Consider the following 144,179-nt stretch of genomic DNA (forward strand, 5'->3'; position numbering starts at 1 on the left):
ACCCTGACTTAAAAAAATGTGTGGGTAAATTGAGTCCTGCAAAATTTTCCTCTGACCTCCACACGAATGCTGTGACACACATGCACACACACGTACACACACTAATAAATCCTAAAGACTCTAGACTGCAGGGCTGGGTAGGCAGCTGTCAGTAAAGCGCCTGTCAGACAAGTGTTAGGACCGGAGTTGGTCACTACCAGCACTGATGTCAAGGATTGAGTGTGGTGACACATGCTTTTGTCCCAGCTCGTGGGTGGCAGGAGCTGGACTAGCCTCAGTGGTGACCTGGTCCAGGTCCTAGTGAGATGCTCTGTCTCAAAAAACAAGGGGCGCAGCTGCTAAGGAATAATGCTGAGGTTAGCCTCTGGCATATACACCTGCACACTCAGGAATGATGCCCGAGGCTAGCCTGCGTCACACACATCTGCAGACAGGAAGGACGCCCAAGGCTAACCTCTGGCATATGAACCTGCACCAACATGGACACAAGGGAACTCAGAGCAGAATAAGACTGAATTAGAGATCAGCTTTAAGTCATTTTTATTTTATTTATTTTTATCTTTATTTTTGGTTTTTCAAGACTGGGTTTCTCTGTGTAGTTTTGGTGCCTGTCCTGGATCTCACTCTGTAGCCCAGGCTGGCCTTGAACTCACAGAGATCCTCCTGGCTCTGCCAACTGAGTGCTGGGATTAAAGGCGTGTGCCACCACTGCCTGGCTTAAGTCATTTTAAAAATATTCACAGAAGCCTATGTACGTATTGATGTTCGCCTGTGTTTGCATATACACATTCTTTAACTCAGTGTACTGATGTCTGGAACATGCTTATCCAGATTCTGGGTTCTGAGTACTAGAGTTTCCACTAAATAGAATTCAGGACCCTGGGAAAGGAAATGAGTTAGAGCAGGAAAGGGCAAGATGAGCTGAGAATACCTTCCGAGCCAGAAAGTAAGAAACAGGGGTGGAAATGAATTATAGGATCCACATCGGGCAACTCAAAACAAGTGTTAATGAATGTTAATTTCAGAAGCTCCTCATTCAATACAGTAAGACAGAGGTGTGCCAATGTAAATACTTGAGTGGGGAGGCAGGGACAGGCTTTTCCTATGGCACATTGCCAAGTGATGGCTGAAGATGGACGGCAGTCACCATGGCAGGAACTGGTCCAGCAAGAATTGTTTGTGTATACTCTAGGTGATTATGGCTCTCTCCTTACAGAATTTCAGTGTATTCTTTTAAAAATTTTACTTATGTGTATGTATATCTCTGTGAGTACCACAGAAGAGGGTGATGGTCCTGGAACTAGAGTTACAGGTGGTTGTGGACCACCTGACGTGGTTGCTGGGAACTGACCTCAGGTCCTCTGGAGGAACAGTAAGCATTCTTAACCACTAAGCCGTTTCTCCAGCCCCATTACAGCATATTTTTTCTTTCCTTTCCTTTTTTTTTGGGGGGGGTAGTTGGGGGTTGGGTTTTCAAAACAGGGGTTCTCTGTGTAGCCCTGGATGTCTTAGTGCTTGTTCTATAGCCCAGGCTGGCCTAAGAGGTCTGCCTGCCTCTGCCTCCTGAGTGCTGGAGTTAAAGGGGTGCTCCACCATGCCTGGCTAAAGCATATTCTGAACAGCTGTTCACTCGGGGCTGAGGAGTGGCTCAGCTCATGTGGTACAGGAATGGGGACAGCAGTCTGAATCCCAGAACCCACGTAAAAGGCCAGGTAGGTGTGGCAGCTGCTTGTGATCCCAGCACTCCAGAGGTAGAGATGATGGGGCTAGAGATTTTGAGACCAGCAAAAGCAGTGAGTTCTGGGCCTCTGTACAGACACACACTCATTGCACATACATGCACCCACACACATGTGAACACACATACATATGCTAAAAAATATTACTAAGTACAAAGGGCAAAGTAGTGTTCTTAAGGTGGGAAGGTCTGGGAAACATCTCTTCAGTCAAACAGCTTCATCAGTATGGGGTGAATTGTATCTTGTCCCTCAGGGACGGTACTCTGAGGAGGACCAGTGCATTTTTGTGGTTATTCTGTTTTGTTCTCATCAGGCTTTGGTGTCATAGAGAAATGAACATCCCTTATTGATGAAATTATTAAGGCCACTCCACGTAGTTAAAAGGGAGGTTTATTTTGTGGGATAACTTACAAATGAAGGGGTAGGTTGTAGGGTCTGGAAAAGGTATGGCACAGTCCAGCAGTGTTCTCTGGAGAACTCTGCTCGGTCTACCTCCAGAATCCAGGGTCCGGGCACCAAGAGATCCCTCTCATTTGGATCCTGGGTCTTCAGCATCCTCTCTCAGCCCCGTCTTGTAGGTGTGACCATTAACGAAGCCTCAGTGGGGGTTGGAACTTCCAGGCCAAGGCTGGAATGGCTACCCACTACAATCACTCACTGTCACATCACCAAATTTGTAGGTAAAATATTGATTCAGGAAATAATTTTGAAGTGTTCACTGTGTGGCTGTGATGGTTGCTTTACCTGCCAACTTCCATAACCTAGATTCACTGGGGAAGACAGCCTCAATCGAGGGATTTTCCACATCTGCTTGGCTGATAGGCATGTCTGTGTCTGTGGGGGATTGTTTTGTAGGAAGACCCGGCCCATCGTTGGTAGCACCATTCCCTAGGCGGGAGGTTCCAAACAGGACAAGCTCAGAGAGGGCTAGCAGAGGGCAAGCAAACCAGATGTTTTTACTCTGACTCTGCTCTTGACTGTGGAAGTGATGTGATAAGCTGCTTGAGTTCCTATCTTGACTCTTATATGGACTGAAACTTGGGATTCTGAGCCAAACAAACCCTTTCCTGTCCTATGTTTCTTTTGGTCAGGGTATTTTATCACAGCAACAGAAATGTCACAAGGACAATGACATACAGTGGACATATACCTCTCACGACTAATCCCTTTCCTCTGACTTCTGACCTCAGGATCCCCACCAGCACCCAATCTGTCCATGGTGCCACCTGTCCAGGCTGCTGTAGGGACTGGAGATGAGTTGTCCCTTCACTAAGAACAACAGATAGACTTTGCCTCACATGGATGGATAGAACTAGATGGAAACATGAAATGTTGTGTCATGTCCAGGAGATAAAAATTCCTGAGCCTACTGCATAAATGATTTCTTCCCACAGCACAATCGTGTTAGTGCTTATTACTTTTGCTCTTAAGGACAAAATGAGTATAAATATCATGTGAGCAGCAGTGTCGGGTTCGTCTTGTAGGACTTAGCACCTTATGAGTGAACTTTTATACTTAACCCTCTCTAGTTAGTAATCTGGCATATGCAGCTTTGAAAATAATGTGCATACCACCTGTTTCCTTCACTCAGTCGGCTTGGAATGCTCTGGGCCTGCCTTTGTGGGTTAAGCCTTGTGGCATTACCTCATGGAGGTTTCAAGGCCAAACACAGGAATGCTCTGAAGACAGATGAAAAGGAAGTGTGCAGGGACCTGCCTCAGCAGAGAGAAACATCTGTATTTAAAAGCAACCTTCCTGGGGCAAGCCTCGGGTGAGAATGTGCTGCTCCTACAGGGGCAATCTCAGCTTGTCCCTTCTAGTAACCACCTTTGTCCCTCACAGTCACAAGTAAAGAAACAGACAACACAGTCTCTCTTTATTTTGGAGATGGTTTTACTCTGTAGTCCAGGCTGACTTGGAACTCACTATGTAGCCTTGGCTGTTCTTGAGTTCAGGGCAAACCTCCTGCCTCAACCTCCTGAATGGTGGGACATGTGTAGCTCAGCATTTTGGGCTGATGCTGTTCACTGCTTGCTACCTGTCTCCTACATCACCTTCATTACAGTAGACATTGTATTCCAGCCATCAATCAAACTGTCCAGGGGCTATGCTTGGAAATAGTGGGCATGTATCAAAGGTAAAGCTTTAAATCTGGAAAATTGGCTGGAAAGATAATGGAAATGGGACTGAAGATGTGGCTCAGCTGGTAGAGTACTGATTTATCATGCACAAAGACCTGGTTTGATCCTCAGCCCTTCATTGACGAGGTGTGGTGGAGCACACCTGTAATCCTAGCAGTCAGGAGATGGAGGTAAGAGCACCAGAATCTCAAAGTCGTCTTCAGCTACATGAGTGAGTTTGAGGCCAGCCAGAGTAACATGAGACACTATAAAGAAAAGAGAGAGGCTCTGCCAACCAAAGCCCAAGGTTCAAGCCAAGGCAGAGCTCCAGCTCAGGCTCCCAAAGCAGCCCAGGGTCCTGTGAAGGCCCTGTAGAAAAGGTTTCTGTCTGCCAATGTGAAGACAGATGGACTGGTGTGACACACCTATACACTATTTGCAGATTATCACTGCCCTATGCTGTTTTTACAAATAAATTTGAGGCAATATTTGTTAGAAAAGTATTAAAAAAAAAGAAAAGAGAAAAAAGAAATAAAAAGAAAGAATAAGGATGAAGCTGCCTCTCTTCTTTGGGAACTTTGTGAAAACCAAGGTTCTTTATCATGTGACAATTCAGCTGAGGAGGATGAAGCCTCCTGGGCCTCTGGATGTTGCACATCCTTTTGCACAAAGTCTGGCCTTGCCCCATTCCTCAGAGATAACCCCTGGGAAGCCCTGCCCTCCCACATGATCTTCTTGGCTAGTAAACAAGGAGCTTCCCATGCACCATCTCTGGCCCTTGGTCTTCTGTGGTCCATGGGAGATGCTCACACAGCTTCCCTCTAATGTATCCTGTGCCCACTTCTTCTGGACCACCATAGCTGCTTCTGTCTTCTTGCCACAGTCTGCTGGATAGTCCAGACATGAATAGGGAACACGTGTCCAGTGGCTTGTAGGACATCTCCTACATCCAAGTGATGCATTAGAAGCCCCCTGCTACCCACACCCTAACTTCAGGGCTTGAGACAGAAGAAGTAGTGACATGGTTGTACATGCAGATCCTTACAAGCTTTGCATTTCCTACCCAATCCTTTCCCCAAAGGGTGGATTTTGACCCCATTCATTTCTCTGTCATGCAATCTGAGAAGTTGTTCACAGGCAGGGCTCCTGTCATTCATAATCACTTTCTCAGCACCTGACAGACAAGGCTTGCTGAATGTTGAGTACTCTTTTTTTTTCTCATTTCTTCTCTTGAGGGAGACAGGGAAGGAAGCTTTGTTCCCTTAGCATGGACAAGCTTCAGGTCTATGGCAAGACTCCACAGCAGAATCACAGAGCGCCTTGTTGTGTGGTGAGGCTGTATCTCACCTCCTGTAGGTATTTCTCTGCTTCCATATCATGTAAGAGGAGGCCCAAGACCTTCCCACAGAATCATCAGCACCTAATTCCAGTTTTCCGAGTTGCAGTTCATCTGAGAGGTAAACAAAGTTACCAGCACCTCATGCACTTCTATGGCTGAAGTGAATCTCTTCCTTCTGTGTGTGGCCAGAGAAAAAGAGGTTCTGTTAAAGCTTAAACCCAGGCAGAAGACTACTGTGTAACTCAGTATCACTTAACACTGGATAAAGGAAAACGCAACAAGACCCATGAGGAGTTTTACACGCAGGTAATTATGTGTGCGTGTATGCATCAAATTTCACGTACAGTGGCTTTAAACATTCTTTCCATATGTAGTACTTTTTAAATTTTTATTTATTTATTTATTTATTTTATAACCAGCAAGTAGATAGGACTTTGGGGTTTAATGAAAGGACTTATATGGATGGCATGTGTTTCTCTGCACAGAAAATCAATTTCTCTGCCTGGTGAAAACACGCGGATTTTAACATGACTGTGGAATAATTTTATTTGACTCTTAAATCATATAGTTTTCTTGTCTTCTTTTATGACGTGTCATGGTTATTCGAGGGGCTTATTTTTTGATTCCAGAGGCCTGTCCAGAATGAGGAGGGGAGCCTCTGCATTTTTAGTTGGTTTTCTTCTACTAATCCTAAAATAGTCCAGGGTGTTGTTAGGTACACAAGAGGTATATCTAGAAGGATAACTTCACATCCCTTGCTCCATCTTTGGGGGGGGGCACATTTAATTAACAGCTTAAAGAGATTCTTTACACTTTCAAATGTTTGCTTCAGGAAAATTATCTTGGAATAAGTTATTGGCAAATCAATAATTTTTTTTTATTTCAAATGTCATTTGGGAAAAGTGAGTTAATATAAAGTCACTTGATTTGAGGATTCACTGTCTTTTAAGCACACATTTTATTTTTTTTTAAGATTTATTTATTTTTATTTTATGAATATGGGTATTTTGCCTATATATATGTCTGTAACATGGGGGCCAAAGAGGGAGTTAGATCCCTTAGAACTGGAGTTACAGAGGGTTATTAGCTGCCATTGGGCACTGGGAACTGAACCCAAGTCCTCTGCAAGAGCAGTATGTGCTCTCTAACTGCTGAGCCATCTATCCAGACCACAAGCATACATTTTAAATATAAACTTGGGGTTGATGGCTCGTCCAGAGGACCTAGATTTGATTCCCTGCACCCACATGGTGGCTCAGAACCATGTGTAACTCCAGTTTTAGGGGAATCCAGTGCCCTCTTCTGGCCTCCACAGGTACTGTATGCATGCAGTGTATAGATACACATGCAGGCAAAACACTCATACTCATGAAATGAATATAAATAAAACCCCCATGTAATTACATATATTTATAATATGACATATTACAGGGTCTGACTTCATATTTTTTATCTCAAATGTGGCCAAACCTCTGGCTTTTCAAAGGGTCATTTGCTTGAGACCTCCCCCTCCCCTCCCAGCCCAGGACCCAGCCCAGGGCCTTGCATTTGCTAGGCAATCTCTCTACCACTGAGCAAAATCCCCAACCCGAGATTTTTTTTTTTTTTTTTAAATAGAATTCAAACTAATCTTAGCAGGAAAAAACCTACCCATGGAGAAGCTGGTGGCCGGCTGAGGTGGGGGTCAGCTTGCCTGTTGTGGTTACCTTTCTTATTACTGTGATAAAAATACCCATCAAAACAGCTTAGGGAAAGAAGGGTCCACTGTGGCTCTCAGCAGGGATGAAGTCCATCATGGTGGTGTGTGGTTTGCTGTGCCCGCTGGAGGGAGGCGGCTGGTCACATTGTATTGGCAGGCTCAGGTCTCTTATTTCTCTTTCAGTCTGGGAGCCTGTTCATGGCAGTGGTTTGCTTCTGAGATGTTTCCAGACTGCATAGAATTGACAAGATAAATCGCCACGGTATCTTATGTTGAAGTATGTCACTGTGGCAGAGTTAGTATTTTGAGCTACAAGAATTGGAGAAAATGCAACGCTAGGAAGGTCACCCTTTCCCATGAGCTTGTCATAAGACCTAGGAAGTAATCTGCCTCTGTACCTCCCACCCAAGCCTCTCTCCATCTTGGTGTGTGTGTGTGTGTGTGTGTGTGTGTGTGTGTGGAGAGAGAGAGAGAGAGAGAGAGAGAGAGAGAGAGAGAGAGAGAGAGAGCACGCACACAGGCACACATTTATGCATGTGTAAGTCAGAGCCAACTTCAGCTGTTGGTCTTTAGTCGATATTTATCTTGTTGTGTGACACTGGCCTGAAGCTCACCAAGTCTGGCTGGCCACTGAGCCCCAGGCACGACCCCGCCTCTACCTTTCCCAGTGCCTTCCATTTTTTATGTAGGTTCTGGGGACCAAACTCAGGACCTCATGTTTGTGTGGTGAGTACTTTCCTGACTGAGCTATCTCTCCAGCAGGATGAGACACAGGAAGGAATTTGTGTCCTGCTCCAGAAGCAGGTGGTATGATCCGCGTGGGAGAGGTTTTCTTGCAGCTGATGGGGGAGTAGCCTTGCTGCTGTCCACTGGGACACACAGTCTGTCTGTGCTGCCTGGTCTTGAGACGTTCCATTCTCTTTCCCCTTCCCTTTACACGGGTCTCCATTCTTTTCCAAAGCTTATGGGAAAATGCTCAGATTTCACTGACTCTTTGGGCCTTCAGTTTCTAACAACTTGTCCAAGTTTTATCAAGTCCACCTGCATGCAGTATTCTTTGTGTTTCTTCAAGGCAGGGTTTCTCTGGGTAACCGCCCTGGCTGCCCTGCAACTAACTCTGTAGACCAGGCTGGCCTCGAACTCTGAAATGCGCCTGTCTCTGCCTCTGGAATTAAAGCTATGACCCCTGGCACATGCGGTATTCTTGTTACTCTGTCTTTTGATGCAGGACTGCAAGTATGTAGAGGACGGGCAGGCACGTCTTCCCCACCCATGCAGGATTTGTGGCGAACGTTCCTGGCTGCTTGCTGCTGTGATCAGACATCTGACAAAGCAATTTAAGGATGGTAGGGCTTATTCTGCCTCACTGTTTGAGGGTTCTGTCGATCCTGGGGACAGGGCAGCAGGAGGGTGAGGCAGTTGGCCTAATTGTACCAGCAGTCAGAAAATAGAGATGAATGCTGGCCTCCCTTCCTTTAACTTTTTGTTCACCCATGACACCCGTCTATGGAGGGTGCAGCTCACATGCAGGTGGGTGTTGACTCGCTCCTCTGTTAAATCTCCCTGGAAACCCTCCTGAACACACCAGAGGCATGAGTCCTATGAGGTTTCAAATCCAGTCAAATTGTCAAGAAAAACCATCACATCCCCTAAAAGGAAAGAGAGATTAGCAAGATAAAAGACTAAGGGCAGATAATGTATCTACTGATTGCTTTTGTGATGTAGGAGACTTCAGATCCCCAGCCCCAGGGAAAAGTGCATGTTTTTGTGCACAGCTTTGAGGTAGTATGGACAATTGTTTGGGAAATATCGGGGTGATGACCTCAGAGTAAACAGCTGGCAGGCCTGTTTGCTGAGATTCTTCTTCATTTCAGTTTAAAAAGTCTTTCCACGGGAGGTGGGGAGTGGGCTGGCCTCCAGATGAGGGCGGTAGGAGAAGAAACTTGTGCTTTGCTCTAGCGTGCCAGGGTGTCGTACTTTGCCGTTAGTCTTTCATATACCACATCAGGTAGAAAGAAAAGGAATTTTGTTTTCTTCCTATGATAGCATTTCTTTGAAATGCACATGATTTTGGCGTTGAAAAGTGCACGTCAGAAACACAGACCTTAACCTCAAAAACATGCACAGGAAGCTTCTCTGAAGTTGCAACTTGAAACATAATTACCATGTAAATGCCGTTTGGGGTGACTGCTTTTAACTTTGCAAGCTTTCTTTGTAACACAATGATTAATTTCTTTTGTTACCTTATTATGGCCAACAGCTCTGACCTAGATTGTTTTGAATTTTGTGGTTAATGAGAAGTATTTTTCTTTCACTTTGTATATAGTTGAAGTTTACAGGATGACTTGAAAAACGGCAGATATTACCCAGTTTTAGTAAATGTAATTCTGGGGAAAGCTGTATCTGCAGTTCCATAGTTCCACCAGGGGTTTTCAGGGCCCCCTGTATTGTATTACATGTTAGTCTAGTTTAAGTTATCACCTCCTCTATCTCCTCTCCTTCCCTCCTGCTCTTCTTCATCACCCCCTTTTCTTTTCTTCCTCCTCCCTCCCCTCCCTCCTTCCCTCCCTCCCTCCCTTCCTCCCTTTCCTTCCTCCTCCTCTTAATCATCCTCTTCCTTTCTCCTTCTCTTCTCTTTGACAGAGGCCATGCTCTCTCACCCGTGCTGGTCTCAAATTTTTGGGTTCAAGCAATCCTCCTGCTGTAGGCTCTGGAGCAGTGGTGACTATGGGTGCATATCTGTACCAGGTAAGCCACTGACTTGGCTTAAATCGCTTCTTTGAGTCAACAACAACAACAACAACAACAACAACTGCTTAAAAATAACAATCCAAGCTAGGCATGGTGACACATGGCTATAGTCCTAATGTTGGAGAGGTAGAGGCTGGCAGATCATGAGAGTTTGAGGCCAGCCTGGACTACATAAAAAGTTATAGGACAGCCTGAGCTACAGAGTGAGAATCTGTCTCAAAACAAAAACCAAAAAGGAACAAAGGCAAACCCAAAGCACGAAAACACCCCAAATGCATGTTGGTAGCATCACATGTGATGATAGTGTATTTTCCTCCCTGCAAGGATGTGCAGTACAGATATCCCATTCAGATTCCTTGGTCAGTAGAAAAGTACTCTTCCTGAGAAAGGGTATTAAGCCATCTCCTCAATGAGAGGCAGGAAGGCTCCTTTGGGTATGTGATTACTCCAGCCCATCAGGAGTACTTTTGAATACTTTCAGGACATGGAGGGGCCTGCTGTAACCAGAGCAGGGAATCTTTCTAGAGAAGAGCTGCGGGTGTTTCTGTCGATCAAAGCCTGATGGTACCTGGACAGGACTAAGTGGTCTCAAGGACTGAGCCTTATTACCTTAGGAGCTCAGCTGTCAGGGCTCTGTACAGAGAAAGAGGGGTGTTCCCAGCCTGCCCCTGCCCTGGCCAATCACTGACACCATACAGTGGGTCCCTAAAAGAACTCCCAGGAGGGGCTCTGTGGACCTAGCCACGTGAGACTGGTGGGGGACAGGTATTCTCTCTGCGGTGGTGAAGGAATCTTCACCTCTGGACTCTTGTCATCCTGTGGGCATTGGAACATTTACTGTGCTGACATTGAGAAGGTTATAGGTTGAGAAAGCATAGGTTAAGGCCTGGAGAAATGGCTCTTTAGTTAAGGACACCCACTGCTCTTGCAGAGGAGCCGTTTGGTTCCCAGAACCCAAATTGTCCAGCTCACAACCACCTGTAATGCCAGCTCTAGGGGGTCCACTGCCCTCTTCTGGACCTTCCTGGCACTTACCCTGTCCTTCAACATATACAATTAAAAAGAAAAGGCTCTGGAGCAGAGATCCTTTTTTTTTTTTTTTTTTTGAACTGAGGATGGAACCCAGGGCCTTGTGCTTGCTAGGCAAGCGCTGTACCACTGAGCTAAGTCCCCAACCCCAAAATATGTCTTTTAAGAAGGGGGCAATGTGTAAGTTTGGGTAACTTTTGGCCTCTATCAATGGTTGTTTTTCTCTTTTAATGAAATGCTTTTTTTGACATATAATGTCTACTGTGATGCAAATATAGGGAAATGCTACCATACTGTTATGACTGTCCAATAGTAAGCTTGACACATGACTTTCAGGAGTTCCCTTAAAACAAAAGGGATCCTGAAATCACCTTGCTGTCTCTAGGGCTCTGTCATGGAGGACCACAGAGATCTGAGCATTCTGGGAGCACTGACATTTTCCTGCTGATTAAAGCTCATGGTTTTCTTCAGACTTTTTTGTTTTAAAAGATTTACTTACTTATTATGTACACAGAAGAGGGCGCCAGGTCTCATTACAGATGGTTGTGAGCCACCATGTAGGTGCTGGGAATTGAACTCAGGACCTCTGGAAGAGCAGTCGGTACTCTTAACCTCTGAGCCATCTCTCCAGCCCTTCTTCAGACTGTTAAAGTGTGAGTACCACCTGCACCCCAAGGACCCATCTGAAGAATGTTCCATGACTTAATTTAATTTATTTGCTTTCTGGGAGATAAACAGGAAAGAAATTTCCCACCAAAATGAGAACAACTTCAAACTAAACAGATGCAGGGGATTCGAAGGAAGAGTAAGAAATCTGAAATAAGTGTATTGAGATATTGATTGGATGTTGTGGAGGGGATTGAATCCTCTGATGAACTCGCTTGTAATTATAAATAATAAAAAAAATGTTTAAGAAAAAGTGATTTCAGCCAGGCGGTGGTGGCACACGCCTTTAATCCCAGCACTCGGGAGGCGCGTTGCTATGAGTTCGAGGCCAAGCCTGGTGTCCAAAGCGAGTTCCAGGAAAGGCGCAAAGCTACACAGAGAAACCCTGTCTCGAAAAACCAAAAAAAAAAAAAAAAAAAAAAAAAAAGGGAGTTCAAGACCATCTTCAGCTACATAACGTTTGAGGCCAGCCTGGGCCACATGAGACCTTGTCTAAAAGAAGAAAAAGAAAAAGAAAGGCCCTCGCAAAGGCTCCGTGGGTAAAGGTGCTTGCTGCCTGACATGAGTTTGATGTCCAGAACACACACGATACCACATGGCACACTCACAGAGAGGCAGTAACAATGTATTAACAATGTAGCTTTGTGCCTTTCCTGAAACTCGCTTTGTAGCCCAGGCTGGCCTAGAACTCACAGAGATCCACCTGGCTCTGCCTCCCAAGTGCTGGGATTAAAGGCGTGTGCCACCAATGCCTGGCTCAATGTGTTAAATTTTAAATGATAAGAAAACAAACAGTCCCAGACTCCTTTCTTGACAAGCCCGTCTGAATCCGTCACTCCCATCAGCATCTCAGTTCACATCAGCCACTAAGTGGTTTTCTTTTTAACTATGTAGCTCTTGCAAAAGAACACAAGATCCAGGAGGGAGGGATGAGTGGCGGATGACCTGCTTATTGCTCTGCTGGAGGTGCGCCATGCTGCTTTTATACACAGCAGGGCGTCTGTTAGCGTGCATTAAGTGAATTAATAAACAAGTGCTATTACTCAGGGTTTTGCAGCTTAGCAGTGAATTGATGGTGCTAGTAGTCCGGGTGTGTGGAATCTTTGACATAGACACTAGGAGTGTGTAGACCCCACAGGCTCTGCCAGTGTCTCCATTTCCCACGCCTTCCCTTGTCATAACACTTTCCTCCATTCCTAATCTCTCCAACTCCTTAGAGATCGCTGAAAGAATTCAACCTTAATTTTATTTTATTTTTAGTTGTTTAAATTTAAATTTAATTTATTATTATTATTATTATTATTATTATTATTATTATTATTATTATTATTATTATTTAGAAATGGCTAATTCCTGGAGGAAAAGGCAGTAGTAGAGGTCGTGCTGCCATCTACAGGACAGAAGGCGTAGCACACCCGCCTCCTCTGCTAAAGGCCCGTGAGATTGGAAAGTGCAGCGGAGGGGCTGTGGGAGCGCCTGAGGGCTGGAACGCTCTCCATGGGGGTCTCGGGAAATGCAGGATGGCGGATGGTTAGCGCAGTCTGCAAAAGAGGCGGAGACAGAAACTGCGTCTCATCTGTGTCTCACTCCGTTGTCTTTAGTGATGCAGGTGCAACTATGTGTATGTGTGTATACGTACACGCGTTCGTAAGTGTATATGTGTGTATGTTTGTGTGAATGTGTTATGTATATATGTGCATGTGTATGTATAGGTAAGTGTATATTTGTGAATATGTGTGTATATTTATGTATATGTTTATATTTGTGTGTATATGTGTGCATGTATATGTGTATGTGTGAATATGTGTATATTTGTGTTTGTGCATATGCACATGTGTGTATAAGCAAGAGATTTGGATATCTTTTTTTCTGCTCAGAGAAATTATAAAAATACGTTAACAATGGTTGTATTTAGGTGATGAAATGCGCTTTTCTCCTCTTTGTTCAATTTCTCTGAAGTATCTTCCAAGTATCTTATTATTTAAATGATTTAAGAAAATAATTTAATTTTAAGTAAGATAAAGGGACAGGTTCCTCCAGAAGAACTATGCCTGTTGAAGATCAAATTAAAAGAGATTGTTGATCAGATTATATTGAAGGGCTAACAGAATATTTTGAGGGTCTTTTTTGTTTTGTTTTGTTTTTTCCTCTTTGGAAAGGACTGTTTCTTGGGCTCAACTTGACAGATGTTGATGCAAGGCTTAAATCTGGAGAAATAATTAAAGGTTAGAATTGTCTTCTAGGCTGAATAGGAAACATTTCAGAAAATAGTCCAATAGTTTGGGAGTTTCTGATTTCTGAAACAGCGGTTGGTTTGCTCGGCATGTGGGAAGGACCCCAGGGCTTTATAGTTTCCTGAGCACGCTGTCCACCAAGCATGGCTGTCCATCAGGGACAGGAGAACAGGGGCATCTGCAGCAGGAACTGCTCCTTCACACAAATCACAGGATCTGAAAAACAAACAATTCTGATTTCTAAAGTTTGAGACAGGATCTTGTGGTGTAGCCCAGGCTGGCCCCAAACTCCCTACCTTCCTGCGTCATCCTCTTGAGCGCTGAGAACTCAGGGCTCTTTCATGAAGTGTGACCCTTTGTGCTGTCACTGTGCCCATTGTCACAGCCTTCCTGCATCCGCTTTACCTATCCCTGTCTGTTTCCCATGGAGCTTAGGTAAGAGTTTGCCAATTTAATCTTTTTCAAACAACAACTGCTCATTTCACCAATCTGCTGCATTTTAGCAATTTTTTCTACTTTGATCTTTGTTATTTCTTTCCTTCTAATTTGAATTGTTGTTGTTGTTTTTTAATACATGCACCTCACACATATTTGGTGTGGTGTGGTGTGTGTGTGTGTGTGTGTGTGTGTGTGTGTGTGTGTGTGTGTGTGTGTGCTGCAGGCCGCAGGAATATATCATAGAGAACTCAGCTGGTTATAGCAAAGTCACTACCTGGAGAGATCAGGGAATTCCTCCAGAGGAAGCCAAATTCCAAGGAGTTTTTGGTGTTATTTGGCTTGTTATATATCAGCTGTCTTCAATTATGAAAATCATGTGTGTCTTCATAGTTTTCCCAATTGACTTTTCCCTAGAAGTGCTAACAGTGTGGACTGATCACTCTCTGGACATACACATTCCAGGAATTTGGAGAACAACAGCCTCAGGAAAGGCTTTCTCTGGAATCAGATATCTCCCTTAGCCACTTTCAAGGACTAACAGGAGACACCGCCCAGGTGGGCGCCCAACTTTCAAGGACGAACAGTGATAACAACAGCCCACAGCCCACATTTGAGTCTCCTGACTTAAGGTAAATTCCACCAGGAGACACTGCCTGCCTAGGTGAGGTGGACGTTAAGTAATAGCTTTACACAATTGAGCTTGGACCCTCGCCCCCCATCCTTTTTTTTTGGTTTTTCGAGACAAGGTTTCTCTGTGTATGTAGCCTTGCACTTTTCCTAGATCTTGCTCTGTAGACCAGGCTGGCCTTGAACTCACAGAGATCCACCTGGCTCTGCCTCCTGAGTGCTGGGATTACAGGCATGCACCACCACCACCTGGCTCCCTCCTTTTTTTATACTGGGACTTCCAGGGCAGAGAACAGAGAAGAGAAAAGAGAATGGGAGAACTAGATGGGGAAGAACTTGAGAGGAACAAACTGAGATGGGGAAGAACTAGATTGAAGGGCTAGAAGAGAGTACTAGAGGAATGAGATGGAAGATGAGGAAGAGCCAGATGGGGAAGCATTAGCTGGGTAAGAACAAGCTGAAAAGGACCTAGTTGAGGCAGAATTAAGAAGAGAGAATTAAGATAGAACTTAGAGGGAGTAATAGATAGAGAAATCAGGCAAGAAAGGAGCTAGGCACGAGAACAGAACTGAAACTGTGTATATAGGATGTTATGCCAGAGGAATTAAAGCAAGTGGACTGTGGAGCTCGGTGTGCTGAGATTCTATTTCCTGAAAATAGTCCTTGCCATTATTGTTAGTAATCCTCTCTCCTGAGCCCCTGGGATACATAATATTAAGGCTGGTCCCCTTAATATTATACAAGATGTGTGTGCACATCTGTGTGTGCAGGCAGATGTGTTTGTCCATGCAGGCGCATATGGAGACCAGAGATTGATGTTGAAATGTCTGTCCCAGCTGTTTTTCTCTCTCATTGTTATTAATTTTAGTATTTAAAAATTTCTTATGTGTGTGAGTGTTTTGAATTTCTCATGTGTGTGAGTAAGTGCACTCTAGTGTGACTAGTGCATGTGGAGAATAGAAGAGGATGCCAGATGCCCTCATGTGGCTGGTTGTGAGCTGCCATGTGTGCAGGGTCCTCTGCAGAGCAGCAAACACTCTTAACCTTACCTGTCTTTCTAGCCACATGCCAGTTTGATGAGACTCAGTCTGAACCTGGAGCTCAGTGTTGGACTAGACTGGCCAGTGAGCCGCTTGATCTGCCTCTCGGCCCCACAGAGCTGTGCTTTTGGATGTGCAGGGCAATGCTTGGCTTACATGGATGCTTGGGCTCCCAACTCTGGCCCTCAGCCTCGTGAAGCAAGTTCTCTACCTACTGAACCGTGTCTCTACCCCCGTTTTTCTGGTTTCTTGGGATTCAGTGATAACTTCTGTAATTGGGTGTTTTCTGTCCCGACCACCCGGTCCCAAATAAACACACAGAGGCTTATATAAATTATATGAATTACTAACTAGCTCTTACATTTAAATTAACCCATATTCCTTATTTACACTCTGCCATGTGGTGGTACCTTTATTAGCATGGCACATTCGTCTCTTGCTCCCTCTGCCTCTGGCTGGGCAACTCTTGACTCTGCCCTTCTCCTTCCCATCATTCTGAGGTTGGCTTTCCCACTTAACTTCCTGCCGAGCTACAGCCTGTCAGCTTTTTATTAACCAATGTGAGTGACAAATCTTTACAGTGTACAAGAGGATTACTCCACAGCAAATTTCTCTGAGACGTTTCTGCAAGTTTCTCTTTATTTTCCCCACTCTCCACACCCTACATTTGTTCAAAAGCTTTTTGTTGAGCTCAGGGAATCCTTCTGGTCTGGTTTCTTCTGATATCAAAGCCTTCTGTTGCATCGAAAAATTTGCTTCATGATTTTTTTGAGCTCAGGAATTTCTGCTTGATTTGGAGACTTCATTCCTAGCTTCCAGTTAAGCTCCTCTGTTAGAACATCGGGTCCTTCCTCCTCTGAAAACTCAAGGAGTGTCCTCAGAACAGCTGTTTCGAATTCTTCTCTGGAGTGTTACTCTCCAGCCATTCTTGGTGCCCTACCTTAGCTAGGTCTTGTTTCCCTGAAGGTCTTGATGCTCCGTGTGACGTCACCTGCATATGGAACCATTAGATATTTTTTCCCCTTTTCTTTCTTTCTTTCTTTCTTTCTTTCTTTCTTTCTTTCTTTCTTTCCTTCCTTCCTTCCTTCTTTCCTTCCTTCCTTCCTTTCTTTCTCCTCCTCTTCTTCTTCTCCTTCTTCTTCTTCTTCTTTTGGTTTTTCGAGACAGGGTTTCTCTGTGTGGCTTTATGCCTTTTCTGGAACTCACTTGGTAGACCAGGCTGGCCTCGAACTCACAGAGATCCACTGAGCTCTGCCTCCCGAGTGCTGGGATTAAAGGAGTGCACCACCACCACCGCCCGGCTAGATTTTTTTTTTTCCCCAGGATTCATATTCTAACTTTGTTTTCCCAGAAATGATTTTCTCTGAGCCTGTAGTCATGTGTATCACATTTTAAGTTTAATTTATTGTGTGTTTGCACATGTGCACGTATGTGGGCATGCATGTGCATTGGCACACGTGGAGGTCAGAGAACACCTTACAGGTCAACTCTCTCCATACACCATGTGGAACTCAGGTTGTCAGGCTTAGCGGCAAGCACCTTTCTCCGCTAAGCCATCCCACCAGCTCGCCTGTACTGCGTTTTGGAAGCCCCAAGTCCAGGTTTGCGGCACGCTCTTGGTTTGTTGTCACTGTCCGAGCACTAGAGGGCGCTCCAAGCACAGATTTGTCCTAAATCTGCAGTTGCTCAGCCAGAGTTGGGGAAGTTTTTCCCTAAGTACAAGGCAGGCCCAACTGCCCTGGCCCACAGTCTGTCGGGTCAGGAACTGTGGGATTCTGCTGGGCTTTAATCACCATGGAGGGACGAGGTGCAGGCTCCTCTCCCACGCGTTGTCATATATCCGCATTGGGACCCTGCTCGCCTCATCATGATGGGGTTTGTAACTCAATCCCTGCACCTGGTGGGAGACATCTTACACCAGGGCGCTTGGTGTGGTAGATGGGGCATCTCAGCCAGTGCTTTCCTGCCTGCCTTTGTCAATTTTTTCATCTTTCAGACGCTAGCTTCCTTAGCTCTATTTTTTATTTTTATTTTTATTTATTTTTTGCTTTTTCAAGACAGGGTTTCTCTGTGTGGCTTTGCACCTTTCTTGGAACTCACTTGGTAGACCAGACTGGCCTCGAACTCACAGAGATCCGCCTGCCTCTGCCTCCCGAGTGCTGGGATTAAAGGCGTGCGTGCCACCACTGCCTGCTTCCTTAGCTCTTTAGAAGGTAGTTTGAAGCCCAAATAAATGCCTGATCAAGTTGATGTGTCCGTGGATTGACAATGGCTGGAGGAGCCTCTTTAGAGATCATTGTTTTCCCCCTAGAAATCATATTTTTTAGCCCTGGAATTTTAGTCTAAAATTTTAACCCTTTTGTGCCTCTGTCATTCACTGTGGTTGTGTTTGTGTGAACTAGAGTCAATACGAACTGAATTGTTGCTGTGTTTCTATGAAGGTGGGTCAAACAGCACCCTCAATTAGTTAACTTGAAGGAAAAGAGATAATCCTTAATAAGTGCATGGTGCCTCATCTAATCAGGGGACACTGTAAGGACAAAAACGGAAGGAGGTTTCTTGAACAAATTCTTCCTCAAGACCAGCATTAATGCCTGTTGGGGTTTGTTAGTTAACCTGAGACACATTGACATTTGTAATTTGAGTGTATGGCCCCAACGAATTGACCACCTCTAGCTTACAGGAGGCTTGGGGCTGCTCTGATGGAGCCCCAGGATAGAGCTTTTATGGGGCGAACATGAAAGAATGGTAAGGAAATCCAATGGGAAATCCTTAGAGGCTAGCTGGTGCTTTCTGAGTGGCCTGGAACACGGTGCTCGCTCTGAGCTGTAGTCTGTGCTCTGCCTAGGAAACCCTGGAGCTGCTCTAATTTAAGGACTCACCAGCTAATTATCTGAACTGCGCTGGCTTGCCAGGCCACAGTCACCTGACTTAATTCTGTAAAATCTGTCTCTGACCTCGACAGATGTGTTACTCTAAGGAAACTTGACTGCAGCCCACCTGGTGGCCACCTTGCTTTCATTGACTCCTCATGAGGTACCCATTAAACTTAAGAAACCCAGCTGAAGCGCGTCGCTCGGTCTGCCCCAGCCTGTTTCCACTTCCGGCGCTCCTTCCTGTCTACCATACGCTGTTCTTTCTGCCTTCAGCCCAGCCATTTTTGATGTTTCCTCTCTTCACACTGTAGATCGCCACTTTGTGACTCTCTAAATGGTACCAAAGATGGAACCATGAAAATGTTAAAATTCACCAAAATGTTTAGGTGCTAAAATAACAATAAAGTATCATTTCTCTTTATGCGAGATAGATTTCTGGGTTGTGCAGAAGTTATTTAAGTTATTGTTGGTGGTGGAGGCATTATGAAGCCATAAAAGAAAAACTGACAACCAGCATTCTTCTAGGACTTTCTATCCTACCTGCTCTATGGTTACACATTACATTGGTGCTTCCTTTTTATTTTATTTTTAAAATATCATCATCATCATCATCATTACTATTATTATTTGTGGTGCTGGAACTTTTAAACTCAGGGCCTCACATAGGCAATGTGTGCTGCATAGTTTTATGTCAACTTTATGTCAACTTGACACAAGCTAAAGCCATATGAGAGGCATGAACCTCAAAAAAGGAAACGCCTCCATAAGACTGGGCTGTAGGCAAGCCTCTAGGGCATTTTCTTAATTGGTGCTCCATGGGTGAGGGGCCAGCCCATTGTGGGTGGGGCCATCTCTGGGCTGGTGGTCCTGAGTTCCATCTATAAAAAAGCAGGCTGAGCAAGCTATGGAGAGCAAGCCAGTAAGCAGCACCCCTCCATGGCCTCTGCATCAGCTCCTGCCTCCAGGTCCCTGCCCTGTTTGAGTTTCTGTCCTGACTTATGAACAGTTCTGTGGAGGCTGAATAAACCCTTTCCCACTTGCTTGTGGTCATGGTGTTTCACTACAGCAAGAGTAAACTTAACTAAACACAATGCAATGTTCTAACAATGAACTAAGTCCCAGTTGCTGGGAGCATCTGTCATTCCTTTCCTTTCGTGAATCCTTGCCGCTAGTCCTGGCAGTTGAAACAGGATATGTGGGGAGAGGAGGCTAGTAGGAATACCACAGTCTCTACTGGAACTCTGCTCTTGTAGAGGGAACTTGTCAGCATCTGACCCGAACTCTCTCCATGCAAACCCTCCCCCTTTTTCTTCCTGAGACAGGTCTTATTATGTAGCCCTGGCTGGCTTGGAACTCTTCTGTGCAGGCCAGGCTGGCCTCCAACTCACAGAGATCTGCCTCTCTCTGCCTCCTGAGTGCTGGGATTAGGGTGTGTGCCGCCACACCCATCCTTGGATGCTTTCTGGGGTCTGAGAACAGCAGTGTCTTCTCAAGGCTGGATGTGTCTTCTTAGTCATTCCCATCTTGAGCTGTAGGTTCTGTGTATAGACTCTTGTGGTCTAGTGGGCCTCACCAGCTTCTGTCTGCTGAAGTCTCATTACCTTTCCAGACAACCCAAGCTCTCAAGGAAATCCTGTGCAGCTTGCTGTCTCTACCGTGCGTGCCCAGGACCCACATGGCACCATTTCTTGTATGTATGGCTTGTTGTGTTTATTAGAAGGAAGTGCCCTGCTGTGGGATAGTTCATTTCTACTTGCATTTTTATAGGTTTGGTGTAAGAACAAACAATTTATTAGAGAAAGTTTCACAACAGCCTCATTTCGCCTTTCTGAAACATACAAAGGATATGCAGGAGACACCTGGAGAGGTTGAGAAGAAATGGATTGAAGCTACAAAAAGCAAGTTTTAAGGTTAAACACAAAGAATTTCCCCAAATAGATGAGTTTTAAGCTATGAAATAATCAGTCCAGAAAGACAGCTCAGCACTTAAAAACACTTGCTATGCAAACCTGAAGGCTTGAGCTCAACTCCCGGATCCCACAGTGAAGAGGAGAGAACCCACTCCTAAAAGTCATCCTCAGACCCACTCTTGTGTGCTGTCATGTGTGTGTCTCTGCCCACACCATACATACTACAGTAAAAAAAAAAAAAAAAAAAAAAAGACTAATGAAAGATCAGAAGACTCTTTCCTGAGTGTTGGCCTCTGCCTGAACTTGGCTGGGTCATTGAACTTGCTTTGTTTCCTGTAGTGTCCCCTGACCCATGCAAGCAGATGGCAGCTGGTCACATACTTGGGCTCTTATTCAACTGGGAGATCTCTGTAAGGTTTCACTGTAAGTTGAGTGTGGTAGTGCACACCTGTAGTCCAGTTACTAAGGAAGCTGAGGCAGGAGGACTAGTATGTTAGGACATAGCAAGAGCCCATCTCAAAAAGCCAAACAACACTCCTCCTAACCAACTCAAAACCTAAACAAAAAACAACCCCCAATCAGAAACCATTTGGTACAGCTTCTCTTTAGGAGGAAACATGGGATTTTTTATCCATTTTGACCCATGTAGACTAAGGCAGTCTTTTGATCTAGGTTCAGTCTGGTTGTCTGTGTGTAAATACATGTATATATGTGTTTACATGCAGACACACAGACACATACACACACATACATTTTTCCTTGAAAAGGAAAAAAGATCTCCTCTGGATCCCCTGCTCACATTCTGGTGTCTAGCCGTTAGAAGCAGAAGATAAGCATACTTTGTTCAGCAGCAATGAGAAGCAAATGCGCCTGGCAGATGGAGATGGGAGTCGCTCTGAAGCAGTAAATGGAGAGCCTGCCTCCCACATAGTGTAACAACTGCTTTTCTGGTGTGGCAGTCATGTACTATCTCTAGTGCTTAGTTAATTTTTAGTTCTCCAAGCTCAGGGTTTTCTGCTGGAACACAGTTCCTTTGGATGCACACCATCTAGCTCTCTGCATCTCCTTATAGAATTGGCGTCTTAGAGAAACTGGGTCAAATATGGATATTCTAACTACTGCTGTTGTGAGGAAAAATAACACGTTCGTTGTGATTTGGGAATCTCATGTCTTTGTTAATGGAGTTTCTGTCCCACAGCTACTTTCAAATAATCACTCAGAGGCTTATATTAATTATCAATGCTTGGGCAATGGCTCAGGATTATTACTATCTAGCTCTTACATTTAAATTAACCCATTTCTATTAATCTATGCATCACCACATGGTGTGATGATATTGTGTCCCCCAATATATTGTGCACCCTAATAAACTTATTTGGGGTCAGAGAACAGAACAGCCACTAGATAGACATAGAGGCCAGACAATGGTGGCACACATACCTTTAATCCTATCATTTGGGGAGCAGAGATTCATCCACATCTCTGTGAGTTCAAGGCCACACTGGAAACAGCCAGATATGGTGACACACACCTTTAATCCCAGGAAGTGATGGCAGGAAGCAGAAAGGTATATAAGGCATGAGGACTAGGAACTAGAGGCTTTTAAGCTTTTAGGCTTTTAACAGCAGTCCAGCTGAGATCCATTTGGATGAGGACTCAGAGGCTTCCAGTCTGAGGAAACAAGATCAGCTGAGGAATTGGCAAGGTGAGGTGGCTGTGACTTGTTCTGTTTCTCTGATCTTCCAGCATTCACTCCAATACCTGGCCCTGAGTTTCTTTTTATTAATAAGACCTTTTAAGATTCATGTTACAACATGGCCCACAGCTTACCAGTTCCCTGGCATCTTGCTCTTTGGGTGGCTGGCTGGTGTCTGTCCTTCATCTCAGCTTCCTGTTTGATTGTACTGCCTAACCTTATCTCATCTAGCCATAGGCCAAACAGCTTTATTACCAGCCAATGAGAGCAACACATATTCACAGCAGACAGAAGGACCATCCCACAGCATGTATTCTCTCAGTGTCTATAGAACTCAACAGGCTAGCCATGGCAAACTAACAAAGTTTGACATTAAGCCCACCATACTGTCTTTATTGTCAATGCTCTCCTGAAAAATTTCTTCAAGAATCTGTTATACCCAGGCTAAGTTACTAAGCCATTGGTGACGTCTGAGGTACTGTTGTTCTCTTTCATTATTAGGGATCAAGGGTCATAATGTCTGTCTCTACCTTTAGAAGCAGAGATAGGTTTGTAGCAGGTCTGGCTATAATAAACAAAGTTATTATTGGTTTACCCTGGACACTTGAACTTTTTTCCTTGAGATTTTATTTATTTTTATTTACTTTATGTGTATGCGTGTTTTGCCTGAATGTGTGTTTACACATCACATGTATGCAGTGCCCACAAAGGCCAGGAGAGGGCATCAGATCCCCTGGGACTGGAATTACAGATGGCTGTGAGCTGACTTGTGGGTGCTGGGAATTGAACCTGGGTCCTCTGGAAGAGCAGCCAGTGCTCTTAATCTCTGAGCCATCTCTCTAGCCCCTACCCTACACAACTTTAAAAGCATCTCCTTTACTAGATTTCCTCTTGGGATATCATGAACCCTGTTGGTGCCCATAAATGCTTTGCTGTTTGCAGCCTAAATTCTCTGGCCACAGTCCCATCAGCGCTTCAGAAACCATCTTTGCAGGGTTTAAACTTTTCCCACTCATGACCCCTTTTCACCAGAGGAAGTTTTACACAACTCTGGGTGTATAGGTGTGTTAGTTACTTTTTCACTGTTGGGAGAAAATACCCAACAAAAGAGAAACTTAGGGAGGGAGGAAGGAAGGAGGAGACAGACAGGTAGGCAGAAGGATTATTTTGGCTCATGGTTTGAAGGAACAGTCATCATGGGTCGGGAGGCAGGGAAGGCATGGTGATGGGCGCTTAATGCACCTGCAATCAACCACCAGAGAGACGATGCCCATAATCATCTAGTTTTCTCCTTTGTGTCTAGCTGGGGACACTAACTCCTGGGAAAAAGCTTCACATCTTCAGGTGGGCCTTTCCCTTTCAGTTCTCTCTCTTCGGAAACACTCTTGTGAACAAGCTGAGCGGCTATTTCCATGATGTTCTAAACCTACTGAGGCTGATAAGGAAGGCTGAGCATCACAATAGATATACGAAATAGGAATACAAACCAATGTTTACTGATAATAAATCACGAAGACATTTATTTTGTTATTTATTTATATTTTGAGATAAGTTTATACCCATGGAGAGCTTCAAATTTTTGGAGATTTGCCTGTCTGCCTCCCGAGTGCTGGGATTGAAGGTTTGTGGCTTAGACATTTAATTTTATTTAAAAGAAATATTTGTTATGCACATAATCTTACCATTTACTAAAGATTAAATCAAATTTGCATACTAATGAGATGGGTGCATTGTTTAATTTTATATAAAGAATTAAATTTCAACATTTTTTAGAATAGATCAATATTTTGATTTTATAATCATCAGTTCTGAGAATACTGTTGCACATAAATATGCAGTATGAAATGGCAGAAATGTGTTTGGGGCCATTTCAGAAACTGTTGGAAGTTCTATCTTATTCCCATGCCAAAATTCATTTCACAGTTTTAAAAAATTTATTATTTATGAAGCTCAGCAACTCAAATAGCAATTTTAAAAATCAAACACTAACTCAATCCAATCAAAGACATAGTAACTTGTTTTTTTGTAATTAAGCCACTGTGTTTTTAATAAGACAGCTTGGAAGTGTGGTAAAAATGCTGGAGTTCATAACATACTTGACTCAGAGTTGAGAAATTTCAGGAAGTGTTGCTGTGGTGTGGGTTGACAGCATGCACCACGCAGGGTGCACAGGTTGTGTGTTCAGAACCAAGTGAAGTCATACAATGCAACATGGGCAGTTGTTACCCCCAAATTAGATTCATTATATGTTTTGTTTTGATTTTATTTTCAGTTGCCAGATTTTCTTGCCTCTCACATTCAGCTGCCTGACCCCAGGGGCCATAGCCCACAGCTGAAGCTTCTGTCAAGATGATTTCAGTGTGAGAGTCAAGGTGTCCATAACCAGGAAAGTCATCACTTCGTTGAAGAGTCCCCTGACCTAACTACCTAGTGTCTTGGGGACATATGTTGGCCATTGTCATGATCCCCAACTCCTCAACCCAAGGATCAGCCTCAGTTAGTGTTAAGTACTGTTTCTTGTAGTGGGTAGCCATCCCAGCATTGGCCTGGAAGTTCCAACTCCCATTGAGGCTTCGGTAATGGTCATGCCCACAAGGGGGGGGGGCAGAGGAGGAAGCAGAAGACCCAGGATCGGGAGGAGGGCTCTCTCTTGGTTCTGGGACGCTGGAGGCATACTGAGAGAGTTCTCCAGAGAACACCGCTGGACTGCGCCATACCTTTGCCAGACCCTACAACCTATCCCTTCATTTGTAAGTTACCCCACAAAATAAACCTCCCTTTTAACTACGTGGAGTGGCCTTAATAATTTCACCAATTATTATCCTTCTGAGGTCTTTGATGTGGTTGAAGACCAGATAGTTATAATTTCCTCAGTTATGATATAAGATAAGTTAGGTATAAAACTTTAGACTCACAAATATAAGACAGATAGGATATCTTCTTTAATATTGTAACTATAATTCTTGCTTGATAATTGTTGTGTTATCTGTAATTTTACTATGTAAACGTTAACCCTCCTTCTTTAACAAAAAAGAAAAGGGGAAGTGCTGTGGATATCACTCTGTATAAATAAAGTGCTGATTGGCTAGTAGCCAGGCAGGAAGGATAGAGTAGGCGGGACAAGGAAGAGGAGAAGGCTGGGAACAGGAAGGCTGGGAGGAGACACTGCCAGCCGCCGCCATGAAAAGCAACATGTAAAGACACTGGTAAGCCACAAGCCATGTGGCAAAGTACAGACTAACAGAAATGGGCTAAATAGAAGAGTAAGAGCTAGACAATGGTAGGCCTGAGCTAATGGCCAAGCAGTTTAAATAATGTAAGTGTCTGTGTGACTATTTTACACGTGGGTTGTGGGACCGCGGGGGCTTGGTGGATCCTGGAGAGAAGCTCTCCAGCTACAGTTTCTTTCCAGTTTCTGAATATACATTCACGTCATGGGAACTTCTGTATTCATAGGTCAAGTGTGGCCAGAGACACTGACCCGTGAACTTCAATTGTGTTCACATCTGAGTGAAAAAAACTCATTTCCTTAAGAGGCACTTGGTGAGCACCTACTATGTGCTGGACCTTCTGTTCCGGAGCAAACCTGGCTGAAGCCATGGGAGGACACCTTGAGAGAGCTCCCATCTTTGGCCTGAAATAGCCAGACTCCAGGCCCTGGATTGTGAGGGAGTGTGGAGATCACAGGAAAGATCTTGTGTGGTTTGTGTGAGGGTTTTCTTTTATTGGTGATAGTGGGTTTTCTTTTTCCAGTTAGATACTTTACTGAATGAGCCATAATTTCCAACTGTACGCTTTTTCTCTTTGAAATAAGTAATAGAATACAACACTTATTGATGTGCTTCTAGAAGTCACCAATGAACTATACAGACATTGATTTGTTTGCTCAGCAAACAAATTGAATTAATTGAATTTTCCATGGTCCTTCTGGGTTCTGTATTTGAGAAGCCTGAGAGAAGAACAAATCCATCAACTCTTGTAGGAACTTGGAAGGACCTGGAGATTAATAGCCTGATGGACAGATACTTTTTAGAGATGAACTTTTATTATTTAAAGAATTCTCTTTTCTTTCTCTCTCACTCTCTCTGTCTGTCTCTATGTCTGTCTGTCTCTATATGTCTGTGTGTGAATGCACATGTCTGCAGAGGCCAGAGGTATTGGACTCTCCCGAAGCTGGAACTATAAGCAGTTGTGAGCTGCCCTATGCAGGTGCTGGGAGTCAAGCTCTGGTCCTCTACAAGAGCAGCATATGCTCTGGCAGCTGAGCCATTTCTCCAGCCTGAACTAGCCTTGGGCAGAGGTTACAATGTTTATAAAGATGAACTTAGGGAAAGAAGATTGGGCGAGGTAGGAATTTTGTTGATTATAGCTTCTTGGTTGGCGAAACTCCAGCAAATGGTTTTTTCCACATGGGTCATTTGGAGTGTCTGCTTTGTTCTGACGCAGAAAGGGAGAGGAAGCTTCATAGAAATCAGAGTTAGGCTTCGAAGACAGAACACTAGTGACTGTTTATTCTGTACCTCACCAACCTTCAAGAGGGCTTCACAGCAAGAAAGTGAATCAGCATGTGCTATGAGTTCACAAGAGGAAATGGATGTCTCACTAGTCACAAAAGAATGGTTATCAACAAAAACCTCCTTGAGGGTTACACTGGAATAGGATTCAGAAGCGTAGAAGATGACTCTAGGTGACATTTATGTATGACATACTCCCAAATGGTAGACAAGAGGACACTGGAATTTTTTTCTTCACATAAGTAAGTGACAAACATTTAAAGGGACAAATGTTTAGTCTGATTGAAACTTGGATATATGCATCAAAATGTTGCTTGGCACCCCATATAGTTTTTAAAAATGTCATTATATATCAGTTAAAGATAAAATGAAATGAAATGAAAAGTGTTCAAGGAACTGGGTGCAGTGATACATGCTTGTCATCCCTGGTCTCGGGAGGCTGAGGCAGGCAGATCATGACTTTGAATTCAGCTTGAGCCATAGAAGATAACCTGGCCTCACAAATCATTTCAAGAAGATGAATATGCTAATTAGGCTAATTTCATATCATACATTCCATAGGAGAATAAAATTATCCTGTGCCCATAGTATGTACTGTTATAGTAATAACTGCATCTATGTGATTCATATTTTCACACTTGGTATTGACTTGGATATTTGACTCAAGCTGACACTAGAAGGCACCACTGACCTGGTAACTTCCTAGAATTGGAGGGAGGATGCTTGGAAAGAGTTAAACTTCAATATTTTGCCCATTGAGCTTAGAAAGCACCAGCAGGATTCAGCACTGCAGTAAAGCGAAGCTTGGAAAAATGTTTTTGATGAGAAGAAGAGAACAAAGAGCTGGGTATAGAGAATTAAGGATGCTGGGCAGCGGTGGTGCACGCCTTTAATCTTAGCACTCGGGAGGCAGAAGCAGGTGGGCCTCTGTGAGTTCGAAGCCAGACTGGTCTACAGAGCCAGGTCCGAGACGGCTAGAGTTACACAGAGAAACCCTGTCTCAAGAAAAACAAAACAAAAACAAAACACCCCAAACTCAAAAGAAAAAGAAATAAGAGTAAGGAGGGTCTGTGGAGATGGCTCAGAGGTGCTGTGCCTGCCATACAAACATGAGGCCTGAGTTTGGATCCCCGGGTCTGAGTAAAAAGCTAGGATGGTGGCACATGCCTGTAATCTTGGGGCTGGAGGTGGAGACAGGGATCTTTGGAGCTTCACAGCCAGTCCAGCTCATGGGTAGATTCAGGGTTAATGAGGACCCTGTCTCAGAAATAAAGTCTATGCATTCCTAAATATATAAGGAAAGCTGCCCAGCCTGTATGACATTACTTGTGTGTTCCAGTGCTGACCGTTTGGTATTAGATAAGCAATCGTGTGCTCTTCCCTGGGGAAGAGTATTTTCCCCATTCTCAATGTTCCTTAGTTGCTTTTAGTTCTTTGTGTAGGGTCGAGGCCTCATGAGCTCCACCCCTGCTTCCATGTTAGCATGTCTGTTGTTGGTCTTTTGGGGGATGGAAGGGAAGGTTTGCAGGGCGGAAAGGGAAGGGAGAGAGGTGTAATGATATTATAGTCTCAAAAAAGAAAATAAGTAAAAAAGGAAGTAATGCAAAAAATAAGGTAGGACTGATAGAGGAAGACACCTGACATTGTCTTCCTGCTTCACAGGTGTACACACACACACACACACACACACACACACACACCACACTACACTATACACACATACACACACACACACACACACACACACACACACACACACACACACACAGACTTTCTTTTTCCAGGATAAACTTCCCATCAACTCCAGAGGCAGAAAGCCAATGACAACCTCTCAGGTTCCCTCCGAGTTCTGTTCTGAGACATGATTAAGTTAGTTTAATGTTCTTGTCTTTTATAACATCAATTCACTTGTACTTAACCTTATGAGTTTTTATAGAATTTATTGTTTATCTATTTGCACAAGTGCTGTGGATTGTGAAATTCTTAAAAATCACTTGTGTGTGTGTGTGTGTGTGTGTGTGTGCGTGTGTGTGTGTGTGTATGTGTGTATAGTGTAGTGTGTGTGTATATGTGTGTATAGTGTAGTGTGTGTGTGTGTATGTGTGTATAGTGTAGTGTGTGTGTGTATATGTGTGTATAGTGTAGTGTGTGTGTATATGTGTATATAGTGTAGTGTGTGTGTATAGTGTAGTGTGTGTGTGTGCATGTGTGTATGTGTGTCTGTGTGTGTATATGTGTGTATAGTGTAGTGTGTGTGTATGTGTGTATAGTGTAGTGTGTGTGTATGTGTGTATAGTGTAGTGTGTGTGTGTGTATGTGTGTGTGTGTGTGTGTGTGTGTGTGATGGGGGTGAGGGTTGAAGCAGAGATGCTAAAGTGAATAAGCGGTCAGATGTCACTTTCTTCTCATCGATTTGGTTTTAGGAACTATGTCTCAGGTTTTCTATTTTTTTTCCCTTCTTTTCCTGAAGGACTATAAATAGTCTCTATGTCAGAGCTACACAGGAAATTTAATTTTAGATTAATAGATAAGAGATGGGACTCACCATCTTGGAATGATTGTGTTTTGTGACTGTTTTAAGATGATCTGACTCAGTGTCCCTACATGACTAAATTTGGAAGTGTATTGTGTTTTTCTTACTGTGGTTGGCACAGAACTCTGAAGCTAGATGTGCCCAGTGGGTTGGCACAGCACTCTGAAGTTAGACGTGCCCAGTGGGATGCAATCTCTGACTGCCCTCTGGGCAGATCTGTTTTATACCTATTTGTAAATATATTGTAACATCTGTAGGTATGTCTATATATTTATGTATATATAGTTTGAAATCCCCTTTGATCAGTTGGAACATCTTTTCAATTTCCTTATTAATCAATAAACTAAGTGCAGTCTTTGATGAGTTAATTTCTATTCACATAGAAGTCATTAGTTTTAGAAAAAATTCTTTCTTTGTGGTTTATTTTATTTGTATGGGTGTTTTGGCTGCATTTATGTATGCATGGGCACCACATCCATGCCTGGTCCCCACAGAGGCCAGAAGAAGGTGTCAGATATCCTGTAACTAGAGTTATGGGTACTTGTAAATCACCATGTAGGTGCTGGGAGCCAAACTTGGGGGGTTTTCTACAAGAGCAATAAGTGCTCTTAACGGTGAGCCACCACTCCAGCCTCCAAATTATTATTTAATTTTAACGTGTGTGTGTGTGTGTGTGTGTGATGTGTCTGTACATGTGTGTGTGTGTGTGTGTGATGTGTCTGTACGTGTGTGTGTGTGTGTGTGTGTGTGTGTGTGATGTGTCTGTACGTGTGTGTGTGTGTGTGTGTCTGTACGTGTGTGTGTGTGTGCTATGGGGGTCTGTGTGGAGGTCGGAGGACAGTTTGTGGCAGTTGTTGCTCCTTCCATCATGTAGGTTCTGGGGATCAAAGTCAGATCATCACTCTTCGCCTGCTCTTGGTCACTCATCCGAGCCATCTCACAGCCGCCAAATTATCCCAAATTATTCTTTAATACATACTTTTTTTTTTTTTGAGACAGGCTCTCACTATGCAGCCTTGGCTACTCTAGAACTCTCTATGTTGACCAGGCTGGCCTTGAACTCATAGAGACTTCCCCCGCCCTCCGCCTCCCAGTGCTGGGATTAAAGGTATGACAAAGTACCCTTTTCTTATAATTCCATTTACTGCAGGTCCAAAGCATGTTCAGTGTCTTTTGTGCTGTGCTGAAAGCTTAGAAGGAGAAGAGCTACCTCGTGCTCAGTTTATTAGCCAGGCATGCGGACTTGGGGATGTTGGAGGAGGTGGCAACTTCCCTGGTTGTAGTCCAGTAGGTGCTAGGTGGGCCCTTCTTCTGTTCTTGGTACCACTGTCTGCTACATGAGCACTTACTTCCTTTCCGTGCATGTGAATTATGCTGCTGTTTAAACTTACATCTTTTCCACCTGATGTCTTGCAGGACAAGTCTACATTATAGACTTATGACTTTTTGTTAAGAAAGAAAAAGAAAATTTCATACTGAAAAATTCATTTCCTTGAAAGTAACATTAGTCTTCAGTTCTGGTCAAATGTAACCTAAAATCTAAAGTTGACTCCTCTTTTTAAATTACAAAAATTATTCATTTTATTTTGTGTGTCTGAGTATTTTGCTCACATATATGTGTGTGCACTTTGTATGTACCTATGGATGGTTTTGAGCCAGCATGTGGGTGCTGAGAACCGAACCCCGATCCTTTGTAAGAACATCAGGTGCTCTTAACTGCTGAGCCATCTCTTCTGAGCCATCTCTTCAATTAAAAGTTAGTGCCTTTTGAGCAGTTGGGAGTGTTGTTGTGGAGACTATGATTCTCTTGTCTGTAGGAGTGTTTGCTACAGTATCCAATGCAATCCACCACCTCCCCCTTTCTTTTTTCTTTTTCTGGAGCTGAGGACCGAACCCAGGGCCTTGTGCTTGCTAGGCAAGCGCTCTACCACTGAGCTAAATCCCTAACCCCAGCAAGCCACCCTTTTAAAAAAATTTGTTCTTTAAGATTTATTTTTATTTATGTGCATGTGTGCGTGTGTCTGTGTATATGTTTATATGCATGTGTACATCCAGTATCTATGGAGGCCAGAAAAGGGTGTTGGATCCCTGAAGCTGCAGATATAGGTGGTTGGGGCTTCCTGATGTGAGTGCTAAGAACCCAGTTCCAGGCCTTTGCAGGACAGCACGTGCTCCTAACCCCATGCCACCTTACCCGTCCCACGCAGTGTGTTCCTTGTGCTGGACAAAGTGCTTCTACGGCAGTATACTAAATTCACATTTCGCTCATGCTTACTTCATGTTCTAGATGTCCTTTAAAGCCTCAGCCACTGTTTCCCAGGAACTGTTTTATTTTGATTTTGACCAGCTCCTGGCTTTCGCTTTAGTGACATCTGTGTCATGTCACCTACTTCTTATGTGTCTCTTCCTTCTAGATGTTTACCCCTCCTTTTTTATAGTACAGTTTGATTCTCCCCACATAATAACCTTTTCACTTGGTTGGTGTGATCCTTGAAACACTCTGAAGTTCCAATGGCTCTTTCTTATTTTTATTTGGAGCACATGATGAGACTAACACCCACCTTTCCCATCTTTTCTGAATTCAGTGTTTTCCCCTTTAATTTATTCAGAACTTACATTTCCTGGCTCCCAAACTTCTTGACCCTGCCCCCAATTTTCTTACTAAATCTTTCCTTACATCATCACCCCTTTGTTGAGGGAGGTAAGGGTAGGGCACATTCCACCGGGAGTCTGAGAGCATTTTGTTGCATAATAAGAGTGATTAATTGGTTTGACTGTAGAAAGCTGTAAGTTCAGCTTTTGGGCCATTGTCCAGTACAACTCACCAAACCATATTCTGTACTCATTGTGATTTCTTTCTATCTGAAATTAGATATTATTATTAATATATTATGAGGGGCTGGAGAGAGGAGGGCTCAGCGGTTAAGAGCATTTGCTGCTCATGCAGAGGACACAATTTGGTTCCCAGCACCTAAGTTCAGCAGCTCACAACCACCTATAACTTCATCTCCAGAATATCCCACATACTCTTCTGGCCTCTGTGGGTACCCCCCCCCCCCACGACATACATACAAACACACACAGATCAATAAAAATAAAAACCCATGCTATGAAACAGGTGAAGGTAGGAGAGCTCAAGTCACAGACTCTGGAACCAAAAGCAGTTCCTCATTTACAAAGTATCTTGGCTGTTGAATGTGAACTGTCCCCCAGAAGGCTGCATGTGTTAATACTTACTACTCAGCAAGGGGGGCTGTTCTCTCTCTCTCTCTCTCTCTCTCTCTCTCTCTCTCTCTCTGTGTGTGCGTGTGTGTTGTGGAACTTTTAGGAGTTGGAACCTGCTGGAAGAGGTAAGCTACTGGGATAGTGGGCCCTGAGGTTTGGTAGTCAGGCTCTACTTCCTGTGTGTTCTCTGCTTCTTGTTCCACCAATGTATGAGGTGAAGGAAGGGGTCTCAGAAGCGCACTCCAGCTCCTGTGGAGGCTTTTGCCTACATGCCTTTCCTACCCTGATGAACCACAAACCGAGCTAAATAAGCCTCCCAGCTCTGGCTGCCTCTTGCTAGGTGCTGGGCATGGCAAGGAGAACTTATAAACTGGTTATAATGCTAACTTCAGAATAAATTGTTTCATGACAGAGTACTAGTCATCATGACAGCTAACAGCTACTGAAGGTACCCTATGTATTCTTTAACCCGTATGTATTTATTCCTGGTTTCATAACTTTATTAAGGTATACAATACTACTTTCATGGTGTAAACATGTGGAGTCCAAGTCTCACATTTAAATCAGGTATGGAAAGAGGACCTGCCTGGGCTCACTCTCTCCTGTTTTGTTTGTGGTACTGGGGTCAAGCCCAGGAATTCATGCATGCTGGGCAAGTGCTTTCCCAGTGAGGTACACCTTCGTGCTCCAGGGATTCATTGGGATTCTCAACCTAGTGCATCAGGAGGTCTTGAAGTCCATGAAGTTAAGGCAAATATTTTAACCACAATGTTCTTCCTTATTCTTTGAGATAGGGTCTTGCTATGAGCCCAGGCTGCCCTCTGACTCCCTCGTGACTCCCTCGTGACTCCGAGGGCTGGCTGAGCTGCAAACAAGCCAACAGGTAGCATGGGAGCAGTGATCTCTCTCTGCTCCTGACTGTGCATGTGATTTCACTGGCTGCTTAGTTCTTGCTTCCCCTTTTACCCAGCACTGAACTGTAACCTGGAATTGTAAGTCAAATAATCCCTTCCTCCTGCTCTTTGTTAGGGTATTTCATTACAGAAACAGAAACAAGACCAGAATGTGCATGTACTATGGTACTTTCAGCCAGAATAGAGGAGAGCAGGTTATATGCCACTGCATGCAGTGTAGCCCCACGTTCGGGAATATTGGAGGAAGGTTCTGTAATGTTTTGCTGTATACTCAAAGAGGTCAGAGATGAACAGCATTAAGAATTAGTGCATTAGGGCAGACGTTACCTTGAACAAACTAAAATGTAAACTGATTTCTGGTCTTCCACGTTTGTGCCTGCTTCAGGTAATGTCCTCCTGCTGTCAATCACCCTGCCCAACTTGTAAAGCATTTCCGCCAACACTGCTCACCATATCTGCTTTTTGAAAGATGAAACCCCAATGAAAACATACTTATCCTACTTTCTCAGAGTTCTGCTCTTTGCTAGGGAGATGAATGTGGACAGAGCCCAGATGTACTGGCTTGCCTTTCTCGAATGTGAATGTGTCTACTGGGAATTTCAATGACCTAAGTTGATGGAAACAAACACAGGAGATGTGGGGCACAGGGTCAAGTTAGAGTGGTGGAGGGGATTACAAGAGAGCAGCTCTTTGGGTCATGGGATATACATATTCCTTTTCTAGATGCAAGGCAGACCAGTCTACTTGAAAAAAAGGAAACAAACCCATTTAGTAATGTCATCTAAAATTAGTGCCTGCAGCTTCAAGAAAGTCTCCTTAAATGAATGGTTTTAAAACAGGAAATGTAGTCATTGATATATTTGCCCTTCTCAGGATCAAAGTTTCAGTGGTTAAGGGTTAAGAGCTGGGTTGATTTTTCCTCTCTGAGGCCCCATGGGTGCAGGTCAGATGTAGCCGAAGAAGTCATGATTGAAGGCTTAACCTTAAGAACCAATTCAGGGCACTTCTCATGGACCCAGTATCTCCAAAGACCAAGGAGGCTTTGGTGTCAGGAGAGTTTACGAATTTGCCTGATTTATAATCCTTCCTTGCTGTTAGTGAGCTTTGCATTTTCAAGGGATGTAATTCTCTGCAGTAATCTATCAAGGATGCTAATGCACAGCTCTGCTGGGAACCTCAGGCCACCTCTGCAGGTTGTGTATTGGCTAAACACAAGGATATTCGGTTTAGAATATTCATAGAATTTAAATCACTTTATGTTTTAGAACTCAAAGAGAAGCCTTTGATTACTGGCTTAAAGACTGATTATGAGTTGAATATGGTAGCTCACATCTGTAATCCCAGCACTTGGCAGGTAGAGGCAGGAGGATCAGGAGTTCAAGGACCGTCTTAGCTACACAGCAAGTATGAGGTTAGCCTGTGCTGCATGAGACTTTGTCTCACAAAACAAAACAAAACAAGAAAATATATCAATTATGAATGAATTTATAGCAAGAGTGCCTCCCATGCCAGCCCTCATTCTCATTTTACATGATTTTTTCTTATGTAACAGACATGGCATTTAAATATCCCCTAATGTTATTGGCATAATCAACTCTGTCAATGAGCCATATGGTTTATGCAAACACAGAGATAATCCTAGAACACTGACATATGTAAGCTTAATTTGAAAAGCCTGTGAAAATAGTGGGCAGCAGATGGAGAGTTGCCATAGAAATCATTGTCACTCAGAGGAAGAAACATGCCCCAGTGGGTCTCAGTCATTTCCAAAGGAGCAGCTAGGCTCACAGGGTTTTACTCCCACACAATTGTCAGTATTAAAAGCAGCTTTTGGAATCTAAATACTAAAAAATTTACCAGTGACTGTATCATACTTTTATTAGACTGGATGAGTTGCAAGTATGCACATTTTCATTGGCCAAGGATTTTTAACGATTACAAGAAAATTGGACTGTTCTGTATAATTTTAAATTAGAGTTTTTTCCTTTATGAAAGGATAAGGTATGGCTTACTTGTTTTTGATTAATTCTTTAAAATTTTTTTATAGCATTCTTTAAAATTTATGTATAGCACCAGCTGACCTAGAACTCACTCTGTAGCCCATGCTGGCCTTCAATTCACTGAGATCCTCCTGCCTCTGCCTCCCTAGTGTTGGGATTAAGGATGTGTGCCACCACATCTGATAGTTCTTGTTTTCCTGATGTAGATATTTACCTTGATGCAATAGAACATCTCTTCCCAGAATTACAGTCACTGAAGAGGACTGAAACTGGCTTTTTTTTTTTTAATTAAAGATTTATTTATTTATTGTGTACACAGTGCTCTGCCTGCATGTGTCCCTGCAGGCCAGAAGAGGGCGCCAGATCTCATTGCAGATGGTTGAGAGCCACCATGTGGGTGCTGGGAATTGAACTCAGGACCTCTGGAAGAACAACCAGTGCTCTTAACCTCTGAGCCATCTCTCCAGTCCCTGAAACTTGCTTTTATGTATTGATTGTAATAACAATTAAGCACAGAGTCTTAAGTCTGACTAGCCCAGTAAAAGCAACTTAGGAATTATTATTATTATTATTATTATTATTATTATTATTATTATTATTATTTGAGGTGGGGTTTCATGGAGCATAGGCTAGGCCCAAACTCATTTCGGAGTTAAAGTTGACTTCAAGCTTCTAATCCCCCTGCCTCTACCTCCAAGTGCTAGGATTATAGGTGTGTACTATCATTTGTCTAGGACAAATCTGTGTGTGTGTGTGTGGTGCATGCTTGTGAGCTCCCATGCACTGTCATTTGAAGGCCAGAGGAAGACCCTGGGTATCTCCCACTATTGCTCTCTACTTTATTGTACTGAGGGAGCGTCTCTCGTGGAACTGGAAGCTCACCATTTTGGCTAAGCAAACGGTCCATTGAGCTCCTGAGACTTGTCTGCAACAGTGGGCTCGGGAGATGACTCAGCACAGAAAGTGCTTGCTGGAAAAATATGAGGACCTGAGTTCAGATTCCTGGGATGCATGTAAAAACACAGGGTGGTGATGGGTGCCTGTAAAGCCAGCACTGGGGAGGAAGGCAGAGGCAGAAGATTCCCTGGGGCTTGTGGGCCAGTTGACCTAGCCACATTAATGACCTCTAGGTTCAGTGACAACTCCTGTCTTAAAAATTAAGGTGGAGCATGATTGAGGAAGTCAACATTGACCTCTGGTTTCTATATACATCTTCACACATGTGCACATACAGGAACACACACACACACACACACACACACACACACACACACTCCCTGAAGCAAAAAAAAACAGCAAAAGAAGAGAACACATTCCCAATTGTTTGTGTTTGTATTGCTCATTTTGCTCCAGGGATTATTTCTAGCCTGTGGAAAAGTCATCAGTTAACTTATTTCTCCCCCAGTGGAGGCAGTCCTAGTTGCTATGGTTCTGATGGGCTAGGCTAATCAAAGCTGGGGAGAAGAGTTACAGTTGAGATGAGAGAGGATTTGGAACATCACTGTATCATTTAATAAAATGTGAAGTCAAATTCATGTTGTTTTTGACCTTGAAAGTGAACTATCGGGAATAGGAGGGTGAATATCAGTTCCAGTTTGTTACCCCAGAATTCACTCTTAGCAAAGCTCTACAATTATAAAGTTCAAAGTGAATTTTTTTCAAAGTGAATTTAAAATGGAGAATGTTAGGATCAAAGGGACACTGTGGTGAATGTTTGAAAGACGGATTTGTGTGCTGTCTGTCCTTGTTTAGGCTTGGATGGCAAACTGCCTTTTTGCAATTGTGTTATAGCTCCCATTGCAATTAAGAAATGGAAAATGAATTTCTGAGATCCAATCAAATCTTGTCTCATCAGTGTCAGAAGTCAAAACCATGTATGGGAAGAGAGCAGAACACAGATTTGGGAGGATGGCACACCAGGGAACCCAGGAACTGCTGGGGGACGGCAGTTACCAGAGTGCCCAGCTTAGACTAAGGCAGCTTGCACAGAAGCGCACAGCTGAGGATATGTACTGGTGAGGGGCTAATGGCTTAGTTGTGCAAGTTAGCAGGTCCCAGCTGTAGTGGGGGAAGAAAAATCATATTTTGTTTTGTGAAACAGTTGGGAAATTAGAAAAAAAAGTTCTGAGGTGCTAATATGTGTAGACCACTGTGCCTAGCTTAACCAGTTTCTGCAAACTGCAGCCACTTGTATCAGAACATGAGACAGACTCTCATTAGACGCCCAGGCCATCCTTCTGTCATCGCAGCCTGTAACTAGTATCTTAACTTGAAAACAAAGAATGGTTTTGCCTGTTTCTGCAGTTTCTGTGAATGCCACCATAGAAGTGGTCCTCTCCGAGCGTTATTGTTCTGTTGTTGCACAGACCTGGGGACTGAATGCAGGGTTTCGTGCAAGCTAGACAAGCACTCTACAACCAAATAGCCCAGTTCTGTTAACTGACCACCAGATTCGTGAGATATTCCTGTTGGGTGGAACAATTCTTTTCTTCCTCCTTGTTGTCTGTGGTGGAGTATTGCATGAAAAGTCCCCGCTCTTCTCTCGGTTAATACCTGCCTCAAACATTCTTGTAATACCCTCACAGGAACACAGCAGCAGACTGCAAGTGCTTGGGCAGAGAATTGCTGGTGTGTGTGATAATAATCACCGTTAGTGGAAACCACTGAATACCTTTTCTGAAGTACCATACGCATTCAAATCCACACACATGTATGAAATCTATCAGTGGAAGACCGAGCACAGTAAAAATAACCACTAGAAGTTAGACATGATGATGACCACCTGTGATCCCAGAACTTGGGAGGTAGGACCAGTGGGATCAGGAGTTCATGGTCAGCTTGGCTACATAGTGAACTCATGGCTAGCCTGGGATACATGAGACTCGTCTCAAGGGAAAAAACCCACAGTCATACATAAGCAATTAAAAGGCCATGAAAGTATAAGGCAAATGTTCTTTCTCTTTTATATCTGACTTTTGAGCTGTTTCAAAAAAGAGAAGGGGATGGGAGAGAGAGAGAGAGAGAGAGAGAGAGAGAGAGAGAGAGAGAGAGAGAGAGAGAGAGAGAGGCATAAATGCTCCGCTTGAGTCTGTCTGTGTGCTGGTTGGGATGATTCCTCAGCCCCACTTCTCTCCTTTGTAAAACAGGAATAAAACCCTAACCTACACAATAGAGCTGCTGGGAGAATCACAGCGTTTGCCACAGTGTTTGTCACCTGAGAAGGTGTTTTCATCATCACAAACATGTTTTGTGATGTGTCTGAATGAGATTTAATGAAATGCTATGGGCTGGAAAGATGTCTCAGCATTTAAGAGTACTTCTTGCTCTTCCAGAGGACCTGGGTTCAGTTCCCAGCACCCACATCAGGTGGCTCACAACTGCCTGTGACTCCAGTTGTAGGGAATCTAATGCTCTCTTCTGGCCTCCATGGGCACCCGAACATACACAGTGAGCATAAACTCACACAAGCATACACATTCACATAAAATAAGAGAGAATGTTTGCCTTGAGTTGTATATGTGTTGCTTATGAAGGACCCCCCCCCCCCAGTATGTGGCTCACATCTATCTATCTGTGTCATTTTATGATTCGTTGGGATGGAGATGACGTCACATCTATTTTAATAGTCAAGGTGGTAGGACTGTGAGACACAGTGAAAGGTCCTGTGTTAGAAGTGGAAAGCAGCTGAGGCAGAAATCAGGCAAGGATCTGACTCCAAAGGCATGTCAATTTTATACTATCCACTCTGGTCACTGGATGCAATCTTAGGCAGATGATGTCCCCAGCTGATTTGGGGTCCGGGTAAGATGGGATCTCATCTGTTCTGTGTGACTGATCTGTTAATTCAGGCAAGTGAGAGAAAAGAGTAACATTTACTGGCTCCTTGGGGACTGGCTCAAGGGTTGCTTATTATAACTCTGTAAGGAGGGGCCCTGGGTGTGAGTGTTATGGAATCACAAAGTGTTTTTGGTCTTTCCAAAGAAGACATTGCTAAGGGAGAAATACACACACTGATTACAATCATCTAAACACACAAATGGCTAGTTGTTTTTGGACAATTTATTTTGATTAATCAAAACTGTAGACAGAGGCACCAAGAAATGCCATTTAAGGGACTAGAAATAATTCCACATGGAAATGCACACTTCATTTTGATGGTGAATCATTTTACAAACATCTAATGTTTGGGATGGGAGGAATCAGGTGGGAGTAATGTGCTCTGTTTGGCAAGTCAAAAACGGAGGGCTTTCTGTGAGAAATTCTGAAGTTGAGTTCATCCCATCTTTTCCTCTTCTGAAGGTGGGTGAGATGTGCTTGGCAGTGTGAGCCCACAGCTCTGTATAGGATTCAGGCACTTACTCTTCTGTTGCCTTTTCATGAAGAAAAGTACTTTGATGGGTGTCTGTCCTTTATCCAACTGCAAGCTGAGGCATGGAATGAAGACATGAGTCCCTTTTCCTACCTTCAAGCAACTCTTTTGTTACAGCATGCATGTAGAGGTCAGAGAACAACTTGTAGGAGTTGGTACTCTCCCAAAAGGCTTGGCAACAAGTGCCTTTACCCAGAGTCACCTTAGAGGTGCCATGCAATTCTCTTGAGTGAGTCTGGCCACAGAGAGACCTGATTCACCTGAGGTTGTTCTCGAGATGGCGTCTCAGCTGTTTCTCACGGTGTGCTCTTCTCTGCTCCCTGGCTTTGTGCCACAGTTTGAACACTCTCCAGGACACACTAGTCCTGTGACTCCAGCAGGAGTCTGGGAGGGACATTTGCAGGGGTTTAGAGTGGACCGCACAATGGTCTGAGCCACGGAATGAATACTCACAGAGATTCCACAGACCTGGGAGCCATTTTAAATGCCATTAAAAGCTGGTATTCAATATAAAGCAGATCTTCTGTATCCCTACCTTCTTGCTATTTACTATATATTAAAAATAATAATACCAAGGGATGGCACAGGCCTGTAATCTCAACTGAGGCAGGAGGATCACAAGTTCAAGGCCAGCCTGTACAATTTAATGTGACCCTATCTCAAAATATAAAGTAAAAAGAGGGCTAGGATGCAGTCTTCCTCCTCCACAACATCCCTTCCTGTTCCTTAATAGTCAGTCTTCCTACTATTAAGCTATTGTTTTTAATTCAAATTTTTGAAATATTTTTTTATTTTACATGTATATAATGCCTGAATATTTGTCTGTGCACTGTGTGCATGCTTGGTGTCCATGAAGGTCAGAAGAGGGTGTTGGATCCCCTGGAACTGGAGTTACAGATAGTTTTGAGTTTCCATATGGTTGCTGGGTACTGAACCCTGGTCCTCTGGGAGAGCAGTCAGTGTTCTTAACCACTGAACCATCTCTCCAGCCCCCTGAGTCATTGTTTTCAAAGCTTCTATGCATGAGAGAAAATACGTGGTACTCACCTTTCTGTTAGTTCTTAAATTCAGGATGCAGTCAGGATCTCCTGGAGAGTGTCTCATTTAGCTAATTTGCTTTCTCTACATTTTTCACTAGACTTTCTGAACTCACCCTATGGCTCATGATGGTCTTGAACTCACAGTAATCCTCCTGCCTCAGGCTCCCAAGGAGTAGATTCCAGGCATAAGCCACTGTGCCTGATGTCTCTAGACTTTCTTGAATCATGATCTCTAAGGGTATGAGACCCAACAGTAAAACAGAATTGGCAGTTCTGATGAAGCCTGTCTATAACTCAGTATAACAAGTAATTACAAAGAAAAAACGGATTTATAGATAAACCCAAATGACCATGCTAATTTCTACTGTGTGTATTTTTGACGTGTTCCTACAGGATGCAAGGGCATATAGAAAGTGCTGTGGAAGGCCAATGCATAAAGGAACTCATCCCCTTCATAGGGTTAATGGTTGCTGCTTGCAGGGGCAGACATTTCTAGCAACTCATGGGACATAGAGGCAAACATTATGAGATTCCATGACCAATACGAAATTTTCTTCAAGAGCTGCCCCACAAACCACAGACTGCTCCAGGAAGTTCTTATGAAACCTCCACCATTTGAGGTTGTTCAACAGAGTGTGATTGCCTCTTGTTCTTGAGTGGGCGTTTCTGCACAGAGAAGAGATTTAGAGGAGTCCACGGTGCAAAAAACAGCTGGAGAGTTTCTATCTTCAGAGGGGTGGGAAGGCCATGTCAGGGAGATTGCTTAGGTGTTGCCTGTGACTGTAGCTATGGTCTGTGGTGGATCAGCCTTGGATTAGGGCAGAACCTTCTTAGACACATAGTCAAATAAAAGCTGGGTGGTGGTGGCGCACACTTTTAATGCTAGCACTCAGGAGGCAGAGGCAGGTGGATTTCTGTGAGTTGGAGGCCAGCCTGGGCTACAGAGTGAGTTTCAGGATAGCCAGAGCTGTTACACAGAGAAATACTGTCTTGAAAAAAAATTATTGCTGGGATATTCTGTAAGTTGGGAGGGTGACATGGTGGGGCACTATAGGGGTTGGAGTGAGATAGTGGTGGATAGATGTGACCAGACTGCATTATAGAAATGTATGAAAATTTCAAAAGATAAATGAAAACTATTACTAAACCACTTTGGTTAATCTCAAATAAAAGGAGGGAATATGTATGTGTGTGTGAGAGAGACAGAGACAGAGACAAAGAGAAAGAGAGGCAGAGACGGAACAAGTACCTGTGAGCAGTCTCTGTTAGCCTGTGTCCTGGGTAGTTCTCAAAGGACCCCAAGAGATTGTAATTGTGAGAGCACAACTATTATTCTTAATGAAATTCAATCTTTTCAATTTTTTGCTCCAGAGATGAGCTTAGAACAAAAATAGGCTTAAATTGTCTTAGAGAATAACAGTACAGGCCCCACTGGGCAAAGTTTCATATACTTAATTGAATCTTTTTATGAATGGCATCCCTTAATGAAATTTTCAAAAAAGATATACAGTTTTCATTTCATAGAAACAAGAAGGTGAATTGCTTCATAGGCATCTTAAGTGAGAATTTATATATTGATAACTGTGTCATTTACTGAATTGAGTGTTAGGGGATTCTTTCCCCAAAGCAGATAACATTATGCCTCCCTGAGTTACCTTTAAAAATTCCAATTTTTATGTGATGTGAATGCACACAAGAATTAAAAAAAAATCTGTTTGGGGAAGAATCATTTTGGGAAAGATATATTATCTTTTAATGATATATTATCAATTAAAACTAAAAAGATTTATTTTTAATTATATGCACATGTATGCATCTGTGTTTGTATATGTGTGAGTGCAGGAACCCTCAAGGTCCAGAAGAGAGTGCCAGAGCCCCCCAGAACTGGAGCTACAGGTGGCTGTGACCGCTGTGCCTACTGGGAATCAAACTTTGCTCCTCTTGAAGGCCAGCCATTCTCTTTAATCACCGAATCACCCCTCAGTGATTTCTCAACATTTATTGCATGCCACCTAAGCCAGGTGCTGTCCTGTGGACTTGTGATGTATCCATGGCTGACGAAGAGACAAAATTCTTTTTCTTATGAATTTCTTAGGGTTGACACGAAAGGAAGACAATGCATTCAGTCACTCTGTGTGTAAGAAGGTGGAAGTACTGCCTTCTGATTCTCTCCAAAACTCCCTTCAGGTTGTCTTCTTTTCTCTGTCAGTTTCTTGCCTTTTGTGGTCTTGATGTGTTGCTGTGACTGTCAACTCTGTATCCATGTTGATGGTTCATATGTTCCAACTGCTTACTTGACCGTATCACCCGGATGTCTGTGAACATCTCCACACATTCTACAATGAACTGACAATTCCTCAGATCAAGTCTTACCCAACCCATTTTCTTCTTTTGATTGATGTCATCTTCACTGATGATGGTAGATACTGATTGTCAATTTTATAATCTCTAGAATTACGTAGGAGCCAAACCTCTTGGCATGTCTGTGAGGGGAGCTTCTAGAATGCATTAAATGAGGTGGGAAGATCTTACCTAACTGTTAGCATCACCAGTCCATGAGCTGAGGTCCCAGACTGAGTAAAAAGGAGAAGGGAGCTGAGCACCAGCATTTCTCTCTCTGCTTCCTCACCGTGAGTGCAGTGTGTCCAGCTGCCTCTCCTGATGCTGCTATGCCTTCTGGTTAGTTGAGATGATTATGCTCTCCAACTGTGAGCAAGAGCAAGCCTTTCTTCCCTAAGTGCCTTTTGTTGGGTTTTGTTGCAGCAGGGAGAAAAGTGACTAGTGCACTGTGCTGTAATTACTCATAGATTTCTGATGAACACTCTGAGCACTGCTTTATTTTTATTTTTTTCTGGAAGTCCCTTTATGTACTAGTGAGTCTTTTACTGTTTGAAGCCATTTCATATTTTTTTTCTTCCAATAAGTTTCTTCTGTCTATACAATGAAACTTCATAGCTGCACATGTATGACATGGTTTATTTATCTATTTAAAATATTTTTTTTTGGGGGGGGGAATAGGTCTCTAATCAGTCTAGGCTAGCTTCAAACTAGCTATGTGGCTCAGGATGGCTTTGAACTCCTGATTTTCCTGCCTTTTCTTGAGTGCTGGCATTACAGGTATGTACCACCATGCCTGGTTTTATAAAGTTGTGGGGGTCAAACCCAGGGTATCATGCATGCTAGTCTAGCACTCTACCAATTAAGCTACATCTCTAGCCCTGTGACATGGTTTAAAAGAACTCTGTAAAAAGCAAAGAAGAGTCAGAATTAAAGATTAATGATTAATAAAGCAGAGCAAATGATGAAATGTGTCATGGAGTACTGAAGAGGGAAAAGGATGAGGAGAGCCACTGGGCCTGACCAGTAGGAAGTCATCAGTAACTTCTTCAGAGAGGGGTGTTAGTAGAACTGTGGATAGAAGCCAGATTGTAGTTAATTAAGGCAAACAAAATCAGTCAAGGCAGTTACGTCTGTACTACTGGCTAGTGACATGTTCTGGGAGAGGGAACCATTGTCTTTAGCTGTTATACCCTCTGCTGAGCCCACCAGGCTCCCAGGAGAGCACTAATCTCAGGGTCACACAGACAGCTGTTAGTTAATCTCAGTGTCACAGAACAACATAAATGGACAGAAATATGCGAGAGAGATTTGTGGAAAGGGGGGGCAGGTATGGTAGGGAGTTGGGGGCCAAGAGTGGTCAATAATGCAAAATTATAAAACTTAAAAAAAAAAAAGCCTGGCCCCCAAATAAAGTAAATACAGTGGTTGTTCTGGGCCACTGTTGAGTAGTGAGGAGCAGGGGACAAACATACTTGTCAAGAACATAGCAATCAGATCTCAGGGGTCAAGGTTCTGTTTTTCGTTCCTTTCCTTTTTAAAAACTGGGATGATATTTATAGACTAAAAGGAAAGACTCTGAATATAGAGAGGTTAAGGTTTTGATGGAGTAATGTTTTAGATTCTAATAAAGTAAAAGAAAGGAAACCTTCAGACAGAGATTAAGGTTGATAAAACACTGTTCAGGAGAAGTTGGGAAGCCACAGGGTGAGAGCCAAGGGCGGAGGATTAACCCTGCTCTGGCAAGGGACTTTTGTTTTCTGAGAAAGGAGGAAAGGAGGAGCCTAAAGGAAATAATGTTCAGCCTTGATTTCTTCTAAGTGAGGTCATCTATTGAGACTAAAGATAGCAGCAGTGTGCTCTGGGAGACATAACACACAGGAAACATCTCCAGGATTCTTTGAGGCTGTTTGATAATAAGCTAATTAGGAATAATTAGAAGATGATTTAGCAAAAATCAAGAGATGAACTGAAATCATATCAATTTATGGAAAAGACAAAGTACAACGTCACCTTGAATCAGTCTGTATTTTGGTCCAATTAATAGCATTGCTTGTCTGGTCTTTCAGATACCAAACTCTGAGGTAGAACTAGGAAAGCCTGAAGGTTCTCATGGGAATGAGCTCAGGATGTACACTGGAGGAAAGACAATGACACATGCAAGAGCAGGAAAACCATGCTAGCTGTTAAACAGTCTTGTCAAATGCCAGGGGGAAGCGTGGCTGAGTTGTTCTGCATTGGGGTGAGGAGTCAGGCTGTTAAAATGCTGTCTTAATCTGTCATTAATGCAGGTGGCCTCTAGTGAGATGAAGAGAGAAGGTGACATTGAGTGAGGAGGCTTTCTTCAGCCAAAGTCAATTTCTAGGAAGTTCTACTGGTGGATTGTTAGCTGGTGACACATGGGCAGTGGGAAGACAAGTCTACAGTCTTGAAGGGATGGGTTCCATGCTTAGTACCACTCCACTCCCTGTGCTACTCAAATATGCTTTAAGCTGTGGCTGAGAGAAGAGCTTCCAGGGCTATGCTGAACTGCCTGCTAGTGAGGAAGTGTATGAGCAGTAAGCTAGTTGGGTGAAATGGGTCCATGCTGTAATCTTTGCTTGAGTGGCGGCTAATCACTAACTTTTTTTCTCTGTTATCTGTGATGTTCTCTCATCCTCAGCTTCTACTTTGGCCTAAGTGGCTTAACTTTGGTGTGGGTACCCAGCCCTTCCCATGTCTCTGTAGCCATCAATTTACTTTCTAATTTGGTTAAAGAAGGTTTAGAAGCACCTGGATGGGTCACTTGGATATGTAATATAGTGCTTTTTGCCTGTTCTTCATCCTGATGGTCAGTGCTAACTGTTTTACTCAGGATCATGCATATTCTGTCTGTCTCTGTCTGTCTGTCTGACTCTCCCTGCCTGACTCTCCCTGCCTGTATCCTCCTCTTCCCCCTCTTTCCCCAGTTTTAAAGATTTGTTTATTTATTTTATTGAGAGCATGCCACAGCGTGAATGTGGAGGTCAGAGGAGAACTTGCAGGTATTGGTTCTCTGCTCCTGCCATGTGGGCTCCAGGGATTAAATCGGTTTGTTGGCTTGGCAGCATGCACCTTTACTCACCGAGCCACCTTTTGTGCACAATATTCCTTTGGTACAAGGATCACAAGTGTCTATGTATCAACTGATAAATTGAAGTGCTGTGAGCTGCAATTATATGAAACAGAGATTCAGCTGTATATGATAACACTATACCCAGAAGGGTCAAGGAATTCTTCTAGAGGAAAGTCAAATATCAAGGAATATTTGGTGATATTTGGCTTTTAATATATCACCTGTCTTCTGCTATGAATTTCTTGTGTGCTCATATACTACTAGGCCTTAACAGCTAATAGCATAAGCTTCTCAGACCTGCTGCTGATCCGAACTAGGTAACATCCCTACAGAGCCTAGCAGACAGGCAGACTGTAGATGCATAGTTTGGTTTCTTGTGCAAATGAATCTCAGACCTTCCTTTCTCAGACAGGCCAAATGGAATTCCAGAGCAATTGACTCAGAACAAAGGGTGTTTGGCATAACCAGGTGCAGTGAAGACTGGAGCAGAATTCCTGGTCCTGGCAGAGTCCCATGGCTGGAGAAGAAAGAACAGAGCAGAGTTTCTTGTAGAGAGTAGGGATTGGCCGGGTGGTGGCGGCAGTGGCAGCGGCGGTGGCGCACGCCTTTAATCCCAGCACTTGGGAGGCAGAGCCAGGCTGATCTTTGTGAGTTCGAGGCCAGCCTGGTCTACACAGCGAGATCAGGAAAGGCACAAAGCTACACCAAGAAACCCTGTCTCTGAAAAAAATAGGGGGGGGGGTTGGGGATTTAGCTCAGTGGTAGAGCGCTTGCCTAGCAAGCGCAAGGCCCTGGGTTTGGTCCTCAGCTCCGAAAAGGAGAGAGAGAAAGAAAAAAGAGAGTAGGGATTGGATTAGGCTAGAAGAGGAGGAAAGGAAGGAATGGATGGAGAAATGGAGGATGAAGATGAGATTGATAGCAGAAGAGCTTAGTTAGGGCTGTGAGGGGACAGGAAGAGAGGAGACAGAGAGAAGCTAAGCATGAGGGCAGAATAGAAGCTGGGTAGAGAGAGAACTGACTTAGAAAAATAAAGTACATGGACTAAGAGTTTTGTGTACTTAGATTCATTTAATGCTGTCAAAGAGTAGGTTATCAGCTGGTAGTAGATTCTTCCAGGACCCTAGCAGTTGGCTTTTGAGGGGCTGGAATCCCCAAAGTCTGTGATATTGAAAGTTCCTGGGTCTTTTGGGATCCAGGAACCTGAAACTTATAGACACCAGTTTGCAAATCTGGGAGCTGCCACTTCTATGAGTGGGTCACTAGACGAGTGTAAATGGGGTGACTTCTACATTAATCTCTTCATTCTAAGACCCATACTTTTCTTTTCTGCCTCTTTGGATGAGAACATGATATATGAGCTGCTGACTTGGAGCACTGTTCTTCCACATGGTGGTTCATGCTCTCTACTCTCATCTCTGGAAAGCTCAGCATGTCTTTGGTTGCAATGGTGGATTCCACTGCTGAATGTGCTCTGTTGTAAAGGGAGTCTCTTGGCCAGGCATGAGGTATGTGGAATTCTCTCCTGAGGGTCAGATAGAGTGAAACCTTCCTACTGTATTACTACTGGTGGATGCCCTATGGACAGAGAAGTCAAAACTGTATGTGCTTCTTTCATTTGCCTGGTTGGTTCTCTTGTGGGAAGGGTTTGCATTGGTTGGAGGACCTGGGAATCAAACTCAAGTCATCAGGCTTGACAGCAAATGCCTTTACCAGCCGAGGTATCTTGCTGGGTCATAGCAGCAGATCTTTAAGATGCATCGATTTTTACTGGTCTCCCAGGAATTTAATACTGCTTTTTACAGGGATTGCCCAATGACAAAGAAATGGATGAGATCTACCTGAGCAAACTGGACATGAGGGGGTAATGAAGGGCAAGGGTCGGGGGGAAAGAGAGCTTAGGGGAGCGGGAGATTCCAGCTGGATCAGGAACAGAGAGGTAGAACAAGGAAAGAGATACCATGGTAAATGAAGACCCCATGGAAAGAAGCAAAGTGCTAGAGAGGTCCCCAGAAACCCACAAAGATACCTCTACAATAGACTACAGCAATGGTCAAGAGAAATTCCGAACTGACTTACTCTAGTGATTGGATGGCCGAACACCCTAATTGTTTTGATGGAACTCTCATCCAGTGACTGATGGAAGCAGATGCAGAGATCCATGGCCAAACCCCAGGTGGAGCTCCAGGAGTCCAATCGGCGAGAGAGAGAGAGAGAGAGAGAGAGAGAGAGAGAGAGAGAGAGAGAGGAGGGATTATATGAGCAAGAGATATTGAGACCATGATTGGAAAAGCACAGGGACAAATAGCCAAACTAGTGGAAACACATGAACTGTGAACCAGTAGCTGAGGAGCCCCCATGAAACTGGACCAGGCCCTCTGGATAAGTGGGACAGTCGATTAGCTTGAACTGTTTGGGAGGACCCCAGGCAGTGGGACCAGGACCTGTCCTTAGTACATGATCTGACTTTTTAGAACCTAGGGCCTATGCTGAGACACTTTGCTCAGCTTAGGTGAAGGGAGGAGGGGACTGGACCTGCCTCAACTGAATCTACCAGTCTGAGCTGAATCCCTAGGTGAGTCCTTGCCTTGGAGGAGATGGGAATGGAGTGTGGAAGGGGGGTGAGGGGTGGGAGGAGGGAGGACAGGGAAATCCATGGCTGATATGTAAAATTAAATTAATTATAAAATTAAAAAAATACTGCTTTTTCTTGGACAAAGGGTGAGCAAAGCAGTTTCAGAGACTTCCCCTTTTCCTTTCTCATGTAGTTGTGCTCATTCTTTAGGCTAAGGAACTGGTTGGGCTTTTCCCAACTACCAAGTGTGCTTAGGTACACATTTGAGGACCAGGAAATGATCAGTGTACACAGCTGGCCCTTAAGAGTGGCAATGAATGAAGACAGCATTTATTTCCTAGCTCCAGGTGTCATCATCATCATCTTCTTCTTTTTTTAAGATTTATTTATTTATTACATATACAGAAGAGGGCGCCAGATCTCATTACAGATGGTTGTGAGCCACCATGTGGTTGCTGGGAATTGAACTCAGGACCTCTGGAAGAGCAATCAGTGCTCTTAACCTCTGAGCCATCTCTCCAGCCCCAAGGTGTCATCTTCTAACAGAGGCAATGGCAGTGCTGATTCCACTGGTCCCAGTGTCACCTCCCACCCCATCCTAACCTTCCTCAGAATGTTTTAACACACGGTTTCCCAAGCAAATGGCTAAATCTCATGTGGGGATGGATTAAGGAAATCATTACCTTCTGTGTTTTTCTTCCCAGAAACTTCTACTTCAGTGAGTGAGTTTTGAGTCTCAAAATGGGACGAGGGGTTGTGCCTCTTGGCAGTGCACCCTTAGTCTCTTGATCCTTTGTCTTTTATTGGTTGTACAGGATCTTGCTGGACTTCAGTGCATTTTACTGCAAAGGATGCATGCTTTATTAATCATGCCCTCAGCTCTCTGTTTCTCTAACTTGCCACTGATTGTGAGGACCACCTCACTGACTTGTGATGGAGAAGCAGGAGAAGCTGGTTTATGTAATTTGGGGATTGTATCATTTCATTGCTATCGGTGACCCTAGTTTTGTAACATTGTCCTTGGCTGTCAGTTGGAACTCTGGATGAATGTCAGCAGTGAGCTCCTTGTTGTTGCTGACCCACTTTTATGAGCACGGTTATCCTTTGGGTAAATGGAGAGATGCATGAGTCTTTTCGTAGTTATGTGACTTGACATTTACCTAATCTATCATCTTCTTAAAGCCTTATTATTCCTTCTACTGTTGGCTATGAGAGTTCTGACAAATCTACTCTCTCTCTCTCTCCCCCCTCTCTGTATCTCTCTCAAAACATAATTCTTTATTGATTCTTTGGGAATTTCACATCATACACTACAATCCTGCTCACCTCCCAGTTCCTACATCATCCATTACCCCTGCAGCATCTCCCCCCAATTAATTAAAAACAAAACAGAACACAAAAAGACAAGAACCTCCTTCTCTCCTCCATCTTTCCAATACCTCTTCATTCATCCTAGTGTCATTGGGAGCTGTGGTGTGTCACGCAGTATACGCTTTTGTCCAATCAAGTCCCACCTGCAAAATGTTTATTGCAATGAGTCATTGGTCTGGTTCTAGGTCTCTGGCACACCTTCATCACTGGACCCTCACCCAAACTCTTTTCAGATATCCTGCTGTTGCTCTGAGTCATGGAGATCCTACAGTTATTTTTCTACAGGACCAGTCCCTTTAAGCACTCCAGCAGGTTATAGATGGGGTAGATGTTAGGACTGGCCATCCTAAGGCCTAGGATGTGGGTCTGGGTGGTATTAGAGCTGGTCAGTCTGGGCCACTCTCCTATGCCCATGGTGAGGGGTGGGGCCATCTCTCTCAAGTGTGGGGCCCACTCTCCCTTAGCAGGGGCAGGGCCAGCTCTCTTGCTGTAGTGTCCAGCAAGGAGCAGGACAGCTATTCCAGGGCCAGTGAGGGGTGGGGATGGCTAAGCACGGCCCTCGAATTTCAACACATAGTTCCTCTTATCCTTCGTGGTAACATGAGCCATCATCACAGACCCCAATTGCAGCAGGAAGATAGACCCAGAGATGCCCTCGGGTCTGGATGTCACCATGGCCCTGGTGACAGCACAGGCTACCCAGATCAGTATGGCCCTGTAGCAGCAAGGGCCTTGAATACCAAAGTGGTCTCAGGTGACTGTCCAGACCCCGGGCATCTGCTCAGCCCCCAGTGGCAACAGGAGCCATGGACAGCAACCCAGACCCTGGCTGCTGCTGGGCCACAGACACGGATATTTATTTAAAGGAAGAAAGCATAGGCTTAATGGTTCTCTGTGTCTCAAAAAGTGACTGCCTAGGAAAATGTTTCCTCAGTGTCAGCACACAGAAACTGATGCAGCTCTGGGCCCTGGGGCCATGCTTCATCCCAAACTGGTGGCACCCTGAACTCAGAAGTAATCAATGTGATTAATATCCAGGTCTGGTATAATTAGCTATCTTGATTTAATGTCACTGTGGCTTGGACCTTTGCCTCTGTGTGTGTGTGTGTGTGTGTGTGTGTGTGTGTGTGTGTGTGTGTGTGTATGTGTGAATGTCAGAGGACAACTTGGAGAAATTGATCTCTCCTTCCATTGTGTGGGGCCTGGAAATTGAACATAGGTCATTAAACTTGACAACAAGTGCCTTTAGCTGCTGAACCATTTTGTTGGCCCCATGTAGTGCTGGGTTTGAAAGCCTGAATGATGCGAAAGTGGGATGTAAAGTGCAGCTGAGACCAGGCAGTATGTATTAGGGTCAGAGATCCTGCTAAGAGCCGTTGGTGGACATTGTGTAAAGCTGTGAAGGTGAAGCCCATGTTTCAGTGGAGACTCGGGATACTGGGGATGTCAGCACCATGGGATGTTGGCTAGGTAAAGTTTGAGGCGTGGAGTGGAGCCAGCCTAAGAGAACATGAGTGCTGTAGGCAGGAGAGCTGAAGATGTGATGCTACCTGAGCCATTTAGAGCCTAGAACATTATGCTATGAGCTCCAGATGCTGGACATGGAGCTTTGGGATTTAGTGTTTGCCCTGCTGTGTTTGGCTTTGCTTTCATCTAATTGTTCTTTGCTGATTAGTCTAATTGTCCTGGCTTTTCCATTTTGGAATGGGAATGTTCACACTGTGCTATTGTATGTTGCAAATAAGTAACTTGTTTTTGGGTTTTATAAGAGCTCAGTATTAAACTTTGAACTTCTAAAGTATTGGAACTGTTCATGATTCTGGGGACTTTGTACTGAATGCAAATCAAATATAAATTACATTATTAGATGGTTATGAGCCTAGAGGACAAGGAGTGGAGATTATGACCCCAAAGTGACTTATTATGGGGCCAAACTGACAAGGAGTGGGTCTCTACAGCTCATTATCAACTTGACTGTAGACTAATTTCTAAATGGCCTTAATTGTAGCATGAATCTTAAAGGTACTTGTTAATAAAAACAAACCTGAGGCCAGTTATTGGGGTGAATGCTGGAAGACCAGAGAAGCAGAACAAGCCACAGCTATCTCACCTTGCTAGTTCCTCATGCGATCCTGTTTCCTCAGGCTGGAAGCTTCTGAGTCCTCCTCCACATGAATCTCAGCTGAACTGTGTTGCTCCAAAGCCTGAACACTTAACCAACCAAATGCTTAACTAACTACATGCTTTACTCACTTAGTTCCTGGTCCTCACGTCATATATACCTTTTTCTTTCTGCCCCCACTCCCTGGGATTAAAGGTTGGGTTTCTGGGATTAAAGGTGTGGGTCACCTTGTTTAGCTGTTTCTAAAGTGGCCTTGAACTCAGAGATCTGGCTAGCTCTGCCTCCCAAGTGCTGGGATTAAAGGTGTGCACCACCACCACCCAACTTCTGTTACGGCTTACTCTTCCCATTTTCTAGCCACCATTTTTGGCTTTGTTCTAGTGGCTGTCTGTTCTCTGACCCCAGATATGTTTATTTTGGGGAACACACAATATTTCAGGGAACACAATACCCACCACATTTCCCCTGTTTTTGTCTAAAATTAAAAAAAGGTTATAAATGTAGGTCCAATAATTGACCTTTTCATCTGATCATATCCATATTCTCTCTTTTTTCTCTTCATGAAAGTTCCAATAATCTACCTTTTGTCATTTTTATATTTTTCCTTTTAGTGTAGATTCAATGATCTACCCATTTATCCTATTATTTCTTTATCTTTTTTTTTCTCAGGGTAGATTCAGTGATCTACCTCATATCTATAGTCTCCTTTTTTCTTTTCTTTCTTTTTTTTTTTAAACAAAAACTCTGAATCTAATCTTCTTGTTCAGCTTTTTCCTGATCATTAACAATTAACAACTTATAACCAATCATTGTAAACAATGACAATATCCAAAACTCATTAAATGACCAAAAACCTCCTATCCCACCTCTTGGGAATGTGGGCGTCATTTTCTTAAAATTGCTTCCATCTTTAGGAGATCCTGAAAGGAAAATTTTTGGGTTAATTGTCAAGTCTTGTATCATTTGTCCAGCCCCTGCGTAATGAAAGTGCAGGCCTTATTTCAAATCCTTGTTCAGGTAGTCTGTCAGGCTGGATCATCTCAGGTAGTCATCTCAAAATTGTCCTGAGTAGTTTGTAGTCCAAAGTCGATCTTTCCATGGTGTTAATGGCTTTACCATAGTCCATGTGGCATCATCATTGTGGAGTCCCGTCATCCTTTTGAAGATTTCAAAGTCACTGTTAGGCATTATCATGGTTCCCTTTAGATTTTTTTTTTTTTTGTGTGTGTGTGTGTGTGTGTGTGTGTGTGTGTGTGTGCCTCCTCTGTGGTTTGGAGCAATCACAGTCTGATAAATGTCTGTCTCTCAGGACCGTGAACGTTCTTCTCTAGAAGAGAAAATCTTCACAGCAATTTCTCCCCAGCATTTCTCTTGCCAACCTTTTCCAAACTGACCTTTGCCGATGCTTTCTTGTAATACGCTGGTCCTGGCAATTCTTCTCTGAACAAGCAGCAGTAAACTCTTTGTTCCAGGTAGCAGCATCACCGCAGTCACCAACACGATGAGAAGCAGCCGGCAACTCGAAGCAGTAGCCACAATACCCACCACACTTAATAAATAAAAAACACGGAGCCGAATATAGGGGTGAAAGATCAGGAAAGGAGGGAAAGCCACAGCTAACCTTACCTCACCAGCTCGGCAGCTTTCCAATGTGAGTTACTTCCTGTCTACCCAGCCTTTATTGCCTTGCTGTTCTGCCTTCTCATTGGCTATCTTAGCCCAGCTACCTCACTTCTTCCTACACAGCTCTGTCACTGTCTGTCTGTCTGTACAGACCTCCAGGCCTCTATGGTTGGTACTGGGATTAAAGGCATGTGTCACCACGCTTGACTCTGTTCCTTAGTGTGTCCTTAAACACACAGAGACTCTGCCTGCCAAGTGATAGGATTAAGGGCATGTGCTACCACTGTCTGACTTCCTTGTTTACTTAAAATGGCTTGCTATTCCCTCTGATCTCCAGGCAAACTTTATTTATTAACATACAAATAAAATATCACCACATTTCAGCACAAATAAAATATCATCACATTTCCCATTTTTTGTCTAATAAAAAATAAAAAAGTTATAACTAATATAAGAAAAACTAAATACAATAAGTACAATAACTATATATAATATATACAAGCAATAAATATATCAACAATGTCTAGTCCATTTGCATCTGACAAATTCAGAGAAAATATTCCATTATCTATCCTATTTTGGTAAGTCCAAAATGTACCTGATTCACTTTCTATCCTATCTTGTATTACAAACAGAAAATGATCTTATAATGCCTTTCACTTGACAAAAATCTAGAATCACCTGGGAGTCAGGCCTCAGGGCATGCCTTGGGAGAATGATCTTGATTGTGTTAACTGATGCAGGAAGACACATTTTAATCATGGCAGGGAACCCTGTACTGTATAAACTGGAGAAAATGAACTGATCATGCATCCATCACTCTCTGCTTTCTGATTGTGAATAAGTTGTGACCAGCTGCCTCAAACTTCTTCAGGCTCGACTTCCTCACTGTACCCTTGAACTGTGACCCGGAATAAATTCGTTCTTACGTTGTCTTGTCAGAGTCTTTTATCTCAGCAGCAGGAAAAGAAGTCAGGGAGGGCATGTGGCAAGTGCTGTAGAGACTGAGCTCCCTCCTCAGACCCCTGTTCCCTCTAAAGCATCCACTCAAGCAGTTGCATGGTTTCATATCCCAAGCTCTCACATCACAGCCAACACTTGCTTATCATTTTGACTATGGCTATCCTAGCGGGTGCTGAGATCACATCATGGTCTGGATTTGCATTTTCTTAACAACTAGTGGTGAATACCATGTTCTTGTTGCCCGTTTGCATATTGTCTTTGATGAAGGTCTCTTTATCCCATGATTTGGCTTGTTTGTTTTCTATTGTTGAGTTGCAAGACTTCTTTGGCTATTGAGCCTTTATCAGCTGTGTGGTTGAAAGTATTTTCTTCAATTCTATGACCTTTTAAAAAATAATCCTCTTTGGTATTGTAACATGAAGCTTTTCATTGTTATGACATTTATTTTCTCCTGTGTTTGGGTTCACAGTTGAAAAATCCAAGATCATCAGAATTTGTTTCTGTTTCCCACCTGCACCCCTGATAATAGAGTTTGAACCCAGATCCTCACAATGCCAGGTAAGCTCCTTGCCACCTCATTTGAGCAAAGACACTAACATTCTTTTCCTCTTCCCCTCCCCTCAAGAGTTTTAATAGTTTGGACCCATAAACTGAAATGTTTGAATACTTTTTGTTTTTGCGTTAATTTTCTTGTGTGGCATGAGGGAAGGGTCCGACTTTATTTTTCTGCGTGTGAATCTCCAGTTTGTCCCAGCATTATCTGTTCAAGAGATCGTTCTTCCTCCATTGTATGACTTTGGCACCACTGGAAAACACAACAATTGAGTCTGAGGTGTGATTTGTTTCTAGACTTTGATGACCTCTGTCTCTATACTAATCACAGCACTAAACCATCTTGATTACTTCATGTCTTTGTAATAACTTGAAATCGAGAAGTGTAATCCCCTAACTTTGTTTGATGTCTATTCTGCTTGACTTGTCCTCAAAAGGTTATGATAAGAACCCTTAATATTAGGCAGACTCTTCCCGCCTCCCCCCCGCCCCCCAAGGGTTTCTCTGTGTGGCTTTTAAGCCTTTCCTGGAATTCACTTTGGAGACCAGGCTGGCCTCAAACTCAGAGATCCTCTGCCTCCCCAGTGCTGGGATTAAAGGCGTGCGTGGTCGCCCCCGTCGCCGCCGCCGCCCCCGCCACTACCACCCGGTATAGGTCGACTCTTATCAGCAAAAATGTAAAGAGTACAATATGGTAGGATTCCAGAACATAGCAATTGGGATTAACTGAAATGTCTCATTCACTTTTTTTAAAAAATTTAAATCTTGTTTTAAAAGATTTATTTATTTTGGGTAGATGAGTGCTTTATCTGAATGTACATCTTTATGACGGAAGAGGGCATCAGATCCCACTAAAGTTAGTAGTGAGCCACCATGTGGGTGCTGGGAGTTGAACTCAGGACCCCTGGAAGGGCGGCCAGTGCTCAGTGCTCTGAACCGCTGAGCATCTCTCCAGCCCCTCACTCACTTCTAGTAGGTGATTTACGAATCGGCAGTGAGGAGTCTGCTCTAGCTCCTCCTGCGTGCTCGGTGAGCTTCTCCATGGAGCTGTGTCCCAGACTTTTGGTGTCTTTCACTCTAGAACATTTGCCGTCAGGTGCCACGAAGTTCTACTTTCCTTAGAATTTGTGTCCCCTTTAAATTCTGAAGGACCTGAGGATTCTCTCTCCACTGGTTTATCACCTGGTGTAACACCGAGAAAGCGACAGTTTACTTCCCGCTGTGGCTCAGCTTGCTCACTGTCCAGTCTCACATGTATTTTTGTTCTGACTTCTACTGGCCCCTTTGGGATTAGGATTTATTGTTAGGGAGAGCTTCCTGGTGTAAAATCTTGGAAGACAAGTGGAGGATGCAGGATCAGGCAGGGGCAGGTCCAGCTGTGACGGAGACCAGCCCAGCACCCTCAGGTGACTTTATCCACAGCCCTGAGGCTTCAAAGGTCACGTTGGTGTTGCTTTGGGCTAGCATTTCCAGTCTTCTCTGTAAGATCAGTTATTGGATGCTGTTTGCCCTAGAAGGGCATGACATCAAGTCAATAGTTCTCGGTGGTTGAGGTTGAAGAATTTTGAAGGTGGTACAGCAAGTGCTGTGCCAGGCAGAGTGGTGGCCGGAATGTGTTCCTGGTTACTCCTTGAGTGCTACACAGCTCATAGACGCCAGAGCTGTCTAGGAGTTCTGACTCCCAGGAGGGATGTGCCCTCTCACATGCTGTCTCATGTGACTGAAACAGCATTAAGTCACCAGTGGATTCCGTAGACCTCAGTCTTGGTTGCTGTGGCTGAAATGAATATTTTTGACAAACCTGAGATGGCTTAAGTTTCTCACAGTAAGTTCCAGGATTGGCTGAGGCAAAGCATTCCTGGTCAAGAGTCATTGCTAATTCACCAAGTTCTCTCAGTTTCGTTCTCTCAGTTTCTTATAAATCTGAAGGGACACTGACCTAGCCAGCCTGCCTCCCACATTTTTTTTTTTTTTCTTCCTTTTTTTCATTTCCAGGGTGGAGACTGAGTTTGGCGTCTTGCTGGCTCTCTTTGCTGCCTGAATATGTCAGTTTTGATCTAAAAATAATCTGAACCTCACTAGGGTCAGTGTAGGTTGATTAGGCTTCAACTTTGCAGAAATTCCAAGGAGGTTGTTGAGGAGGAAGAAGCATTAAAGGGGAGGTTTTCATTTCATATGGATGGCTCTGTCTGAGCTCTGAAATCAAGACAGCTGTTTCAGGAAGGCGAGGCAGGCCTAGAAGAGGTCATTAATTAATCATTAAGAGAGCAGAGAACTGTCACGAAGCTCTTCTCATAGATTCATTTCTCATGGCTGTGATAGAATACCTTGACAAATGCAACTTAAGGAGAAAGGACTTACTTGGCTCACAATTCTAGGTGGTAGTCTATTGCTTTGGGGAAGCCAAGGCAGCAGGAGCTGGAAGGATCTGGTCATGTTCATAGCTAAGAGAGAAGATGAATTTAAACTGTGTTCAGCTCCCTCCAGCCCAGGGAATGGTGCCACCCACAGTGGAAGTTCTTTCCATCTCAATGAACTGAATCAAGATAATCCTCCACAGACATGCCAACAGGCCAACCTGGTCTAGACAACCCCTCATTAAAGCCTCTCTTCCCAGGGGATTCTAGAGTGTGTCAAGTTGACTGTGAAAACAACCACCATGGCTGTATAGGGAAAGGAGAACCAGAGAGGGATGGAAATAAAGCTTAGGTCATGGCCAGCACTCAGGCTTTGACCAGGCGATTTACAGGCATAAATATCTTGGTCTCTTTTGGTTTTACTGTTTCTGTCTTTAAAATGGCTCTGGGTTAGAGAAATGGATCAGTGGTTAGTTAAGAGCACTGGCTGCTCTTGTAAAGGGCCTAGGTTCAGCTCCCAACATCCACATAGAGGCTTTCAGAACTCCAATTCCAAGGGATTCAGTGCCCTCTTCTGGACTCCTTAGGCAGCAGGCATACACATGGTATACACACATACATGCAAGCAAAGCACTCACAAACATAAGATAAAAATAAATTTAAAAGTTTTAAAATGGTTCTGGCTGCATCAATAATTGACTTATTTTTTTGGTTGTTGCAGGGAACAAATGAAATAACACAACAATGTAAAGTTCTATAAAAGTCACTTTTTTTTTTTCAGTTCTCTCCACATGATTCCAGGGCTTTGAGAAATTCTTGGAACTCTGGGAAACACATTAAACTGTGTTCAGCTCACCGTGCCCTCCAGAAATGGACACTAGAGTTTGGAAGAAAGGAAGTTCTAGTTATCTTGCTAAGAATGAGTGTTGAACTAAAATCAGTTCAGATCTTGCCTTTGAGATTCTCAAGCATCTTGGCTTATTCCTTCTTTGAAGGACCTCTTGAAATTGAGAATTCAGTGTTTGTTCATAAGTAGCTTTAGTCTGTGTGGTCCTGTCTCAAGTAGTAGGTAAAACAAGCCAATAATTTTGGGAAATGAATCAGGATGACTATGAGTTGCTGGATGGCACAATATGACATGGGTCCAACAAAAATGTGTTCTTGGTGTAGATGTTTGTGAAGGTTTGAGATGAAAATTCATCATAAATTCCCCACAAAGACACATGTATGAGAAGATAACAGTATTCTCCAAGAGGCAATGGAGAGGAAACCCACTCCACTATGACACTCTGTTCAGTTCATTTTTTACTGTCACAAAGTCACCATTCTAAATTGGCTTTTCTAACTTGCCTGATGAGCTGTTACCTATAGACTAAGCTCCAAACCCTTTAGCCTGGAAAATGTTAGAATCTAGGGCAGGGATCTTGTCTGCCATTTTACTCCTGTGCCCATAACACCGAAGGTAATATTTAGCACATTGGAAGTACTACTAATGAGCATGTGCCCATGAATTAATCAAATGCATGAATGATTTGTTAGGTTCATTAGGACTCAGGAGATAAACAGCTCACAAGTCTCAAGAAGTTCCTGAAACCTACCAGATATATAAGTCTGCCTCTCCTCAAGGTTGTAGAAATAAGAACCACTGCTGAGTAGAGGAGACTTTCTGACCTGGTAAGCTGCTTACAGGTTGTGCAGAGAGCTCCAGGGTTCCAACTTTTGAGCTGTCACCCATTCTGGGTTAGGCCATAGGTAATGAAGTTGCTTTGGAGGCCATCCTCCTGTAAGTAACCCCAAGCAACCTCACTGATTCATGAAATTGGACTTTGATGTTTTTTTCTGGTGTCAGTTCCCTGTCTGGGTTGAGTAGACATTTATTTTTGTCTTTTCAGGAATGGTGTCATCCAATACTCATTGTTCTAGAGGTTAGTTTGATTGTTTTAACCTATCTTTCATATATTTTCTTGCTTCTTAGCTGCCTTATTTTATCACAATGAAAACATTGATTCTTTACTATTCAGCTCAGTTGTCCCCACGTCTATAATGTCTTTACTGGTTCTTACCATCTGTCTTTCTCTCTATCCAATTTTGTCCTGCCATCCATGACACTTGGCTGTAAAATAATTGTTTCCATGTCTGTCTTCCTTGCAGATTTTCCTTGACTTTGCATCACACTAGCTCTTGGACATCAGAAATATTTAGTCAAGGTAATGTTGATGTATCAGTCAGAGTTCTCCAATGGAACAGAACTGACAGAATAAATATCTATATACTGAAAGGGGATTTATTAGAGTGCTTTACAGGTTGTGGTCCAGGTAGTTCAACAAGGGCAATCTCCTGACCCAAAGGCCAAGAATCTGGTAGTTGTTCAGTGTATGAGGCTGGGTGTCTCAGTAGTCCCAACCTGGTGCTGCAGTCCTAGACAATTCCTAGAGATCCTTGACCTTCAGTCTGTGTTGTAATCCTGAAGAAGTGGGTTCTACTGCCAGTGAAGGAATACCTCAGCTGCAGGACAGATGCACTTGCCAGCCAGAATAAAGGCAAGCAAAAGCAAAAGCTTCCTTCTTCCTTGTCCTTTTATGTGGGCTGCCCCCAGAAGGGGTGGCCCAGATTTAGAAGTGGGTCTTCCCACCTCAAATGATCTAGTCAAGAAAAACCCTCACAGGTAGTGAGTAGCCATTCCAGCTTTGACCTGGAAGTACCACCCCCATTGAGGCTTTGGTAACTGTCACGCCTACAAAGCAGAGTCAGGACAGGACCCTGAAGACCTGAGATCTGGATGGGCTGGCTATCTTGTTCCTGGACCCTGGACGCTGGAGGTAGACTGAGCAGAGTTCTCCAGAGAACACTGCTGGACTGTACTACACCTTTCTTAGACCCTGTAACCTAATACTTCACTTGTAAGTTACCCCACAAAATAAACCTCCCTTTTAACTACGTGGAATTGCCTTAATATTTAAACCAATAACAGGTGTGCCCAGGCTGCTTAGGTTTACAGCTGATCCCAGGTGTAGGCAAGTTGACAGCTGAGATTAGCCATCATAGTTGGGAAATCAAATGGATAGACTCTGTGATGAAATAGATAACTAACAGGTTTGTTTACGAGGTTCTTTCTTTATGAGATAATTGAAAGAACTGGAGAGGAAGAATGAAAAGCAGAGACTGTTAAAAAATATTCACCTGGTTTTCAGTTTTCAAAATGAGAGCCTGCATCATGCTAATTGTCAGTCTGTCAGTCTCAACCATGTCCCACGAGCTTCGCTTTGCCCTGTTGCTAACGTGTCTCCTGAGGGTATTGACTGGACCAGGTTCTGCCTTAGTGCCTCACCTTCCCAAAGTGGACTGATTAAAAGAAGGTGCATGTTTATAAGCTATTACTAGATAAATAATTTAAAGTGTTTGTATTTTGAATGGTGTGCTTTACGTAAAGGGATGGGCTCCACAAAATGACCATTTATTAAGTATATCTGGCACTGTCATGTGTCCTTTAGTGATATTAGGTACTATGTCATAATCATGATTTCAACATGGCTTAGTTATTGTTTGAGTGACTAATACAATAAAATATTTAACAAGTCATCATTAAATTGTTTTGAAGATGAATCTTATTTTGATCTTTATCAGAGACACATGGGAGACAGGGATATGTACTGCAAAACTAGGCAAAGCCCTGAAAACTATTTTTAAAAATTTCCTTTTTGTTTCCATGTTTCACATTTACCAGTCTTAAATAACTCTTTAATTGGCCAGAACCATTTTAAAGATAGTTGGGCCACAGACTTGATTAATGAGTTTTTATCATTGTAAAAGCTGGAGACAAAACAGAAAGTTCTAGATCCTCAGAATATTGTCTTATGCCTTAGTGATCAAATAAATACTATAAGTGATGCCAAATCACCATGGTGAGATTACTGTCAGATTCTGAATTGAAAACTAGTTAAGTCCTTGCTGTTCCTTATTCCCTCAAAGCACCCCCTAGTTAGCTATCCAGTGAGAACTCAGTTGGTTTCTAGTCCTCTTAAGGTAGAATGTTCCACACTCAATTATTCCTTCTGCTGTGCTTATATGAAAGTCCTAAATTGTGTATTAAAAGCTTCTTATGATTTTTCTTCTTGCTATATAGTCCAGGCTGGCCTTAACCTTGTCTTTCTCCATCTCCTGAGTGCTGGGATATTGGAATATGAGCCACCATGCCTAGTTAAATGTTGTAAGCTCTTGGTGCCAAGATGATCCAAGTCTATGAAGATTTCCTGGAGGTCAACCCTGTTCTGTCTCGGTTCCTTTGTTTGTTTTTATCGTAACAAGTATTACAGTCTATGTGATAGAAAGGAAGGCACTTCACTGTTTTCCAAACATTTGTTAGTAGCACCTGCATATATTGTCTAATTTAAAGAATTATTTATTGTATACATATGTATGTGCACCATGTGTTTGCACCAAGTGCCGAAGGCCAGAAGAGGGAGTCAGATCCACTGGAGCTGGAGTTAAAGGTGGTCGTGAGCCACCAAGTGGATGCTGAGAACCAAACCAGCGAGTGTTCCTAACTACTTCCCAGTCCCTAGAATCTTATAAGGTTTTAAGCAAGCTCACAATTTTGTATAGGGCTGCATTCATGTCTATTCTCTGTTGCACTTTGCTCGCTGACCTTGGTCTGGATATGCCTGTACCGAAGGGATGTTATTATGCACTCTGGGCTTGGAATTCCCTCCAACCTTTCTGAACCATCCCACATCTGCACAATTGGGTGCTCTTTACCTTGGAGATCTTCCTATCCAACTCTTCAGGAAGATTCACACACCCTTCAGTTCTCATCTGGATGCTGCCTCTGGACCGTTGTTTTGTCCTTTGTTTTCTTAACTATAGTATTTGTCACGCTATCACAAATATTTGACTTTATTTCCTGTTTTACTCTGACCTCTTTGGAGATAGAGTTTATTTATTTAAAAAATTATTATTACTATTAATGTGTGTGTACGTGCACATGCTTTAGTGCACATGTGGTGGTCAGAGGACTACTTGGTGGAGCCAGTTCTTGACTTCCACTTTGATGTGGTTCTGGGGCTCGAACTCAGATCATCAGGCTTGCATGGTATGTTCTTTTTCTGCTGAACCATCTCATTGGTCCTCAGAGTCTATATCTTTGTGCTGTTTTGCCACTGCCTGTAAAGTAGGAGCACAGTCCCTGTGCACTGAGTTAACACATGGAAACCCACCCCTAAAAATGGCTTGTTTTCTTTACTGTAGCAAGTCCGTTTACCAGGGCGCTCTGACCAACTGTAACAGCTCTGAGCACTCTAGGGGTCAGGAACCCATCTACAGAGAATATGTATTCTCAGAGTGTGAGGTCACTGAGGGTCAAGTTCACATATGACATGAAGGCAGCATGGAACAGCTTGATGAGCTTTGTAAGTACAACTAAGCAAGTCTTAGTTGTGCGTACAGTAGGGGAAATGTGTTTCATGTTGAAGCAGGTGATTAATTATCCAGAGCTGGGTGGTTATGAAAGCATGGCCTCCCGTCTTATCTATGTGGATGATGCAAATGAAAATCATAGCTAAAAATATCAATGGCGCTCTGAAAAAGCTAGATCTGAAAAGATTAGCTTCAACAGCTGGAAGTGCACTTCGCCAGGATATGTGTTGTCCAGTATTTGAGCACGATTGGCTCAGCATTTTTACATAGGATCAAAGCACCATTTAAGCCACAGAGAAGAAAATTTCTTTAGAAAAAGCCTTTAGTTTTAATCATGTGTGTGTGCCTGTGTGTGGGTATGTGTATGTGTATGTGAGTTCAGAGGGTGTCAGTTCCCCTAGAACTGAGGTTATGGTGGTTGTGAGCTGCCCAACATGGGTGCAGAGGAAGGGCAGTATGTGCTCTTAACCATGCAGCCCCCTCTCCAACTTCACCATTCATTTGTGAGACATTTCCATCATTTCTTCCCCCCTTCAGTCTTCCCATCATATACTTAGATGTCTACAGTACAGACTAGCACATAATGTAAGGATCAGGGAGAAATATAAGCAGACACTAGCATACATAAATAAATATAGTCTCTGAGCTTTGGATTCCTAAGTTTGAGACACAATTTCAATCCTCTGCACTGTGTGACTTTGAGGAAGCTACTTACCTCTCTGTCTCATTGGTAAAATGACATTATGAAGCTATAGCTCAGTGTTGCTAGAGGAGTAAGTCACATATTCATTGCCTTGCTTGTTGCTGTAACTAAATGTCTGACAAGAAGCCCCTTAAGGGAAAAGGGGCTCATCCAGGCTCGACGTTTGAGAGGCCCCGGTCCATCCGGGTGGTGGCTGCTCCATGGCCACTGGAATACACAGAAGATGCCTGCTCATATCCCAGCAGACCAGACCCCCTCCCCACCCACCCACACTGAGGGAAGGGAGGGTAAGGGAATGAGAGACAGAGATATGGAAGTGCTGGCTGCTGGTTCTTTCTAGAGTCCCCCCTTCCTTTTGTATGTATCTAGGACCTTAGTTCTCAGGGTGGAACTACCTACACTTTGGATAGATCTTACTATCAATTGGTTCTTTCTGGGAACACCCCTAGGGTTGTCTCACTAATACCCTAGACATTTCTTCATCCAGCCAAATTGACAAAGCAAACCAATCACAAATGGCCTGGCATGGTGGAGCATGCCTTTAACACCAGTGTGGTGGTATTGTGTTCCCCCAAATATTGTGTGTTCCCTGAAATAAACATATCTGGGGTCAGAGAACAGACAGCCACTAGAACAAAGCCAAAAATGGTGGCTAGAAAATGGGAAGAGTAAGCTATAACAGAAGTTGGGCGGTGGTGGTACATGCCTTTAATCCCAGCACTTGGGAGGCAGAGCTAGCCAGGCTCTCTTAGTTCAAGGCCACGTTAGAAACAGCTAAGCATGGTGACCCACGCCTTTAATCCCAGAAAACCAACCTTTAAAACCCAGGGAGTGGGGGCAGAAAGAGAGAGGTATATAAGGTGTGAGGACCAGGAACTAAGGGAGTTAAGCATTTGGTTAAGCATTTGGCATTCAGGCTTTGGAGCAGCACAGTTTAGCTGAGATTCAATCTGGATGAGGACTCAGAAGCTTCCAACCTGAGGAAACAGAATCACCTGAGGAACTAGCAAGGTGAGATAGCCGTGGCTTGTTCTGTTTCTCTGATCTTCCAGCATTCACCCCAATAGCTGGCCACGGGTTTGATTTCATTAACAAGTACTTTTAAGATTCCTGCAACACACCAGTACTCAGGAAGCAAAGGTAGGCCAATCTCTGTGAGTTTGAGGCCAGCTGGGTCTACACAGGGAGTTCCAGGACAGCCAGAGCTGCACAGGGAGACCCTGAATCCAAACTTAGGCTTTGCTTCTATTTTATTTATAGTTTAATCAGCTATATCTCCTTTCACATAGTACATAAAAAGTAAATTCCAGTCTTGTGCTATGAACCATGGTAGATTCTATGAGTTCAGTATAGAAACAAGACGTGACACTGTCTCATAGGAGTATCCGTTTTCATTGCAGCTGACAATTGCAGTGACCTTTCTGTTTACAGGTAAAAATGTTGGAGCATTAGATTTTAGATTGTATAACATAGATGTAAGCCATCAAAGCCAGTTTTATAGTTGGAGATCAGATAGGTTGGTAGTGTCTGTGACAATGGGTAGTCTGTCTGGAAAACATTCAACCAGGAGAAATGCAAGGAAAAATATATGATATATGTAGGGATTTTTCTCCTAATAAAATGAATTAATTTTGACTACTAATTTATTAGCCTTAAAGAAATTTGTTTTAGCATTTTTTAAAAGATTTGTTTATTTAGTATACAGAAGAGGGCACCAGATCTCATTACAGATGGTTGTGAGCCACCATGTGGTTGCTGGGAACTGAACTCAGGACCTCTGGAAGAAGAGTCAGTGCTCTTAACCTCTGAGCCATCTCTCCAGCCCTGTTTTAGCATTTTTGTTAAATTACTCAATATTCTTTCATATGGTCTGCAACCATAATTTCTGTGACTTGATGTTAGAAGAACTATTTTCTTTTTCAGACAAGGTGTCTTAAGAAGACACTGTGATTAAACACCATAACTAAGGCTTATGAAAGAAAGCATTTCATGGGGGGGCTTATTGTTTCAAAGGATTAGAATTCATGACCATCATGGAACATGGAGACAGGCAGGCATGTTGTTAGAGCAGTACCCAAGAGCTCACATTATGACACATAACCATGAGGTAGAAAGAATGAGGGAATGAGGGAAGGAGGAAGGGAGAGAGGGAGGGAGGGAGGGAGGAAGGGAGAGAGAGAGAGAGAAAGAGAGAGAGAGAGAGAGAGAGAGAGAGAGAGAGAGAGAGAGAGAGAACGAGGAATGGCAGGAGTCTTTTGAAACCTCCAACTAGACCATACCTCCTAGTCCTTCCTGAACAGTTCCATTAAGTGGGGACTAAATAGTCTGTGGGAATAGTTTCCATTCATATCACCACTCAGAGTCTCATGCACCCTAGGTTGGCCCTGATCTTTCTGTAAATCTGTGGATGCATTTGAACTTCTGGCCATCCAACCTCTATGTGCTAAGTACTGGGATTACAGATATACATACTGTCCTGGTTTATGTGGTGTAGGGAATTGAACCCAGGGCTTTGTGCATGTCTGGATGAACTCTACCAATTGAACTGCCTTCCCAGCCCCCAGTTCTAGTCCTGATTATGCTGCTAACTATCAAATCATGATAAGAGGCAATTTAGGGTCTTGGGCTTTTCATCTTGATCATCTCAGGTATATTTTGGTACTGATACCATTTTGGTATATTCAAAAAGCAAGTCCAAGGCTTGCTGTGGATGATTGATTGATAAATAAAACATTGATTGGCCAGTAGCCAGGCAGGAAGTATAGGCAGGATTAGCAGAGAGGAGAATTGAGAGATCAGGAAGGCGGGGATGAGGAGACACCAGCCTGCCATCCAGGGAGCGTCATGTAGAGGCAGCAGGTAAAGCCATGGAACATGTGGCGACATATAGATTAACAGGAATGGGCTGAGTAAGAGCTAGACAATGGTAGGCCGGAGGTAATGGCTGAGCAGTTTAAATAATATAAGCATCTGTATGTTTATTTTATAAGTGGGCTACAGGTCTGCCAGGGCTTGGCAGGACCCAGGAGAAAACCTCTAGCTACTGAGGCTGGGGAGCTAGCTCATTCATAAAGTGCTTGCCAGTTTGATACTAGAAGGCATGCTAAAAATAAGGGGCCAAGATATGGCTTGTAATCCCCAGCACCAAGGAAGTAGAAACAGGTGGATTTATTATTAATTATAATGCTCAGCCAATAGCTTAGGCTTGTTACTAACTAGTTCTTACAACTTAAATTAACCCATATTATTTACCTGTATTCTGCCACGTAGCTTGGTACATTTCCTCAGCATGGCATGCTCATCTTCCTTCTTCTCAAGTTTCCTGGTGACTCCGTCCTTCTTCATCCTCACGTTCTCTTTCTGTCTGCAAGTCCCACCTAACCTCTTTCTGTCTAGCTATTGGACATTTAGCTCTTTATTACTCCAATAAGAGCAACACATCTTCACAGCGTACAAAACAATTATTCTACAGCAAGTATCTGAGATTGTGCTCTGACCTTTACATGCATACACACTGTGATGGCTATTCTTGGTTGTCAACTTGACTGCATCTGGAGCTAAAACCCCCAAATAGAGGGCACACCTGTGAGGGATTTTTGCCTAATTTGAAATAGAAAGACCCACTTCTAAATTGGATCTTTGAGGTAGGAAGATATACCTTTAATTCAGATCATTTGAGCTGGAAAAAGACACACTTTTAATCCAGATCTTTAACCCAGATTTAATCTGGGCCACACCTTCTGCTGGAAGCCTATATAAAGACATGGAAGAAGGAAGCTCTTGCTCTTTGTCTGCTGGCCCTCATCCTGCTAGCAAGTCCTTTCTTTCACTAGCATTAAAGCCTACTACTTTGGGATTCCAATGTATATTGAAGACCAGCTGAGACATCCAGCCTCATGGACTGAGAAACTACTGGATTAGCTGGACCACAGCCTATAAGTTATTCTAATAAATCTCATATATATATACACACATATACATATATAGGATTTATTAGAATGACTTATATACACATACATACACACATATATTTATATATATGGAGAGAGAGAGCAATTCAGTAAGTTTTGTTACTCTAGAGAACCCTGACTAATACACCCACACACAAATGTGCACACATGAACACATGTATCTACAAAGCAAATAAAAAAAAACCCTAAAAAGCAAGTTTTATTCTGTCACACCATTTTTTACACTCCTTTCTGGCACTCTCCCCTCCCCACTATAGGGAGAAAAGCCAGTATTCAGCACCCACCTACTGTCACTTGCTCTGCTAGGCTACAGTAGCTAAGTGGATAGACGATCATTTCATTGTGGTCATGTGGTAGTTTTAGCAGACACAAGCATCATGCAACCTGTTTTTTTCTTTTATAGCACAGCATTTGCTAGTATCCCTTCAACAGGTTATCCTACATTTTTAGACTCACTGTAAAAACTTCTTTAATGGAGAACCCAGGAGCTATTTCCCATCTGTAAAATACCAAGTGAGTGACCCTGAGTAGTGTTTAAAATGGTCTGTGTATCCCAGAGTGTTCTGAAAAACAAAGGAAATAATATATGGGTAGCATTTAAATCTGAGTTACAATGCATGTCTGAGCTAGCCCTTGGTCTGAATGCTTTTACTTTAGATGACCTGTGGTGTCTCCAGTATGAGGAGTGGCATGCTTTACAGAACCCAGTGCTCTCTAAATTGACTATTACCACCAACTTGGTGCAAACTCACAATTGGTGGTACCCTGCATTCTTGTGGTTGTGTGGTTTCACAGCCCTATCATTAATACTTTGACAAATCTGGAGTCACACAAACTCTGAGAAACAGAGACTGTGAACTTCAGGCAATTGCATTCTAAACATATGGGCACCAGTGGTAGAGAAAGTGTGTAAATATGCCACTAATATCAGTCAAAGCAACCCCTTGATTAGTAGAGTTTTAATTTAACACAAAGACTGTGGGTAACTTTCAGCATAACTTAGCTTGTATTCATAGTTGTCCATAAGAAACAACATGATCAACATCATCTTTGAGCAAAAGATCAGCTAGGGCTTTGGTTTCTTCTACACACACACACACACACACACACACACACACACACACACACACACACACTGCCTCTGATGCTGCTTAAATTCACTTAGGACACACCACTTGTCCAATTTACTATTTCAATTAGTTGGCTCTTCCATCTAATATTACAGAATGATCACCTGAGAAAATAATACCTTTCAGGCCAAGAATCAGCAAACTGTCACAATATTTTCATTGTCTTACAAAGGTTAGGCAGAGAGTCGGCAAGCATCCTGAGGATGGTGTGAGTCTGTCTCCTGGCTTCTTGGCAGTTTTGAAACTCATCTGTTTGGAGCGTTTATATTTTTCCAGGTGACCACTCTCTATAAACCTAGTTTTATGTGACTTTTTGCCCAAATAGCAATGGTATCAGCACATCAGGGTGTGGCATGCATATCCGTAATCCCAATGCTTGAGAGGCTGAGGCAGGAGGACTGCCATGAGCTCCAGGTCAGTGTGGGCTATATAATGAGTCTTCTGCAAGCTAGGGCTTTAGAGGGAGACCCTATTTCAAGAAACAACAGCAGCAACAACAAAGAACCATTGAGATGGCTTGGGGTGGGGTGGGGGGGGGGGTAAAAGCATGTGCTGTGTAGGTTTGACAACCTTAATTCAGTGCCCAGAACCTGTGCTGGAGGGAGAGACTGACTCTGGAAGCTTGCCCTCTGACTCCCACATGTACACTGTGACACGTATGCACACTCATGCATGCAAATTCACACTGCAAATAAATAAAATATTAAAAAGAAAAAGGATGGCCTATCTATATGAAAACATTCCATTTGTCTTCCATACTTCCTCAGCACCATGCTAAACAGTTATAACCTTCTGCCAGTGAAGTGAGTTGTATTGAAATCACCTCGGATTTAGTTGACTAAGGAACTGGAGATTTTGCTTTTATGTCAAACATTTTCTGAGCAAATCCAGACACAGAGATTGCCCTTAAAAGAGAGTTTTGTAAGAAGGAGGTTTTGAGGAAGTAAGGAGAACCAAAGTGCTCCTGGTGGCCAAGATGGCAATGTCACTGCACTCCTGGTGGAGAACCACAGTAAATGCTTTAGGCTGGCCTTTCCCTGCTGGTTGGAGTCTGCATGGAACACAGAATTATGCTTTAATCTGGGGTTGGACTTTGCATCTAAACTCCTTCTTTTCTTCCCCAGCTGACCACTGTTGGTAGAGTGGCCACTCAGGTTGCTACTGTTAAACTAAGGAGACTTGATCATTGATATTGTTTACCATATAAACACCCCCAATATGCCAGCATCTTTGTGTGTGTAATTTCCAAAAAAACTTCACGAGGTTATGAGGATGCTATTAGAGCGTAAGGCCAGCAGATGGTGCTCTTACCTTCGTAGGAAAGAATGGACCCATGATGAGTGCTGGCCTGGCTTGGTTCAGATACTGCATTTCCCTATTTCTATTCAGATATAGTTTTATAACAAAGAAACAAGGTTATTTTTACTGTGAGAAAGTGGATGAATGGACAAAACTATTCTATAGATAGTTTCTTCAATGATATGTTGCTCTTTCAGCAAATGTGAATTCTAAATTGTATCAGTCTTTTCTTCTTCATTTATGAACTCCGCATCTTAATCTGATAAGCACAGCTGGCTGTACAATAGATCTGTAACAATGTCTGTTTCTTCCTTTGTCCCCGCACCTTCATGGTATCTCAGAATCAAAATCTGATGCTCCACGGAACAGTAGTGATCATTTGGTTGAAGCCGTGAAGTTTCAGAAGAGGAAATCAAGAAAGGCCAGAAGGCATTAAACCACTGGTCTGATCTGATGTGTAACCTGCTGCCACTGGGAAGGTCACTGCGCTTGTACAAGGAGCACTGTGCACACTGAGCCATCTTCACTGTCCTTGGTTTCTTAAGGTGCATTTAGAGAAAGTCAGTTTGAAAAGTAGATACCACACCCCACCTTCTTCAGCATGAAGCTGATGCAGGTTTCTTAGCCTCAGGACCTCCTTGCAGGTGGGCTGGAGGGGAGGGAATTTTGATCATTTATTGTTAGAGACAATTCCATCATCAGGTTTTGTTTGCTTATGGTTTATTTCATAAGCTTTATATACAAAGGAGCTAACAGTTCTAGCAATGACTCACAGTGCCCAAACCAGGCAAAAAGGTGTAATATGAAAGATATTTCTCCTAGAAATTGGTCATTTAAAGGGGGTATGTACATCTTTAATTTGATTTAATTTAATCAAAACAGGTGTACTAAGGCATTGCAGGGGTAAAATGTCGAAGTGCTGAGCTAGCTAGCTAAAACTGGCTTTCTGTGTAGTCAGCCCTATTGCTCTGGAGATATTTGTAGTCAGGGAACATGGAGGAGAATGGGGTGTATCTGTGTGACTAGAACATATATGTTTCTACTTAGCCTAAAGCCAGATTATAAGACACCACCATTCCTGTTGTGGTCAAAGAATTATACATTTTCAGTATGACAAATAAAAATAAAAGCATCTAATTTCTTCATTGTTAAGATCAAATGAAATGGATGCATGCATTTGCCTGGTTATCAGAATATCCAAATTCAGGCAGTTTCTATCAGAGTAACTTTTCTACCACTCTCAGAGTGGCAAAAACAGAGGAATGGAAATAGACCAGAACTGGATGGGGGCCTCTGCTTTCCCTCTTAGCTGATATGACCGAGATACTAGGTGCGTAAGAAGATGTCCAGCCATTTATGTTCACCTCCTCCATAGAGAACTTACCCAATTCCTTGGGCTGTGCAGGACCTATCTGTTGCCACAGAAGCTCTGCTGCTTCTTAGGTGCTGTGGGAACAGCAAGCAGCTGTCTTCTCTACCTCCCTAACATTCTCCTGTGCCCAGTGTTCCTGACTCCCAACCTCGGAAGCCTGCCTCTCGTTACGGTCCTGTGTGGTGGAACCACCCTGCCTCTGCTTTTGTAGCCCATAGCTCAGAGAGAGCCCTGCAGAGGCTGACCATTGGGGGTAGGAGTGGGGCAGAGATAATGTGTGTTCCTTTGCAAGGACTTTAGGCGAATTTTATGTGACATTGACACATCCTTGAGCTGCATTTTTTGTGGGTTTTTTAGAGCTAGCTGCAGAGGGTGAAGTTCCACAGAGGCACAGGAGCTTTCTGTCCATCCGTCTCCACTCTGCTGGCTCCTTCCTGTTGGGGGTGCTATAGAGCAGACTCATTGTGGAGATGTCAAGTTTGAAGGCCTCTGTGGACCTGTGCCAGGGTGACAGAGACCTTGTAAGGGGACTTCTAAATAAGACATTGAATTCCATTGATGCACACCTCAGGCTAAGGCTAGCCACATTTATAAAATCTTACCTGTCAGGTTGGCCTCAACTTGTCAGATCTATGGATCTGAAACCAGAAAAATTGCTACTTTTCTCTCAGGGAATTCAGAACACAGAAGGATTTCTTAGAAAAGAGGGGGAAAGTCTTTTATTCTTTTGGACAAGAGGATTAAGACTCATGCTAACTTTCCCCCAACAGGGTCTGTCCTATGAGGCTGGCTCCTTTAGTAATGCATATTTAAGATGGGTGATGGTACTGAGAGCGGCCGCAGAAGACTAAGTCCAGAGGCTGCCATTTCTAGCTGTTTATGGTAACTGGGTCCCTGAGCTCCTGCTGGGTGGAAAATAGGCAGGGTTTAAGTGGGAACTGAGATTGGAGCATGTGTGGGAATCAAGTGCTTTTCCCCGCAGGAGTGGGCCTCTCCCACATCGTCAAATGCTTATTGCTGCTCAATGTTCTATTGCAAACTTGATTTCTCATGTTCTCAGAACCCCTCCGCTTCCTATAAAAGAGAATTTCCACTCTTTGTCTACTTACTCCTGTGGGATGCTGGAGAGAGTCCCTGGATTAATTTATGCCAAGTGATTTGTTCGAGTCAATAATACTAATGGGGGCTATTAAGATGTCGCCAAGACAATGGACTGTCCCCCATGTCCTTCTAGAAGAGCTTTTCTCAATGTCTCTCTTGGAGTAGGATTTGTGATAAATGATAAATGTAAATTAGCAAACATCCTTTTGAAGCAACTGGGAGGCAGAGGCAAACAGCATCTCTGATTGATTCACTTGGACTATCTCTTCCCAGTGTGGTACTCAGACTGCTGAGTTTTATAGTTGTGCTTGTCTTTTGCTTCAGCCCTGCTGGGTTCACACCAAGCCATGGGAGTCCATTGGATATCTCTCTTCCCAGCACTGTACTGGGGGCATTGTGCTACTGGCCTGAGATGGGTCACAGCGGGAGCGTGGATCAGGAAGGAAGCATAAATGTTAGTGGTTCATTCATATTTACCAGCATGCAAATGCCTAAGAGCCACATGTAAACTAGATCACTGCATAATTTATTTTTAAAAATCACTTCAAAGATTTGGAGTATCTTTTACTTTAACTTTGTGTCCAGACAGACAGACAGACAGACAGACAGACACATGCACGTGTGTGTGTGTGTGTGTGTGTGTGTGTGTGTGTGTGTGTGTGTGAGAGAGAGAGAGAGAGAGAGAGAGAGAGAGAGAGAGAGAGAGAGAGAGAGAGGATGTTTTGGGGGTTCATAATTGAGATTTATTCCCTCACTTCCAATATACATTAATAACCAGCATTATCATCACTTTTGCAAATGAAAATTAATTGCCTATGTGCCAATGACAACACAGTGTTACAGCACGCAGCCATTTGCTCTCAAAAGAAAACTGGGGACTGAACAAATGGCTCAATGGTTAAGAGCACTGGCCGCTCTTGCAGATGATCTGGGTTTGTTACAGGATATTTGATCTCACTGTGAATCTGGAGATTGTGTGTTATTTACTGGAAAATCCTGTTTCTAGTTGTGGTGTGGCTCAGTCCTAGCAGATACATTTATCTCAAGAGCTTTCTGCTTGAGTAATTGCAAACAGGACTAAATAAAATCAACCATAGGACAAGAGGCAGAGCAAACAACCAGTTGACAGAAAGTGAAGATAGGATTGTTAAAATAATGATAGAGAGTCAGAGGGAGTCAGGAGGACCAATAGAGAGATATGTGGGAAGTAGAAAGGAGGGACATTCAGTTTGAGTTTTTTTTTGTTTGAAGTGGCAGGAGAAAAGAGGTTTTTCAGGAATGTTGACTGAGGAGGAAGGTCATCAGGGTGCTTTCTCTGCTTCTCTGAGCTAGCAGGTTTTCACTCCAGCATTGGGCTTCCAAGTCTTAATTGGTAAAATTGAATGATTGAGATTTTGTTAAAAACAGAATGGGTTCTGTTCTCAGCACCCACATGGTAGCTTATAGCTGTCTGCAAATCTGGTTCCAGGGGATCCAGTGAACTTTCTGGTCTCCAAGGGCACTGCATGTGTATAATAAAGAGACATACATGTAGGCGAACACTCATACACATAAAATAAAAAAAGAAAAGAAAATAAGGAAAAGAATCTTCCAAGTTAATGTTGAGAGGTGCTGGATGGAGAAAGAATGAGGATGGCTATTCAAGCCCTACGCTCAGGTTTCCAGAAAATCTACTTTCGAGTTCATTGTCCTCCCTAGCTCCGCTGTCACGGTCCCTGAAATCTAAATTACTCTGGCATTTTGTTCTTTACAGCCAAGGGTCTCACATAACCCATGTTGGCCTAGGCCTCCCTATGTAGCCAAGGTTGGCCTTGAACTCTTGCTTCCACTTCCCAAATTATGGGGTTAAGGGGTGTGTTACCACACCTCCCCCATGATCACAGATTTAAAAGGCTGTGCCAAATCTCGAGGCAGCAAGGGGATTAAGTGAAGTAGTGAATTGATGACTACAGAGTGCTGCTGAAAGCAAGGTCCCCACCTGCCCCCAGATATCTGTCCCATTTGCACAGGCATCCTTGAATCAGGAACATCATGTCATCATCCAGGGAATCCTATGGTCCCTGGAACCACAGTAGAAGGCAAAGAAGTAGTGTTCCGTATAATGCTATTATATTTGAAACTGGGTTTCTAAAAGCATTTGTATTTTAAATTGGGGTTCTGTTAGCACATCAGATTCACTGCTTCAAACAAACAAAACACAAAAACCTGAAAAAGATCTTTACATAGGCAGTTAAGCAAAATGGCAGGGGTGCCAGAGATCTTAGTTAGTTCAGGGGCACTGCAGAGTTGCTGTATTGGTTATGTTTCTCATTTGGGTGACAAAAAAAAAAATCTGACAAGGGGGAAAAAGAGTTTGTCTCACAGTTTGAGGGTACAGTCCATCACGGCAGGGGTCTCAGCAGCAGTAGCATGCAACACATGGTCGTGTTAAATCTGTGGTCAGAAAGTAGAGAGATGAGTACTGGGACTCAGCTCCCTTTCTCCTTTTCTGCCTTGTGCTGGGCAGTTTTATGTCAACTTGGAATAAGCTAAAGTCATCTGAGAGGATGCAACATCATTTAAGAAAATGTCTCCATAAGATTGGGCTATAGGCGGGTCTGGGTCTTTAAGACATTTTCTTAATCAGTGATTGATGAGGGAGGGCCCAGCCCATGGCAGGTGGTGCTACCTCTGGGCTGGTGGTCCTGGGTTCTATAAGAAAGCAGGCTGAGGAAGCCATGATGAGCAAGTCAGTAAGCAGCACCTCTCCATGGCCTCTGCATCAGCTCCAGACACCAAGTTCCTGCCCTGTGTGAGTTCCTGTCCCAACTTCCTTCAGTGATGGACTAGGCTGTGGAAGTGTAAGCCAACTACAATTCTTTTCTAATTCAGCTGTGAGTTTCTTTATAAAACAGTTTTGTTTTTATTTTTAATTATTTGTAGATGTGTGGTCTGTGTGGGTTTGTGCCTAACTGCAATATCTAAGAAAGCTAGAAGAGGGAGTTTTGGTCCCTGGAGCTGGAGTTACAGATTGATGGCTGGGACCTGCCTGATGTGGATGTTGGGAACTGAACACAGGTCGCTGGCAAGAGCAGTATGTGATTTCTAAACCACTGAGCCATCTCTCCAGTCCTGTGTAGTTCTAGAGCATGAATTTTGTAAATGACAGTATTGTATCATGTCAGAAACTGTGACACAGGACTTTGAAGGGATTGGTGATGGAGGGAATATAAGCTCACATGGCTTGTGAGTTTCAGAGGTAGGGAATGAGCACAGTGGGTCTGAGTCTGTGGCTTCACCCTCATGGGACAGGCATGGCATCACATAAAATGTTATAAATGAGCTGTGAGTGGATAGTGGCAGAGATCTGAGGAAGGAAAACTTGGAAGACAAACATTTGGTGCTGAATTTTGACATATGGTTCTGCGGCTTAACATCATGACGTATGTTGACAGCATGGAAGTACATAGATTTATGAACTTGGAAGTCATTTAAAATTCTGGAAGGAACAGATGCCATATGTCATAGCTGGGATTTACAACACAAGCCTTGGACCACGTTTCTATCCCTTCATCTCCCCATCTCTCCCTTCTTTTTTCCACTCATTTCTCCCATCCAGCGAGCTTCCATGGACAGAGTTTATGGAAACTGTAATTTCAGCTCAGATAGCCTCATTCCATCAGCTCTCGTGTTGCTTCACATGTCCTATGTAGATACACCTTCATGATCTGGTGTTTGGCTCTAGGTTCCCTCTGGCTGGTGGCTGACTCCTGATGAAGACTGTTGTTTTATGCTCAGTTCTCACTTTTTCTTTCCTTAATGTTGGCACATTTAGAAGTACGTGACACACACACACACACACATACACACACACTCGTGTATTTGGATGTGTGTGGGCACACATGTCTGTGTATGTACACGTGTGGATGTGAGCATGGAGGCTTGAGGTTGATGTGGGTGTCTTCCTTGGTTCCTGTCTACTTTTTGATTTATTGAGACAGGTGTCTTACTAAACCTAGTGCTCTCCAATTCCAGATTCCAGTTAGAACTAACCACCCTGTCCTGAAGATCCTGTCTGCTTCCTGAATGCCCCGATACTGGTGGCTGCCATTCCTGCTCAGCTTCTCAGTGGGTTCTGGGATGCAAACTCTGGTAGCAATGACTGTGGGGAAGTGCTTTATCTACTGAGCTGTCTTCCCAGACCCAGTTTTCTTTCTTTTCAAAGATATATTTTTATTCACCATACTTTCTCATTCCATAGTCTCCCTGCTCTCCCTTTGCAAATGCAGAAGATATATACTGTTATTTGTTGCTGAGACAGGAGACCTTACCCAAAGCAACTTAATGGAAGGGCTTATTCCGTGGTGAAGGGCATATTTATATGAGCTTGAGGCAGCTGGTCAAATTGCATACACAGTCAGGAAACAGAGAAAGTTGAATCCTGGAGCTCAATTCTCTTTTTCCTTATAATTCAGTCTTGGACCTCACCCTAGGCAACGATACTGCTCACATTTGGAAAGAGGGTGTCTTCCCATCTCAATTAATCCTCTCCAAAGACTCACTTGCAGACAAGCCCAAGAACTTGTTTCCTGGATAACTCTTGATCCTTTGAAGTTGACAGTCTATATTGACCATCATATATGCTATTGAGCTTTTAGTGAGAATGGAAGGAGGCATTAACGACAGCTTCCTAAGACTTGTAGCAGATGCAATTCTGAGATAGGAGACCAGATACTCTTAAAAGATAAGCTCATGTAGGCAGAGGAGCTTCCTGATTGTCTTCATGGTTGCCAGTTAGAATCTGCTGATGAGTTAATTTTGAGACAACTAGAGGAAGTGTATATAGATGTGGTCAGGAATGAGATCACAACCGCTTTAGATGGGACCAGTGTGCTTCTTGTTGATTGCACTCATGCTTTTCCCAAAGGGACATTGTCACATAACATTTGCTCAAGTGCTTCCTGGTTGTGGCTTCACCAGAACTGTGTTCTATGTGACACTGTTATACCCTTGAGACTTCCTAAGTCACCACATTCAGACATCACGGAGGCCATTTGATGATTGTGATGACGTTACTGCTTCTCTGGTATCTTGCTCTTGATGTACGTAGAAATCTCTGCCCTACATCATTTCTCCACACCTTCATTTCCCATAAACTTGCTGGATGGGATAGTTTCTCAATCATTAATGCTCAGCATTTTTTTAAACATGTAGTATTTAAAGTTTTGAGAATTTCATACAATGTATTTTGGTCACATTCAACCCCTCCTTCCCCTAACTCCTCCCAGATCCACTCTCACCCTTTCCTAACTGTATGTCCTCTTTTTTTTTTTTTTTACAGGATAACCCACTGAGTCTTGTTAATGGGTGTGGAGCCATCCATTGGAGTGTGATTGACCCACCAGAGGCTATACCCTTAAAGTAAAGTGACTCTGCCTCCCCTAAAAGTCATCGGTTGTATGTTGACTAGCTTGGTCTTGTGTAGGTCTTGTGTAGGCAACCACAAACACATGCAACAAGAACTCTCAGCCACGGCACCATCTCCACTCCTATCACAGGAACTCCTATGAGAGTCTTCATCTGAGACTGGCAAAAAATACTTCATTATTTCTAAGTATTTGCCTGAATATATGTCTGTGTATTACATGTGTGCCTGGTGCCTGTGGAGGCCAGAAAAGGGTATCAGATCCCCTGGAATCACCATGTAGGTGCTAGGAATCAAATCCAATTCTTCTGTAGACCAGCAAGTGATTTAACTGCTGAGCCATCTCTCCTGTGCTGCCAAAGGGACTTGTGTTGTTAGTGTTTCACTGTGTTGTTGCCTTGCTTTTATTCTGTTGGTAGAAACCCTCCTTCACATGGCAAGTAAACACAGCTCTCTTCACTGTTGAATGTTTGGTGTGCAGATACATGAGTAGAACATTCAACTTATGTACTGTGGCTTTGTATTCATTGCTGCATCAGCCAGGTAGCTATTTTCTAAGCATCCCCACCACTAGCTGTAGGGATAAATCCTAATTTATATGAGGTGGCATTTTTCCATTTGGAGAGCCTTGAAAAAATAAATATGCCTCAACTTCACACAGACTCATTGAATTCTGAGACTCTTCAGGATTGTGATAAATGGATATTAAAAATAAGATACTCTGGGCTATGGAGAAAGCTCAGTTGGTCAAGCATAAAGGACCTGTCTTAGATTCCAAGAACTTCTGTTACAGAAAAAAAAAATCTAGGGATGGTGGGATCTCAGAATCCCAGTGAGGAGGAGGAGGAGACAGGTATATCGCTGGTGGCCAATAGGCTTGCCAACCTACCCTACTTGGGAGAGCTCCTGGCTAATCCATCTCCCAAATAAACAACAAATAAAGCTCAAGGTGGAGCACACACTCCTGTGCATCCACATGGATTCCTGTGCATATACAGAGAGTACTGCTAAGGCAATTATACAGTAGTACTTCAGCTAGTCATTGTGCTGAGGCACACCCCTCGGTGGCTGTGACCAGTCTACTCTCTGTAAGTGTGCCCTTTCACACTGTAGAGCAAAGGGAGCAGGGCTATGTGGCACTAGTTGTTGGTTGTCAGGTCATGGGTAGTATCAGGATGAAGTTGATCAGTGATCCCCAATGGCATATTTGAGCCATACAGGCAGTGAGCCCTGAGATTTTTCCCACCCTGAACTTCCTGTTCTGTGTGAAATTAAATCCCTGCACGTAGGAAAGAAGCTATTGACCTGTGGGAGAAGGTAAAAGTTAAGCTTTATAGTTCAGTGTCTTCACTGCACTCCAAAAACATTTTTTTTGACATTTACAAATTAAAATTTAGCTTCTTCTAAGGGAGTCCCCACCACCACCTTCTGCCAACAGGGTAAGTTCTCCCATGAGACAGCTAAGCCTGGTACATTGAGATGAGGCAGGACCAAGCCCCTCCCTGCTGCATCAAGGGTGAGCAAGGTGTCTGCCCATAGGTAATGGGATCTAGAAAGCCAGCTCATTCACCAGTGATAGATCCTGATCACACTGTCAGGGGCCCCTCAACCAGACCAAGCTATACAACTGTCTCCCATATGCAGAGGGCCTAGTCTGATCCCATGCAGGTTCCACAGCTGTCAATCTAGAATTTGTGAGTCCCCATGAACTTTGTTCAGTTGTCTCTGAAGATTCCCCATCATGATCTTGACACCCCCCCCACTCTGTGCGCTCATATAATCCCTCTTCCATCTCTTCCACTGGATTCCTCCACTCCTCCACTGTTGGTGGGAGTACAAACTTGTACAGCTACTTTGGAAATCAGTATAATGGTTTCTCAGAAAATTGGGAATCAATCTACCTCAAGACCCAGCTATATCATTCTTGGGCATATACCCAAGGGATGCTCAATCATACCACAAGAACACTTGTCTACTATGTTCATAGCAGCATTATTTGTAACAGCCAGAACCTGGAAACAACCTAGATGCCCCTCAACTGAAGAATGGATACAGAAAATGTGGTACATATACACAATGGAGTACTACTCAGCTTTAAAAAATAATGACAGCATGAAATTTGCAGATAAATGGATAGAACTAGAAAATATCATCCTGAGTGAGGTAACTCCGACTCAGAAAGACAAACACAGTATGTACTCACTCATAAATGGACACTAGAGGTAGAGCAAAGGATACTCAGACTACAACCCACAGCTTCAGAGAAGCTAGGAAACAAGAAGGGCCCTAAGAGGGAAGTACAGATCACCTTGGGAAGGGGAAACAGAGTAGATCCTGATGAGTAAACTGAGGTTGGAGGGGCAATAGAGGGGAGGGGATGGGGGATGAGAACGTGGGGGAATGGGATTGTCAAGCTAGGGGAGGGACGGAGTGGGGGAGCAGTGAAAGAGATATCTTGATAGAGGGAGACATCATGAAGATAGGGAGAAACCTGGTGCTAGGGAAGTTCCCAGGAATCCACAAGGATGACCCCAGACTAGACTACTAGCAGTAGTGGAGAGGGTGCCTGAACTGGCCTACCCTGGTAATCAGGTTGGTGAATACCCTAACTGTTGTCATAGAACCTTCATCCAGTAACTGATGGGAGCAGATACAGAGATCCACGGCCAAGCACGAAAAACATTTCTTAAAAAATTGGTAGGGTAAGGTCTGGAGAGATGGCTCAAGGATTAAGGGCACTGACTGCTCTTGTGGAGAACCAGATTCAGTTCCCTGCACCTACATGGTAGCTCACAATTGTTTGTAACTCCAGTTTCAGGGCATCCAATGCCATCTTCTGGCCACTGCAGGCAGCAGGGATGCAAGCAGTGCATTCACACACATTGGGCAAGACACCCATGCACATAAAATAGAAATAAAATTGTGGGAGGTTGGAGAGATGGCTCAGTGGTTAAAGGTGCTAGCTGCTCTTCCAGCATCTATGTGGGATGGCTCACAACCTCCTGTAACACCAACCCAGGTAATATTTAGGCAGCTGCATACATGTACACACAGACAGACAGACACATACACACTGGCAATAATAATTACAGTAATAATAATAATAATAATAATAATAATAATAATAATAATGAAACTGTGTGGTAAGAAAGAAATGAGAAATTAGTTTCTGCTACCAAGAAAGTTCCAGTCTTCGAGGTAGATAAAATGCAGTGGCTTGCTGAGCAGTGGTGGTGAATACCTTTAATCCTAGCACTTAGGGACGTAGAGGCAGGTGGATCTCTGTGAGTTCAAGACCACTCTGGTCTACAGAGCCAGTTCCAGGACAGCCAGAGCTGCACAGAGAAACCCTGTCTTGAAAAACCACTAAGAAAGTGTAGTGATATATTGTGTCCCCCAAAATATTGTGCACCCTAATAAATGTTGTGATATTTTGTTTGTGTTCTGACAAATAAAGCTTGCCTGAAGATCAGAAGGTGGAGCCAGCCACTAGTTAACCATAGAGGTCTGGAGGTCTGTACAGACAGGAGACAGGAAGTGATATGGCTGGACAGAGACAGGAGCTCGGCCCTTTTTGGTCTGAGGAGTTGGAGAGGTAAGAGGTGACTATGGCTGCTCCTTCGCTTCTCTGATCTTTCAGCTTTTACTTTGGAAAAAAAAAAAAAGTGTGGCTTACCAAGCAATCTTAATGAACTCGGAGTTTACAAAGTTTTGGCTGTCATGATCTCTTGCCCCATGTGCCAAATCCTTACGCAGGCCCTACTGTCAGCCCTGCTCTGTGCTGCTCAGGGACTATGGTCAGAGAGGATTTATGATTTGTTTGAGGTGACCCAGTTGGTCTCAGAGCTGGGACTGAAGCCAGTTGGTTGGACTCAATCCCTTGTGCTGCTTCTTCAGCGCTGAGTGCTCTCTTCTAGAACGTTCCCGCTTTTCCTCCGCACTGAATGGCAAATGTCACATCATCCCAGGAGCAACAGTGACTAGGCATATGTGTCAATCGAACCTGCACAGGGCTTTATGGATTTCTGTTCTATTAATGGAGAGCAAGTCTTCATCTCCCTGGCAATAAAAGATTATTTTTCCTCTCTCTCTTTCTGGGAATCCAAACATGAGGGATTATGTTTTAGTCAAATATGGGTGATCATGGTCTAGGATTATGGATTCCGATTGCCCCAGATAAAATGTCTAATGTATAAAGGGTTTGCTGAGGCTTTTTTTTTTTTTTTTTTTTTTTTTTTTTTTTTAGTTACAGGACAAATGAAAGTCCTAATTCAAGGCATGTTTCCAATGCTTTAGTGCACTCTGCAGCTTGGTGGGAGACCCTCCTACTGGTCTCCTTTGCTATCTGATGACATCATTGAGTTTCTGGGTTGGTGGAATCTAGTGGTCTGTAAGTTAATACATTCCAAAAGACTTTACTTGACAGTCACAAAGATGTTAGGTCAAACACAGAGGCAGGCAATGGATGGCTGTAAGGGGGTGGAAGCTAGCCCAAGATACTCTGCTTCTGGCTCTACAACATTCCTACAGTCAGCTTTGTAGGGTCTTTGTTGTGTCTGACTTGCCAGCCCTTTCTGCTGTCAGCCCTGGGGAACTTCAGTTCCCAGTTCTCTTTTCTAGAAGACAAATTAAATCCCTGGAAATTGTTGATTTCAAGGAAGGGATATTTTGCTGTGAGAGGTTACAATGTACCTGTTCTCAGGAGCTTTTTATCTAAGGGTTAAATGGTACAGCAATGATAGCTTGGGTCAATTACAGGAGTGGGAGACACACTTGTGTTTAATTTTTGTGTTTCTTTATTGTCTGATCTTATGAGTGTGGGTTACATCTTTTTCTGGATGTAATAACTATCTTTTCTGTCTTGGCATTTGGAATCAAATCCATAGCCCAGGCATTCGAGGAGCATTACTATACAGCTCCAACCCACCACATTCTTGATGCTCCCAGAATGTGCAGAAGTTCCTGTTCTCTGAGATCTGGAACTTTCTAGCTCCCATCCCCTAGCCCCTCCCCTGGTCTTGAACTTGGCATAAGACAATTTTGTAATTTATCAACTTAACTGCTTCTGTACCAGGTTTTTCCTGAATATTTCAAGTCAAAAAGAATAGTCTTGCCGTCTTCTCCTGGTGTTGTTTGTAATTCTGGGCACAGAGTAAAGCAATTACCCAGCACAGCTGTGTAGACATTCCCAGGACTGTTTATGAAGTGTGCACCATGAACATAGTTTCATTGTCTTCTTTTTCCATGTGGAATCTCATTGTTTTAATTTTTTTTTAAAATTGTGTTTATGTACGATGGAATGTTTTTTAGCTGACATGAATTCCAGCTGCATTTATTATGTGGCGATGAATATTTAGAGGGAAAGCCCTTTTTGTAGAAAATTTACTTAGAATAAGTCATATCCTTGGTATTAGAAGGACTGAAGTTCCGAGTCTAACTTAGATGATGCCAGCACAAGGTTTCCCTTTGCTGTTCTGAGCTGTTACTGGTGAGACTGCGCTTTAGGACACCTATTATTTTGGGGTGCAAGATACTGAAGTCATTGCATGGGCATTTAGAGGTTCTGGTTTCTAACAGAACCAAGTGCACACTCGTTACATCAGTCATGCTATCTCATATGACATGATGTGCAGCTGGGGCACATCATGACAGATGATTCAAGGAACCTGAGATCCCTCTCCAGAACCCAGATAAAAATGCCAGAAGTGGTGGTGTGCATTTGTAATCCCAGAAGTAGTGGTATGTATTTGTAATCCTAGACTGGGAAGGTGGTAGTAAGAGGATCCCTGCAGCTCACTGGCCAGCTAGCCTTGTCTAAAAAATAATGTGGGCACCAGAGAGATGGCTCACTGGTTAAGAGCAATGGCAGAAGACCCAGGATTGGTTTCCAGCACCTACATGGTAGCTCACAACCATCTGTAACTCCAGTTCTAGGGGATGTGACGTGCTCTTAGGGCCTCTGTAGACACCAAGCAGGCATGTGATGTACATATATTCATGTATCCAAACACTTATATTCATAAAATAAAAATTCTTAAAAATAAACAGAGGAAGATGGCTTCTGAGGTTGTCCTCTGGCTTCCATGCACACACATGTGCCTGTATACACACATGCATGCACCCACACACATATATGCATCTACACACATGCTCCTATATACACACAAAAAATAAATAAATGACCCAATGGTGGGCTTGCAGTTGCTATCCCTATCTTGTAGGCTAGGACACAAAGGCACAGAGAAACAAATAACTTGTCCTTTGTCATTTTGTAAAACAGTGTTCTACTTCTTGGCTGTTATAGTGCATTGTCAGTAATCACAACGAGCAGGAATCTCATGGTGTATTAACTTAGCTTCCTTCAGGTGTAGACCCAGGAGATGCCACGTTCATACTTTAGCCACAGTGCTTTATTTCTGTCCTTTGAAGGGAAGCATCGAATTCCATTGCTTTTCCTTTAAGCAATCCCTCTCTTTGTAGCGCTACTTACTAGTTGACAGCTGGTCTACCACAGACTGGTTAACCAGTCTGCAAATGACAGTGACATAGCACCACCCCTCCCTTGGGTGTGTGTGATCACCAGGTAGAACAGGAGAAACCGCTTTCTGGAAACAGTCAAAGAAAGAGTAAGGGTGTGTGTGTGTGTGTGTGTGTGTGTGTGTGTGTGTGTGCGCGTGCACACGCATATGAGTGTGAGTTTGTTATATGTATACATATATGGAAAGGTATGCACACGTGCATGGGTTGGTGCATGTACTTGTGTGCACATGCATGGAGGACAGAGGAAGGCATCAGGTGCTCTCTTGTTTTAGTCTCCTTTATTCTTTGAGGCAGGGTTTCCCCTTGCACCTGGAGCATGTGTTTTCGCTTGATTGGCAGCTACCAAGTCCCAGAGATCCTCTTTCTCTGGCTCTCCGGTGCTCACTCCCCACATGTCACATTTGGCTGGGATCTGAACTCAGGTCCTTATGGCTGTGAAACAAGCTCCCTTGACCACTGAGCCATTTCTCAGCCACACTCCACTTTTTGCGCTTGAGACACTTTGATCTGTGTATTAATTAAAATCAAAAGCACTATTGGCTGTTTCATGTTCTGTTTTCAAATTTCCTTATTGTTCTAGTAAATACTTTTTTTTTTGAATCTCAGAAATAAATGCATTCTTTTTTTCCTGGTTCATTCTTGCAGCATCTAGGCAGGGAGTCAAACAAATGACTTGCACTGATGGCCTCGTGTCAGGGATGTAGCTTTGAAGTCTCCCAGTGTCAGATAGAGGGCGAGCAGTAGCTAACGACAGTGGTGCATTCTGTGCTATTGCACATTCACTGCAGATTTTACACACTTGTCTTAGTCAGTGTCCTACTGCTGTGAAGAGACACCATGACCATGGCAACTCCTATAAAAGAAAGCATTTACTTGAGGCTGGCTTACAGTTTCAGAGGTTTTTGTCATGGCAGGGAGCATGGTGGCATGCAGGCAAACATGGTGCTGGAGAAGTTGAGAATATCCAGATCTGCAGGCAGCAGGGAGAGATGGGGAGAGAGAGAGAGAGAGAGAGAGAGAGAGAGAGAGAGAGAGAAAGAAAGAGAGCTCAAGCCACTGGGCCTGGCTTGGGCTTCTGAAACCTCAAAGCCCTGCCCCATTGACACTTCCTCCAACAAGGCCATACCTCCTCATCCTTTCAAATAGTGCCACTCCCTAAGGGGGGCATTTTCATTGAAACCACTGCAGTACTTCAGGTTCTCAGAAGGTAGATGACTTTTCAAAGCAGAGACATATAGAGAATCTTTAATCGAGTGACATACTTCCTTCAACAAGGCACACCCCCTAAACTTCCACAAACAGCACCACAAACTGTGAACAAGTGTTCAAACACAGGAGCCTATGGGGAATATTTTCATTTAAACCACTATAGGGGGCATATTGTTGGGGGCTGTATCTTGCCCTGATCTATTTCCTGCATCCTTTCTCTGCTTCCTGGACACCATGACATTAACCTCTCTGCCTCTCCTACTCTAGTTGATGTGTGTGTGTGTGTGTGTGTGTGTGTGTGTGTGTGTGTGTGTGTGTGTCTTACCTCCTTAGGCTGGTATTTTAGGTGTTTTGGTCATCACTAAGCAAAAGTAACTGTAATAACACACTCAGTGTATACTGTTTTTGAAAATATACCTAAAATACAATTTGACACATTACAAGGGGCTGAGGACCCCTGCTCTAGATTCTGTAGACCTGAGAGGTTGGTCTGTCTAAGTAGGACAATAGAGCTTCCAGAATGTTGAACAAACAAGGGTGCAGATTATCTAAGCTCCCCGACTTTGTCGTGCACATTGAGCTGTTGTTCTATATATCTTGGAGGATTGCTACAGAAAATTTGGTAATTCCCTGATATTATTAGGACTGTGCCGAAGATGTGGCCAGCTGCATGGATCAGTGCCCTCTGTGGAAATCCCAGATGAGAAAGTCCTGTCCTGCTTCAAGGCAGTGGTTCCCAATCTTCCTAACACTGTGACCCTTTAATACAGTTCCTCATGTGGTGACTCCAACCATAAATTATTTCATTGCTACTTCATAACTAATTGTGCTACTTCTGTGAATTGTAATGTAAATACTGACATGTGACCCCAAGGTGGTCTCGACCTACAGGTTGAGAACTGCTGCTCTAAGTGATTAAAAAGGTGTGCTTTCCCTGAGTAGCTGGTGACATCTTTGAGTTTCTTTTTTCAGCAACAAAAATTGAATTTGATTTTTTCTTTTTTATTTTCTCTTTAAAAAAATCACATTTTATTGATTGGTTGATCGATTGATTGACTGTGGGTCACAGCCTGAGTGTGGAGGTCAGAGGATAATTCAGGGAGTCAATTCTTCACGCTCACCATGTGTGCCCTGGGGGTTGAGTTTGGGTCATCTGGTAGCAGCAGGCACTTTTACTTGGTAAGCTATTTTGCTGGCCAGAGTCTAATTGCCTTTTCCTTTTCCTACCCAAGAAAGGGAAAAAAAATACACACACATACACAAATCAATATGCACACACATGACATCTATGTGGTCACATACACACATATATGTAGATATACACACATGCACTTATATCCACAAATATATATATGTACACACATATATACAAACACACATATGTACACATACATGTACATACACACATATGCATGTATATGCACACATATACACCTGAATGTATACACACATACATAATACATACATACATACATGTTCTGGATTCTTCATCTCTTTTGTATTTGTGCCTTGAATTTTCCTTGGAATATATCATTATTGACATTTCATCATTTTGTTTTATGTATTTATTGTGTTTTATTGGCTTCCAATTCCTCGTAAGGTATTTTTGAGGTACAAAGTAACACATAAATCAAATTTGGGGCAAGAATAACAGCAAATGAGACATAAATATTGTTCTTCATTTGAGAGAAAATTATGAGGCCAGATTTCTTGAATAAAGGGAACTCATAGCTAGGCATTGGTAGTATATGCCAGTTATCCTGGTACCTAGGAGGTGAAGGCAGGGGGTGTTAGAGTTTAAGACTGGGTTTCTTTGCATAGTGATGACTTTGTTAGTTTATATGGATCCAAATCTAGTCTAATCTTTGGTTATAAATAAAAAAGTTTATACCTATGATTGGGATTGGATATTGACATCTTAGAAAAAATATAGGCAGATGAAATAATTTGAGATAAAATGTAATAGAAATCATTGAGAACTGTAGACTTCTTACTCAAATGATTTAGAAACAACTTATGTTTATGTTGTGTGTGTGGCGCACACACCACAGCACACATGGGAAGGTCAGAGATAGCTCTCAGGAGTTGGTTCTTTCCTTCTTTTTTTAAAAAAATATATTTATTTATTAAAATTTTTTTTCATTTTACATACCAACCCCACTTCCCCCTCCATCCCCTTCTCCCACCTCCTCACCTCCCTCCCACTCTACCCCCATCCACTCCTCAGAGTGGGTAAGGCCTCCCATGGTAGTCAACAAAGTCTGGCATACCAAGTTGAAGGAGAGCCTAGCCCCTCCCCATTGTATCAAGGCTGAGCAAAGTATCCCACCACAGGGAATGGGCTCCAAAAAGTCAGTTCATGCACCTGGGATAAGTCCTGGCCCTGCTGCCAGGGACCCCACAAACAGATCAAGCCACACAACTGTCACCCACATTCAGCGGGCCTAGTTCAGTCCCATGCAGGTTCCCCAGCTGTCAGTCCAGAGTCAGTGAACTCCATCTAGCACTGGTCAGCTGTCTCTGTGGGTTTCCCCATCATGATCTTGACTTCTTCTTCTTCTTCTTCTTCTTCTTCTTCTTCTTCTTCTTCTTCTTCTTCTTCTTCTTCTTCTTCTTCTTCTTCTTCATTCTGAATGCCATTTATTGAAGGAGGGAGGAGGTCTTAAATACAGGCTTACAGCACAATGGGAGAACTCTGGAGGGCAGAAGTTCGCTTCTGATGTTTTTTTTTTTTTTCCTTCTATCATGTGGGTTCCAGGAATTGAACTCATGTTACCAGACTTGGCAGAAGCATCCTTATCTGCTTAACCATCTTGACGTCCCTCAAATGAATTTCTAAAATTAATGTTTCACAGCTATCCTAACCTTCTCATTAAAATGTATTAGCATATTATTCATCTCCCCAATCTTCTCTGTCTAGATTCAGGTAACCATTGGCTGCTCTTTCTCTGTCTATTTAGCTAAGTTATTCAGTGGCCTAAACATCAGTACTACTTAATGTGATTGTTATACCCACTAATTATATACACAGAGCATGCAAATCTGTTTATTGTGTACTATACAATTCAGAATATGTGAGCAACTTGCACAAAAACTGGATAACCTTGTGATCTGGGAGTGAGTTTAAGAATTTCAGTCGTCCTCAAGAAAAATAAACGTCCTGTCTTTTCTTCCGTGGGCAGCACTACAGAGTGAAGGCAGCATTAGAAATGTGGAACAGGAATGTGAAGACTGTCTAATAACAGGGGAGCGCTGAGTGTGAACTGACACAAAGCATGTAGGTCATCCTTAGTGTCGGCCCACAGTGGGAAGAATGATAAACACTGGGACTGGAAATAGGCATCTAGAAGTAGCTGGAAGCATCATCTTGGAGTGTAGCTGAAGGTTTTCCTTTGCTATCCTGGCACCAAGGACCCCACAGCTGCTTATAAAATAATCACTCAGAAACTTATATTAATTAAAACTGCTTGGCCATTAGCTCAGGCTTATTACTGACTAGCTCTTACACTTAAATTAACCCATAATTCTTATTTATGTTTAGCCACGTGGCATGGTACCTTTTCTCAGTTCTGCCTTCACATCTTGCTTCCTCTGTGTCTGGCTGGCGACTCCTGACTCAGCCTTCTTGTTCCCAGAATTCTCCTCTCTGCTTGTCTTGCCTATTCTTCCTGTCTGGCTACTGGCCAATCAGCGTTTAATTTATCAACGAATCAGAGCAACACACACTCAAAGCATACAGAAAGACATCCCCAGCAATGGAGTCCCCAAGGGTGTTTATAGGTTGAAGACCAGATGAAAAAATATTCATTCAAGAGTTTATATTTCAGCAAGGTCCCACCTGCTCTTTTGAAATGACTAAGGCCAATAATTAATTTAAAATACAAAATATAGCTAGTTGTGGTAGTCTACACCTTTAATCCTAGCACTTGGTAGGCAGAAGCAGGTAGATCTCTGTGTGTCCAAGGCCAGCCTGATCTATATGGTGAGTTCCAGGACAGCCAGAGCTACACAGTGAGACCCTGTCTTCAACAAAACAAAACAACAAACAAACAAAATTTACAAAATGTGCTTATTCTTTCTGGGTGCTTGGGATGAACTGGAACGTTTCATCCTCCTAAGTATTAGTCTTCTTGTGTCCTTAAAAATAGCCCTGTGAAGCCAAGATCAGAATGCTCATCCTTTCCACATTTTGTTTTTCATCTATCCAGGAATCCCTGAATAACTTTATAAAAAAAAGCAGTTGTTTTTCTTCACCAACATGTGTGGAGGTTAGAATTTACAATGGAGTCTGTTTCTTGCTCAATTTCCATTGCATTTTATATTCTCTCTCTCTCTCTCTCTCTCTCTCTCTCTCTCTCTCTCTCTCTCTTTCCCTCTCTCCCTCTCTCTCTCCCTCTCTCTCCCTCTCTCTCCCTCTCTCTTCCCTCTCCTCTCCCCCTTTCTCTCTCTCCTCCCTCTCTCTCCCCCTTTCTCTCTCTTCCCTCTCTCTCCCCCTCTCTCCCTCTCTCTCTCCCCTCTCCTCCCCTACCTCTCTCTCTCTCCCCCCCTCTCTCCCTCTCTCTCCCCTCTCTCTCCTCTCTCTCTCTCTCCCCCTCTCTCCCCCCCTCTTCTCCTCTCTCTCCCCCTCTCTCCCTCTCTATCTCTCTTCCCCCTCTCCCCCTCTCTATCTCTCTCCCCCTCTCTCCCTCTCTCTCTCTCCCTCTCTCCTACTCTCTCTCTCTCCCCTCTCTCCCCCTCTCTCCCTCTCTCTCCCCCCTCTCTCCCTCTCTCTCTCTCTCCCCCTCTCTCCCTCTCTATCTCTCTCCTCCTCTCTCCCTCTCTCTCTCTCCTCTCTCCCTCTCTCTCCTCCCTCTCCCCCCTCTCTCCCCCTCTCTCCCTCTCTCTCTCTCCCCCTCCCTCTCTCTTTCCCCCCTCTCTCCCTCTTTCCCCCCTCTCTCCCTCTCTCTCCTCCCTCTCCCTCTCTCTCTCTCCCCCTCCCTCTCTCTTTCCCCCCCTCTCCCTCTCTTCTCCCCCTCTCCCTCTCTCTCCTCCCTCTCTCCCCCCTCTCTCTCCCCCTCCCTCTCTCCCCCTCTCTCTCCCCCTCCCTCTCTCCTCCCTCTCTCTCTCCCCCCCTCCCTCTCTCTCCCCCTCTCTCCCTCTCTCTCTCTCCCCCTCCCTCTCTCTCCCCCCTCTCTCCCTCTCTCTCCTCCCCTCTCTCTCCCCCTCTTTCCCTCTCTCTCCTCTCTCTCTGTCTCTCTCTCCTCCCTCTCTTCCTCTCTCCCTCTCTCTCCCCCTCCCTCTCTCTCCTCCCTCTCTCCCTCTCCTCTCTCCCTCTCTCTCCTCTCTCTCTCTCTCTCTCTCTCTCTCTCTCTCTCTCCCTCTCTCCCTCTCTCTCCCCCCTCTCTCCCTCTCTCTCCCTTTCCTCCCTCCCCCGAGAGGGAGAATATGAATACCCATCTGTGTGCTGGCACTGAGAGGCTAGAAGAGGACACAGATTCCTTGCTGCTGGGGTTAAAAGCGGTTGTGAGCCTCAGGGTGTGGAACCATTCTCCAAGCCTCTGGAAGATCAGCTGTTACTCTTAACCAGCTCTCCACTGCAATTTAAAGAAGCAAAATAATTTATATAAAAGGCACGTAAATATCTTAAGGATATTGAGTAATTTAATTAAGATTCACTGTTATTTCATGTTCATAATCTCAGCTGTGGATGCATCATTAGTTTTCTATTAGTTTTCTTATTATGGCCATGTCACTTTATAAAGCAAGGCTATTAAAAGTAATGTTCTACAACATAAAGGATAATTAGTTTAGTGTAGTCTATAATGTTCTAGAAAGATTAATTTCTGTAAAACTATGCTTTTACTTCTGTCTTAGCTCTAAGCCTAGAATTCTGTTATTGTGGAAAAAAGAAGATTCTGTTCAAATACTTTGTTTCATTTGAGTATTTTTTTGTTGTAAACACAGCATTATCCAGATTTCACTCTGGTCCTCAAGCAATGACAGGGAGACTGGAGGCCGACAAGAAGATAAGAATTACAGTGGGTCGTGGTGACCACTAGATGTCCCTGTGTGGATGCTCTGTTTACCTTAAGACTAAAATAATTAGATGCCTTTTAGGATTAGATAACCTGTCAGGGGTTTCTTCCTGGTGAAGATGTGAGTCTCCTTCTCTCAGCAGCCATTGATTGTCTGTAGCTCTTGCTTTAGGGTTGGGGCCTTGCCAGTTTTGCCATATTTCATTGGCATGTGGGATCCTAAAATAAAGTAAGTCAATAAATAAAGAAATAATGTAAGTGGAGGGAGGGAGGGAGGGAGGGAGACAGAGACAGACAGAGACAGAGACAGAGAGAGGCAGAAAGAGAATGAATTAGCATATAATACTCACCCAGCTTTCTGGATCATCAGAGAACTTGACTGGACTTGAACTTGGCATAACTCAAATAGTTTTAGATTGAGGCATTGGCTGAAATACTCACGTGTCCTTGGCCACTCCCTTTAGAGAGGCCAGGATGCCCTCTATGTGAAGTTGCATGTATGGACAATTTTAAGCCTACTGGGGTAAGAATTGGTTTGGGTTTTAATTAGATTATCAAAGCGGGAGATGATTAAGATTATGATTGTTAGTGCATACCTTTGTGTTTTTAATCTGAATGTGGAAGATTCTGGTACTCTGGGATAAATGAATAGGTGAACAACTGACCTGTGTAAATTGGGAACAGGTGAACAATTGGCCCAAGTAAATGATGCTGAAGGAACTTGGAGGTGTTACGATGTCACATAAAGCCTAAAGCGTGACCTATATCCTCCGTGCTTGAACAAGATTGCCCACTCCAGGCTAATGGCACCTGAGTGGACTTGAGTTACTTTCTTCACAGATTTGTTTAATTTTCAGCTCTTAATTTATCTGCAAAGGAAGGGGGTTTTGGCCCCTAGTGTCTGTTGCTCAGTTTTTAGGTTGTACTGAATTGTAAAACTAGACTGGAATAATGACTAGATAAATGATGTTGTGCTCTGTTTGAGTCTGGAGAGGTGCTTCAGTGGTGAAGAGCACTGGCTGCTTTTGCAGAGAGCTTAAGTTCAATCCCCAACACCCACATGGCAGCTCACCACCATCTGTAATTCTAGGGAATCTGATGCCCTCTTCTGGTTTGTGTGGGCACCAGGTAGTCATGTAGTACATATACACACATGCAGGTAAAACACCCATACACTTCAAATCATAAAATAATAATGACATTTTCCTTAGATTTATTTTATGTGTCTGATTATTCATCCTATATCTATGTGTGTGTACCCTGTGTGGGCAGTGCCTGAAAAAGTCAGAGGAGGGAATCGAATCCCCTGGAATTGGAATTACAAATGGTTGTGAGCTGCCATGTGGGTGATGGAAACCAAATCTGGGTCATCTCAGAGGGTAGCCAGTGCTCTTAACCACTGAGGCATCTTTCCAGTTTCCATTAACCGATTTTTGACAAAAATATTAATAATCTTCTTACTTAAATTCTGAATTTGATGAAAAGCATTTGGTTTAGATTATTATACTAGAATACCATTTCACAAAGATTTTGTGTTTAAAATGCAAAAGAATTAACTGAATATGTTCTATTGAATTTGGGATTACATAATCTTGTTAAATGTTGACTTTGTATTCCGTGATATGTCACTTATAACCCCACATGGGAAAAATATATAGGAAAACCAAAGAATTAATTGGAAATAACCAAAATTAAATCATTTTTTAAAAAAGAAAGAATCCGTATTTTGAGAACTCTATTTTCATGCCAGCTTTGGTTTCAGTGTGGAAGAAGAAGACACAGGTGGATCTTTTGTTTCCTTAGTGCAGAGTGAACTTTGAGAAGTGGTGACATTTACTCAGGCTTGGAGAATGGGGCGATCGCTGGAGGTTGACAAAGGCTGTTATTGTTCTGTCTCTTAGAAACAGGAACAACATTCTGTTACTGACAAGGTGAAATTTGGCAATCCCGGACAAAGTATTGAAAATATTGAGTGAAGTGAGCCAGTCTTTCTAAGAGGGAGAAAGTGATCATTAAAAATAACCACACAGGAATAGGCAGAGTGCTGGAGAGGTCCCCAAAAATCCACAATGATACATCCTCTGTAGACTGCTGGCAATGGTCGAGAGAAAGCCTGATCTGACCTAGTCTGGTGATCAGATGGCTAAATACCCTAACTGTCGTGCTGGATCTCTCGTCCAATAACTGATGGAAGTGGATGCAGAGATCCTCAGCCAGGCCCCAGGTGGAGCTCCAGGTGTCCAACTGTCGAGAAAGAGGAGGGTGTGCAGGAGCATGAATTGTTGAATCCAAGATTGCAAAAAACACAGGGACAAATAGCCAAACGAATGGAAGCACATGAATTATGAACCAAAGGCTGTGGAGCCCCCAGCTGGATCAGGCCCTCTGGATAAGTGAGACAATTGAATAGCTTGATCTGTTTGGGAGGCACCCAGTCTGTGGGACCAGGATCTGTCCTTAGTGCATGAGCTGGCTGTTTGAAACCTTGGGCTTACACAGGGACACTTTGCTCAGTCTGGAAGGAGGTGACAGGACCTGCCTGTACTGAATCCACCAGGTTTAAATGAATCCCCAGGGGTGTCTTGGTCCTGGAGGACATGGGAATGGAGGGGAGGAGCTGGGGGGAAGGTGGGGTGGGAGCGGGAGGGGGGAGGACAGGGGAACCCATGGCTGATGTATAAAATTTGAAACACATAATAATAAAGAAAAAAAAAAACCACTTGGGATTCAAAAGTCAGATAACAAGTGCTTGAGAGGATGTGGAAAGGAGCACAAAGTGGCAAAGCCAACTCAGAATCCGTCCTGGAGCTTCCTCCAGCATTAAAGTGCAAGCTACCACGTGCCTCAGTAACTCTGTTCCTGGGTGTGTGCCTGAAGAAACACACATACACGTTCTACTTGGGCGTTTATCGCAGCATTTCCTATCATAGCCTGAAGAGGGTAACAGTTTGGATGTTCATCATTGGATAAATGGATTGGTAGGATGTGGTGTGGTCACAGAGTAGGATAGCCTTGTACCCACACTGTAGGATAGCCTTCCACCCATGAAGAGAAAGAAGTACAGATACGTGCTACACCCACAGATGAACCTTGAAAATATCAAGCTGAGTGTAAGCTGCCAGCCCTAAAGGACCACAGACAAGATGTCTGTGTGTGCAACAACTAGAACATGCACACCATTGGAAATGGGAAGTAGGTTAATGTTTCTCCAAGCTGGCAGAGAGGAGCCACAGCTGATACAATTGATCAGCATCTTGTTTTTTTTGACACAAGCCAGGACCATATGGAGAAAGGGAACCTCGGTTGAGAATATACTTCCATCAGGTTGGCTTGTAGTAGGCAAGCTTGTGGAAATTTTCTTGATTTATGATTGCTGGGGGAGGGGCTAGCCCACTGTGGGTGGTACTGTTCCTAGGCAGGTGGTGCTGGGCTCTAAGAAAGCAGGCCGAAAAGCCATGGGGGACCAGCACAATAACCAGTGATTCTTCAGGGTTTCTGCTTCAGCTCCTGCCTGAGTTCTTTCCCTGGCTTCCCTCCATGGCGGATTATAAACTGTGAGGTGAAATGACCCCTTTGCTCCCCCAACTTGCTTGAGTCATGGTGTTTATCACAGCAATAGAAAGTAAACATAATCTACACCTCCACTGTTGGAAGTGAGATACACAGAATATTTGACATAGTAAATTATAAAAACTAGTGCAGGGCTGGGCGTGGTGGTGCACGTTTTTAACCCCAGCACTCGGGAGGCAGAGGCAGGTGGATCTCTGTGAGTTCGAGGCCAGCCTGGGCTACCAAGTGGGATCCAGGAAAGGCGCAAAGCTACACAGAGAAACCCTATCTCGAAAAACCAAACTAAACCAAACTAAACCAAACAACAACAGAAAAAAACAAAAAAAGAATAGCTACAAATATAAATTAATAAAAATTTAAAGACCTATGTTTCTTTTAGATACTGAGCAGAGATATTCAGAAATTTTGCAGACATTTTAAATGTTTGTATGAGGGAATGGGTACTCTGTTGATAGGCACAGCTATGTCAGCTGAACAAGTTGGAGGTAGGAAGCAATCAGAGCTTCAGGCAGGATGGGTCTAGCTTTCCATCTTCTGAGTGACAGCCCATAAACCAAGGTGCGTTGGCACTTGGCTTCTGCACCACTGAAGGTGCCGTTGTGATCAGAAGTTGGCCCAGATGCTACTGTTTTGCTGTCACATTCAATCTTCTTACTGTGGATTATTACCTCCTGAATGGCTTTTTTTGTTTCTCCTCTGACTGGAGGGCAGATCAGTGGACTCCACTTTGTGAACAACCATCCGTTGTTTCACATCCAGCGTGTAAGCCAGAAGGCATGTTCATGTATGTGCCCATTCCTGGAGATGCTAGCCTCAAGTTTACTAGTCCCAGGGGCAACAATCAGAACAAGTCAGCCTGAAATGTCTTCAATCTTTTGATTATGTCTGTATATCCTGGGTCATTGGGAACAATCACCCAAAACTTGCTTCATTTGAAGTGGGGAAGGAATGGTACAGTCTGGTGTTGTTTAGGAAAATTCTAAAAACCTTCCTAACCACAGGGAGGGTATGAACTATTTCTGAAGCACCCAAATGCTATATAGAACTAGGTGGAAAGTCTTTACTATAATGCAAAGGCTATTGGTTGGATTTCTTTCCTCCCTCCTTTTAAATTGTGTGTGTGTGTGTGTGTGTGTGTGTGTGTGTGTGTGTGTGTATGCACATTTGTTGCAGTGCTCACAGAGGCCAGAAGAGAACATTATATCACTGGGAGCTGGAGTTTCAGGAGGTTGTGAGTCACCAAGCCAGTGTGGGCACTGGGAACAGAACTTGGGTTCTCTGCAAGATCAGTACACACTCTTAACTGCTGTTATCTCTTAAGTCTCTTGGTTAGATTTCTAGACTTTTTGTCACAGATAATTAATTAGGCAACTTTAGACCAACGTTTTCCCAGTGTGGAAAATTGGGAGATGGAAGAAAATGATTAGGGCCCTTTCTGATTCTGGACTCTTAATACCTATAACATTTCGATTAATCTTCAGTGCCCTTAACAAGGGTATACATATTAGGGTAGAAGTAGAGCTTGGCTCATAGCTATGGAAATTACACTTTAATTCATCATTCAGCTTACAAAGGTTTAGAGTAGCTAGTGGTTCCCCTCCCTCCTGGCATTTATTCACTTGGTGAATACGATGCTATAGTAACAACAACACACCCCAGCTTGACATTTCAGAACCTATTTTAATCTCTTCTGCCCATGGGGCGGGGGGTGCTAATGGATAACCTATGTCTGGTATTTGATATTTCCCATTCTTTTATACTCACTAAGTTTCCAATTGTCCACTGCCAGCTGTAAACAAAGGAAGAAACTTACCTTTTTGATTATTCTGGAGGGCTCCTTCATTTATGTTAACCATCCTGCTTTCTTTGATGCGGTACAGTGCTCAAGACTCACCATGACAGTGTGAGCAGTGTCCGAGCCCAGGAAGGATGCTCGCTTGGATGGGCTTTTTTGTGATGTGCTGCCTCCAGGCTCATAGAGAAGTGTGGTAGGGTATCACACCAGAAAGCAGGTGCTGGGGCTCTGGAACTAGGCAGTGACTTGGAAACCTGGCCTACTCAGTCACTTCTCATTGCTTTTATATATGTGGTCTATCAGTTACATTTCTCATTGCTGTGACAATGTATCTGACAAAAACAACTTACAAAGGAAGGCTTTATTTTGGCACAAAGTTAAAGGATACAGTCTATCAAGGTGTGAAGTTATGGCAGGGAGCATGGGGCAGCTGGTAATATTGTATCAGTGAGGAAGCAGGATGAGGCAGTAGGTCACATTGTATCATTGAGGAAGCAGGATGAGGCAGAGGGTCACACTGTATCATTCAGGAAGCAGAGAGAGAATGCTGCTGCTCACCTCTCTCTCCCTTATTCAGTGTAGGATTCCAGCCCACTTTTAGATTTGGTCTTCCCACCTAAGCATAATCTAGACAGTCCCTCACAGGCAGGCAAGGGGCTTGCTTATCTTTTTGCTGATTCTAGATCCTATGAAGCTGACAATCAACTCCAGGTTGTATACACTGCTGAGTGTTCACGAAAGTGACATGGAAGCCTGTGGATGATTTCCCTACTTACTATGTTCAAATGGGTAATGCTGCTTTTAAAACAATATTGTAAAATTTCCACAGTGACCAAGCATAGCTTCTTGTATAAACTGTAGGTTGTACCTGTGTCAGCCCTGGGGGTGCAAACCTCACTGCCATGGCTCTTCATCCAGCATTACAGTAAGAATAATGCCACATCCCAAGTATTGACCAAACAGGATGTCAAAAAGTAGTCAAAAGTAACTTTTTAAAAATTTCACTCTTCTTTCAGTATTTTCAGTGAACCTGGCTACTCATATGTCCCTAATAACATGTGCAACTGAATGAATTGCTCTACAGTTTTAAGTAACTCAAAATATGTAAATTCCTAAAGTAAAATGCCAAGTCATGATGAGAGCCAAATTTTTCATGAAGTGATGAGACTTGACTCAAGACTAAAGTCTCTCTCTAATCTCTGGCATGTCATGCCTTCTGCCCTATGCCCAGTGAGCCTCCAGGCTTTTTTTCTCTTTGCCTGTGACCTGCTCCCTGTTGGTGAGGACTAGGGAGATTTATCAGCTGGCCCTGTGGAGGTGACATCAATACCCTCTCAAGTGGCAGACATTAAAGCTAATTCCCCCTTGTGTGACAGGATGTGGAATCTGAAACCTGGCATGGTAGTTCATCTTTAATTCAAGTATCCAGGAGGCAGAGGCAGGCAGATGTCTGTGAACTGAGACCAGCCTGATTTACAGAGTGAGTTCCAGGTGAGTCAATGAAAATAGTGAGAACCTGTCTAAAACAACCAACCAACCAACCAACCAACCAACCAACTAACCAACCAACTAACCAACCCACCCACCAACCAACCAACCAACCAACCAAACAAACAAACAGGTCTGGTATGAGGCCAAGGAGGGAATTCAATCTTTGAAAGGGATTATGGTAGTTGTTACAAGAAAAGCAAGACTAACTCTTCCCCAATTCTGACTCCCTGATTCAACACGAGGTCTCTCTCACAGGCTTTCTGTGAGATGCCATCTTTTATGAGCATCTCTCCAGAGCAGAGTTGATGTCAGCCATGTCCTTGAACCTCCATTTAATTATGGGCTAAATAAATCTTCTTTCTTTATATGTTGCCAGCATCAGGTATACAGTCATAGACAGTAGATTAATTAGTACAGGCAAACTTATAGTTTCTTCACAGATGAGACCCCCTACTGCAATTCCTCTGATGTGAGCAAGCACATTTCTAATCCGCACGCTCTTTCTTCATTTTCCCAGTGAATAAAAAACTCCCACTTCTTTCTGTTGATACTTACTCATTTTCCCAGAGGCATTTTTAGTGTTCAAAATTTCTCAGACAGTTCCTTCTCCCACATCACTCCAAATATTTGGTTCAAGGGAAACAGTCCACTCCACAGTTGTATTTTCTTTGCCCTGATAAATTTCCAGAAAGTGATTTCTTGAACAGACCTCTTGGCCAGCTTCTTGCCCCAGTGTTCCCAACAGCAGGGGGCATTGCTTCCTTTTAAAGGGCTGGTTTCCTGGGTTGAGGTAAAGGGTCAGGCAATTCCCTGAAAATCTTTAAAAAAAAAATCTATTCTGAGTTTCCATGGTGCTGGCAGCATTCTCTTTCCTGACTAGACTATGTGCTGTGTGGATATCTGCCTACAGATGATAATTTCCTGTGCCTCAAATTATACTCTGTAGCTTTTCTGTGTGATAGACCCTGGAACAAGTCAATTTATTCTCTAAGTGCTAAAAACAAAGCAACAAATCTTCATCTCTGTCACGGTCAGCTTCAGCTATCAAGTTCACAGAATCCAGAGTCACTTGGGAAGAGAGACTCTTAGCTGAAGAACTACACAGATTAGACCTGTCAATAAACCTTTTCTTAACTGATAATTGAAGTGAAAGGGCCTGGCCCATTGTGGGTGGAACCATCCCTAGGCAGGCTGGTCTAGGCTGCTAAGAAAACCAGCAGAGCATGAGAGTGAGCAAACCGATAAGCAGCACTTCCCATGATTTCTGCTTCAAGATTCTGTCTTGAGTTTCTGCCTCAACTTCCCTCCATGATGGACTGTAACTGTTAAGTTGAAATAAACCCTCTCCTCCCCAAGTTGCTTTTGGTCATGATGTTTATCACTGCAACAGAAACCAAACCTGGACACCCTTCTAATCTCCAACCTCCAATCAGACTCTGTTTCCATGGAGTCTTTGCTCTGGTTCCCAGAGTCTTTGATTGGTGTGGCACCTTATTCCAGCTCTCTTTTCAGGTATCATCTCAGTTGAAACTTTAGTTGGAACACCCATGCATCCGTTTTTCACAATTAGAGAATATTAACACCAAATACCATATTCAGCCTTTTCCAGACCTATTTGATTAGTTTCATCACTAAAAACATAATAAAAATGTACTAAGTAATTAAGAAAATTTAAAAAGGTAAAGTTGACCCTTTGTGGAAAATAATTTTAAGCCTTTCAATTTTCATTTTTTAAAATTTTCTTAGCTCACAGTGTGTAAACAGCATTATTCCCTCTTCTTCACTTACAACACAAGCTCTTATTTTTGTAAAATTCTTCAAAATCTATCTGTATATTTCTAATATTTACAGGATATTTTATCATGTGGCTAAATCATAATTTTCTTAACCATTTCCTCGTTATTGGGGTAATAAGTTTCTTTCTGTGCTCCTAAAGGCTGCAGTAAACACACTTGAGTATCAAGATATTTTTGGAGTCATGTTGAGTAGTGAGACCTGTAATTTTAGTGCTGAGGAAGCCGAGGCAACCAAACTGAAAGTCTGAGACCAGACACTGTCTCAAAAACATATATATATAGATATATATATTTTGCATATTTTGACTTACTAGAATTGCCAGGTCAAAGAGGAAACACATGTTTATACCTTGATGCTGTTTCTTAAGAAATGGCGGAAGGGACAGAGAGATGGCTCAGCAGTTAAGAACTCTGGTTGCTCTTGCAGAGAACCAGGCTTCAATTCCTCATATTTTCTTTTTAAAATAAGAAGAGTCAAAGCTAATGGACCAGTAAGAAATAACTTTGGTAATTTTTACATGCCTATTTGGAAGAAATTCAAATTATTTGATCTCATTAATATGCACAACCTTTTGAGGTAGGTGATGAGTTATATCATAATTGGAGAGAATATATAATGCTACTTAAAAAATTTCTTCAGCTAGGATTCAGTGGGGCCTCAAATAGAATCTTTATCTTTTTGAAGAAAGTGTTGCCTAATATAAATTTGTGACCTTTAACATAACCTCTATAAGAAAACTATTCACAGAGAAAAAGGAAAAGTTTGATGCCACTGATAAAGTTCTTCCTTAATGGGTTTTAGTAAAAAAATAGAAGATGAACTCAGAGGGAATAAAATCAAAATTCCTTGACCTGCAAGTGTTCCAGAGGACAGGTAAGCAGGGGCTGGTGTGCCTCTGCTGATGCTTCTAAACATGTCTAAAATGAGTTCTGTTCTTCAATGATTGAAAACTTGCTACTTTTCTTTCTCCTGGCACTGTTTCTCCTTAAACTCTTGATGGACAAAAATGTGCCAGCTTTTCCATCAAAGTCCTCATTCAACAGACACCAATTTAGAAAGCTTTCTGGAAAAATCAAGCAAACAAGCAAACCACTAACTGTATTTTGCAGACCTCAGAGGGCCTGGTCATAATGACACATGCTCACAACCCCAGCATTTGGAAGCCAAAGGCAGGGAACCATGAATTTGTGGCCAGCCTGGGCTACAGAGTGAGTACAAGGCCAGCCTGGGATACAGAATAAAATCTTGATTCACAAAACCAAACCAAACCAAACCAAACCAAACCAAACCAAACCAAACCAAACCAAACCAAACCAAACCAAAATAACAAAAATCTCAGATGAAAATCAAGTAAGTGTGATGCTGCTGCCCACTGGGTCTTGTGCCATCACTGAAACAGTGAGTTTTGTGGAGGAGAGTTCATTTACCTGGCAGTCAAGAGGGGGTGGGGGCAGGAGAGCCATTCTTGAAGTTCACTTCCCAGAGCACCCGGCTTAAAGCTGTCTATGTGAGAAAAAAGCAGGATGTTTTGAGTCACCTGCTTGGGGATAAGTCCTTGTGTTGTGTGCATGTAAGAGGAATCCTCATAGCTCATTGTAGGAAGATAAGGCCTACAAGACTGAGAGATGAGCCAACCTTACGTTTGCCTGAGGGTCTAGCAACAGGTGTTGTAAGAGGTCTTGATTATACCTAGTGAATGAGGGGCAACCACACAATGTCACTAGATCCACCAGGAGCTGTCAGAGGTTCTGATTGTGCCAAGGCAATGAGGAGCGACCACACATATTTAAAGTTCTTCCCATTGCTGAATAAACGAGTCTGCTGTTTGCATTTTACCTGACTCCTGGTGTCTGTGCTGTTGGTGCTACGCCTTCTCACCCCCTTTCCAAAAGGGAGCCATTAGGACCCAGCAACAGCTCATCATGGGACACATGTTAAAAAATGGTGCCATTAGCACCATTGGAGGGTGGAGTTTGGAGCCTTCTAGTGTTGTCCATTGGATACTGCCACATACCTAAATTATGAGTAGGTGGTCTCAGCAACAGTAGCCTTCAAGACCCTGAAAAGTAGCCTAGGTATGAACCATACACTGTAAATGTTATAGCTATACAGTTAATATGAGATCAACAATATAGTACACAGCCACATGACTCCAAAATAAATTATTTTTAAAAAAGTTTTTTTTTTTTACTTTGTTTATTTTACTCTCTCTCTGCCCCCTGCTGTGTGTGTGTGTGTGTGTGTGTGTGTGTGTGTGTGTGTGTGTGTATGTCCAGAACTCACCTTTCCATTTCTTGTGGTGGCTGTCTCTCTTGTTTCTGATGATGCAATGTGTACTCCAGGCTAGCTGGTCCATTCTCTTGCCTCTACTTCTCACCTCTCTGTAGTGTGCTGGAAATACAGATACACCCCACCAATCTCACATTTTATGTGGGCTCTAGTTTTTTTTTGTGTGTTCTGGGGATTAAGTTTGGGTCATGAGTCTTGCACAGCCTTTAACCTGTGTCCCCAAATTAGTGATTCTTACAGTTAACCAAAAGCAAGTAAACTGGGCTGGAGAGATGGCTCAGAGGTTAAGAGCACCCACTGACTGCTCTTCAGAGGTCCTGAGTTCAATTCCCAGCACCCACATGGTAGCTCACAACCATCTGTAATGAGATCTGGCTCCCCCTTCTGTATACATAATAAATAAATAAATCTTAAAAATAAAAAAGCAAGTAAACCATAAACTTGCACAGTCAGTTAAATATGGAGATTTTATTCAGGTTTCCCCCTGGTTTTGCTATATGTCCCACAGTGAGTAATAGGAGTTGGCTCTCATAGCAGACTTGTAGATTGTTGGGGTGGAAAGCTGAAGAGGTTCCAGACAGCTGGGGAGGAGTGGTGGTCTGTAGTCCTGTGGTCCAGACTGAATGTGGATGTGTGTTTGTTAAGGGTGGATGGTGTGCGGCTCAGAAAGCCTATCCCTTCCTCTATTCCTTCTGTTACCCTAACCTGGGGTTGCTTATAGTGACAGAAATGCAGGAAGTCAACTCTGAAAACTATGGGATGGCTCAGAGAAAAATTAAACAGTCATGTGGAAGGAGGCTTTCCTGAGTCCACGGCTCTACTGTAAATGTAGTACTCCTATCCACATGAATCTGTGCAGTCAAATTCTCATGGTCTGTTATGGTGTGGTTCCTAAATCAATGAGTTGATTTTAAACATTAATACAGAAAGCAACAAAGTTGGAAGGCATGCAATTAGATGTCAAGATTAATCTAAATTCTGTGTATTTATTATTTGCCATTTTAAAATTACATTTTTAAAATTTGAGAATGTGTGTGAGGGAGCGCACACACTGTGGAGTGTGTGCAGGTCAGAGGTCAGCTTGCAGGAGTCAGTTCTCTCCTTTTCCTGTGTGGCCCCCAGGAACTGAACTCAGGTCAGCAGACTTGGCAGCAAGCACCAACAGAGCCGTCTCGCCAGCCCCTGCTTTCTGTTCTTTAACAGAAACAGTAGCACTCTAATTGTCTTGTCTTGCTGTGAGACACATCCCTATAAAAGACTGTTCTACTTGAGTGTATTTCAGAGGAAATACTGACACAATGAGCAATAAACTCATGCTTTTTTTGAAGCCAGAAATCATAGCAATTCTAATGTTTTGTTCAGAGATAAAGAGACGTTTGAGTGGAGGAAATGGTTTCTTGACACATTTTCAAAACTTACAGAAGGAAAGTTTCATCTTTGTGGGATTTTCCAGCACTCATTAAGGAGAAAAGACACCATTGCCAATTAGGACAGTCAGAGACACCAGTGGAAAATTCACAAGAAAGGAGAATTCCAGTTGAGTACGTCTTACCAAAGCACATTGAGGAAACTTCTAGAGCCATGGGCCAAAGATCACATACAAGGGCAATTCATCTTTCTGTCTCGAGTTCATATGAATGTGGGCCTCACAGACCGTGTGGTAGCCTGTTCACGCAGAGAAAACTGATGCTTGTTGCCATTTTCTGTGGGGGACGTAAATCTCATGGGTGAAAGCTGCAGAGGGCTGAGCTATCACCATGGAGACCCATCAGGGAAAGACGGGTGGGACACTAGAGGACTGAGGCATTTCTAGAGATGCTGCAGACAAGAGCTGCCTGCCCACTCTACGAGAAAAAAACTGCAGAGAAGACCGTCTTACATAAAAAGTGACAAAGGTGCCATGGAGAAAGGCATTGTGGGAACGGAAATGTTGATCTGTAGCTGTTTTTGTAAACCTCATGTTTTTCTTTTGAGAGAGTCTAGCTGTGTAGCCTTGGGTGACCTGGAACTCACTATATAGACCAGGTTGACCTTGAACTCATGGAGATCCATCCGCTATGACTCTCCAGTGCTGGGATTAAAGGTCCACCACAATCAGATAAACCTAATTTTAAATCTACCTTAAAAAAGTTAACTTGAAATATAATTAGAATAGTATTAATAATCAGTTGGGGAGGGGTTGGTAGCTTTGTTTATTTCTCATAAGGCCTCTGAAATGCTTCCTCACAATCCCCATCTTCCTGTTCACTTGTGCAGTTTCCTTTTCTTTGCCTCAGGACAGTTAACTGTTTGCTAGCTTGCTGGTGAGTTATGTTTGGAATGTGAGGTGTCCTCAACTGGCAGAAGGCATTACTTCTTGTTGAAAGGCAGTTTGGGAAGGTCTCTGGAATCAAGGGACCTTCGCGCATCACTTCTGTGAAGGTAGATGTGGCTGTGGGAGGAACAGTGACTCACTGCCCGTGGGCGGCTGTGCTCTTGTGAGAGAAAATCAGTTTGGAGAATTTGGCTTGATCCTTTGATAGGCAGAAAAACCACAAGAAACATTTTGATAAGACAAAAATATATGTGCAACAATGTTATTTTTAATACCAAAGGCAGATGGTCTTTTGCTTATGTTTAAAATTCACCAGGCATTGCTACTCCTGTGCCCAACACCAAATTGCCTTTTATTGCAGGTTGTATGAGCATCTGCTAAACTCTTCAGATAATGTCTTCATGCCCCAGATGTTTTGTCAGTGTGTGTGTGTGTGTGTGTGTGTGTGTGTGTGTGTGTGTGTATTCTTACCATTATTTAGCTTATGACATCACAGGACCATAAGGAACTGGGCAGCTACAAAGAAAAGATGCACATTATAATGACAAAGGCGTCTGGTTCATCCTGGACATTTTTACTGACAGCTGAGAACATGACTATATGACAAATACTCTTCCATTGACTAGATGCCAAAGGCAGTATTGCAGACCCCAAAACTTTGAAAATTCTTTTAATCCATGAAGTTGTGGAAAGAAGTACTTTGTCAAATTAGGTTTCTTTTCCTTGCTGTCAGGATTACTAACCCAAGACAGAGCAGGCATCCATCTCTAACAAAACTAAAGAACATCATCCAAGTCCAAATATAAGGAAAAGACAACTAGGGGATTTCTCAGTGGGTCAGATATGACAATGCTCCTTTAGGGTTGTGTCCGTATTTGCATTTCTCTCGTCATTATCCAAGTCTTGAGACAGATGCAAACTGGTACCTACAGATGTGGTCGTGCTATAGTTAGTTGTTTGTTCAGGTAATAATTTCATGAATCTTATAGAAATAAGATAAATTCATTTATTATTTGGACAGAATTAGAATGTGAAGTCTGATTGTTGGAGTGCCAAATCTCAATCCCGTTGTGTGAATTCCAGGGAGTCCGATCAGTTACTCTCCTCCATTCATTTCTGTTGTGATGCATTCCAGCAAAAGGTAGCACAGGGGTGAAGGGTTCATGTCAGCTTGCAATTCCAGGTTACGCCCACCACAGCGGGGAGTGCAGGAACTAAAACTCAACCAGCTGTTCACATGTTTATTTCTCAGCTCGCTTTCTTCCTCTTACGTCATTTAAGGCTCAAACTAAGGGAATGATGGCACCCACTTTCTTTCTGGTTCTTTTCATATTAATTAATATAATCAAGGCAGTCCTCTAGTGACATGCCCACATGCTAACTTATTCTAGACCATCACTCACTGAGACTTTTTTCCCTAGGCAATTCTCGATTGTGGAGTTGACCATTAAAACTGTCACAGTGACTCCCACATTTGTTATCTGAAAAATAGGCACTGTTTGTGACTGCTGTCAGAATTGTGTCAGATATAAACTGAAATTTGTCCACTGAATGCTGGAAGCATGGCTAGTTCCCCAGTGGGCAGCAGACTTTGAATGTTGCAAAAAGTTTCTAGATAAAGCCTAGCCCATGGTAGGCTCACAATAAATGTTAATTTATCTTTATATATTGTTGCTGTCGAACATTTGTTAGATAATCCTTTTTTGTTTTCTTTTGGTGATTTCAGAGGAAATGATTTTAATGTAGGACAGGAAAGAAAGCAACTCCCATCCCAAGAGAAGACATTTTAAATTCTAAAAAGAAATAAGTTATTTACATAACTCGTAGATATTAGGTTTTTATGAAAGTTTTCACTTTTTCTTAGAAGCTGTTGGAGATCACAGACTATCTGATAATGTATATAATGCATGTGATATTGAGAACTGGGCTGGTGCTTGGTACACATAGCACAGATGTGGGCTCTCTCTAGACTGTGGTTCTCTGGCTTCCTTTGTCTTGGGAGTATGGTATTTATTCTGGTTCAGGAAGCTACTCCTAACTTCTGGGTGAATTTTGGCACAGACTTGAATGACACTTAAGGGTCATTGGATTGATAATCACTGAAGTAAAGGGTATTAAATAATGTACACGGAAGTTCTTCCTTGATTAAAATTCTGCACTTTCTAAGGAACTTGGACATGGTCTTTTAACTTTCACCATAGTCCTTCCACATGAGTACCCTGCAGATGTCTCATATTTCTTCATTGTTCCTTTCTTCCTCCTGTAAAATATAAACAAAATGTGTATGCATATGCATGAGTGTGCATGCATGTGTGGGCATGTGTGCCAGGTAATAGCCCAGTTCTGTATGTGTGTGTGTGTGTGTGTGTGTGTGTGTGTGTGTGTGTGTGTACTTGCACATACACACATGGTAGTATAGGGGCACACAACTAGTACAAGTGCCTATCGAGGCTAGAAGAGGGCATGGGGTCCCTTGGACCAGAGTCATAGGTATTTTTGAGCTGCCTAATGTGGGTGCTGGGATCCAAATCCTGCTCCTCTGATAGAGCAGTAACTGCTGAGCCATCTCTCATTTTAAATGAACAAGTCTGAGTCTTAGAGGAAATGAAGACTTACCTTGGGGCACACAGACAAGGGATAGAACACCCACAGACTTAACCCCACACTCTCAGATGCCAAGGGTAACTCACCCACTGTTTGCTGTGTCCCAGGGAAGCCAGCCCTGCGATCAAGTTCGTGCTTCTCCGTGAAAGACGACTTGTCAACAACTATCTCTACCCCCTTACCAAAGTTACTTTTTGTTTGATTCCAGAACATTATGCACATAGAAAGCACAAGGGCCACGATGTTTTGGCCAAAATGACTCTTTCCTTATGACAGTCAGTGGGCTGTGAACACAGTAGGTTTGTCATTTCTTCTCACAGGGCATCCTTCCTGACAGCTCCTACTGTCCAGGGCCAGAGCTCCCGAGAGGAGCCTAGGCGGAGTTCTCGGTCTCTAGAAGAGGAATTTTGAGAGCTATCCATCACAGCCTAGGCATCCAGTGAATCTGAAAATGCTGTTATTTGTCGTACCCTCAGAATGGAGCTCTGCTCCTCTCCCTGCTCCTCCCCCTGCTCCTCCCCCTGCTCCTCCCCTCTTTCTTTTTATTCTCTCTGTCTCTCCCTTACTTCCACCACCCCTCCACTTTCTTCCTCTTCTCCTTCCTCCGCTCCTCCTCTTCCTCCTCCTTTCCCTTCTTCTGATATGTGTGCTCATATGTGTGAGTGTGTAGGTGTGGAGGCCAGAAGTCAAACTCAGATATCATCCGGCCTGGAGCTCAGCAGTTAGGCTAGGCTGGCTGTTGAGTGAGCCCTGGGGACTCACCTGTCACTGCCTCCCCAGCACTGGAATTCTAGGCACATGTCCGCTATGCCTAGCTTTTTAAATATGGAGATTGAGTGTAGTGGGTAGCCATCCCAGCATTGGCCTGGAAGTTCCAACCCCCATTGAGGCTTCAGTAATGATCACGCCCACAAGGCGGGGCAGAGGAAGGAGCAGAAGACCGAGGAGCAGGAGGAGGTGGCTCTCTTGGTTCCTGGATGCGGGACGCTAGAGGTGGACCGAGCAGAGTTCTCCAGAGAACACCGCCGGACTACCCTATACCTTTGCCAGACCCTGCAACCTACCCCTTCATTTGTAAGTTACCCCACAAAATAAACCTCCCTTTTAACTACGTGGAGTGGCCTTAATAATTTCACCAATAATTGAGATCAAGTACTTTACTGACTGGTCATCTTTCCAGTCCCTCTGGATTCTTCTTGGAGAAGAAAGATGTTTGTGGAGCCCTGCCCAGCACATTTCTGAAAACTTTGCCCTTGATGGTTTTCACCTTAAAGGCTGCATTCTCGATACGCCTTGACTTAGTTTCCCCTTACTGATTTGTATTTAGTTTTTCTTTATTAATTTAGAATGTTGAAGTGATGTTTTGGGAATGGACAAATCACACTTATTTGTAGTTTTGTTTTACCTGTGATTTGAAATTCAGTCGTTATATTCCTCTACTTCATTAATCCTTTGATCTAGACTGGCCTGCATAAAGTTTTTGTTTTTCAAGACAAAACCTACCTTTGGGGCTGGAGATATGGCTCAGGGGTTAAGAGCACTGACTCTTCTTCCAGAGGTCATGGATTCAATTCCCAGCAACCACATGGTGGCTCACAACCATCTGTGGTGAGATCTGGTACCCTCTTGTGGCCTGCAAGCATGCATGTAGACAGAACACTGTATACATAATAAATAAATAAATAAATAAATAAATAAAACAAAAAACAAAAACCAAAAAACCTACCTTTGTAATCCTGGCTGACCTGGAACTCACTATATAGACTAGATTGGCCTTGAACTCACAGAGATCTGCTTGCCTTTGCCTAGTGAGTGCTGGGATCAAAGGCATGCATGAATCTTCTTGGTTTGTATGGATATTTTTGTTAGACAAGGTAACAACTTCAAAGCCATAAAGGTGCCTTCTCTGTGTGGTTCCAAATTTTGCTTTCAAGAATCAAAGAGTGTCTGTGCTAGCCACAATGTCCTTGAACAATAGATGTCAGTCTACTGTGGTAGCTCTGTCTTGTGGTTCCCTGACTTGACTGGAAGTAATAAAGTTGGAGCCAGAGCCCAAGACCTTCTGCCTATTTCAGAGCAACCCTAAGCACAAATTAGTCAGAAGTTAAGCAAATCCCAGTTGGCAAGGGTATGCCAAATATCCTGGAGTCCTGAATATGCTTAAATACCATAAATGGTGAAGCTGGAGTAGTTCATTTAACACGAGGAAATGATTTAAATAACAAAACCACAAACTTCAAGCTCATTCTAATTTTCTTTTCCCACCTTCGATTTCCAGCCAGGAAACAGTGTCGTGGAAAAACAACCTTGAGGTTCAATTCTTGCTGCTAAAAGAAATATATTCAAGTTATCTTACGCTAATTCCTGCAAATGACTGTCTCACTGATTCTTAAAAACTTCCAAGGGAGATTCCATAAATTCTTTCAGTAAACTCCAGCCATGTTTGAATGACCTTGCAGTTGCAGTGTGGTTCCTAATATCTCTTCGCTCACCCAGAATACCTTTGGGGAGTTTGATTTGTTCCCACTAAAGATGGAGAAAAGCCCTTCAACTTGGTATGCCAGACTTTGTGGACTACCATGGGAGGCCTTACCCACTCTGAGGAGTGGATGGGGGTAGAGTGGGAGGGAGGTGAGGAGGAGGGAGAAGAGGAGGGAGGGGGAACTAGGGTTGGTATGTAAAATGAAAAAAATTTTAATAAATAAATATATTTAAAAAACTACTGGAAACTTGGGGAAAAAAGATGGAGAAAAGCTGCCTTCATGCAGTGTTTTGCTTCTTTCTCAGTTATTTTTCAAATAGTGTTTTTTTTTCTTATTCTTTCAATCAGATTGTGGGAATAGAACTGATGTCTATTCATTCAGGGTTTTTGTTGAATAAATTGTATTTATGGTATATAGTGGTAATGTGGTGGTAGCATTTGTGTTGTTCTAGAAGGGTCTGAAGTCCTTTTCTCTCCTGAAATTTTATGTATTTTTTAAAAAATAACTTACAAAAGGTGGAGTTTGCTTAGAAAAGCCCATGTGACTCTTAAGTGCTGTATTCCTGTTTCTTGGACTATAAATAGTGGGGATAAGATTTGGATAAGCCTATGAACTTTCCACTGACTTCATTAGAACAATGTTTTCCACTGGTTATTCCTAAGGGGCAGAGGCAGATCTGATATGGGGTTGGCCAAGAGTAAACACTGGATACTGACCAACCACGAGAGCCAGGATGGAAGAATGGCAGGAATGCATCGGTCCGAAATAATGCTCTCAATTCTTACCCTAGCCATACATATACTCGGCAAGGTCCTTGGATGAACTTAGTAATTCCTTAGTTTATATATTGCCAGATCGTTATAGATTCTCAGATTTTTTTCTTCTCTAAACATGCTCTGAAGAGTCTTGAACTTGACTTGATTATCAACTTGACAAGATTTAGAACCAACTAGGCAGCAAACCCTTGGGTGTGGGCTGCATCATTCCACAGATGAGGCCCTGCTTATGGAAAGCGTCATCACCATCACTCTCTGTGTCCTGAGTCCCGTCTCAGCCTGACAGCAGCGTCTCCTGCTGCTTGTCCTCCCGACACAGTGGACAACATCCCTTCAAGCTGCAAATCAAAAGAAAAGACTTCTGTCTCAAGTTGCCTTGTCAGGAATTTGGTCACAGCCACTAGAAAGTGAGAAAAAGTGTCTAATATCCTACAGGCATAGTTCTGGGGCCCCAAGATTGTATTGTGGGCAGAGTTGATAGCCAAAGGATGCAGAGGGGTGACATTTTTTCAGAATGAAAGTAAAGGTGAGAGAAGGAACCAATGGTGGTGTGTGTCTTCGGAGTTAAAAAATTAAGAGTGAGGTAGAAGGTAAGGATTTAGCCATGAAGGGTATAGAAAGATGGCTGGGTGGATAATAGCAGTTGCTGGCAAATGTGAAGATGTGAGATAGGATCCAGCACCCACATAAAAAGCTGGTCATAGCCATGGTGGAAAAGGGAGTGGTGCTGGGTCTTGCTGGCTGCCAGCTTAGCTTGAGGTTCAGTGAAAAACCATGACTCAAAAGGATGAGGAGGACACATATATCACACTCACACATGCACACACACACACACACACACACACACACACACACACACAGAGAGAGAGAGAGAGAGAGAGAGAGAGAGAGAGAGAGAGAGAGAGAGAGAATGGTTGGCAACAGAAGGAAACATGAATGTGTGGTGTCATATAAGCCACAAGGAAAAGAGAATTTTTAAGAAAGGGAAAATGTTCTACCATGGAGTTGTCTGAGAGGTCAAAAATATACAAATTAAAGTGTCCAGATATTCTGCATAATATCTCCCAGATATTTGGGATTTAGCAAAAGAGCAATTTCAGTGCAGCATTGATAGAAACAGGTGGGGGCAGGACTCTAAAGAGAAAATGTGACAGGAACCTTGAACCTGGGTATAGAGAGAGGCAGGTAAGGGGAAAACCAAGTAGTTCACATTCATTTATATTCCCCAGTTTTTTTTTTTTTTTTTTTTTTAAATAAAAAGCTTGGAAGTTATCAGGGCAGATGTCAGCCATGTTCTTTGTTCTCCACTTTAGCTCTGGTACCTTGACATCTTCCATTACAGAAGATGCTAGAATCTAGGAATGTAGGCGCTCTGCAAGAACCAAGGAAGAGCGTCCAACACAGTGCAGAGTGTTTGTAGACTGTGAGTAGAGGACAGGCAACAAGGAAGGCCCCTAAACACTGAGTGTGTGCTAACAGACTTCTAAAATATAGTCCTCTTGGAGCAGACAATTACTGTTGAAAGAGAGTAGAAAACTAACCCAGGGGAGCCTTTCCTAACTGGATGCTTTTGCGATCACTTTCTGGGGATTCAAATATGCAGGATGGTGCATTCCTGATGGTAATGGAACATAGACACGGGCTTCGTGATGGAGCTTCCCATCGACTGGCATTCTAGCTGCAGCTTGAGCAGACCAAAGCCAAAAGAGGCATGTAGTCATAAATTTTCCTGTGTCCCGCCCAGTCCTGAGGTTGCATAGCCACTTATAAAATAACCATTCAGAGGCTTAATATTAATTACCAATTGCATGGCCTATTGCAGGCTTCTTGCTCACTAGCTTTTTATTTATTTATCTATCTATCTATCTATCTATTTATTTATTTATTTATAGTTTTTTTGAGACAGGGTTTCTCAGTGTAGTTTTGGTGCCTATCCTGGATCTCGCTCTGTAGATCAGGCTGGCCTCGAACTCATAGAGATCCGCCTGGCTCTGCCTCCCGAGTGCTGAGATTAGAGGCGTGCGCCACCACTGCCTGGCTAGCTTTTAAAACTTAACCAATTTCTATTTATCTATAAGTTGCCACATGGCTGTGGCTTACCAGTACTTTCATATCTTGCTTCTCCCGGTGGTGACTGGTGTCTCCTGCTCCTCTCTTTTCTTCTCTCCGTACATCTGCTTGTTGTCCATCCCCACCCCCAAGCTGCCTTGCCATATACCAATGTGGCTTAGCTTATCAACCAATCAGAGCAACACATATTCACAGAAAGACATCCCACAGCAGAGGCAGGTAATCTCATGGGTGCACAGGTCTTAGAGGATGCCTAGCCCCAGGGCCTTCATCACTGTGAGCTGAGTGGAGGGGAGGTCATGGACAAGTGACCTGATGATTTGCTCTTTGGTCAGGATACTTGGCTATTATCTTAGGTCCAATGAGGGAATAAATCATAGGGATTGTTGAACGGTAGCTGGGGCTGCAGGAAGGGGATGATAACCCCCCACCAAAAAAAAAGTGGGGGGGGGAACTGTAGGAAATTAGGACCATAAACCGTTGCTCAAGTCGACAGAGCTAGCTAAGCGTCTTGCTGTCTTTGATAAGTGAAATAGGAGGGAAAACCTAGACTCAGCTGTGTTCTTGTATCCCGAGAGCTTTTAAGAGATATTATAAATCTTCTGAGTTGAGAGACCATTATCTTTTCATTGGTTTGGAGGGGTTAGATAAACCATATGGCTGGTGACTTTTGCTGTTCATTTACTGTGTCATCTTGTTTAGCAAACCTGACTCAAGACAAAGCAGGATGAGGGTTAGCTGAGTTCTCCTGAGAGTTTCCTCAACTCCTAGTGAAGAAACCAGCACACTGGAAGGTCTTTCTAGAGGTCTCGGCCACATTACTCCTAATGGTGAAGACAATAAAAATGCTGTGTAAACAGCTGTCTAGGGAAGGGCAAAGGGTAGAATGTCTGTCCATGTTCAGTATAGATGGGTAGTTTAGCCAGTGTTGGACTAGACACGTTGACAAAGAGACCTTGTCTTGCTCAACTTACTCAACTCCTTAATGTAGACTGAAGACTAAGTCTTAGAGGAAGGATTCCAGGGGCTATGGAGATGGCTCAGTGGGTCAAGTGCTTGCTGTGAAAACACAATGACCCCAATTCAAGTCCCTACCATCCATGTGAACAGCCAGCATGTAATTCCAGCTTTGGGAGGAGGAGTCAGACAGATCCCTAGGGCTCACTGGCCAGGTGACTGTCTGGTTTAGCAAGTGGCCCTTTCCTAAAGCAACAAGGCAGAGAGTGACAGAAGATAGCTGACTTCCTTCTCCGAACTCACCTGCACAGTCCATATATAATACATGCCTCACATATCTCACACATACAGACATAGTGTAGCATAGGAATGTCTCCACTAGAAGGTGGGATAACATATAACCTCTCAAGATCACTCCAGAGTAGGGTATTTGTGGGTCATGCAACATTTTGAAAGGAGGTATTTTGGTAAATAAGTGGGGGAGGTTGGTAGAACTGGAGGGTCCTTGGCTATCGCTGGGAGATTGTTGTTTTGACTGTCCCATTTACATGTCTATTTTGAACCACTGCTTTGCCCACCCTCCTCTAGTAGTGTGAATACAAAACATGACATAAAGGCTAATTAGGGCTTTTGAGATGACAAGGAAAAGTTAAACTACACAACAATCAAGACACACATGGAAGTTGAGGTAATTTGAATAACTCAAAGGAAAAATCTAAGAGAAAGATAAAAATTTTTACAAAACTTAAAAATAAAATAGATAAAAAATTTTAACCCAAGAATATTAAAAAGTTAAAGAGAATAACCAGGTCATGGCATGAGAGAGAAATTTAAAGTAAAAGCAAGAAGCCTGACATTGGGATGGACACAAAACATAAAAAAAGAAACCATAACTCAGCAAACCAAGACAAAGCTGAGATGCAAAGTGGAGATATTTACCCAAAGAGGAAATATAACCTGAATAAAATGAGACAATAACTCTCTGATACAGGCAGATGAAGCCGGCAAGTGGCCAGAGTCCTTAGCAGAATTCTAAATTGGAAACTTTTCCATAGTGTGAGGCCCAGTTTAATAGAGTCCCTAGTGGCCAGAGATCTGGGAAAGAGAGAGAAGTGTGTGTTCTTAGATCATGCCCTTCAGCACACCTGGGGCATTGTCTCCCACACCAGTATTGCTGGCAATTAGGAGCACTGGTCAAGGCCCTGGCAACTAATAGCCTTATCCATATGTAGGCTCCTAGACTCGCTCACTCCACTATGGATTTAGGTAGCATCCAGATATAGTTAACTGTTGGTTATCTGTAACTGTGAAAGACACATGAGATCTATGAAGCTTTTAGATGTGTGTGTGTGTGTGTGTGTGTGTGTGTGTGTGTGTGTGTGTGTGTTATGATTGTGGTATATGCCTGTGTTGGTGTGCAGGCTCACAGAGGCTAGAGGAGGAGGTCAGTTGTCTACTCTACTCTCTATCTTGTTTTTGATACAGGATCTCTTAATGGAATGATATTGACAGCCAGAAAGCCATGAGCCTCTTGTCTTCTTCCTCGATTGGGGCTATAGATATGCATGGCCATGCATAGCTTTTTACGTAGGTATCTAGGTTTGAACTAGGGTTCTCATGTTTGCACAGCAACTAGTATTGCCCACTGAGCCATCTCTCTTGTCCAACCTTTTACAAATTACATTTTATTTATTTCGTGTGTATGTGTGTGGAACATATGTGCCTTTGCTACACTGTGCATATGGAGGTCAGAGGACAACTTGCAGGAGTTGATTCTTTCCTTCCACTATGTGGGTTTCAGGGATTCAACTCAGGTTATCAGGCTTGATGACAAGTGCCTATACTTGCTGAGCCATCTCACTGGTCCTTCTCTTTTTATTAAAAGAATAATGGGCTAAGGAAGATTGTTGTGAGATATTTGTTTACACTGTGAAGATGTGTCCTTACCAAGGCACCTTCTGATTGGTTTCATAAAGAGCTGAATGCCAATAGCTAGGCAGGAAGAAGTTAGGTGGGACTTCCAGGGACAGAGAGGACTCTGGGAAGAAGAGAGGACTCTGGGAAGAAGGAAGATGGAGTCGTTAGCCAGATGCAGAGGAAGCAGGATGGGCAGTACGAAAATAAGGTAACGAACCATGTGCCATAATGCAGATTAAAAAATATTGGTTAATTTAAGTTATAAGAACTAGTTAGGAACAACTCTAAGCTAAGGCCAAGATTCATAATTAAGAAGTCTCTCGGTGTCATTATTTGTGAGCTTGTGGTCCCAATGAGAAAGTATGCTACAGAGGATGGCTCATTTAATAAAGCATTTACCTTGCCAACATGAAGATGTGAGTTTGATCTCTGGAATGCCCTCTCCTGCCTCCAGGGTCCCATATACCCATGCACAAAGCTGGGTGCAGTAGTGCATACTTATAATCCCAGTGTTGGGGATGTGTAGACAGGTGGATCCCTGGGGGGCTCAGTGGCCATCTTAACTGGTGACCTGGCTAGTGAGAGATACTCTGTCTCAAAGGAGATGGAAGACATACCTGAAGATGATGTTGTCAAGTAGCCTTCACACATATGCATGTGCACTTGCATGCGGGCACATGCCCTCTCTTTCTCTTACACACACACACACACACACACACACACACACAGACATGAAAAATCAAACCCTATACTCTGGTAACTGGTTTTAACCCTTTCCTCTGTGTCGTTTTTAACCTTGTTCCATGAATTCAGCATACTTACATATACTGTATTAGTTGCTTTTCTTTTGATGTGATAAAGCAACCTGCAGAAGAGTTTGTTTTGGCTTACAGTTCCTGAGGGAGAGTCCATAATGGTGTGTGTGTGTGTGTGTGTGTGTGTGTGTGTGTGTGTGTGTGTGTGTGTGCAAGGGGTAGGGGGCATGGCATCGGGTGGCTGAGAGCTCACATGCTCAATGAACAACAGGAAATAGAGTGAACTGGAAGTGGTGTTCTCAGAATCTGTTCCCAGTGACATATGTCCTCCAGCAAGGCTCCATGTCTGGAAGGTTCCACAACCTCAAGCAGCACCACTAACAGGAGACCAAGCACTTAATATGCAAGCCTCTGGGGACTGTTCTCATACTGACCACCACAAACACCTCAAGGATTTTGTTCTCAAAGAAGATCATGGCTACACATTAAGATGCTTGTTTCAAAGTTGTTGCAATATCAAATTGTGGTACGGTTCTGTGTATTTCAGCTCATCAATCCATGCAGAAATAGCATTCTACAGATGAGGGATATGAGATGAACAAGATTAAATGGCAGGCCCAGGGCCACCTGAAAATGAGAAATGGAAGAGACACACCTTTAGTGCTCTTGGCCTAAAGCACAGTGATGCTTTTCTGCATTACAGGTTAGATGGGCTTGTGCCACACCAACTTTCACAACTTACTTTTGCTTATTTTGTCATGGAACTTTTTCTATGTGTGCATGGATCTATGAGGCTGGTGAAAAGCAGCTGTGGTTTTTGCATTGTTGAAATTTGCCATTTGATAATGGAATATATTCTTAGACATGGTTAAGTTACATCTCATTTGAATGTGAATATTTTGACGCATTACTCACTGTTTATTTTGTATTTATCTTATACTATAGAAATAATAATAAAGCAAAAGCAAGATTGAGAAATTTCCTTTTCTTATGTGTATTCAAAATGGTCCATAAAACAAGGAAGAACACACATCAACAACCCCTTTGGCTCAGGAGCTGCTATCAAATGTGCAGTGCAGTGGAGGGTCAAGGAGTTTTGTAAAGGAAATAAGAGGGTGGAGAATGTGGAGAATAGCCACCTGCCACCAGAAGTTGACACCTACCTGCTGATAGCAATCATCTAAACTTGCATTTTCCAGCTTCCTGAGAAGTCTATAAAGAACTCAACATGGCTGTTCACAGCAAAATGGAAAGGTGAAGAAGAAGTTCAATAAGTGGGCGAACATTTGACCACCAGATCGTGATATGTGGCAAAAAGTGGATGGTTTAAAACCAGTTCAGTAGTAGGATTGAGAAGAAACTCCACTGCAGCTCCCAAAGCCAAACCCGAACAAAATAAACACAGGAATGAAGGAACTGTCACCATCACTATTTGGTGATTAGCAGTCAGTCTGATTCACACTACAGCTATCTGAGTGCCAGTGAAATTATTACGTCTGAGAAGTGTGCTCCACATATCAATGAGAAACATGGAAAACTACAGTGCAGCAGCTGGCATTGGTCAACAGGAAGGACCCAATTGTTCTCCTTGGTAATATCAACCAATATCTCAAAAGTTGAATGAATGGGGCTACAGAGTTTGCCTTAACTGCCATATTTATCTGATCTCTGCTGCTTCCCCAAGCGCCCCAGCTCTTTTCAGGGAAAAGGTTTTCAAAATAAGCAAGGTGCAGATTTTGAAGAAAATGCTTTTCAAGTGTATTGAATCCCTTCAAGGTAAGAACTTATGGATTTTTATGCTACTGGGATAAAGAAATTTGTTTCTTGTTGGCAAAAATGTGTTGATTGTAATAGATCCTATTATTGTGATTAATAACGATATATTTGAGCTTAGTTACAAGAATTTGAAATTCATGGTCCAAACTTATAATCCTCTTTTCACCTAATACTGTATCCTTTATTTTATTATTATTTTTGTTTTGTTTTATTCTTTTTGAGACAGGTCTCATATAGCTTAGACTGGCCTCAAACTTGATATATAGCTAAGGATAACCTTGACCTCTTGAGTCTTCTGTCTCTACTTCCAAGTGCCGTGATTGTAGTTGAAGGACAACATGCCCAACTCTTTCTTTCTTTTCAGCCTCTTGTTTTAAGCATGAAGAGTCTGAGGCCTGAAGCTGTTCAGTAGCTTGTTTGGAGTAGTGCAGGCAGTGTTATGAATGAGACTCAACATCCAGCTTTCCTCATTTCTAGTAAGAATGCTATATAGCTTAGGTGTAAAGAACATGCTCCTAAACCATATATATCTTATGTGTTACAGAGCAAGGCACACAGAAGCCATCATATAGGTGCTGAATTTTGCACAAATCTCTTTTCCTATCACCCAGTGCAGACTTTCAGTCCTTCACCATGTTATGAAAATTTCAGGCTCTATTGTACTCACACTTCCATAATCTTAGCTAAAACCTTTCCCCCAGTGCTGTGCATTATCAGCTGGAGGAGGAACGCTTGCAAGGCCTTGCCTCGTGCTCCATGCTATGTTTATTTTACCCATTTGGGTTCTGTCCTCTCATCAAGATGAAAGGTGTTGGCAGAAGACACAGAGTGGGTGAGAAACCAACGCACAGTATAAGGTAAGTGTTAAGCCTACCCTTTCCCACTCATGACTCTCTCAAGTATTGATTCTCCACTTTATAAACTTACCATGACATTGTCAGAGGGGCTGGAGAGATGACTCAGTGGTTAACATCACTGACTGCTCTTCCAGAGGACCCAGATTTGATTTTCAGACCCACATAACAGCTCACAATGGTATGTAGTTCCAGTTCCAGGGGATCTGATTGCCCTCTTCTGGTCCCCATGAGCACTATATGCATGTGGTACACAGACATACATGCAGGCAAAGCACCTATATACCTAAAATAAAAAAATGAAATCTTATTAGAAGACAACACCAGAGAAGGTTAATATGTCATAAACTTAAACTAATTTCTTGTTTTCTTTTTTTTTTTTTTTTTTAAGATTTTCTTATTTTTATTTTATGCATATGAGTGCTTTGCTCAGATGTGTGTCTGTGTGTCATTTGTGAGCAGTGCCCCTGAGGCCAGAAGAGGCATCGGATTCTCTGGAACCAGAGTTACAGATGATTATGAGCTGCCATGTTGGGGTTGGGAATGGAGGCCTGGTCCTCTGAAGGAACAACCAGAGCTCTTAACCACTGAACAATCTCTTCAGTCTTAAAACAATTTCTTAAAAGTTACTTCATTTAGAGTGAACAAACAATAAGCAACATAATGTTTTGTTCCGTGGGAATGTCTCTGTCATTAGGAAGTTCGTATTTCTTTCTCATTCAGTGACAGTAGGGTTGATACCCATCTGCCGTTTTTTTCTGTGACCTTGTGGTTTGAATGTGAGGTATCACTAGAGGCTCACATGTTTGAACACTTGGTCTTCAGCTGGCGATGCTATTCTGGAAGGTTGTAGAACCTCCAGGAGGTGGAGCCTTGCTGGAGGAAGTGGGCCACTGGAGGTGGGCTTTGGGTCATAGCCTAGTCCCATTTCCTGCCCTTACTGTGGACACTTCATGAACAGCAGCTTTATGCTCCTGACACCTTCCAGCTGCCTGCCATCATTCCTTCCCCTCCATGATGGACCACAGCCCTCAAACTGTGAACCTTTCTCCCTTAAGTTGCTCCTTGTCAGGTAATTGATCACAACAAAGAAAAAGATCAACTAAAAACACGTGCACTATTTTTTTTTTTCAGGGTGCAGAAAATGTGTTTAACACATACTGAATAAGAAATAAAATATCTTTATGTGGAAGTGCTACTGAAGTCAGGTGGGCAGTTAATGAAAAGCATCAATCTGCATAAACATCAAGGAAGGGCTGTGCTGGCCACTGGGGCAACCTGGAACTCAGTGACCTCTTATTTCTAACATACTTCCAGCTTCAGACAACATCCATAGGCTGAATGATTACTTAAGAGTATGATAGGCTCTTTCTTTAAAAAGATTGTCATCCCCAATGTAAGTATTCACTGTTTTGAATGTTCACAAAGCAGTGCAATGCTGTGGGATCTTCTGTATGTTAAATGTGTTGCTCTGATTGCTTAATAAATAAAACACGGATTGGCCAGTAGCCAGGTAGGAAGTATAGGCAGGACAAGGAGAGAGGAGAATTCTGGGAAGAGGAAGGCTGAGTCAGAGAGACACTGCCAGCTGCCATGATGAGAAGCAGATGTTAAGATACTGGTAAGCCATGAGCCACATGGCAACTTATAGACTAATAGAAATGGGTTAATTTAATATATAAGAACTAGATAATAAGGAGCCTGCTGTGGCCATACAGTTTGTAAGCGATATAAATCTCTGTGTGTTTACTTGGTTGGGTCTAAGCAGCTGTGGGACTGGCAGGTGAGAGAGATTTGTCCTGACCGTGGGCCAGGCAGGATCAGGAAAACTCTAGCTACAGTGTGCTTTGGAAATAAAATATCTAGATTGGGACAGCAGTCATTTCTTTTTTCACATCTAAATTTAATATGGATGAAATCTTGTTACTATGGTATTTTACTTTTCAGATTAATATGGAAAGACTTTTTAAATAGCAAAAATGAACTTTGAAAGAATCTTATGTTCCACACTGTTGGGTTGCTCTATGCAACTTCTCAGGAAGTAACATTAATTGCAAATTTTGAGGGCAGTAAAAAAACACAAAGAAAAATGTAATCAAATGTTAGTACATGGCCCTTAATAGGGTGAGTCAAATAATGTTCTCATCGACAATGGGAGCTTAGTTATCTAACTTCATTGTTCCTTATAATGACTTTTGCCTTAATAGGCAGACTCCATTCAGCATGGAAATGTTTTTCATAGGAAAATTTCTACAGTATACTTTCTGTTTTATTTTCTGTTAAGCTTATTGGAGATAAACCTCTCCTATTGATTCAGAGAAATCTTAAGAGCGTTTCATGATTTCACAGTGCTGGAAGATAACCTACAGCATGAATGTTAGTGATAGCCATCATCATCACCATCATCATCATCATCCTTCTCATCATTGTTGTGATGATATTGTGATATTTATATTGTGAATGTATGCCATATCATGTGCAGGAACATTCTCAAGGGCATAGTTTTTATTAATTCATTTAATTTGTGTGAAAACACTGCAGAATAGACCAGGTTTCATTATCATGGTACGAATGATATAATGGAGGTGTCAGCTCAGAGTGGTTTAGCAATTGTTCTAGGTGGCTCACTCAGACCAAGGTAGAAGTGCTGGGGATTTATTTTTATGCATTTAATCTGTACAGCCTTAACTCCTCAGCCTTCGTGCTTTTTAGTCTCTAAGATAGGCATGAGATCAATGTCAAGATTGAGTTGTGGCTTTGTATAAGGTGGGAAGTTGGCTGAGGGGTAGGTTATTTTTCTCTCCCTCCCTCCTTCTTCTAGACAGAGGTAGAGTTTCACACTATAGCCATGGCTGGCCTAGAACTGAGGATAGTCCTCCTGCTTCAGCCTCTCATGTGTTGAGATTATAAATGTGAGTCACTGTGCTTGACTTTTTAAATCTTAATAATCATTCCTTTGTTGTGTGGAGAAAGAAGAGTTTTGGGAAATATTCTATATACTAAGGTGTCCTGAATGTAACCTTCCTGGTATGTGATGTTTTTCCTCCGTCATTTCATCCACAAATTGGTTTACTTCTGCATTTTAACATTGGTTAGAACCAACTCATTTAATCTGTCTTATTTTTTCCAGATGCTTGACTGCCTTAGAGTGTCTGTAATATTTGTCTCTCATTTCTGAGTGCTGGCAGATTTGGTGGATCTGTTGCCATCACTTGGGGTGTTTTGATGGGAAAGGCTTCCCCAGAGGAGATGGCCTTCACATCTCTCTTCCTGCTTTGTGGGAAAATCAGGTTGACTTCATTTACCATTTTTGACACATTAATATTGTTGAAATTGATTGTGGGCATCAAATTTTGGAGCAGTCACAATTCACTCCATTCCTCTGACTGCTTTTGGCTCCTTTTCTTTTTAAAAAACTTTTACTTGCATAAGGCATATTGTTATAGAAGTAATGAGATGTAGATAATTATGTATATCTTTAAAAGGAACACACTACATGCTGATAGATTCAAAACAATCTCTACAAGAATATCAGTGCCATTTTTTCACAGAAATAGAAAACACCATTTAAAAATCTATATTAAAGTATAAAGAAATCCCAAGCAGCCAACTAAAGAAATCTTGACTTAAGAAAAATCCAGCCAGACAAATAAACCAAAACAATACCCCCAAAAACAAGAAATTAAAAATAAACAAATAAAAAAACAACAAGGCAGGGTCATTATCTGATTTAACACCATAAAGCTAGTAGCTGTGATAGCTTGGATTTAGTATAAAGACTGACAAGCAGTGGGAAAGAGCATCCAGACATGAACCTGCACTTCTGTGCCGACTGACTCAGTGAATGTGCTGAAGGCGTATACTGGAGAAAGGGCAGTCCTTCCAGTATGGAGCTGGGAAACCAGAGATCTCCTTGCAGAATATTGAAACTAGACCAGCATGTCTCACCAGACAGGGTCAACTCAACATGGCTGAAACTTAAATGCAAGGACCAAAGCAATGAGACTACTGGAAGGGGACACTGGGACTCCAGCATGAGCACACCAGGACACTGGAACGAGTAAGGAATTTTTAGACACACCCAAGACCACAAGAAGTAAAAGTAAATATAAACAAGTGAGATTATATCAATCTAAACACCTCTGCACAGCAAACATCACGATGGGAGAAAATATTTACAGGAAAATGTGTCATAAGGGGTCATTACCCAGAGTCTGTTATGGAATTCCTCAAACACTATAGTAATGAACCTTAAATGACTGCATTGAATGTGGACAATGCATTTACAGATGTCCTAGAAGAAGTTGTGCAAGCGTGGAACATTCAAGATTGACAAACATCAAGAAAATCCAAATCAAAGCCACAAGAGGATGTCACTTCTCTATAGTAAGAATGGCTGTACTGAGAAAGGCTAACAGTAACAAATATTGATGCAGATGAAGAGAAAATGGAGCCCTCACACAGTTGGTGGAAATGCAAATTAGCTCCGTCATAATGGGAAACCGTATGGAGGTTTCCCCCAAAAAAATTAAAAATAGGAGTTAGCCATAGTGGAGCACTCCTATAATTAGAGACAGGAGGATGTTCTGTAGTGCTCCAGAGCTACAGAGAAAAAAACACATCACCAACCAACCAGTAACAACAAAACAATGAAATCTCCACATCATGAAGACATCTGCACTCCCACGTCTGTTGCAACATTATCCTCAATAGCCAAGAACAGAGCCAGCCTCTGCACTCATCCATGCACAGAAGGCTCCTCGGTCAGACCTTTAGGAGTTCTCAGTTCTCCATGTATGTTAGTGTTTCTAACAAATGACTTTTCTGACCACTAACACTTTAGGATTCTAACTTTTTAAGTTAAAAGTTAAGTTTGTAGGTTGGTAGTATACAGTATATCCCAGAGCTTGTTTCGTTTGTTTGTTTATTTATTATGTAATTTGAAACAGCATGTCATACATCTTCCCATCTCACTCTCTAAGGGTTAAGTGGCTATGTCCCAGGGATATACACTGGCCTTATTTCTCCTTTTGCTTCTGCTGACCATGCTAAAGTGAAAAGTGTCTTACTTGTACCATCTAGTCCATGTGGACGTTATCTGTATGATAAATTCATAGAACTGAGATTTCCAGATAGGAAGAAAATTGGCCAGCTGGCTCCATATAGGGCATGATTCACACAAGTCACTAGAGCAGAAGTTACTCTGTCCCCTCTACATCAACAACAGGCCATGTTCAAATGTCAGGTGAGATGCCTCATACACATGCTATATCAGCATGGTTTTAATTTTCAACCTTTTTTTTTATGTCAAGAACTTCTGCATAACCTTTAGGATATTATTTTTTCTTGTGAATTTCTATAGCTATTTATATATTAAAGCCATTAGGTCTGTGATGTCTTAGGCTTTTTGTTTTCCTAGTAATTTATTTTTTGTCTTCTCTGAAAGTATCTGGTAGAATCAAGCCTTCCTATGTGATGAATTTCTCAACTTTCCTTTGATGGCTTTTCATTTTGGTAGCTGCATGCAAGGCCTCATCGGGAGCTGTAGAGGAGTCCAACTGTGTTCTCTTCTGGTCACTGTGGTTTCGGGAGCTTTGAGACTCCCTTGAATAAAATCTTACCTCTTCCCATCTGGTGACTCATTGTCCTGCACCGTGTGTTTCAGGGACTCACATTTTGCTCACCAATGTCTGGTGCCATGCTAATTGGGCTTCTTTTTAGAATTGTTATTCTCTTCTGTTGGCTTAGGTGTCTACTTTCAGATTTATGATATTGTGTCTTCATGACTTTCTATAATTTACACAGCTGTGCAAGTCTATCTCATGAGTGCTGACATATGCATATATACATATGTAAGTACAAATGATTAAACTGAATAGTAACCATCCTATCAAATACTTCAGTATCTTGCCAGGCAGGTTCACCATACAAGAAGGAATGGAGTAGTTTTTCTTGGTTACAGTAGCCATGATGGAAGTAATAAGGACAGGTTATTTTTTTATGCCTAACATTTGACATTATAAAGCTATGGTATTTAGTGAGTGAATGAGTTTAATCGTAGAATAAAAATCTGATAAGATGCAATTCAAAGGCCAGTGAGATGGCTCGGTGACTAAGTTGCTTCCAAGCTTAATGTCCTGAGTTTGAGCCCCAAAACCTACATGGTGGAAGAAGAGAACTGCTTTCTTAGGGGTTCGAGTGGAGAGCGAGGAGAGATGAGAGGCAGGAGAGCTCCTTAGAAGGTGGATTCTCAGGACTTTGTGGATGATTTGACGTAGAAGTGAGTGAGGCAAATGAAGGTTTAGGGAAAGCTTCTTGCCTCCGCAGAGGGTGCGGCAAAGCCTGAAGCAGGACATCTGAACAAGAACAAAGCTGTCTCAAGTTCCCAAAGCTTCCTAAAAAGCCAGAGGGACATAGGCTTGGGGGTTTCTCCCTTCTCTAGCACACATTGTTTACACTTCCACTGATAGCTCACAAGGAGTGAGCTTGTGTGTTGTGTGACTCTATTAAGCATTAAGTGATTTGCTCTTACTATAGTCTGATGAAGTAGATGGTGGCTTGTTCTCATTGTTATAGATAAGGCAATGAGGCAAAGTGAGCTTGGGTAATTTTTATCTCCTGGTTAGATGTGGCAGATGGCCTGAACTCAAGCCTCTAGCTTGGGAACTTTTAATCATCTTCATTTGTCCATGTGTTGTGTTCTTAATTTCCTTTTGGGATCATTCACACTGCCATCCTGTTCTCCCTGTCCTCCCTTCTGTGATTGTGAGAGAATACCCTGACAAAAGCAACTCCAGGAGGAAGGGTTTCTGTTAGCTCACCATTCCTAAGTGACAGAGTAAGTCACGGCAGGGAGACATGGAAGCAGGACTGTGAGGTTGCCCAGCAATCAAGGTATAGAGAGAGACAACAGGAAGTAGTAGGGACCACCTATAAAACCTCAGAGTGCCTCCCTGTTCCCCCCATCTCCTTGTACTTCAGGCTCCACCTCCTAGAGAGTTCACATTCTTCCAAACAGTACCACTAGCTGTATGAGCCTCTGAGGGACAGTTCACATTCATATCACCATGGCTTGTGTAGAAACACCTGCGTTTTGCATATTGATTTTTTTGGTTTTGTTTTGTTCAAGACAAGTTGCCTCTATGTAGCCCTGGATGTCCTGGAACTTGCTATATAGACCAGACTGGCCTTGAGCTCACCGAAATCTGACTGACTGTGGCTTCTACACTACAGTGCCCTGATGCATACTGATTTTGATCCCTGCAATGTTGTAGAGCTTGTTAGCTTCAGATTTTGTGTGAGTAGTGAGTCATTGACCCTCCCTCCACATTCCTTATGAATGTGTGTATGTGTGTGCATGCATGTACGTATATATATGTATGCTTGTGCATGAGTGTATATGTCCGTGTGTGTGTGTGTGTGTGTGTGTGTGTGTGTGTGTGTGTGTGTGTGTGTATGTAGTCGATTTTTCTTTGGGCTGCCAACTCACAAATAATGACACAAAGACTTACTATAAATTATGAAAGCTTGGCCTTAGCTTAGGCTTGTCTCACTAGCTCTTATAACTTAAATTAACCCTTTTTAACCTACATTTTACTATGTGGCTTTTTACCTTTCTTTCATCTGTATGTTCTACTCCCTCCATGTATTGTTGGCATCTCCCCTGAACCTTGGTTATCTCCTCCTGTGTCCTCTCTCTGCCCAGAAGTCCCACCTATACCTCCTGCCTAGCTTTTGGACATTCAGATTTTTATTACACCAATCACAGCAATACCCCTTCACACAATGTACAAATATCCCACAACATGTGTATACATGTGCATATTTGTTATAGCCCACTGATCTGAACTTTGGTATAGTTTCTCTTTCTAAATCTTCCTAAGTTATTAATTTAGAATATCTACACTATTTAAAAATATCTTTCATACCTTTAACACTACAGAAAACCAAAATATTAGTTTTCCTTCTGGCATTGTCCTCCTTAGAGATATTGGTAAGCAAGTGGATCTGAAAATGAAGAAAATCTGTGACATTTTCAGCTGCTTGGAAGCTGAGCTACCATCTGTCAGAGCACTGAGACTTTCTGTGTGTGGCTTGATTTGCTCTGGCTGGAGAGCCCTGTGGACGTGGTGCAGTGTGACCCTTGATCGGATGATCCTTGTCTAATGACACTTGCATGGACCAGGCATCTTGGCCAACGGTGGCTCCTCACACCAGGAACAGATAGGAAGGGCTGCTCTTGAGCTTCCTTTCACAGAAACAGTAACTCATTTCTCTCCTTCATCAAGTAGCGGCTCCCTGAAAGCTAGGGTTGGTGCCTCTCAAATGAGTCTTCCCTGCTCCGTCCCAACCGCACTTTGCGTTTTAAAATTGTTTTCTCTCCACTTTTATAATATGCTCACGTGACATACTTTAGGTTTTACTGATTTTTAAGCTGCCAGCATTAGTTTCCCACAATTTTGGAGTCTGACCAGCCCAGGGCCTCGCCTGCAGAGGATGGGAGTCAATCAAGCCGGAGGGAGCAGTGCTCTGAAGAGACGCCGACCCTCCCCCTGTTCCCAGTTTCCTGATTGTGAATGTCAGTGTACTGTGGACAGTTTGCGTTCTGTCTCACACTGAACTAGCCTCCACATCCAAGTCAGCAGAGAGGATTAACAGCAGTCATTCCTTCTGTTCAGACACAGTGTTCTGACTCTTGGATTTATAAGATGGAGGAAACAGAAGATCAAAGGCCAAAAATCACAGTAAGGGAGACAGCTTAGGAATCTGGTCCCTTTTTTTTCAAGACAGGGTTCCCCTGTGTAGCTTTGCGCCTTTCCCGGAACTCCCTTGGTAGCCCAGGCTGGCCTCGAACTCACAGAGATCTGCCTGGCTCTGCCTCCCGAGTGCTGGGATTAAAGGCCCCCTGTTTTTGTCTAAGATCTGTCCCTGAGTTCATGATCGCCCAAGCACATGATTGGTGCTTGGAGTTCCTTCTGACCATGTATGGCTCTGACTCTGTGCTCATAAACTTGTATTCAGAGGCATGCAGTGTCTTTCCTATCTCTCACATTTAATCCCCACCAACTCTGAAGTGTGTGACTCCTCCAGGATTTGACATGTGTTTTACAATAGATGATTATCTCTACAGATAGCATCCCTTTGTTCCTAATAAACTCCAATAAATAGAAAAATATACTATTCTTTATTTTATATTAAACTACAGTGTGCTTTTAGAGATTTTGGCAAAACGAGTCTATTGTTGAGTGTGGATAGTACTGAGTTTTGTTTTCGTGTCCTGACTTTGTGTTTTATGCACAACCTTTAATGTTTGGCTGAAATGTGTTTTGTTAAACTAGAAAGCTTCTGTGATCTGTCCACTCTTCTCCTGGTTCACTAGAGGTGGTAGCCAGAAGTGTATATTGTAAGTGTAGTTCAGAGAGAATACTTAGTGTTCAAAGTGATGTTTCATAAATGTATTTTCAATAATTTAAAAGCACTCTGTAGACCTTGGGTGTCAGTAGAAAAGTTACATGTAATTCATGGATATTTTAAGATAGAAGCTATCCACTGGCTTATGTGTCTGGGATGCATAGAAAGAAGAATCTCTGTTGTGGATATCACTCTGTATATATAAAATGCTGATTGGCCGGTAGCCAGGCAGGAAGTGTAGGTGGGACAAGAGAGAAGAGAATTCTGGGAGGTGGAAGGCTGGGGAGAGATACTGCCAGCCGCCGCCATGACAAGCGAAATGTAAGGTACTGGTAAGCCATGAGCCATGTGGCAACTTATAGACTAATAGAAATGGGTTAATTTAAGATATAAGAACTAGATAACAAGAAGCCTGCCACAGCCATACAGTTTGTAAGCAATATAAGTTTCTGTGTGTTTACTTGGTTGGGTCTGAGTGTCTATGGGCCTGGCGTGTGAGAGAGATTTGTTCTGACTGTGGGCCAGGCAAGAAAACTCTAGCTACAAATCTCTGCTACTAATTTTTTTAATCATTATTTTATTTATTTAATTTTGATGTTGCCTTGAGATAAAGTTTCACTATGTAGCCCTGCCTGTCCTGGAATTTGCTAGGTGGACCAGGAAAGCCTGGAACTCACAGAGAGCTGCCTGCTTCTTCCAAGTGCTGGGACTAATGGCATGTGCCACCATGCCTGACCTGTTGTTATTATTTTTAACTATTTCTTTTTAAAAATTAATCTCTCTCTCTCTCTCTCTCTCTCTCTCTCTCTCTCTTTCTTTCTCTCTCTGTGTGTGTGTGTATATATGCATGTGCATGCATGCAAGTGTGCACATGCATGCATGCCATGGTGCACATATGATCAGGGAACAACTTTCTTTTTCAAAGATTTTTTTTATTTATAACATTTACAGTGTTGTTTGCATGTATTCCTGCAGGCCAGAAGAGGGCACCAGATCTCATTACAGATGGTTGTGAGTCGCCATGTGGTTGCTGGGAACTGAACTCAGGACCTCTGGAAGTCAGTGCTCTTAACCTCTGAGCCATCTCTCCAGCCCCAGGGAACAACTTTCAGCAGTCAATTTTCTCTTTCATTCGTATGGGTCCTGGGGCACCATTACCTATTGGGAAACACCTTTATCTACTGAGCTATGTCTTTATCCTGGAGGAGTCTTCCAGTCCCCTTGCCTCTTTTGGACCTTGGCTATCTGTTTAAGACGTCAATGGGGAGGCTGGGCGTGGTGGGTCCTGACTCTTTTCACATAAGCATCTGATATGGTTCCTGTATGGTCCCTCATTATGTGCTCCTTTTCCTCTCACATCCTTCTTCTACCAAGGTAAAGGCTCTAGTACTTTTCCTTCTGCTTAGTCAGTGCTGTGAAGAGACACCATGACCACAGCAACTCTTATAAAAGAAAATATTTAATTGTGGCTGCCTTACAGTTCACAGTCCATTATCAGGGTGGGAAGCATGGTGGCACACAGACAGACATGGTACTAAGAGGTAGCTGAGAATTCTACATTTGGTTTAGCAGATAGCAGGAAGAGAAAGGGACACTGGGCCTGGCTTGAGCCCTTGAAACCTCAAAGCCCACGCCGGGGGCACACTTCCTCCAACAAGGCCACACCTCCTAACAGTGCGGCTCCTTATGATGAAACATTCAAATCTAGAAGCCCATTCCTATTCAAGCCACCACACCTCCTCCCGGGAATGTTCTTCTCCTCTCCTTATGTCGAACACCTTCTGGAGCCCTTCTCTGCCCATGCATACTGACGCTATACTTGCCTAATGAATATATGGATAAATGAACTCTTCATGTACCTTGTAGAGCAGCTGGCACCCAGCACCGGGTGGCGTTGATGTCAAATTCTCCAGGGGTATGAATGTTATTAGTTTTTAAAAAAATAAATCCTTTAGTGGGATTTCTACAAAAGAGATTCTTCCTCCTTATCTCTCTTCCTCTCCATCTCCTCTCTCTGTGTGGTGTGTGTGCATACATGTGTGCAGGGGTACATGTGCATGTATATGTGGAGGACCTAAGGAGGATATCCAGTGCCTTTCTTGTCACCCTCCACTTCAGACTGGTTCTCTCACTGAATCTAGAGCTAGATTGTCAATCAGCAGTCCCCAGTAATCGTCCTGTCTCCACCCTACCCACAGCTCTAGAGTTACAGGTACATACATGAGCACGGTCAGCTTTTTAAGTGGATTCTGGGGATTTGAACTCAGGCCCTCATGCTTACATAGCAACTACTTTTATCCACTCAACTCTCTCTTCACTCTTAGAAAAGTGATTTTTAAGATTTATGTAGGAATATAGTTGCCTAAACCTGCATAATGACACCATTAGTTGATATGCCAGTGTGGATGGGGAGTTTCACAAGACTACACTCCTAGATGAAGAGCTAAAGGCAATCAGAGGATGATGAGAAAGTTTTTCTAGGTACTAGACCCCTGATAGGCTATCCAATCCCAAATGGTTAGTCCTAAACACATGTATATATGACCAATGTTATATGAACACAGTAGGTTGTGTGCTTGTGTGTGTGTGTGTGTGTGTGTGTGTGTGTGTAACAATGATAGTTGAAGGAGAGATTATACATTTGAGAGGGAGTTGGGAGGACACAGGAAGTATTGGAGTGAGGAGAAAAAAGTAGTTGTGCAAACTAAAACCAAAATAGATTTGTATTGCTGATATCAAAGATTCTTTAGAAGACTCTTTAGATAACAGAATAACAAATATAAAGCATTGCTCATCTTGTCATTAGTATTTTCTTTGAATGTGACTTGAAATTTACCAAATCCATTTGGTTGTTCTTCGTACATATCATTTGGTAGTATGTGCTTCATTTCACAAGGTTCAGTATGAGTTAAGGGCACTTTATCCTCTGGAGTAAGACTCACAGGTAGTTGTGAGCCTCCATGTGGTTCTGGGAACCCAACCTGGGTCCTCTGGAAGAGCAGCAAGTGCTCTTAACCACTAAGCTATCGCTCCAATTCCTTGAATGTCTCCTTATCCTGTGCTGTCTTCCTAAATTTTTCCACTATTTTTCTTGGAATTCATTGATCTTTTTAAAAATACGTGGTTTGATTTCTTTATCTGGTACTTCATACACTTCAGTATTTTTGGATACTAGGGAATTATGCTCTTGGAGAGTCATGTTACCTTGCTTTTTTCATAGTTATTAAATTAGTCGGTGTCTATTGGTATTACTCTTCCACATCTATGTGAGAGACCTTTCAGGGAACTACTTTCTCTTCATGATGTATCCTGGGATATCCAATCACTATGAAACATTGAATATATCCCCCATTGTATTTGTGATATATTTTCCCTGTTACTTCTTCACTGATGATGTTGTATTTTGGTCTAGTGTCTATTGTGTTAGAGCCTGGGGATCCTGCTTCCCTGTAGGTTTTCCAAGAATGGAGTACTTATATCAGATTTGGTAGATGTATTATAGATAGTGGAATATACGGGGTATGCACTCTCCCATTACCCCTCTACTCTTGTCAACACTGTATAGTCTAAAAGGTTGTGGTCACATTTATATGGATGCCCCTCAAAGTGTTAGTGTCCATAGTCATTGTGTTTCTCTGCTGCTGAGGTAGGGTGTGGTATCTTAGAATACGTCTTTAAGACCCCTTTATCTATGCTCATTTGCATCTTGGTCATTGCTTAGAGTTTTAATCACTCCTATTCTTGGAATATATTTATTTTATTGATGTTTGAGCAGAGGTTGGTTGTATGTAGAGCTACTCTTAGCTGGATTGGGAGTTTTGTTCAGATGCAGAGGTCTTATACATTAGGCTTGACGTGTTGCTCTCAATCACCAGTGCTGTATAGAAAAGGGAAGGCCATAGTAACAGCAGCAAATAGCAACAATCCAGGTACAGAAATGAAATAAAAGCCAAATACCAACGGGATGACACCTAACAACAATAAAATCAGTGAGGGCAGAAATTACACAATGTAGAGAAGTTTTAAAAGATAATAAGAAAAGGAAAAAACAATTGAGAGAAGAAAATGGGAAGTGGAAAGCACAGAAAATTAGAATTTTCATATATGTAAGAGAGAAGAAGGTGAAAAGTGAGGATGGGGGAGGAAAGGAGAGAGGAGGAAATGTAAAAGGGGTAAAAAGAATTCAACTCTTAGGGGAGGAAGAGAAAAAAGAAAACCTTAATGGAGGAAGGAAAATATGAAAAACAGCATATATAATATAGATGTCTAATATTTTAACTTTCACTGGGGTTGTTGTGTAGTTGTGTAGATAAGAGTGGATACTTCCTACCCCGTCACTCTGTACTTCTCTCTGCACCTCCTTGGACTTTGTACTTTTTAGAGAGAGCAAAGGTGGTGGAATTGTTCATCCCTTCTGTCTTCTTCTTCTTCTTTTTTTTTTTTTCTTCATTCCTCATCACTTGATCTGTGGAAGTGGTTTAGGATTGGAGCTGCTCAAACAGCTTTGTTTTTCTGTTCCCTCATACAAGATAACATTTAGTAAAAGTTCCTGACTACTGGAGTCCACCCTGGACAGATTCAACTGATGGACTGTGAGGGCTGGACTGGCACAGAGTCCATGGGTTACTGGCACAGTAACCCATGAAGCTGACATAGAATGCAAGTCAACAAAGCATACTCCCACCTAGACGGGGCAGGGTGAGTCCTGTGCTTCACACCATGCATGACTGAGGTTGTCTGGCCTCAATCCTGCCGAGTCTGCCTGGTAGGTCACTGGAGCAACAAACTTTATTGTTGTTAATAGTTCATATCATTTTTTAACCTTTCATGCAAATGCATTTATTAAAGAGAATTTTGCATGTAAGCAATTAGGATTCCTCTAAAAATACATAGAAATCAAAGGATTAAAATTAGTCTTTAATGCTAAACAAGAGGACCAAGCTCATTTGGCTAATTCTGGGATGTATCAATATTGCAGAGTTGAGCATGTGAGGAGTGCAGCATAGTCTCCTCCATCTACCAAGCATCTAGTGTGCACCTGCTGAGTCTGGACAACACTGTAGATGCTGACAGTTTAAGCACCAATGAAGTCCCTGCCGGCAGGGGGATTATCGTGGGGAATACAGACGTTGAGTGGCACAGGGGGAATAGGTATACTAGATAGTGATTGCTTAAGAGAAAACCAGGATGACCTTGTATTAGAATCAGAACCAGTAGAATGAATCATGAACACACACACACACACACACACACACACACACACACACACACATACACACAAAGGATTGACTAGATTGGCTTATATGATGAGATAAATAGTCTAATAATGACCATTTGCATGTTAGAGAGGCTGAGAATACAATGGCTACTCAGTCCACAAAGCTGTCAGCCTCAGCAGTCCCAATCTAAGAGTCTGGAGGATTCTTGGAAAGCCTCTGGTCTGCAGTCGGTATTGGACAGGAAGTGGGGTTCTGATATCGGCAAAGGGTGGAGTCAGCAGCAGCAGCAGCAGCAGCAGCAGCAGCAGCAGCAGCACCACCACCACCACCACCACCACCACCACTACCACCACCACCAGAATAGGTACACTCAACAGCAAGAAGTGAAAACTGGCAAGTAAGCAAATGCTGCTTCCCCTCAGGTCTCTATATCTGTGACGGCATTGGAAAGTGCTGCCCACTCTTAGGGAAGAGTCTTCCCTCAGTTAATTCTCCCTGGAAATACCCTTACAAATACGCCCAGAGACACATCTCTTGTTTGATTCTAGATCTATCTGGTTGTCAGTCAAGATTAACCATCACAAATCCACCCCTGGTCAGTTTGACACGCAACTACCTCTCCTTATGTAATACTTAAGTTACAATTGAAGGAAAAATAAACAAGGTCATAATTGTGCCTAAGATGATATAACAAATCTATGGATAACCAAAACATGCATCTTCTTCCCTCAGAACAAATGGCAAAGTCCCTTGAGGAATGTTTAGTCTTTTAATAGTACATGACTTAAGTGCAGTAATAATGATTTGTTAACATTTACTGATGTTATCCCAATTGATCTTATGTGGTACAGAAATAGAGGAAAGAAAACACAAATATCTGTTTAGTATGGTTATGTGGTCATAAAAGATGTTAATGACTGCCTTTCTCTATTATCTATTTTGTATTTCCTCTACCTCCAGCGAGCACCTCAGCAGGTCCTGGCTCTTTGCCTGTAGGTAGCCCACACTTTCATTACTGAAGCCTCTGAGCTGGTCACCATCTTGCTCCAGTTGAACTGTAGTTTCCCACTGACTTTAATCACAAGGCATGCTATCATTAAATAACACCCTAAAGCAGTGTTTCTCAACCTGTGGGTCACAACTCCTTGTAGGGGTAGTGGCATCATCGTTGAATGACTCTTTCACAGGGGTTGCCTCAAACCATTGGACATATCAGATATTTATATTATGATTCACAGCAGCAGCAGCAGCAAAATTATAGTTATGAAGTAGTAACAACAATAATTTTATGGTTGGGGTCACCACAACATGAGAAACTGAATTAAAGGGTCATAGCATTAGGAAGCTTGAGAACAACTGCCCTAAAGGATCTCCTGTATGCCAGCCATAATCTGTAGTAGGAATCTTAAAAGTACTTGTTAATAAAATCAAACCCAAGGCCAGTTATTGGGGTGAATGCTGGAAGATCAGAGACACAGAACAAGCCACAGTTTCCTCACCTAGCCAGTTCCTCAGCTGGTCTTGTTTCCTCGGGCTGGAAGCTTCTGAGTCCTCATCCCAATGGCTCTCAGTGGGACTGTGCTGCTCCAAAGCCTAAAAGCTTATCTAGCCAAATGCTTAACTAACTACCTGCTTTTCTCTTAGTTCCTGGTCCTCATGCCTTATATATCTTTCTCTTTCTGCCCCCACTCCCTGGGATTAAAGGCTGGGTTTCTGGGATTAAAGGCGTGGGTCACCATGTTTAGCTGTTTCTAAAGTGGCCTTGAACTCACAGAGATCCAGCTAGCTCTGCCTTCCAAGTGCTGGGATTAAAGGCGTGCACCACCACCACCCAACTTCTGCTATGGCTTACTCTTCCCATTTTCTAGCCACCATTTTTGGCTTTGTTCTAGTGGCTGTCTGTTCTCTGACCCCAGATTTGTTTATTTCGGGGAACACAAAATATTTCAGGGAACACAATACCCACCACATTTCCCCTGTTTTTGTCTAAAATTAAAAAAAGCTTATAACTAATACAAGAAAAACTATCCAATAAGTATATACAATATACATAGTCAAGATTTACATTAATGATGTCTAGTCCATTAACATTTGACAGATTCAGATAAACAACTCCATTAATATGTAACAATGTCTAGTCCAGTAACATTTGATAAACTTATACAAAAAAGTTTTCATTACTTATCCTATTTAAAACAAATAGTTCCTTTTTTAAAAAGTAGATTCCATAATCTCCCTTTTTATCTTATCATATCCATATTCTCTCTTTTCATAATAGATTCAATAATCTACCTTTTGTCATCTTTCTCTTTTTAGAGTAGATTCAATGATCTACCCATTTATCCTATTATTTCTTTATCTTTTTTCTCAGAGTAGATTCAGTGATCTACCTCAATAATCCTTACCTCTCTTGTTGAGGGGAAGTCCATTTTTCCCCTGCAATGTGCATCAATCACCCTTGATAAAACTGTTACCCTCTATTTATCCCACTGACTCAAGGGCATCGGGAGCCTGAAGTGGCCTTTGGGATATCTTAGCTTCTAGTTCATGGAATGTTTGTTGTGCTTCCTGGCAGAAGCACACCTCATCTGGAATCAGCCTAGGCTAATAAAAGAAGAAGGTCATGGGGACAGGAAGCAAAGACCTTGATAGTGAGTCACTGGGGGTGACTCATCCTCTTTTTTCTACCCCTTGATTTTTGGATCCACAAATACTGGCTGGAGGAGAAACAGCGCCATGTACTGAATGCTGACTGAGCATAAGTACAGCATCGTCGTGGGAAACCCTGCCTCAGCTCTCCAGGCTATTGCCTGAGTTGGTACGGTACATACATCTCTAAAAGGTCTTTCATTCATTCTTTTAGGACAAATAGTTCATATGTTTTATTAACTCATACACAGTCACCAGTTTTTGAGGTAGCATGTCAAGCAATAGTTAGCACAGTAATACCTAGTCATAAAATCTCTAACACTGCACACAGTAGATGGGCACTTTTGATGGAGGTGACTAATTCTGCCATTGTCAACCATTTTACTTATGGTTAGAACAGCCAACAAAAATTTCATTCTCCAGTGCTTATTATTGGTAGCCCTATAGGCTACTTCAGCACTTAATTTCTAGATGAAAGATGAACTCCTTTCAAATATATCATCTTCCAGGGTGATTTCTGTCAATCAAAAAATTCCTTCCTGATGTGAGGGTTCAACCTTGGGTATGATGATCTCTCCCAAAAGAGATTTTTCAAGTACCTGCCTTCCAGCAGTGAGTGGTTCCACCATGGCAGGTGACAGATGGGAAAGAAAGAACATAGCAGGGTCTGTTAAGTGTCTCCCCACTTAACACAACCACACTGCATATTCTTTTTCACAAGCTTGGTTCAATGGCAATCAGCGGGGCTGCACTAGTAAGTGCTGACTGGGATAATGTGGTGGTTTTTGTAGGGACTTCTGGTTCCCAATGTAGCAAGCTATTGACAGGACCTTCTCAAGGCAAATTTCTTCATCAAAGCAGCACATTTTACATGGAGAACTCATCTGCTGTGCAGATTGTAGAGAAGCTAAGTCCAGGCTGCCCTTCTCTTCTGCCCCTGTTTCTGGGCCAGTCTTGACCATGACATCTTTTTTTTTTTTTTTTTTTTTTTTTTAAATTAAGAATTTTTTAACTCATTTTACATACCAATCACAGGTCTCCCTCTCATCCCTCCTCCCACTCCCCCCAGCTTCCTGTCCCAGCTCACCCCATCCTGTGCTCCAAACAGCCCATGCCATCTGTCCCTCTTTCCCTTCCTATCAACTCTTCCTTTTGTACCACTGCTGAGCCGAGTGAGCTCAGCACGGATGCATTCTTCCTCGGTCCTGACCATCAGGGCATTCAGGTTTCTCCTAGACTCTGTTTGTCTGATGTTGAACTTCAGAACATTACTCAGTCACCCTCCACAAGAAACTGTTTGTTGGGTGTTTTGGTTCCATGTCATAAACAAGCTGTTTGCTTCTTACCCTTCTTCTTCACTTGGTTGTCTTTTTAGTAAAGAATTAATAATATAGGAGTATAAGGGAAAACTCCTCTCACTTTGGAATTTATAAAATGTAAAGTTTAGAAGAAGAACTAATAATTCATAAGATATACAATTTGGAAGAAGAAGCTAATGTGTTTGTGTATGAATCTGTTGATAGATTGAAGGTGTACACTTATCATTACATCATATTGTGTGTGTGTGTGTTTGCCCATGTGTGTATGCCCTAGTGCATGTGTAGGTCAGAGGACAACTTTTGGGAGTCAGTTCTTTCCTGTTACCATGTGTGCCTTGGGATTGAACTCAGGTCCACTGACTTGGCAGCAAGTGACTTTACCTACTCAGCCATCTCAATAGCCCATGAAATATGTGTGCTTTGGTTTAATATTGGGAGGTAATCGTAGTATTGCAGATGGACACTCAAATCCTTATTAAGTTGTAAAGATGGTGACAGCCTTAGGTTCTTGAAGAAGGTTTTAGATTTAAGCCTTTCTGCAGTACAAGGAAATTTGCTCAGTATTTTTGTATGACAGAGTTGCAAAGGATTTTAAGAACAAATATCTGTAGAACAATATGTGATTTATAGTTTCCATTCAGTTTGACTTTTCAGGAACTGAATTTGCTAAAGGACATAGGATCCTTCAATGCTGTCCTAAATCAGGCAACTTCCTTCAGTTAAAAAAAAAAAAATCACATGCAGATATTGAGTTTTGTGTCTATGTTACATTCTTCCTTGTTCATGTTCTGTTGTGATGACTAGTTTTATCTTTAAATCAAAGCCATACTTATGAAATCTAGTATCTGCCTGGTTAGGTGAACTTGCCTTGAACAGTGTACATTCTCACATGCTCTGATAGCTTAGAACCCTGCATGTGGCTCTCTTACAAGGCTTGATTTGGGCGGGTTCTTATTCTCACTCCACCTCTTAAATGTAGTTTTTCATTCACACTTTTTACTTTTTTACTCTTTCTAGTTTTCCTGATGTTCATTTTTTCTAAATCATTTTTTCTAAGGTCTAAAATAATGAGTTAGTCAGATAAGAAAGTCTGTGTGTAGTGCTTTAAGAACCAAGATGAGTTTGTGAAGTGAAATAACCCAAGCGCTTCTGGTTACATAAGTAGCTCTCTGGGGTCCAGGCACTTAGGCAGACACATTTGTTTTCCAGGCCACTAAGTTCCATTTAAAGAAAGCTCTGTAGCAGTTCTCCATACAAGAAAGGAGAGTGGTGGTTTGCAGTTTGACAGCATCTACTGTAGTTTTATGTGGGTTATCTCCTTTGTCCTGAAGACATTTCTGGATGTTGGTTTATGTTGTTCCTTAGGAACCTCAAAGTAGTTAATTCAATGAAGGATAATTTGAAGTCCTATTATGTTGTAAAGCTATTACTAGTTTGCAGAACAGTAAAGAAGCCTACTATCTAGCTCTAGGCAGCCTACACAACAATGAGACCCTATCCCCTATTAGAAAGTGTGGCTAAAGGTGATGATAGAGATGAGTAATGATCACCTAGAACTTGAGAACTGAGTTCCTCACTGCTGCAAGACTTAGAGAGGAAACTAGTGAGAAAATCTTGACAATATAAGTAATCAAGGGTGGAAAGAAATACCTCCTTGAGCCAACTTATTTTTTAAGTAGAGACTTTGGATTCTATTTAATGCCAGAGCTATGAAAATGTGTGTGTGTGTGTGTGTGTGTGTGTGTGTGTGTGTGTGTGTGTGTGTGTTTCCAACTTGACACAAGCTAGGGTCATTTGGGAAGAAAGAACCTCAAGTGAGAAATTGTCTCTAATCACATTGGTGTATAGGCAAGTATGTGGAATGTTGTCTTCATTAATGATTGACGTGGAAGGGCCCTGCCCACTGTGTGCTGTGCCTGGTGTGCAGGTGGTCCTGGGGTGTGTAAGAAAGCATGCCATGCAAGCCATGAGGAGCAAGGGAGTCAGCAGTGTTTCCCCATGGAAACACTGCTTCAGTTCCTGCCTTCAGGCTCCTGCCTTGAATTCCTGCCCTGATTTTCTTCAGTGATGGACTGTGATGGGACATGTAAGCTGAAACAAACCCTTTCCTCCCCAGGTTGCTTTGGTCATGGTGTTTCACGGCAGTGACCAAAACCCATATTAAGATGGTCTGCATGCATGGTGGGTGATGTGAGGATGGTGCCAGAAAGGCATCGGAATAATTGGCAAGTTTTCAACAAAAAGTTGCTTAGGTCTTCTGAGCATTTTTCTCCCTTATCTCCCTTTGAGAACCATGAACAGGTCTGAGGTTTCTCTCACAGGACTCTGGTCCATCTTGGAAGCAAAGACCCTGTATTATTACTATGACTGCACCAGAAACAATCAGCAAACTGCTTGAGTACATATCTGTATGCACCCAGAGAAGTGTTTATCTGGTTACTTGCTAAGAGAGTCAAGAGATACACAGTGACTGCTGTGGGATGTCTTTCTGTATGCTGTGAATATGTATTGCTCCCATTGGCTAATAAATAAAGCTACATTGGCCTATGACAGGGCAGGATGGATCCAGGTGGGAAAATCCAAGAGAGCTAGTGAGAGGGGAAAGGAGAGAGGGGAGACACCAAACCACTGTCCAAGGAGCAACATGTGATGGGACGCAGGCAAAGCCACAAAATATGTGGTGATTAACATAGATTAATAGTGATGGGTTGAGTTAAGTTATAAGAGCTAGCTAGCAAGAAGCTTGAGCCATAGGCCATATAATTTGCAATTAATATTAAGCTTCTGAATGATTATTTTATAAGTGGCTGTGGGACTGCGGACCGGGTGGGACCAGAGAATCTTATAGCTACAAGTGATGGTTAATTTTAATCATCAGCTTGATTGGATTAAGATACCCCAGAGCATTAGTAAAGCCCATCTTTGTGTGTCTGTGTGTATATGTGTATATGTATATGTGTGTGTATGTGTTTTCGGAGAGAATGAACTGAGGTGGGGAGATCTGCCTTGATTATTGTGGCACCTTCCAATGGGCTGGGGTGCCAGGCTGAATAAAAGTAAAGTGAGGAAGCCAGGGCAGTGGTGGCATTCCTCCTTTTCTGCTTCCTGATTGGCCCAGGTGTGGACAGGCAGCCTCATGCTCCTGCCGCCATGCCCTCCTCGGCATGATGAACTGTTCCCCCTAAAACCATGGGCCAGAATAAACCGTTTCCCATAGGCTGCTTCTGTCAGACACTCCATCACAGCAAGAGAAGAGGAGCTAGTACTTGAGCTCAGGCTCCCTGAGGTGTTAGCTGTGTGATGTTGAGCATGTTTTTCTTCATCTGAGTCAGCTCCTATGTACTCATCTGACGGTGAAGAGAGTTGCGTTTGTAGAAGATTGCCTCTGTCTGGAACCCACTAAATCCTTTGAAAGAAGAGGAAGGTAGAGGAAAGGCCAATTTCCTGTCGGCTGAAGCAGAGACTTCCTCCTCTTCCTCCTTGGACGTTGGCACTTCTGGTTCCGGGACCTTTGGATGTCGACTGTGTGCCTTCCTGTTCTCTGTTCTTCAGATTTGAAGCGGAACTGCACCGTAGCTTAGCCAGCCACCACTGCAGATGGCAGATCAAGGGCTTTGAAATTTCCATAATCTCATGAGCCAATTCCTGAAAACATATCCCTTTCTCTGAGCACCCATCTACCCACCCAGCGCTGTGTGTTTTTTGGAGAACCCTGATGAACCCAAGTGGGTAAGATCTCACTACTGAATCAGGCAGGGTTTTGAAAAATGCTCCAGATTGCAAAATTAAAAGTTAAAGTGTTTTCTGGGTTTATAGAAATTGTTCTTTCAACTAAACTTGGTGTCTCATACCTGTGATCCCAGCACTTGGGGAGCTGAGACAGGAGGATTACTGTGAGTGTGAATCCAGCCTCAGTTACAGACTAAGACCCTTTCTCAAAATAAAACGAAATAACACAAAACACCTAAAATATTATTTTGCTCCCCAAAGCCATGAAGTTGGATGGACTAGCTAGCAAAAAAATAACAGAGTCCTTTGGTTCTAAGAATATAATTGCTGTAAAATGATGCCCTGGCCTCAAACCTGGTCTGAAATTTGGTTAATATGCTAACTGTGACCATAAAGAATAATAGATAGCATGTCACACAGTGCTTTGTGTGAGGGTAGATGCTTAATAAATTTACCGAAAGGCCTGCTAATGCATGGCTGTCAGCTCAGCATGTGGGAGACCAAGACAAGAATTCTGCAAATTTGATGCCAGCCTGATCTACATAGTGAGTTCTAGACTAGTCTTGTTCACATACTGAGTTCTAAACCAGCCAGAGCTGCATAGTGAGACCCTGCCTTCCACCCAACCAGCCAGCCAACCAACCAACCAACCAACCCACTGATTCATCCACCCAAACAAGCCAAAATTGAAGCAAAACACAAACCGCTAATAAACAACAACAAAAAGGAGATTTTTCTGAGTGAGTGAGAACTCAACACACAGAAGATTCAGTGACATCAGCTCTTTGCTGGGGAGACACATCTATCCTGGCTTCTTATTCTGAGGTCCATGAACCACTACAGTTGTGCATATGAGTCCCACAACACTCACAAGCACCCTGCACAGTGTTAAATTGTGTGCACAATCTTTACTAGGGAACGACTTCATATTTTGATCAGATTCTCAAAGGCGTTGCCTTTAATCCTACTTTCCTCAGCTCCTCCCAGTGTCACTCAAGAGATGCAGTTTGGGCTCTGGAGAACCACAGAGACCTTCCTGACACCCTCGTCTGTGTACGAAGCTGTATCCAGGAGAGTCGATGTAATAAGTCGGCAGCTATAGTGCTAACCGAAGAAAGAACCATGTGATTATGCAGGCTGGACCCTGCCACTTGATGCATGCCAAGATAATTTACAGCCATTAAAATATCCTTGCTCTGTTCCTGAAAGGCATTCATAGATTTTGGTTTTTTCCTCTTTTAACCATAAGCCAGGCTTTACAGCCTCACCATGGATAAGAGGGAAGTGTAGGCTGGTGTTCCCAAATAAACCATTTCCTTATGGCTGGAGTTCTTGCCCTTAGTGAAAAGCATGATGGACCCAGTGGAGGAAGCTTCTGGATTGTAGGTTATAGAGGTTTTAGTCCCTTCCATGAAACACTTTAAATAGAAATATTCTCGTGGCAAAGCTCGATCAACCATAAGGGATTTGCAACATGAAGCAGAGGCTGTGATATCAGATTATGGTTTCTGTGTTCAGTTTGGGGTTGAATAGGATATTGGAAAAAACTCAACAGCATTTTTTTTTAAAACTTGCTCCAATCACTAACATTTTTGGTTAAATATTTCTTTCTGGATATAATCAGGGGATTGTTTATAATTTCACAATTGCTTCAGAACAGTAGCAGGATTAATTCTTCTGGTTTGTAGTCAAATTGCTGCAGAAGTACTTGGCTTTGTTTCTGTTTTTTTTTTTTTTTTTTCCTTCTCTGGGTGTGTGAGCAATTGTCAGGGTGCGAGAACAGTTGGCAGACATTGTGCCTTCTTGAATTTAGCCAAACTTATCGCATACTCTGATGGCCAGAGTTTAATATGTGGTTCCTTCCAGAAAACCATTGGCCAAGTTCAACATAGTTTGGCTGGTGGGAAAAGTGTGGAACATTCTATGTGACACTAGACTTCTCCTCCTAAATCCGAGCTCAGAGCTGAGGCTGATGCATGGATAAACGGACGTATCTGACCACAGAAGCAGAAGCAGTCAACACGGCACGTCTCACATGAAGGTTTCTTCCATGATGACATTTGGAGTCATCAGTTAATATCTGAAACAGCACTTTGAGAGAGAGAAGTGCATGGAGGGATAGCTACAGATATTATAAAGATATCTGTATTTCTTAAAAAAAAATGTATGGAGACTCTTTCATCTCATCTCATTCGATAATTAGCACATCAGCCCATTGTAGACTGGAGGCATATTTTTTCTTTTGAGAAATGCACAGGAAGAGGCAAGATTAAGACAAACATTTATATAACCAGGAAAAATGACCCAGGAAAGACGGGAACTCTATGACACTCTGTTTACCCACTGCAATGTTAAAATAGTCTGCAAGTGAAACAAAGCAGGGTCCCTTGAATAAATCACCGAGAAAGTATAAGGATAGACCAACAGCCAAGAGTACGCCATGAGTTATCCATGAGATTGTATTCTGTCTTTTAGCACTAGACACATAGCTTTCCTTTG

Source organism: Onychomys torridus, chromosome 3 (genome assembly GCF_903995425.1).
Source record: "Onychomys torridus chromosome 3, mOncTor1.1, whole genome shotgun sequence".
Classification (NCBI taxonomy): Eukaryota; Metazoa; Chordata; class Mammalia; order Rodentia; family Cricetidae; genus Onychomys; species Onychomys torridus.